This window comes from Coenobita brevimanus, chromosome 3 (genome assembly GCF_032717465.1).
Source record: "Coenobita brevimanus isolate Jiangsu-jjx chromosome 3, ASM3271746v2, whole genome shotgun sequence".
Taxonomy (NCBI): domain Eukaryota; kingdom Metazoa; phylum Arthropoda; class Malacostraca; order Decapoda; family Coenobitidae; genus Coenobita; species Coenobita brevimanus.
The window spans coordinates 19,638,814-19,782,992 of record NC_136956.1 but is presented as its reverse complement, the minus strand read 5'-3'; positions in this window follow the sequence as shown (position 1 = coordinate 19,782,992).

Below are 144,179 nucleotides of genomic sequence, written 5' to 3'. Positions count from 1 at the left end.
CATTATGTACTATTAGCTACATTAATTTCAGATCTATACTTTTCTTTTAGTCATTTTTCTCCTATTAAAGCATCAGTTTAATTACTGAATTTAGTTACTATCTGAAAATCACTGTATGAGAAAGGGTGGTCATGAGTTAATGAATACTCTTTAATGTTAAGAGTATTTACAACATTAATTTTGCTACTGTTTTGGAAATTTCCCCCTGTGGCGGGAGGGACACAATCTGGCCGCACTATGGGGTGGTACTACTATTCTGCGGCCAGGTTGTGTTAGGAAGAATACTGCAACCGTATTCCCTGCGTGTCGTAAAAGGCGACTAAAAGGGGGGGGTGAGGGGACTAGGGACCCCCTCCTCTGTTTTTTAGTTCCTAAAAAGAGACAGGCCAGAGAAAGGGTTGGGGGATGGAGTTATCCCCGTACCCTGAAGATTGGGTCTATGAATGTTCGTGGATGTAGTACGATTGAGGCTAAAAGGGAGGAGATTGGGAGAATGTTTGTGAGAAGAAAGTTGGATGTGTTAGCTTTGAGTGAAACGAAGATGAAAGGGAAGGGTGAGTCTATGTTTGGAAGTGTGAATGGAAGATTGTCAGGTGTTGATAGAGGAAGGGCAAGAGAAGGTGTGGCCTTGTTAGTGAGTCCGGAAGTACAGCAGTGTGTGATTGAATGGAAGGAGGTGTCATCGAGACTGATGTGGGTGAAAGCGAAATTTGAACGTGAGTTGTGGGTGTTTGTGAGTGCATATAGGCCTGGTAGTGAAAGGGATGAAGAAGAGAGGAAGTCATTCTGGAATGATCTTGATGAGTGTCTGCAGAGTTTTGGAACGAATGTGAACGTGGTAATGATGGGAGATCTGAATGCTAGAGTGGGAAATGTAGCAGTTGAAGGTGTAGTTGGTATGCATGGTGTGCCTGGAAGAAATGAAAATGGGGAACGAATGATAGCGATGTGTGTTGAGCGAGAGATGGTGATTGGAAATACTTTGTTTGAGAAGAAAGATATCTATAAGTATACATGGGTGAGACAGGAGGGTGGAAGGGTTGTTGATAGAGCTTTGATGGACTATGTGGTTGTGTCTAGGAATGTAATAGGAAGATTGTTGGATGTGAGAGTTCTGAGAGGGGAGGGTGGAGGTATGTCTGACCACTACCTAGTGGAGGAAAAGTTAAGAGTAGGTAAGAGATGGGTGAGAGCTAGGAGGGTTAGGTGTGGCAGGGAGGTTTTGAAAGTGAGTGAGCTGGATAAAAGAGAGAAAAAGATAGAGTATCAGGAGAAATTGAAAGATGAGTGGAACACAGTGAAAGATCGGGAAAATGGCAGTGTGGAGGAGGAATGACAGTTGTTTAAGAGTGCTGTGGTGGGGCATGCAGATGAGGTGTGTGGTGTGAGACGTGTGGGTGATGGTGTAAGAAAAGGAAGTGAATGGTGGTGCGAGGAAGTAAGTATGGCTGTGGCTGAGAAGAGACGTGCATATGAAGTGTGGCTGCAGAGGAAGGATGAGTTGTCATATGAAAGGTATAAGGAAAAGAGGAATAGGGCGAGAAGGGCTGTGCGTGATGCTAAAGTGGCAGCAGATGAGAGGTGGGATAGGCGGCTGACAGAGAATTTTCAACAGAATAAGAAAATGTTTTGGAAGGAGGTGAAAAGGGTGCAAAAGGGAGAGTCTGGGAAGGAAGAACGAGTAAAAGCAGAGGATGGAAGGATGTTAATTGAGATGGATGCAGTAAGGAAGAGGTGGGCAGAGTATTTTGAAAGATTGTTAAATGTAGAGGAGGAAAGGATGGCTGAGACTGTGGCGGATAGAAGGGTGCAAGGAATAAATGTGTTGGGAGAGTTGAATGATTCTTTGATCACGAAGGAGGAAGTGGAGAAGGCAGTAAAGAAGATGAAAACAGGGAAAGCTGCAGGTATGGATGGGTGTGCTGTGGAATGCCTGAAGGGTGGTGGAGTGACTATTGTTGACTGGTTAGTAAGATTGTTGAATGTGTGCTTTGTGAAAGGTATGGTGCCAATTGACTGGGCAAGTGCTTGTGTGGTCCTGTTGTATAAAGGCAAGGGTGATAAGTGTGAATGTACTAGCTTTAGGGGTATAAGTCTGTTGAGTGTTGTAGGTAAGGTATATGGTAGAGTGTTAATTATGAGAGTTAGAGAGGGTACAGAAGGAGTGATTGGTGATGAGCAGTGTGGCTTTAGGAGAGGGAGGGGATGCGTGGATCAGGTGTTTGTTGTGAGACAAGTGTGTGAAAAGTATTTAGCGAAAGGCAAGGATGTGTTTTGGGCATTTATGGATTTAGAGAAAGCGTATGATAGAATTGATAGGGAGGCTTTGTGGATTGCTTTAAGATTGTATGGACTTCATGGTAGGTTATTAAAAGGGGTGAAAAGTTTTTATGTAAGTAGTAGAGCGTGTGTAAGAGTGGGAAATGCTGTGAGTGATTGGTTTCCTGTGAGAGTGGGGCTGCGACAGGGATGTGTGATGTCGCCTTGGTTGTTTAATATTTACATGGATGGTGTTGTAAGGGAGGTGAATGCAAGAGTTTTAGGTGGAGGTCTGAGTCTGGCGAATGTTGATGGTGGAGAGTGGAATCTGAAGCAGCTGCTCTTTGCAGATGATACTGCACTGGTGGCTGATTCAGAGGAGAGATTGAGACAGTTGGTAGAGGAGTTTGGAAGGGTGTGTGAAAGGAGGAAATTGAAAGTAAATGAGAATAAGAGTAAAGTGATGAAGTGTACGAGGTTGGTATGTGGTAGGGGGATGAATATAGTTTTGAATGGCGAGTTGCTTGAGGAGGTAGAGTGTTTTAATTATCTAGGGTCACATGTTGCTGTGGATGGAAGAATAGATGCAGAAGTGAAGTTTAGAATAAATAAAGTAGGAAAGGTGCCGGGAGGATTGAAAAAAGTGTTTAGATGTCGTTCACTTAGAATGGATGTAAAGAGAAGGCTGTATGAGGGTGTTGTGGTACCGACTGCATTATATGGGGCTGAAACATGGAATATAGGTGTAGCAGAGAGGAAAAGTTTGAATGTAATGGAGATGAGGTATCTGAGGAGTATGTGTGGAGTGACGCGTATGGATCGAGTGCGAAATGATGAAGTGAGAAGGAGAACGAGAGTTGTTCGGGAGATGGTTGGTAGAGTTGAGCAGAGGGTGTTGCGATGGTTTGGGCATATGGAGAGAATGGATAATGAGCGATTGGTGAGAAAGAACTAGATCTGATGTGAGAGGTGTAAGGCTGAGAGGAAGACCACGAATAGGATGGATGAACAGTGTGAAGAGAGCACTGAATGCGAGAGGAATGTCTGTTGAGCAAGGAAGAGTGGCTGTGCGTGACAGAAATAAATGGAGAGAAATTGTGAATGAATAAGTGATGATGCAGCCCTGAGGGGATATTCTTCCGCATTTGGTCTGATCAGCTAGTCAAGCCAGGTGCGCGTAAGGGGATGGGTCTGTTATGATGTGGCAGGGGTAAACCAGTTCTGCTGTCAGGCCCTGCTGCGGATGTCACTGATTGCATTGCGAAGTTGACCCTTGTGCGGTGTGGTGCGGTGAGGATCTGTCCGTTCTCCCCTTTCGGGCTAAGATGCGAATGAATGTGTTTGAATGGTTGAGTAAATGGGGAGTGTGTCATCCTGTCTCGGCTACCTCCCTTTCCTTGGGGGAAGCAGCCTAGGTATATAGATAGATAGATAGATTTTGGAAATTGCGGTGTCCAAGATCGTCTGCAGATGTCTTGGTATATATATATATATATATATATATATATATATATATATATATATATCATCATCATCATCATCAGCCGTTTGAGTATCCACTGCAGGACCGGCCTATCCCCGACCGAAGTCGGGATGATACAGCCAATGTATCTCTACCAAGTGGCTTAGGCTGTCTAGTAGAGATTGTATGTAGGGTGAGAAGTGCTTGTAAGTGTAATTGTAGTGTTGGAGTGGCTTTGGATGTGTGTGTAGTCTGTGAACCAAGTGTAATCGGCCCGCGCAACCCGACTGGGTGCAAGCCTACTTAATAGTAAGCGACACTGGTTCAACCACAGCATCCCTTGTGTCCGCCAATGCAGTACGTGGCCGGGTGAACACTCCCAAAGTTTATTACACTGGCGGGGCGCAAACCCTGGTTCACCCGTGTACGAAACGCACACTACCACTGTACCACAGAGGCTCATATATATATATATATATATATATATATATATATATATATATATATATATATATATATATATTGTTACATTGCCTATGATTTCATCATCATTTGCATAATTCTAACGTACAATATGCTGCATGTTTGATCACGATTCGCCTCGTGGCTTCCATAGTGACCAAGCTTCCGTGTTCTACCTCACTCCCCCCTTCTCCTCCCTTACAGTAAAGTCATTCTTTCTGTTGTTCAGAGCAGGAGTGTCAACTCTTTGTCCCCTATGGCTTCATTTGCGCGTCCTTCTTACAAGTTGTATCAAGTTCTGCCGGCCCCTATATAATGAGCTCAGTCTCTGCATTAATTGCCACTTAGATCTACTCCTCATTTTGTTCACATCTCTGTCCTCCCCTGTACAGTTGTTATTATTTTTGTGAGTGCTCAGGAAGTCTCCAACCATCAATCTGCTGTGTAATTTGAGTATAAGTGTTATTACATTTTTTTTTCTTGTACTGTATAGCATAAGGTGTTAATTCGTAGGCGTGGTGAGGTTTTTTGTGATTCATGTGGAGTTTTTGATGTCAGCCATTATTAATAATATTTTGTATCTGTAATAATATATCTTGCATTAACTGAGCATTATCCGGTTTTCTCATTTTATCAGGGCTGACTTAGATAAATTTACTCTTCCTAATTTCGTGTTAATAGAGGCTATTGCAGTTAACCATATATTTAACCTGTTTTTTGCCATTACATTATCCTTATGAGTCCTGAATGTTTAGTTGTTAGTTTGAGCATTAAACTTTAACTTGTAATTTTACCTAAGTCTTTTGTTTTGAACCTGGAACTTTACTGGACAGTAGTGATTTTTAGTATTCTCACTTGAAGTGTTCATTATCTCTCTCTGTTCCGTAACATAAATTTGGCGACCTCGCCAGGATATTCAGGATATTATCATTAGGATATTGCTTGATATTTTGTGACTGTGATTTATTCATGATGTCTACTATTACTACGCTTGATGAAGCCAAAGATTTTTTGTCAAATGTGCAAACAGTGTGTGATGTAGAAAACAGAACAAAGAATGAACTTAAGCTTGTTGCTCAACAACTGGGAACTGCTGTTCGCTCTCATCATTCTAAAGATCAAATTGTTGACATGAATAATAAAAGCTTGTTTAATGTAACTCTTCCAGATGAGCAAACGCAGATTGAAATAGCTAAGTTACAGCTAGCTCTGCAGGAGGCTCATGCTAAGGAAGCTGAGTTTCAGGCTCGTGCTAAGGAAGCTGAGTTTCAGGCTCGTGCTAAGGAGGCTGAGTTTCAGGCAAGTGCTAAGGAGGCTGAGTTTCAGGCAAATGCTAAGGAGGCACAGGCACAGGCTCAGGCACAAATTGAACTTGCTAGGATTCAGGCAGACCATGAGTATCGCATGAAACAAGGTGGAACTGGATCATCTAGCTCTGATGATTTTGATGTGGCTAAAAATGTTAAACTTGTCCCTCCTTTTAATGAATCTGATTTAACAAAGTATTTTCAGTTGTTTGAGAGGGTAGCTACAGGTTTTAATTGGCCCAAAAAGTATTGGCCAGTACTCCTTCAAACCGTTCTCACCAGTAAAGCTCAAGTAACTTATGCATCTTTGCCTCAGGATCAATCTGATAATTATGATGTAGTTAAGAGCTTGATTCTTAAGGCCTATGAGCTTGTTCCTGAAGCCTATAGAGTAAAATTTAGGACAACTTATAAGCAAGATAAGCAATCCCATGTTGAGTATGCAAAAATCAAAGATCTGTTAGAGCAATGGTTAAATTCTAAGAATGTAATTTCTGATTTTGGTAAATTTAAGCAGATTCAAAAGGTGTATTAATAAAGATGTAAGCCTATATCTTGATGAGAAAAGAATAGATAATTTGTCTGATGCTGCAGTTTTAGCTGATGAATATATTCTCACTCACAAGAGATAATCTAAAGAAAAAAGGAAAGTTGAGAGTAAGTATGTTGCCTCTACTCAGAGTACAGTTAACAAGAAAGAGAATAAAGATGATATTTCTCAGGAAGTAAATACCAGCTCCACCTCTAGATTTCAGAAAAGTAAATGTACTTATTGTAGTAAGCTTGGTCATACTACGGAGAAATGTTTCAGGAGACAGCGTGATGTGAACAAAATGGAGTCTTTAAATATTTAGTCAATTGGTCTAGTGTCCACCCTTGAGAGTTCCCAGAATTCTTTAACCGAGTTAACTGAACCTGCTTTGAGGGGTAAATTAAATTCTCATGATGAAGCTCCTCTTTTGAGCAGTAACGTGGGTGACACACTCTCAAGAGTTCATGTGCTAATTTCCTGTCTGATGGTTTTGTCAGTCCTCTGGACAGTAATGACAGAAAATCAGTTAAAATATATCGTGATACAGGTGCTTGCCAATCCCTTATGCTGACCAGTGTTCTAGGCTCTAATGTTAATTCCTCTAATGAAACTAATCTTACAAGCTGTTGGGAATAATTACTTCTCTGTCCCTGTGTGCAGAGTGAATTTAGTCTGGTTTTGTTAATGGTTCCATTATGGTTGGGTTGGTTGAGACAGTCCCAGGTGTAACTTTCTTACTTGGAAATGATATTGGTGGAAGTCAAGTGTGTCCAGCTCCTCAGTTGTCTAGTGAACCAGTGACTGCGACCCAGGATTGTAATATCCCTGATGTGTTCTCTGCATGTGCTGTCACTAGGGCTAAGTCTAAAGTTACTGGTGACTTAGGATAATGATGATGATGTTATCCTAGCTGACACTTTTCTTGCTAATTTGGACCACTCAGCAGATGAGGCAGTACCCCGTAGTGTTGATAATTTGTCTCGTCAAGAGTTGGTTGAGTTGCAGGTTGCTGACCCTGAGTTGAAAGGTCTAGCTAACTCTGCTTGCAGTGAGGAAGAGTCAGTTGGTGCTTCTACTTGTTATTATATAAAGTCAGGAGTACTTATGAGAAAGTGGAGACCCCCAACAGCATCAGCCGACTGTGAATGGGAGGTTGTACATCAAGTTGTCATCCCTCGTATTTGTAGGCAGGATATCATTAGAGTGGCTCATGATTCCAGTTTGGCAGGACACCTTGGAGTGAGGAAGACTGTGGCACGCATTTTGAAACACTTCTACTGGCCAGGTATCTTCAGAGATGTTTCCTGGTATTGTAAGTCTTGTCACACCTGTCAAGTTGTGGGGAAGTGTAATCAGACCGAAAAGGTTGCACCTCTAGTTCCCATTCCTCCTTTTGAGGCGCCATTCACCCGTGTGTTGGTGGATATTGTGGGCCCTCTTCCTAAGACTTTTTCAGGATTTTCTTATGTGTTGACCCTGATTGATATGGCTACTCGTTATCCTGAAGCCATTCCACTTAGAAATATCTCAGCAAAGAACGTGGTTAAGGAAATGCTAGGGTTCTTCACAAAGTTTGGTCTGCCTTAGGAGGTACAGTCAGACCAGGGAAGTAATTTCATGTCAAATGTTTTCAAGCAGTCTCTGAAAGAGTTGGGCATCACCCAGATCACGTCTTCAGCTTACCATCCCCAGACCCAAGGAGCATTGGAGAGATATCATCAAACACTCAAATCGATGCTCAGGAAATACTGTTTGGAACATCAGAAAGACTGGGATAAAGGTCTTCCATTCGTTGTGTTTGCCGCAAGAGAATCTCCAAATGAATCACTGGGCTTCTCACCCTTTGAACTACTGTTTGGCCATGAAGTAAGAGGACCCCTTAAGCTACTCAAGGAATGCTGGCTGTCGGAGGAAGATGACGTCAACCTGCTGGAGTATGTGATGAAGTTCAAAGAACGGCTGTCCACTGCTTTACAGCTGGAGAGAGAGAATTTAGGAACTGCTCAGGAGAAGATGAAGACTTGGTATGATAAGAAGTCCAGGTTACGCCACTTTCAGCCAGGAGATCAGGTTTTGATTCTGCTACCGGTGCATGGGCAACCTCTTCAAGCCAAGTTTAGTGGTCCTTATTGCGTGGAGAAGAAACTCAGTGATGTCAACTATGTAATCGCCACACCAGAGCGTAGAAAGAACAAGCAACTTTGTCACATCAACATGCTAAAGTTATATCACAGGCGGGACGAAAATAACCCAGTCTGCACTGTAGCTGTTCCACCCGAGTCTGCAAGTGAAGTTCTCCCATGCAGCATGAGCCTGAGTGATAGTTTGGGGAAGAATCCTGATAACATGAATGATCTCCAGACTAAGCTTTCTCATCTGGCTCCCGGGGAAAGGTAGGAGTTTTCGGCATTACTGCAGGAGTACCCACAAGTGTTCCGTGCCACTCCAGGAAGAACCACTGTGTTCATGCATGATGTCGATGTTGGAGACGCAAAGCCAATTAAACTGCCTCCTTACCGTGTGAACCCAGTGAAAGTTCCTCTCATACAGAAGGAGCTTGGCTACCTGTTGGACCACAAGATGATTGAGCTCTGTCAGAGCGAGTGGAGTTCTCCTGTCACTCTAGTCCCTAAGCCAGGTGGGTCACAGCGGCTTTGCATCGACTACAGACGTGTTAATCAGATAACCAAAACAGACACTTACCCTCTCCCTCGCGTGGAAGATTGCATAGACAAGATCGGAAAGGCTAGGTACATAAGTAAGTTTGATTTGTTAAAGGGATACTGGCAAGTACCTATGACTGTACGTTCTAGAGAGATCTCATCTTTTGTAACACTAGGAAAGACTTTTGCATGTTCTGTAATGCCATATGGTATGAAGAATGCACCAGCCACTTTTCAGAACCTCATGAATGTTGTAACAGAGGGTTTGGCAGGGTGTGTTGTTTATATTGATGATGTATTAATCTTCAGTGACAACTGGAAAGATCACCTATGCCATGTCAGTAAATTTCTTGAGCGTTTGGTTCAGGCTAATCTTGTAGCTAATTTATCAAAGTGTGAGTTTGGTCAAGCTAAAGTTCAGTACCTTGGGTACGTAATTGGTGATGGACACGTTGCACCACCAGGAGCTAAGGTTCAGGTTATAAGTGATCTTCCCAGACCTAAAAGTAGGAAAGAGCTACAAAGATTTTTGGGAATGGTAGGTTATTACAGGAGATTTGTTCTTAACTTTTCAATTCTTGTATCACCACTTACAGACCTACTGAAAAAGGGAGTTAAATTTGTCTGGACCGATAACTGTGAATCCTCTTTCAAGAAACTTAAAGCTATCCTATTAAGTCAGCCAGTGCTTGCTGCTCCAAATTTTGCTAAGCCTTTTAAGTTGGCTGTTGATGCAAGTGATACAGGAGCTGGGGCTGTTTTGCTGCAAGAGGATGATCAGGGTATTGAACACCCTGTATCTTATTACAGTAAGAAGTTCACTCCACCTCAAAAGAACTACTCAACTATTGAGAAAGAGCTTTTGGCCTTGATTTTGGGTTTACAGCATTTTTCATTTTATTTGTGTTCTGGTTTTGACCCCATAGTCATTTATACCGATCATAACCCACTGAAATTCCTTAGTAAGTTTAAAGATAAAAATCAGAGATTGACAAGATGGAGTCTACTTCTTCAGGAGTATTCATTATACATACAACATGTCAAGGGGAAAGAAAATGTTATTGCAGATTGCTTATCTAGACTTTAGACAGATTGTTTTAGGGTAATAAGAAATTTCCTTTGTAAATTTTTTTTTTTTTTTTTTTTGTGGGGAGGTGTTACATAGCCTATGATTTCATCATCCTTTGTATAATTCTAACGTACAGTATGCTGCATGTTTGATCACGATTCGCCTCGTGGCTTCCATAGTGACCAAGGTTCCGTGTTCTACCTCACTTCCCCCTTCTCCTCCCTTACAGTAAAGTCGTTCTTTCTGTTGTTCAGAGCAGGGGTGTCAACTCTTTGTTCCCTATGGCTTCATTTGCACGTCCTTCTTACAAGTTGTATCAAGCTCTGCCGGCCCCTATATAATGAGCTCAGTCTCTGCATTAATTGCCACTTAGATCTACTCCTCATTTTGTTCACATCTCTGTCCTCCCCTGTACAGTTGTTATTATTTTTGTGAGTGCTCAGGAAGTCTCCAACCATCTAGCTGCTGTGTAATTTGAGTATAAGTGTTATTAAATTTTTTTTCTTGTACTGTATAGCATTAGGTGTTAATTCTTAGGCGTGGTGAGGTTTTTTGAGATTCATGTGGAGTTTTTGATGTCAGCCATTATTAATAATATTTTGTATCTGTAATAATATATCTTGCATTAACTGAGCATTATCCGGTTTTCTCATTTTATCAGGGCTGACTTAGATAAATTTACTCTTGCTAATTTCGTGTTAATAGAGGCTATTGCAGTTAACCATATATTTAACCTGTTTTTTGCCATTACATTATCCTTATGAGTCCTGAATGTTTAGTTGTTAGTTTGAGCATTAAACTTTAACTTGTAATTTTACCTAAGTCTTTTGTTTTGAACCTGGAACTTTGCGGGACAGTAGTGATTTTTAGTATTCTCACTTGAAGTGTTCATTATCTCTCTCTGTTCCGTAACAATATATATATATATATATATATATATATATATATATATATATATATATATATATATATATATATATATATATATGCCAGCACTACAGTGTTTCCTACCAGCATAAGTAAGGGAGTAAGTTAAGTTTACAGTTATTCTAGGGATAACTATCATAACTGTAGGTGAGTGACAGAATACTATTTTTTCCATTAATCACATATTTCCCAGTATCTTACCCCCCTCCCCCCACACAGACGTCATTCTCTCACCATGAAACCATATCAAGTGTTTTAAGATACGTAACAAAATACAGTGGTGCCACTGTAATGCTCCCCCAAAATGACTGTGTTCACTGTCTTTCATTATCTTATCACAAGTACCTTTTACGACATTGCTGATAATGCTTTGTGTAGATTAGCATCGTCCAAACAGTAATCTTTAGATATTTGGTGCTCCATAAGGCTGTCCCTAGTCCCACTGACGAGGCATGTTTCTATTGAAAATTCCATCAGCTTTGAACATTATTTAGAGGTTCCACAAAATGAAGGCTTTTTTTTTTGGAATACTCGCCGAGTGAGCAAAATTCGAATAACTTCTAACACTTTTTCAACCAAATGTGTTAGTACTTTAATAACTTTCCACACTGTATAAAACAAATATGTAAAAATGTGGGCTTATAATTGTTTCAACTTTGTATAAAACAAAGATGTATAAATGACTGTGAGTTCATTATACTTAAGTTTTCTGTAATGATGATATATTGAATAATTTACTTTTTTTTTTTTTTTTTTTTACGTGTCCGACTCTTGGCAAAGGCTCAGGGCCTATTCCTTGGGGGCATTCATCTATCCCAAGGCCCAGTAGTCCTCCTACACCTCCACATGTCACCACTTCGGCGCTAACACCCATCGTCCATATTGAATACATGCTAGGGCTGTCTCATACAGGACTGGTGTATTGGTATTAGTGTATTGGTATTAGCGGGGGTACTTTTACGACATGTCGGCGGGTCATCTGGTAGATCAAGAAAGTCTGCTTTTTTAGGAAATTCAAATCCTTAAACTGTTCCCTGCCCCAGCCGGGATTCGATCCTGGGTCCATTAGGACTGCAGGCCGCCTCTCTACCGATTCAGCCACCGCCTCCCCCATACATACATACTAGGAATGCGCATACAGCATTACTTATTATGCAATCAAACTTAAAAGGAATAGGGAAGTTGAGTTCATTGAAAGGTGTAAGTACTATATTGTGGCAAAACTGCAGAGTTATTGGAAGATAGATACATTTGTCTGTGAATTCTGAGTGTTTGTAACAGAAACTGTTTCTGGTCTTTTTTTGTCAGTGTAATGCTGTAAGACTCAATGAGCCTAATGCCTTTTTCTGCGCAGTCATTCATCACTTTTCTTCCACAGATTTTCTTCTGTATGGCATGATTAGTGTCATCTACTATCCAGGGAGAAGGGTCTTTTTCTAGAAATATTAACTCTTCACTGTCTACAGTTACCATGTTAGAAAGGTTCACTGACCTGCTTGTAATGTATGTTTCTACTGGGTGACTAGTGTCAAAGTCTGTGGCTGGGATACGGTGTGCACAGTCTGGTTTTGGTGGTCTCTTTAAGTTTTCAACCATTGCAGCCTTTGTTTCAGTGCTTACAGAGCTAACAAACAGAGCCATTGGTGCTAGGTGTTCAGACAAATACCACAAATGTTGCTTGATTGCTTTCAAGGTCTTCTCTCTATTACTGACATATGGGTATGACTGAGGCATGTTAATCAACTTCAGATCATTGAAAGAGATCTTTTTGGGATTGGGGCTTCATGCCAGATCCTAGCATATATCAGAGAGACAAATAGTCCAACCTTCAGTAAGCCTTTTAACTCACGAGCAGTACTCTTAAACAGATATCTAAAGAGCAATATTTTCAAGGCATATATTCCTTTCATCATCCAACGAGCATAATGTATGGTACCAGGAACACAAAATCTGTATTCTCCATTTGGTGTACTGCCTGGAAATATGTGACACAGCTCCAGAAATTTCTTGTAGTCTTCACTTGGACGCTCTTCTTCTGCTGCATGTGTATAGTCTGTTATTATTTCTCTTCACAGTGGAAATAAATATACCATCATTTCCTGGTTGAAATACTTCATGACTGATCTTGCCCTAGCATTTCTGAAAGCGTTCAAATAACTTCATTTCTGCACCATATGACGGTCGAAGGGCTTCAGTCACATCTGATAAAACTACTTCAAATTATGTGGTGACGACAGGCTAACCATACAAGTTTCTTTCCAAGATATGCCCATATTAATGTACAAACACCTGACCGTCATCCTGTATTTCAATCTGTAGTATCAAATACCAAACATTTGACCTGTTACTTCAGACCCCAATCTTTCAGCAGCTCAATGCCGGATTTGGCTCGTTCCTCTCCAGTATTGCAGTTTACTTTTGGTACACTAAGTAGTTTTTCTGTTTAAAATCCTGTTGCCAACTTGGTCACTCTTTCCACTTGTTCAGATTTGATACCTGTAATATCAGGTAAAAACTTCCCATTCCAGTATAGTAGAAGGGGTTTAGATGAATCTATGAATGGTCGCTCTCTTGAAGCTGTCCCAGTTTTTATTCCAAAAACGACTTATACCATTTCTTGATAATGACAGATCAGTAACATCATCATCCAGAGTACTTGCTACAGCACTGGTGACACACACTGCCTTACGATCAGAGTGATTAATACTGTCTCATGTTGATGCAACATGTGGTGTCACAACGGTATTAAAGCTCTTTCTAGATTCCGGGGCTCTGCTGGTCCAGATGGTACATGATTCTGAATCTACACGATTCTTACTGCTGTCACTCAGAATTCCTCTCTCCCTCTTTTCCTTAGAAGTAAATTGCTTTCTTTTCTTCTTGCTCCGTTCTGATTTGCTTTCATTTTTCCTTTTCTGCCAAGATTCTGTCAACAGAACTCATGCTGCTACTAAACGTGTCTTCACCCTGTATCATAAGGAAGATTTTAGCCTTTTCATTTCTCATGCTTTAAAGAGCATTTTTGTTGCATATGTCAAAAAGACTACGGAGTTTATCAGAAAACATTTGTCGCTTTAACCTCTGGATTTCAGATTTTCTTAGATTTTTTTTTTTTTTTTTTTTTTGAGCAAGCATTACTCATATTTTTATCAGCTTTTGCTCAGATGAGCCATTCCTTTGTACTGGTATTCTGGCTTTCTCCCAGTATATTATGGTAACCCTGACAGCTGATTTGGCACTTTCTCTGACAGTGCTGTTTTCTACATAAGGACAGAACCATAAAGTCTTTAAGACGTAATTTTGTTGGAAGTCTGCCGCATGTAATTTTTCTCTCTGGCTTTCCAACCAGCCACACCGATGGGGAACTTCGAGTTTCCGATATCTTTATCACATGTTCAACGGCAGTGGACTAAAGCAACTTTTAAAAAAGCCCTCTCTGATAGACAAACGCTTGTGATCGAAGTTTTAAACTTGTCTAAAGTCTAAAACTGTGCTCACCAGTACATATACTATAGATGTGAAACGAATCTGAAACGATCCTGATGATTACTCTTGGCTGACCTCCAGTTTAAAGGATTTGAAAGCGTGATGCACAGACCACAGAAGCAGTCTAAAAGCTGATAAGCTGGACAGTGGACAATTTAACACTGCACTTGCAGAGGTTTATTTTAGAACCATTAAAAGAGATCTAGTAAAAAGGCATGCAGTTTTCGATAAAACTTTAGTAGGCTACCCATATAACAACACAGTCAAAATTTCATCCATGTGACACAAAATCTAACGTCTTGTGCAGCCTCTGAAATGTGTTAAAATGAGCTAAAACTTTGCCTGTGATGTCTGTTTACCTAATGGAACAAAGGCAGCTTTGTGGAGCAGTACTTTTTAGACTTTTTTTTTTGGCCTAGGCTATGGATTGTGGGCCACCCTAGTGTAGATACTAAACTTTTCTGCATATACCTTAAGTAAATATTTCTTGATGACAACTCAGCGGAAATCCTCCATTAACTTATAGCATAATACTCGAGTATTTATCTTACTAAAACAATTTACTTAATACATATAGTCGACACCATAAATTAGCTTCAGGCATCCCTTTATGGTAAGAGCCTGTTAATCTTCTGCAAGCACGACCATATCTTTAAGCCAGTCAGTAAATAATAATTCGCTGTGTCTATCTGTCTGTCTGTTTCTTTACGTATATCCACGTGCCTGTCTATCTGTAGTTGTTATCAGATCACAAGCTTATCATACTGGGAAAGTTGAATCGAATTTCTACTGTCGATTCTACTTTGTTGATTTACAGGAAGGTTTTGTTCTGGAACGGCTTCTTTAACCGCCCTTTTTCGGTCCATGGTGATGTATTGAGCAGGTTACTTTGCAAATCTATTTACATTTGGTTCAGAGGTTAATTGTTTTCAAAGACAACAGCCGTGAGAAGAAACCCTTGTCTCGCCGTTCATTCATATGTATCCACTTCCCTCTAGAGATTGTATCTGCTGGCAGCAGAGAGCATCTTAATGTACGATCTTCGGATTTCTTAATAAAGCACCCTAAACCAAAACATTTAATATTTTTTTATTTTTACTTACAAAATATGCCAAACAATACAGGTTCTATGCCTCACTGTGCTGCTCCAAACACGGTCTTGGTCGTGGTGATGTCACTGGACAAGGCTACCAGTCACAGCAGACCTGAGCCAAATATGCCCTACTTGGGGCCAGAGATGTGTGTCTGGAGTGTGGCTAGTCGTCTGTTGAGGAGAAAGGAGAGTTTTGTTAGGGGAGAATATAAACCCTCTTAGGAAACCTGGCTAGCCCACCCCTACTCCATTTTCCCCGCGCTGAAAGTGTGATTTATACTTTTCGTTACAGAACAGGTCTAAATACAGACATCAAATATTCTTTTGTTGCGTTGGAAAGCTAAAAGGTGAAACTTTCTTTTGTTCTCAGGCTGTAAATTTGTACACTAATAAATTTATCTAGAAATAAGCGTGTGAATATTGTATTGCCTTCATTCACCAAGAAATTGGAACTTTTTGAGAAAGTAAAATATCATTAAATACATTCCCTCTCCAGTTTGACTTATTTTGCATAACTTTATCAAATTTCTTATGATATTGTGTATAGAGCACATGAAAATTTGGTATAGTACTATTTTTCTGGTCTCAATCAAAGCGAGATTTATTGTAATATATTAGCCATAAAAAGTAAAAGATTGTCATTTGCAACTTCGACCAGCGAGACACGTTTACAGCTAGGCAAACCATTGCCAGACATATAAGCCAATGATGCGTATGAAAGCAGATCATACGCCTTTTCTTTCTCTATTTTTTCATCCAGTTGTTCAAACGCGTCTAAATTCGTATGAAAACCGCGAGGGGTAAGTAACCTGGATCTTAAGCGTCAAACGCGTATGAAAACCATGAGAGGGTAAATGTCTATTGGAGAAATAAGAAAACTGGGATATTTTTATCCACTTCAGTTAGATAACGTGGGTATATTATAATATATGCACCTTCCGATAATTTTTATTAATCTACAGATGACCTCTCTTACTGAAGGTATTAATGAAGGCTATATATAAAATCAGTGTAGTTGAAAGAGTCGCTTATGATCTAAATACTATCATTTGAGAGATAGTAAAAATAACTAGACAAGTAAAAAGAAACAACTATCTTCCAGTCCCGTCTAAAAAAAAAAAAAAAGGCTAAATGCATTGAAAACCCTCTCACTACTATACCTACTCCCAGGCAACTTGTCTCTTAAGCCCTGCCCCTCCTCTACCACTACCGGTAGAATGGATGAGGAGGGACGGGGCCAGGACTTCAGGAAGGGGGCGGGACTTAAGGGACAAGTCGCTTGAAGGCGGACATAATGCGTGTTTCAGATGGTTCGATTTTCCCATTAGGAATTCGTCAAGGTTTGGGAAGATACTAGTGTCTGTATATCATGGAACTGAAGGGTGTTGACCTCTAAATTCTAAACCCGTGACATTAGCTGCCGTTGCTTTTTTAAAAACTTCTTTTCTTCATTTGCACTACTCAAGAGGTGAAACAATCAGTCTTCTGGTGGGGGAAAATGATGAATTTATTGTTGCAGAATATTAAAGTCTATAGATTAAAAAAGGTAAGTGGGTTAGATTTTGAACCTTTAATAGATTCATGGATATTTTCCAAGCCTTTGATATAATCTACCTCGCCCCATTTCACAACACTAGTTTTTTTTTTTTTTTTTTCCGTTTTCAGTTAATAGCAGAGATGCTTTATTCCTTCACTCCAGTGATGTATTATTCTCTCCGACAAGGAGAGTATGTTTTCACCCGAGTTTGTTTGTTTGTTTGTCTGTTAGCAGGATTACTAAAAAAACTAAAGAGAGTTTTGGACAAATCTCTTGGGTAGATAGTCCATGTCCCAAGGAACAATCGATTAACTTTTGGGACCGACCCGGATCGTACTATAGTTTCTGGACCCGGAAAACACTTTTTGCGAAACCGTAATCAGTGATGAGAAACCCTAACCCATCATGAAGAGTGGTTTAGAAATTATGTTGCCCTTGTCGGAGAGATGTGCTCCACTGAATGTCCTTCTAGTTATATATAATTTGCTATATCTAGGCAATCATATTCGAAATTGGGGTGACTTCAGATTGAAAAATCGGAGTCAGCTTCCACTAACCCATTCAGTATTCGAAGACCTTCCTGCATCAGATATAATAATTTAGAATTAGTAACACCGAAAACACGTCGCAGGAGTTGAGGGTTTATCCTGAATGAGGGAGGTTACAAAAGACGAAGTAAGATCGTGGTGCTGAGTAGGTAGGGACAGTCAGCAACGTAAATGGTGTCCCCCCCTCCCTCTAGTTCTTTGTACTTGGACTTTGACAATTCAACCGCATGATTTTCAGTAAATGGCATTGATGACTGCTTCATAGCCGGTAATTAGTATCATCAGTCTCGTTTTCTTAAGATTAATCAGACTAATTTCCAAAATACATATAGAAAAACACAAGACATGCGGCAGGACTTTCGTTGTCGATTATTCAATGGTATTTAAAGCCAAGGTCGGAGAGAACTATGCACCACGGCACCAAAGTTCAAATTCAAGAGGCAACAGGAAAACTGTATGTTTGTAGGGAGTTCTCCTATGACTTAAATGATCTGGACTATGGTAGACTGGCCTCGGACCTTACCACTAAACCAAGAGGATGATAAAGATTTGGATGTTTCTGTTTCAATCTCCGAAGAACCTCTCGTAGTAAAAGGTTATAACTGATATTCTTTCTTTATTTTTTTTTACCTCAACCCAAATAGTAACTGGGGCCCCTTACCTTCACGCTTCAAACCCCTCCCTGCTGTTTTAATGTGGCTTGAAATTTTAATTGTTTAAGATCTTACCAATTACTCATATCAATGAATCAGTCAATCTGTCTATCTGTATTCATCCACCCATACATCAGTCCATCCATCCAGCTATCTACAGTATCTGTCTATCTATCACTATATATATATATATATATATATATATATATATATATATATATATATATATATATATATATATATATATATATATCCATCATCCAATCCTACGTTGCCCCATGATGAGCGTAGGAGCCCGGGGCTAAGCAAGTTGGTCCTGATATTTAAGATGATAGTGACCAGCCTCACTCATCCCTGAGTGGTATTATGTGAGCAATAAGCCCCAACCATCCCTTGGGTATAAACTTTCACCGGTTCAATCCGATTGGCGAGACTCTAAGCCACCAGGCGCCAAAATTTGGTTATATGGTTACCACCCAGCATAGAAGATGGTTTCCTGTACACCAGGAAACCATTTGGCTTGCCACCCAGTGTAGAGTCACCCACAGGCAGATGGAAGAGGAAAGAATGAAGGAAAGAAAGACAGAAGAGGGAGCGTAAAGTCACCCGTAGGCAGAAGGAAGAGGAAGGAATAAAGGAAAGAGACAGAAGAGGATGGAAGGAAATGGTAAAGGGATGGAAAGGGCAGACATCCGAGAGCAGCACTACATCGAGTGAGTGGATGGTGAGTGCCCCCACCTACCATTTATATATACAGTATATATATATATATATATATATATATATATATATATATATATATATATATATATATATATATATATATATTGTTACATAGCCTATGATTTCATCATCCTTTGTATAATTCTAATGTACAGTATGCTGCATGTTTGATCACGATTCGCCACATGGCATCCATAGTGACCAGGCTTGCGTGTTCTACCTCACTCCCCCCTTCTCCCCCTTATAGTAGAGTAAGCCGTTCTTTCTATTGTTCAGAGCAGGAGTGTCAACTCTTCGTCCTCTGTGCCTTCATTTGCGCGTCCTTCTTGCAAGTTGAATCAAGCTCTGCCTGCCCCCTATATAATGAGCTCAGTCTCTGCATTAATTGCCACTTAGATCTACTCCTCATTTTGTTCACATCTCTGTCCTCCCCTGTATAATGTATTATTATTGTGAGTGCTCAGGAAGTCTCCAGCCATCTAGCTACTGTATAATTTGAGTATAAGTGTTGTTACCATTTTTTCTTGTACTGTACGGTATGGCCTAAGGCGTTAATTCGCAGGCCTGGTAAGGTTTTTGTGATTCATGTAAAGTTTTTAATGTCAGCCAGTGTGAGCAGTGTTTTGTATCTGTGATAATATTATATCTTACTTTAACTGAGCATTATCCGGTTTTCTCATTTTATCAGGGCTGACTTAGATAAATTTGTTCTTGCTAAATTCGTGTTAATAGAGGCTATTGCAGTTAACCGTATATTTAACCTGTTTTTGCCATTACATTATCCTTATGAGTCCTGAATGTTTAGTTGTTAGTTTGAGCATTAAACTTTAACTTGTAATTTTACCCAAGTCTTTTGTTTTGAACCTGGAACTTTGCGGGACAGTAGTGATTTTTAGTATTTTCACTTGAAGTGTTCATTATCTCTCTCTGTTCCGTAACATAAATTTGACGTCCTCTTATCAGGATATTCAGGATATTATCATTAGGATATTGCTTGATATTTTGTGACTGTGATTTATTCATGATGTCTACTATTACTACTCTTGATGAAGCCAAAGATTTTTTGTCAAATGTGCAAACAGTGTGTGATGTAGAAAACAGAACAAAGAATGAACTTAAGCTTGTTGCTCAACAACTGGGAACTGCTGTTCGCTCTCATCATTCTAAAGATCAAATTGTTGACATGATTGATAAAAGCTTGTTTAATGTAACTCCTAAATTACAGCTAGCCCTGCGGGAGGCTCGTGCTAATGAGGCTGAGTTTCAGGCTCGTGCTAAGGAGGCTGAGTTTCAGGCTCGTGCTAAGGAGGCTGAGTTTCAGGCTCGTGCTAAGGAGGCTGAGTTTCAGGCAAATGCTAAGGAGGCTGAGTCTCAGGCTCGTATTCAGGAGGCACAGGCACAGACTCAGGCACAAATTGAACTTGCTAGGATTCAGGCAGACCATGAGTATCGCCACGGCTGGATTAAGCATGTGGGAGGCCCGGGGCTCGCTTGGAAGGGAGGCCCCCTTTCCAACTCCCCCAGTGGCATACACCACAGACTGGTAACCTAAATCCTAATATATAAATAGGACACTTTAAGTTAGGAAATACTGAACGGGGACTATTCATCCAGTGCTGTAATATGTAATGAATAAACACGAAATGAAATGAACACAAGTTGCTCTGCTGGGAGGCCCCCTCTTGGTGGGTGGCCCAGGGCCGGGGCCCCTTGGGCCCCCCCCTTAATCCGGCGGTGAGCATCGCATGAAACAAGGTGGAACTGGATCATCTAGCTCTGATGATTTTGATGTGGCTAAAAATGTTAAACTTGTCCCTCCTTTTAATGAATCTGATTTAACAAAGTATTTTCAGTTGTTTGAGAGGGTAGCTACAGGTTTTAATTGGCCCAAAAAGTATTGACCAGTACTCCTTCAGACTGTTCTCACCGGTAAAGCTCAAGTAACTTATGCATCTTTGCCTCAGGATCAATCTGATAATTATGATGTAGTTAAGAGCTTGATTCTTAAGGCCTATGAGCTTGTTCCTGAAGCCTATAGAGTAAAATTTAGGACAACTTATAAGCAAGATAAGCAATCCCATGTTGAGTATGCAAAAATCAGAGAAGATCTGTTAGAGCAGTGGTTAAATTCTAAGAATGTAATTTCTGATTTTGATAAATTTAAGCAGATGATTTTGCTGGAGGACTTCAAAAGGTGTATTAATAAAGATGTAAGCCTATATCTTGATGAGAAAAGAATTAATAATTTGTCTGATGCTGCAGTTTTAGCTGATGAATATGTTCTCACTCACAAGAGATATTCTAGAGAAAAAAGGAAAGCTGAGAGTAAGTACGTTGCCTCTACTCAGAGTACAGGTAACAGGAAAGAGAATAAAGATGATGTTTCTCAGGAAGTAAATACCAGCTCCACCTCTAGATTTCAGAAAAGTAAATGTACTTATTGTAGTAAGCTTGGTCATACTACGGAGAAATGTTTCAGGAGACAGCGTGATGTGAACAAAAAGGAGTCTTTAAATATTCAGTCAATTGGTCTAGTGTCCACCCTTGAGAGTTCCCAGAATTCTTTAACCGAGTTAACTGAACTTGCTTTGAGGGGTAAATTAAATTCTCATGATGAAGCTCCTCTTTTGAGCAGTAACGTGGGTGACACTCTCAAGAGTTCATGTGCTAATTTCCTGTTTGATGGTTTTGTCAGTCCTCTGGACAGTAATGACAGGAAATCAGTTAAAATATATCGTGATATAGGTGCTTGCCAATCCCTTATGCTGACCAGTGTTCTAGGCTCTAATGTTAATTCCTCTGATGAAACTAATCTTACAAGGTGTAGGGAATAATTACTTCTCTGTCCCTGTGTGCTGAGTGAATTTAGAGTCTGGTTTTATTAATGGTTCCGTTATGGTTGGGTTGGTTGAGACACTCCCAATGTCAGGTGTAACTTTCTTACTTGGAAATGATATTGGTGGAAGTCAAGTGTGTCCAGCTCCTCAGTTGTCTAGTGAACCAGTGACTGCCACCCAGGATTGTGATATCCCTGATGTGTTCTCTGCAAGTCCTGTCACTAGGGCTAAGTCTAAAGTTACTGGTGACTTAGAGGATAATGATGATGATGATGTTATCCTAGCTGACACTTTTCTTGCTAATTTGGACCACTCACCAGATGAGGCAGTACCCTGTACTGCCTCATCTGGTGATAATTTGTCTCATTAAGAGTTGGTTGAGTTGCAGGTTGCTGACCCTGAGTTGAAAGGTCTAGCTAACTCTGCTTGCAGTGAGGAAGAGTCAGCTGGAGCTTCTACTTGTTATTATATAAAGTCAGGAGTACTTATGAGAAAGTGGAGACCCCCAACAGCATCAGCCGACTGTGAATGGGAGGTTGTACATCAAGTTGTCATCCCTCGTGTTTGTAGGCAGGATATCATTACAGTGGCTCATGATTCCAGTTTGGCAGGACACCTTGGAGTGAGGAAGACTGTGGCACGCATTTTGAAACACTTCTACTGGCCAGGTATCTTCAGAGATGTTTCCTGGTATTGTAAGTCTTGTCACACCTGTCAAGTTGTGGGGAAGTGTAATCAGACCGAAAAGGTTGCACCTCTAGTTCCCATTCCTCCTTTTGAGGCGCCATTCACCCGTGTGTCGGTGGATATTGTGGGCCCTCTTCCTAAGACTTCTTCAGGATTTTCTTATGTGTTGACCCTGATTGATATGGCTACTCGTTATCCTGAAGCCATTCCACTTAGAAATATCTCAGCAAAGAACGTGGTTAAGAAAATGCTAGGGTTCTTCACCAAGTTTGGTCTGCCCAAGGAGGTACAGTCAGACCGAGGAAGTAATTTCATGTCAAATGTTTTCAAGCAGTCTCTGAAAGAGTTGGGCATCACCCAGATCATGTCTTCAGCTTACCATCCCCAGACCCAAGGAGCGTTGGAGAGATATCATCAAACACTCAAATCGATGTTCAGGAAATACTGTTTGGAACATCAGAAAGACTGAGATAAAGGTCTTCCATTCGTTGTATTTGCCGCAAGAGAATCTCCAAATGAATCATTGGGCTTCTCACCCTTTGAACCACTGTTTGGCCATGAAGTAAGAGGACCCCTTAAGCTACTCAAGGAATGCTGGCTGTTGGAGGAAGATGACGTCAACATGCTGGAGTACGTGATGAAGTTCAAAGAACGGCTGTCCACTGCTTTACAGCTGGAGAGAGAGAGCATTTAGGAGCTGCTCAGGAGAAGATGAAGACTTGGTATGATAAGAAGTCCAGGTTACGCCACTTTCAGCCAGGAGATCAGGTTTTGATTCTGCTACCGGTGCATGGGCAACCTCTTCAAGTCAAGTTTAGTGGTCCTTATTGCGTGGAGAAGAAACTCAGTGATGTCAACTATGTCATCGCCACACCAGATCGTAGAAAGAACAAGCAACTTTGTCACATCAACATGCTAAAGTTATATCACAGGCGGGATGAAAATAATCCAGTCTGCACTGTAGCTGTTCCACCCGAGTCTGCAAGTGAAGCTCTCCCATTCAGCATGAGCCTGAGTGATAGTTTGGGGAATAATCCTGATATCATGAATGATCTCCAGACTAAGCTTTCTCGTCTAGCTCCCGAGGAAAGGCAGGAGTTTTTGGCATTACTGCAGGAGTACCTGCAAGTGTTCCGTGCCACTCCAGGAAGAACCACTGTGTTGATAGATGATGTCGATGTTGGAGACGCAAAGCCAATTAAACTGCCTCCTTACCGTGTGAACCCAGTGAAAGTTCCTCTCATCCAGAAGGAGCTTGGCTACCTGTTGGACCACAAGATGATTGAGCCCTGTCAGAGCGAGTGGAGTTCTCCTGTCACTCTAGTCCCTAAGCCAGGTGGGTCACAGCGGCTTTGCATCGACTACAGACGTGTTAATCAGATAACCAAAACAGTCACTTACCCTCTCCCTCGCGTGGAAGATTGCATAGACAAGATCGGAAAGGCTAGGTACATAAGTAAGTTTGATTTGTTAAAGGGATACTGGCAAGTACCTATGACCGAACGTGCTAGGGAGATCTCATGTTTTGTAACACTAGGAAAGACTTTTGCGTGTTCTGTAATGCCATATGGTATGAAGAATGCACCAGCCACTTTTCAGAAGCTCATGAATGTTGTAACAGAGGGTTTGGCAGAGTGTGTTGTTTATATTGATGATGTATTAATCTTCAGTGACAACTGGAAAGATCACCTATGCCATGTCAGTAAATTGAACGTTTGGTTCAGGCTAATCTTGTAGCTAATTTATCAAAGTGTGAGTTTGGTCAAGCTAAAGTTCAGTACCTTGGGTACGTAATTGGTGATGGACACGTTGCACCACCAGGAGCTAAGGTTCAGGTTATAAGTGATCTTCCCAGACCTAAAAGTAGGAAAGAGCTACAAAGATTTTTGGGAATGGTAGATTATTAGAGGAGATTTGTTCTTAACTTTTCAATTCTTGTATCACCACTTACAGACCTACTGAAAAAGGGAGTTAAATTTGTCTGGACCGATAACTGTGAATCCTCTTTCAGTAAACTTAAAGCTATCCTATTAAGTCAGCAAGTGCTCTCTACTCCAAATTTTGCTAAGTCTTTTAAGATGGCTGTTGACGCAAGTGATACAGGAGCTGGGGCTGTTTTGCTGCAAGAGGATGATCAGGGTATTGAACACCCTGTATCTTATTACAGTAAGAAGTTCACTCCACCTCAAAAGAACTACTCAACTATTGAGAAAGAGCTTTTGGCCTTGATTTTGGGTTTACAGCATTTTTCATTTTATTTGTGTTCTGGTTTTGACCCCATAGTCATTTATACCGATCATAACCCACTGAAATTCCTTAGTAAGTTTAAAGATAAAAATCAGAGATTGACAAGATGGAGTCTACTTCTTCTGGAGTATTCATTAGACATACAACATGTCAAGGGGAAAGAAAATGTTATTGCAGATTGCTTATCTAGACTTTAGACAGATTGTTTTAGAGTAATAAGAAATTTCCTTTGTAAATTTCTTTTTCTTTGTGGGGGGGGTGTTACATAGCCTATGATTTCATCATCCTTTGTATAATTCTAATGTACAGTATGCTGCATGTTTGATCACGATTCGACACGTGGCATCCATAGTGACCAGGCTTGCGTGTTCTACCTCACTCCCCCCTTCTCCCCCTTATAGTAGAGTAAGTCGTTCTTTCTGTTGTTCAGAGCAGGAGTGTCAACTCTTCGTCCCCTGTGCCTTCATTTGCGCATCCTTCTTGCAAGTTGAATCAAGCTCTTCCTGCCCCCTATATAATGAGCTCAGTCTCTGCATTAGTTGCCAGTTAGATCTACTCCTCATTTTGTTCACATCTCTGTCCTCCCCTGTATAATGTATTATTTTTGTGAGTGCTCAGGAAGTCTCCAGCCATCTAGCTGCTGTATAATTTGAGTATAAGTGTTGTTACCATTTTTTCTTGTACTGTACGGTATGGCCTAAGGCGTTAATTCGCAGGCCTGGTAAGGTTTTTGTGATTCATGTAAAGTTTTTAATGTCGGCCAGTGTGAGCAGTGTTTTGTATCTGTGATAATATTATATCTTACTTTAACTGAGCATTATCCGGTTTTCTCATTTTATCAGAGCTGACATAGATAAATTTGTTCTTGCTAAATTCGTGTTAATAGAGGCTATTGCAGTTAACCATATATTTAACCTGTTTTTGCCATTACATTATCCTTATGAGTCCTGAATGTTTAGTTGTTAGTTTGAGCATTAAACTTTAACTTGTAATTTTACCTAAGTCTTTTGTTTTGAACCTGGAACTTTGCAGGACAGTAGTGATTTTTAGTATTCTCACTTGAAGTGTTCATTATCTCTCTCTGTTCCGTAACAATATATATATATATATATATATATATATATATATATATATATATATATATATATATATATATATATATTGTATGTATGTGTGTGTGTAATTCACCAGGTCGGCCAGGGTCATGTGATAGTTGTGATTGTCAGCTTTTTACCCTCCCGGAAGACAGCTGAGAGCTCATACAGTCAGATCACACATGCACACACCAATCCCCTTGCTCAAGGAAGACAGTATCCACCCACTTCGTCAGTGAAACTTTTTGCAACCTGAGCAAGGCGCAAACCCCTGTCTACCATATGGTAGGAGAGAGTGTTACCACTGAGCCAGTGAGTGGTGTAGTGTGTGTGTGTGTGTGTGTGTGTGTGTGTGTGTGTGTGTGTGTGTGTGTGTGTGTGTGTGTGTGTATGTGTGTGTGTGTGTGTGTGTGTGTGTGTGTGTGTGTGTGTGTGTGTGTATATCACATTCATCACCACTGATGTACTATTCCTCCACAGGTCGGTTCCTCCACCTGGCTTCTCCACATCCTCCGCATGGAAGAGATCCACCCAAAGCCAGAGGAACTCCACGACATCCACAAAACGTTTGAGAAGCAGGTGAAAGTCAAGTAAGACTGAAATTCGGATAGAAAGGGAATAGTTCAAAGATTCAGTGTAATATAGTAAAACAACATTTATGCCCCTCTCTCTCTCTCAGAGTGATTTGCTTGTCTAGGTAATACATGGACTTCCTGTGCTTCATTGCCAATCTGGCGTCTTTGCTGCTAGATTTGGCTACTTTTAAAGTCGCTCAGCTTCTTCTTCTGCTGTTTAGCGACTTGCGACATTTTAGCCACATTGTCTGTTGTTTGCCGATATTTTCGGCTATTTTGTTTACCAAACCAATATTAGAATAAATAATCTAAGAACATCAGCTGAAGAAAAATGCTATTATTAACCTGCAGCGTCCCAGTGACGTATATATACGGCCACACGTTTTGTCACTGTCAGTCCGTTGATGTATATATATAAATGCGCATGTATTGCAAGGTCCCTAATTTGCACAATTTTAAATTTTTGCTCGTGATTTTTGGTACATATACACGGGACACCTTCCTCAAGATGCCAGGCAGGGACAATGCCTTACCCAGCATGACTTCCCCCCACGCCATTGTCTCGGCAATTCACCTGTTACCAGTGACCTGGCCAGTAAAGACATGTCATGCCACGGTACAAAATTCAGGGCCAGAGTGATTCTCCAATCGATGACAATGTATTTACGTAGCATAAGAGGAAGAAACAGTCAGAAATGATGATCAGGTAATGTCACCAAAAAAGGTCAGGTATGTTGATGTGTTTGGTGAGTGAAACAATGGTTATATTGCCTATATTACTGTGTGAAAACCAATATACTTTCGTATTACATATAAATTCATACCCAATAAATAAATAAATACCGTTTATGAGTGGTGTGGAATAGTTACCCCCCCATAGAACTCGTTTTCTTTGGAGCGAGCCTGATAGAAAACCCAGAAAGGTAAGGAGTACTGCTACCTGGATCGAGTATTTTAAACCTCAGATGAGCGATTTCTCTATGAATTTTCGATGTTTCTTACCAAAAGAGGAGGTTTGAGCCAAAATTTTTTTTTTCCAAAATTGGTCGGGATTGGGGGGAGTCAGTGGTGGAAAATCGGTTGAGACAGGGCGGGTTAATAAAATGGCCACACATCTCCACAGCGATCGTTCGTGTCATGGACATGCTCATACCTGTATTGTATCACTCACCGTGACCATCCTTTCCAGTTCTTGTCATACTTCTATGGTGAGTTACACCGCACTTCGTCCTGCGCTCACTCATAGACTGCAGCTGGCCTTTTATGAGGAACGTACTGTCGAGTGCCCTTCACATGTCATATTAAGAAACAATGGGAAAAAAAGTACAGCCAACGTTTTCGAGCTGGGTGATTCAGTGACTAGATATAATAAGTGGCTTGCTAGACTAGAAGGAGATGACCCTAAGAGCTATTGCAATTATTGCAAATGTCCCTTGAATGCAAAACTAAGTGACACTGAAAAGCACAGCAACACTATCACAGAAAGGAAAGCAGAAGAACCATTTTATTCTGAGAGGCAAAAAGTTATACCAATTGAAAATAGTAATGACACCAGAAAATCAGAGATTCGATTACCTTTATTCATTGCAGAACATTGTACATTACGAGTAACAGACCACTTGTCAGAGGTATGCAAGCATGTTTCACTGACAACAATAGATGTAAATCTTTGGCACCTAAATGATCTAAGTGTAGTGCAGTGGTCTGTGATTTGATTGCCCCTCATGTCATCAACGATATAAGTAAACGAAAGTTTAGCCTACTGATTGATGAAAGTAGTGACATATCTGTGACAAAGTTACTAGGTATTGCCATTAGATATTTTTCTGAAAAAGGAAGAATGACATTTTTGAATATGTTTAAAATCAGCGATATATAGGATGCCATAAAACTATCTTTAAGAAATAACGGACTAGACTTCCAGAAGTTTTTAGCAAATGGGATTGTCAATGCATCAGTGATGACCGATGTTAATAATGGTGCTTATGTGAAATTAAAGGGGGAAGTCCCGCGATTGCTGCTAGGGTGTATGTGTCATTCGCTGCAACTTGCAGTCTCTTATGATGCAAGTGAACATCTTCTACAACACCTCGATTTTTTAATCAGTGTGACTCAACTCGTTTATGAGACAAAAAAGTTACAAAGTGCATAATGGCTTGGAAGGACAGAACACTTTTAAAATTAGTGCTGCTATATTCAGAATTCTGAAGCAGTGAACTGAGCTCAAAACTTATTTTGAACTTGCACGGAAAGAAGAATGCTGTTATGCTGTGGATCTCAATCTCCTATATTAAATGCTTTTGATAAGAAAAGCTGTTTATGGTGTGTTTTGAAGTAATTTCTTGGAGAAGTTCGGTTTTCAGCAAAAAGTTTGTAACAGAGGTGAATAATCCAGCAATATTACTGAATGATTTGCTTCAGTTGATTGGCTGCTTCTGTTCAAAGATCATCATCCCAAGAGAAAAACTGAGATCATCCCAAGAAAAAAAATAACAGAAAGTGACTCGGTAGAATGTTTCCCGGATCCACACCCTTATTTGGATTAAGAGTTTGGGAGAGAAATAGGGGACTGTCAGGTTCCTCATGAAGCAGACATTCGAAAAAGGTGTATCGAGTTTGTTACTGAAATTGTAAAGAAACTGTGTAATTACTTCCCTGATAACGTTCGTGTATTGCGGTCAGTGTCATCGCAAAGTGCAAGAGGATGTTTGCAACTAGTTAAACCAGGGATTCTGGACTTGGATGGGATGTTTGTTGGTGACGAAAGCACTCTCACCCGCAAAGAGTGAAGAAAATTTCACAACAGTGTGGAAACAAACTTCAGACACTAATCAGCTGTGGACAGAAGTAGCATATCACAAAGATGCCACTGGGGAAAATCTGTACAGTGATTTTTCTGACCTAACTTTATTTGTTCTCTCATTACCATTGCCAGTTCTGATGCTGAACGTGTGTTTAGGCAAATGAACATTGTAAAGTAAAAACTCAGGAACAGAATGAGTGTGAAGTGTATGAAAGTACTCTCAGCCATCAACTAGGGACTGAGATGGCAAGGAAAGTGCTCACATGACTAAGGGTTGCCTGCGGAGGTCATTAAAAACATTGGGACAGTGAAAGTTTATAGAAAGGAGTATCCTTCAACCTGTAACCAGTCCATCGAAGAAGATGATCCAGCCTGGGACTTGATTGAATTATTTTAATAACTTTCAATGTACTGTAAGTGTTGATGCTTACTGATATAGTGTTCGTAGAATTTACGTTACACCGCATTTTCCTCATCGTTATTCTAATAATTATGCATTCAGCCTATGTGGGTAAGCTATAGTGCTTTCACTGTTAACTTTATTGTGATCTTCAAATAAAATAATTTAGCGACATCTAGCAAATTTTAGAGACTGATCTAGCGACTTTTCTTTTGGATGAGTTGACAACTCAGCTTGATTTATTCAGAGCAGACCTCTAGCCACTGAAATATGGTCTTTATCCCCTCGTCTGACTGGTTATTGGTGTGAGGTGGTATACTCTAACTTCGAGATCTGCTTTGAGCTAACCTCATTGTACTGAATGTCCTTCTCTTTAATTTGACCCAGATTTTCGTCCTTTCGAAATATATTTCAAGTACTTCAGTGGCAGAAAATTACACTACCACTGCTCTGAGTCCTTTCCATTGACATTGTTCATAGAATATGTTAGACTAATGGTATAATTCAGCACTTAAGATAGAATGTTGGCAATTTTAGTGCGAGTCACGTGAATATAGTACAGTCTACATAATCAGGACATTTTCCCTTCATCTCTACTGCTACACATAATACGTAATATTAGTTTACGCCACTTGACAGTGGAATGATTATGGGCCCAAAAAATGCTTTCGAAGACTCAGTATGATATAAATTAAATGGAATACTGCAAAAAGTATGATTAGACTACATTGATTTTTACTGTATAATCCTTCAGGTGTATCATTTTATATATTTAATAAAATAGGACCCAAAACAGAACCTTGGAGCACTCCACCTGTATTGTGCATCCAGTCTGACTCTTTTTAATTGTATACTTGTGTTTTATTCCTGTAAAAGTCATTTATTGATCCACCTGAGCACAGTGAAACTGAAACCATGTGCTTTTAGCTTCTGAATTCTTTGTGGTGAACTTTATAAATGACTACTGAAACTTAAGGAGTGATGAGATTGCTTTATTTTTCCTTTTGCCCGACGATTTTACCGAGATCAGTATTGACTTGCATTCTTTAAATTTTTCACTCTCTGCCTTAAACAGTCCAATCCGATAACATATTTTTTTTATTTTACTTTTGCTACCTCCAGAAAATATTATTCATACCAGGGAAAGACATCATGTCATGGGGTTTATGGTGACTGTTTCGAGACATTCATATTTGGCATACAGTAGTATTTTGTATTATTTCGCTGTGTGGTAAATTGTTAATATTTTGAAATCAACCCCACAGAAAGCAACTCAGTAAAGCTGAAGCAACTGAGCGGCTGTACAATGCCTCATCAGTGATGACGGTCCGACATCCACTAGCACGTCTGGTTTCCGCCTACAGGGATAAGTTTGCCGGTGGGAAGAAGCTGATGCAACCCCAGTCACCGGATTGCTACAGGTACCATTCTGGTATAGGTTCAGGATCGACATAAATATAACAGAAATCTGATCTCTACTTACAGGGATAAGGTCACTGGTGGGGAGAAGCTGATGTAACTCCAAACACTGGGTCAGTACAGGTACCATATGATGTCATAGTCACTTAGTCAATACAGTATGGTACCAGTACAGGCTCATTGTGGTTCACCATAAATGGCTTGTAGTTAAAGAAATAACAATCTGATCTATGTGGTGGTGCAGAAGGATCCCCAGTATGTTACCCCTAAATTAGATTTCATAGTTCTATAAGAAGAAAATCCAAGTGTGTTTCACTAGAAGGAGAAAAAACTGTAAAATAAAGAAAAAGCCTTAGCTCCTTGGGGTTCGATGGCTGTGAAAGCGAGTGAGTGCTGCTGACAGACATGAGTCTGTTATTCTGGTACCTCAAAATATGTAGCACTCAGTATGTGACGTTCTGTGCGACTTTTTCATATAATTACCAAAGATATTAACAGTTACAGTCAAAATCATAGGATATCCCATATATCACAATGTTTCTTTCATGTTTCACAATGATGCGTGCGGTAAGAGGGTCGATACATATTTGGCTGACAAAACATTCCGAGGAGCCTTAATGTTAAACATGACATACTGTAGGGTTGAAACAATATGGGCCTTCAGTGATTCATTATAGATGGTCAGGTAAAAATGCAATAGAACCGATCGCAAAAGTATCCATGCTTGCACACACACACACACACACACACACGGGCCACAGTGTTTCCGTACAGTTTGTTGTGGGTATAGGAAGAAAAATTTCATCAGCAGGTTGCTGCCAGTGCCAATTCACAAGATTTCTAATGCCATTTACCCACATTTGCATTAAAATCTCCAGTCACAAATTTATCCTGAATCTTGTGTGTGTGTGTGTGTGTGTGTGAATTGCCTACTCTACATATTCAAATTTTTTTCTTTCTTCAACATCATAGGCTGAGAGTGGAGAAGATACCAATTATATATTTGTCTTCTATCTCATATTCTATTTCATTACTAGGCATGATGCTTTTTTTTCCTACAAAATTATTTAGCTTTGTAACTGTCAACGAAAAAATCTACACCATTTCCCTTTTTTCTTTCGTACCTCTGTAGCACAGCATTATCACACTGTATAGATACCTTCCACTCTTACTACGGGGGCGTCCACACGTGTGCTAGAACAAGTGCTGGCAACATGTATGCAACACAGTAACAAACATGCTGCAAACATGTTGGGAACAGCAGCGTCCAGTTCATGTTGGCAACGTCATGATGAAGTCTCAGCTGCCTGGTATGGACACACTTATCCCATGGCCTCTGCTGCCAGTGTTCGAAGCAGCACTGAAACATGTTTACATACATCTATCCAGATACTGTTGCAAACATGTTCCCGAACGTGTTGCCAGCCGTGTTGCCAACATATGTTTGAGAACACGTGTGGTACGCCCTAAGACGTACAGTATGTTACCCCTAAATTAGATTTCATAGTTCTATAAGAAGAAAATCCAAGTGTGTTTCACTAGAAGGAGAAAAAACTGTAAAATAAAGAAAAAGCCTTAGCTCCTTGGGGTTCGATGGCTGTGAAAGCGAGTGAGTGCTGCTGACAGACATGAGTCTGTTATTCTGGTACCTCAAAATATGTAGCACTCAGTATGTGACGTTCTGTGCGACTTTTTCATATAATTACCAAAGATATTAACAGTTACAGTCAAAATCATAGGATATCCCATATATCACAATGTTTCTTTCATGTTTCACAATGATGCGTGCGGTAAGAGGGTCGATACATATTTGGCTGACAAAACATTCCGAGGAGCCTTAATGTTAAACATGACATACTGTAGGGTTGAAACTTAGACCTCCCACTGGTATATTCTTGTTATCCTTGCACGATTTTGCTGTATATATATTAAAGAGAAAGGTTTCGACTTCAACTGGATGGGTCGGACATAGCCTCATTTAACCCCTCTAACACGCCAGGGTTTGCCTTGGATGCGTAAAATCATCTGAAGGTGAATAAAGACGGATTAAAAGGCTTCAGATGATCACTGGATTCGAAGCACGATGGAAAATCCAGCGAGAGATGGTTTGAACAGCCGTTACTAACACCCACACTGTAATTACTTAGAATATGTTCTTACTGTCTCCAGACGATATTTTGAACTGCATGGGTTGGATAAATACCTCATCACCCTTAAACTATGAGAGGCTTTTCCTAAAGTTAATAAAATCATTTGATTGTGAATTCAACAACTGTGAGTTCAAAGAGCTGCTGTTTGCTCAGTCCAGTTAGCTTTTTCTGTATTTTATTCGTCCTATTGCCAGATAATTTAATAAGAATCATGAAAGATATTTTGAATAGGAGGGTTAGACAATCTAGCTTTCTTAAACCCTTCCAATATTAGAGATCTTACTTAATTGTCTGGACGTTGAGTAGTTAGAGAAGTCGTCTGAAACTGGATGTTACCTTAAAAAGTGCAACTTAAGAGGAGGAAAATGTATACAGGCGTTCATGTACATAAACGTTTCAAATAATATATGAAAAGATAAACAAACTACTGGTATGACTATCATATAATGATGTCAGTGAAAATACACAAAGAGTGCGGTATACCCAACATGTACTTTTGGGTACAGACGGTGTAAGTTCTGATGAGATTCACGTAACATCCTCAGCAACTAAGAGCCCCACATTTCATTAGAGTGACTATCTGCCTTCATGACCCTCGTGTATTGCATAGACATTAATAATAAACCATTTTATTCCCAACAGATGCTTTGGGGTACCGACGCTGAAAGCTCAAATAACATAAACCAATCCAAATCTACAATTCAGCTTTCCAGATTTCCTTAGGATGCTGTCTGCCATTCTAAAGCCTACTATATCAACAGACGTTATTTAAACATCGCCTTTTTTCTACCCTCCAACAGCTACTTTTGGCTGCCAGCAATGAAAGCCCTAAAAAGATCCATCAAACCTCCCCTGCAGCTCAGTTTCCCAGAATTCATCCAGTTCGCCACTAGTCATTTTCCCAAGGAACCCCACTGGCGGCCTCTCAGCCAGACATGCTCCCCGTGTCAGATCCATTACAAGCTTATTATGATGATGGAAACGTTTGCTGAGGATCTGCAGTTTATCGCAACCAATCTCAATATAACAACTATTGACTTGGACATCAGGCTTAACAATAAGTAAGTTGTGTAATTTTTTGTTTACAGTAATTTTCCTTAATGTCATACAGCTTCATTTGTCACCGTTTGGGCCCTAGAACACCACGCTTATTTTGTTTACCTAATTCCTCAATCCTAATTATTACGTCCTTAACACGACGAGGTACGTTTCTATATCTATAATATTATGCGAATAAATATGTCTGCCTGTGTGTGTCTGTTCGCATTTGATCCTCACAGATTTCAACGTGCCATACATCAAATGCCGGTGAACGACGAGTTGACAACGATGGCGTAAAATTATAACTGGGTGAGGTAGCTGCGCACAAGCCACCAGCGTTTTGTATCCGATTTTTCGCCAGACATTCCGAACCCATTACAGGCCATACTGCTGGATGAAACGAGCTGAAATTTTGCCCGGGCATGGCTGGTATATCAGAGCAGGTCTGTCTCGAGTTTGGTGTCAATGCGTGTTTCGGGGGTAACCACTTAGCGGTAAGTAGTTGTGCCTACTGCTGTGGAATGGAACTTTATTTTAACCCGCCCCATCCCGACCACTTTTCCACCACTGACTCCCCCCAATCCTGACCATTTTTGGAAACATTTTTTTGGGGCTCAAACCTCCGCTTTTGGTGAGAAACATCGAAAATTCATAGAGAAATCGCTTACCTGAGGTTTCACCCGCCGCGTCCCGGAGACGTGAATTCACGTCCTCACATGATGTGCACTCATATCCTGGAGACGTGAATTAACGCGGCAACATTGCAAGGTCCCTGATTTGCACAATTTTCAATTTTCGTGAGTGATTTCGCGAGTGATTTTTGGCACGTATACATGGGACACCTTCCTCTATTCCTCTACAAGATGCCAAGCAGGGACAATGCCTTACACCACATAACCTCTCCTCCCCCCCTGCACGCCATTGTCTCGGCAATTCACCTGTTACCAGTGACCTGGCCAATAAAGACATTCAGGGCCAGAGTGATTCCCCAATCGATGACAATGTGGAGGACAAAGTTTACATAGCATTAGAGGAAGAAACAGTCAGAAATGATGATCTGGTAATGTGGGAAAAAAAAAGGTCATGAATGGTGATGAGTTAGTGAGTGAAACAATGCTTATAATGCCTATATTACTGTTTGAAAACCAATATACTCTTGTACTACATATAAATTCAGACGAAGTAAATAAATAAATACTGTTTATGAGTGGATAAAATAGTTACCCTCCCATAGAACTCATTTTCTTTGGTGCCAGCCTGTTAGAAAACCCAGTCAGGTAAGGAGGTACTCGTACCTAGATCGAGTATTTTAAACCTCAGGTGAGCGATTTCTCTATGAATTTTCGATGTTTCTCACCAGAAGCGGATGTTTGAGCCAAAAAAAAAAAAGGTTAAAAAATGTTGGGACTGGGGCGTACCACTGCCCAGAAAACGTTGGGATGGGGCGGGTTAAAATACTCGATACAGGTTGGAGTACCTCCTTACCTTACTGGGTTTTCTAACAGGCTGGCACCAAAGAAAACGAGTTCTATGGAAGGATAACTATTTCACACCACTCATAAATGGTATTTATTTATTTACTTGGTACGAATTTATATGTAGTACGAGAGTATATTGGTATTCAAGCAGTAATACAGGCATTATAAGCATTGTTTCACTCACTAACTCATCACCATACCTGACCTGTTTTAGCCACATTACCTGATTATCATTTCTGACTGTTTCTTCCTCTAATGCTATGTAAAGTTTGTCCTCCACATTGTCATTAATTGGGGAATCACTCTGGCCCTGAATTTCGTACTGTGGCATGACATGGCTTTACTGACCAGGTCACTGATAGCAGGTGAATTGCTGAGACAATGGGGTGCAGGGGGGGGGAGGAGGTTATGCTGGGTAAGGCATTGACCCTGCCTGGCATCTTGTAGAGGAAGGTGTCACGTGTATACGTACCAAAAATCACTCACGAAAATTGAAAATTGTGCAAATTAGGAACATTGCAATTGATTCGCATTTATGTACTTCGACGGGATTGGCAGTGACAAAACGTGTGGACGTTAAAGAACGTCGATGGGATGCCGAGGGTTAAAAAATCAATTACTGTATAAAGAACTGAGAGAGAAAAAAGAACTGAAATAGAAAAAAAGATCAAAGGACGTCATTGGGCTGAAGTACTTATCCTTTTCAGACCGAGAATATCTTTTGGTCCGTAATATCATCGGGTAAGGAAGTTCCGTAGCACCTCTTCCTTAGCGATTATTTTTGGATATGTCTGGTTAATGTCTGCTTGTATGTTATTTATGCTGCATATGGTGGCATTTGGCTGATTTAAATGACTTAGATGAAGCTAGTAAGAAGTACTAGGCAAAATAAAATCGTTTAGGAAGAGGTAGTAGGGAGCGTCCTTTGCAAGGAGAATATGGACATTTTTTATTCTGCTCTTGCTGTCAGACATCCTATTAAGCTTAGGAATCCACCTCGTATGGCCATTTAATTTCAGCTGGAAAAAGCAATTATGAAAGCAGGAAATGAGAATGCGGTGTTATGTGGAGAGACAGACAGACAAACAAGCAAGCTAAGGAGTGTTGCGTGTTGATACGGATGTACCGGATATTATCTGAAGTGAGATGATTATTTTGGTCGTGTGTAGAGATGCGAAAAGAGAGACTAACTAGGAGAATGTATGTGAGAGGTAAAGGGAGAGAGGGAAAAGGAGTGACCGTGGATGAGATGAAAAGGTATCAGAGAGGTATTTGATTGAGTGTGGGGTGAGTTTGAGGGAGGGCAGCCTGATGGTGGAGAGGAAGGTGCCATGGAAGCACTTTGTTTGTGGTTTCTCCCTCCAAAGTCAAGGTATTTGGCATTAAAGAGACAGCCAGGGGGAACAGAATACAACTTGTCCTGACCATGATAGGGTTTTGGTGATCGTATTATGAGGCTCCTGTGACTCATTTTCAGCTGAGTGCAATACACGTAGGTTCCGCTATACGAGCACTCGCTAGACGAGAAACTGATGATCCAAGCTTGGGAAATATAGACACAGTATCGGTCTTCTGTGCTCCGCTAATAAACAGGTAAGAGAGAAAAAAAATGTAGGGGACGAGAAGAAAGTTCGAATCTTGCAGTGTGTGATGAGTTTACGTGTTGACGTAAGAAGTTAGGTAAAACCGTTACATAAGGTCAGATCTTTAAACTATATTTTCATACAAATTACTGTAATATTTCTTTGCTAAAATGTTTATTATTTAGGGTTAATACACTCACTCTTACCATACAAGTTGTGCGCACTTGGTAATCACAGGTATTTCTACAGAAAAAAAAAAGATGTTATGCAATTAATGTTCATACACTGTGAAAAATAACACGAACTTGAATATTTACTCATCAGATTATATACATACCAACAACAGAAAATATTCGCGTTTCTTTACGTCTAAAGATACTGCAGTTCCCATTTATACTTGAAAAAAATAAATAAATAAAGGTATGCTTGACAAAACTCTTATCTGATCTGATGATCTAGACACCATACATAAAAAAAAAAAAAAATAGTTTACCGGGTATGTACTGCACTTATGGTTTACTGGGGCTGTTGTTACCATACTAATAGAATCGCAAAGATGCAAGCAGAATATGTTTTTGACTAACAATGCGCATGATTACTTTTCCTTTTTGCTCATGTATTATCAGGGCTAAGACTATGTATCCATGCATATGATCTGAGGACCAGATGCATTTCTACTTTTACTGGACATTATTATGATTGAAACAACGAATGAACGTATCTTACTGAGTATTTATACCCGGGATCAGCCTGCAAGGATTCCACTCGCATCATTGCCCTTATCGTAAATATATATATATATATATATATATATATATATATATATATATATATATATATATATATATATATATATATATATATACCTAGGCTGCTTCCCCCAAGGAAAGGGAGGTAGCCGAGACAGGACGACACACTCCCCATTTACTCATCCATTCAAACACATTCATTCGCATCTTAGCCCCAAAGGAGAGAACGGACAGTTCCTCACCGCACCACACCGCACAAGGGTCAACTGCGCAATGCAATCAGTGACATCCGCAGCAGGGCCCGACAGCAGAACTGGTTTACCCCTGCCACATCATAACAGACCCATCCCCTTACCCGCACCTGACCTGACTGGCTGCTCAGACCAAATGCGGGAGAATATCCCCTCAGGGCTGCGTCATCACTTATTCATTCACAATTTCTCTCCATTTATTTCTGTCATGCACAGCCACTCTTCCTTGCTCAACAGACATCCCTCTCGCATCCAGCGCTCTTTTCACACTGTCCATCCATCCTATTCATGGTCTTCCTCTCAGCCTTACACCTCTCACATCAGATCTAGTTATCGTTTTCACCAATCGCTCATTATCCATTCTCTCCATATGCTCAAACCATCGCAACACCCTCTGCTCAACTCTACCAACCATCTCCCGAACAACTCCAGTTCTCCTTCTCACTTCTTCATCTCGCACTCGATCCATACGTGTCACTCCACACATACTCCTCAGACACCTCATCTCCATTACATTCAAACATTTCCTCTCTGCTACACCTATATTCCATGTTTCAGCCCCATATAACGCAGTCAGTACCACAACACCCTCATACAGCCTTCTCTTTACATCCATTCTAAGCGAACGACATTTAAACACTTTTTTCATTCTTCCCAGCACCTTTCCTACTTCATTTACTCTAAATTTTACTTCTGCATCTATTCTTCCATCCACGCAACATGTGACCCTAGATATTTAAAACACTCTACCTCCTCAAGCAACTCGCCATTCAAAACTATATTCATCCCCCTACCATCTATCAACCTCGTACACTTCATCACTTTATTCGTATTCTCATTTACTTTCAATTTCCTCCTTTCACAGACCCTTCCAAACTCCTCTACCAACTGTCTCAATCTCTTCTCTGAATCAGCCACCAGTGCAGTATCATCTGCAAAGAGCAGCTGCTTCAGATTCCACTCTCCACCATCAACATTCACCAGACTCAGACCTCCACCTAAAAATCTTGCATTCACCTCCCTTACAACACCATCCATGTAAATATTAAACAACCAAGGCGACATCACACATCCCTGTCGCAGCCCCACTCTCACGGGAAACCAATAACTCACAGCATTTCCCACTCTTACACACGCTTTACTATTTACATAAAAACTTTTCACCCCTTTTAATAACCTACCATCAAGTCCATACAATCTTAAAACGGTCCACAAAGCCTCCCTATCAATTCTATCATACGCTTTCTCTAAATCCACAAATGCCCAAAACACATCCTTGCCTTTCGCTAAATACTTTTCACACACTTGTCTCACAGCAAACACCTGATCCATGCATCCCCTCCCTCTCCTAAAGCCACACTGCTCATCAGCAATCACTCCCTCTGTACCCTCTCTAACTCTCATAATTAAAACTCTACTATACACCTTACCTACAACACTCAACAGACTTATACCCCTAAAGCTAGTCCATTCATACTTATCACCCTTGCCTTTATACAACGGGACCACACAAGCACTTGCCCAGTCAATTGGCATCATACCTTTCACAAAGCACACATTCAACAATCTTACTAACCAGTCAACAATAGTCACTCCGCCACCCTTCAGGCATTCCACAGCACACCCATCCATACCTGCAGCTTTCCCTGTTTTCATCTCCTTTACTGCCTTCTCCACTTCTTCGTGATCAAAGAATCATTCAACTCTCCCAACACATTTATTCCTTGCACCCTTCCATCCGCCACAATCTCAGACACCCTTTCCTCCTCTACATTTAACAATCTTTCAAACTACTCTGCCCACCTCTTCCTTGCTGCATCCATCTCAATTAACATCCTTCCATCCTCTGCTTTTACTCGTTCTTCCTTCGCAGACTCTCCCTTTCGCACCCTTTTCACCTCCTTCGAAAACATTTTCTTATTCTGTTGAATAAGAGTGTGCATTTCGTACACAGGTGAGCCAGGGTTCGCGCCCCGCCAGAATAATAAACTTTGGGAGTGTTCACCAGGCCACATATTGCATTGGCGGACACCAGGGGTGCTGTGGTTGAACCAGTGTCGCATACTATAAAGTATGCTTGCACCCAGTCAGCTTGCGTGGGCCGATTACAATTGGTTCACAGACTACACACACATCCAAAGCCACTCCAACACTACAGTTACACTTACAAGCACTTCTCACCCTACATACAATCTCTACTAGACAGCCTAAGCCACTTGGTAGAGATGCATTGGCTGTATCGTCCTGACTTCGGTCGGGATAGGCTGGTCCTGCAGTGGATACTCAAACGGCTGATGATATATATATATATATATATATATATATATATATATATATATATAGATAGATATATCATCAGCCATATATATCATCGGCCATAACTAGTCCACTGCTGAACAAAGGCCTCCCCCAACCTTTTCCACGATCTCCTTGACTGAGCCAATCTTTGCCACGTTTTCCCTGCAAATTTCTCCATCTCATCTCTCCATCTCCTGTCTGGCCTTTTTCTGCTACGCTTACATTCTCTTGGTGTCCAGTCAGTCAGCCTCTTGCTCCATCGGTTATCCCTTATTCTTGCTATATGGCCTGCCCACCTCCATTTCTGTTCTTTTATAACTTCTATAATATCTTTGACTTTAGTCTGCTCTCTCACCCAAGTTGATCTTTTCCTGTTTCTTAAAGATATTCCCAACATTGACCTTTCCATTCCTCTCTGAGAACGGATTAATTTATTTTCCATTGTTTTTGTTAGTTTCCAGGTCTCAAAACCATACGTCGTAGCTGGAATTACACATTCGTTATATACTTTTCGTTTCATACAAACTGGCAAGCTACTTTTCATAATGTCTCTGTGTAACGAAAGCTTTCCATCCAATTGTAATGTGTCTTTTTATTTAGCGCTCATGATCTTTCGTTAATTTCAGTATTTGTCCCAATTAGTTGTACTCCTCAGCTTCTTCAAGAATTTCATCGCTTATTCTGATGACGCTCTTTGGTGTTTGTGGATTAAACATTACTTTAGTTTTACTTCGGTTCATCTACAGTCCTACTTTCAGACTTTCTCTGTTCAGGTCATTTAACATTTCTTGCATTGCCTCTGTCATCAGCAAATCTTAAATGGTTTAGCTTTTCTCCATCAATGTTCACTCCTTTGTTTTCCCAGTCTAGCTTTCTGAAAATACCTTCTTGGCATGCTGTAAAAATTTTTGATGAAATTATATCTCCCTGACGCACGTCCTTCTCAATCTTAATTTTTTCTGAGTCCTTATGTAATTTAACTGTAGCAGTTCCCTCTTTATATATGTTTTTGAGCAGGTTTACAATGTTCTCAGTCACTCCTTGCTCTCGCAATGAATTTATAATTGCCATGTGCTCCACTGAGTCGAAAGCCTTTTCGTAATCAACAAAACCTAAGCACAGTGGTTTATTATATTCTACAGTTTTCTCAATTAGCTGCTTCATTGTATGTAGATGATCAATGGTCGAATACCCGCTTCGGAATCCTGCCTGTTCACGAGGTTCGTTTTCCTCCAAAATTGTTGTTATTTTGTTTGTAAGGACTTAGTGAAGAGTTTGTAAATGACTGAAAATAAGCTAATGGGTCGATAGTTACTAAGGTCTTTTGAGTCACCTTTTTTGTAGAGTAAAATAATTATCGCATTACACCATGTTTTGGGAATTTTCTTCTGTTTTATACAGTGGGTAAATAAGTGAGCAAGCCTATTTTATTCTTCTACTCCGGCATCCAACAGCAAATCTGTTACCATTCCATCTTCTCCCGGAGCCTTCCCTCTTCTCACATTTCTAAGACAAATATTTACTTCGTCTGGTGTTACCTCAGGTATTTCACTTGTGTCAACTGAAAAGTTAGCTATTGGTACTATTGTCTTTGATGCATACAGTTCTTTGTAAAATTCTTCAACTCTCTTCACCATCTTATCTCTGCATTTATTGATTTCACCGTTTTTTTTTTCTTTCTTTCAGTGATGTCATTTGTTGCTTTCCTAGTACCATTTTACTTCGGACCTGTTTCAGACTTTTTCCATTTTAGATGGTTTCTTTGATCTGATCCATGTTTCTCTTCCTTTTTTCTTCTCTTTGTCTTTTGTTGATAAGCTTATTTAATTCTGCTCGTTCTATTTCGTCTTTCTTTGTCTTTACTTTCATTTCCTTTCGTTTGTTCATAAGCTCGGGTGTCTTTTCTGAATATTTCTTGGCTTTGGTTGTATTAGGTTTTCCTACTGCCTCTGCTGATTCTCTTAGCACTTTTGTTCGTCTGTCATTCAGCTCATCAATGTCACATTCAGCATTACTTAGAGCCTGAAATATGTTCCTTATTTCCAACTGAAAGGCTGCTTTGTTTTCGTTTACTATTATTGGGCATATCTTTTTATCTTTAATCATCTTCTTTCTTTCATTTCTGAAATTGAATCTGGCTGTGCAACCCACCATTCTATGATCACTACCTATATTTACTTTGTTGATAACTGTGACATTTGTGATCGTGTTATTCTTATCTGCTATAATGAAGTTGATTTCATTCTTTGTTTCTCCATTTGGGCTTCTCCAGGTCCACTTTCTTCCTTTTCTTTTGTGGAAGAATGTGTTCATTATTCTCATGTTAAACATTTCAGCAAAATTTACTAGCATTTCTCCTCTTTCATTCCCTTCTCCCACTCCAAATTTTCCCATACATGCTTCTCCATTTTTCGACTTCCCAAATTTTGCATTGAAGTCTCCCATGAGTATAGTATATGTTGTCTTTTCTTCTTCCATAATCTGGGAGATGTCATCATAGAATGTCTCTATTTCTTCATCTAGGCTTTGGGAAGTTGGTGCATATACTTGTATGACTTTCATGGTATATTTTTTGCATAGTCTAATGACAAATGCTGCTCTGTCTGATACACTGCTGAATTTAACAATGTTGTCAGCAAGATTTCTGTTATTTAGAAATCCTACACCACTAACTCTTTCATTTTCCTTTCCTCTGTAGTAAAATAGGTGTTTGCTGTCTTCGAGCTGAATTACTTTTTCTTTTCTGTGGATCTCACTCAAACCTACAATATCCCAACTAATGTTTTCCAGTTTAGTCATCAGGTTTTCAAGTTTGTAATCTTCTGTGAGGCTTACATTGTATGCATAGATCTTCATCGATTTCAGTTTGTTTAACATCCAAGAGTCTAATTTTCCGTCACGGTGCCTAGTCACTTTCAGTGGCACACTGCCCGTAAGCACAGGAGGCAGTGCGGTTGGACCTTCAGTAGACGATGATCCAACAGGAACGCCCGTCAATTCATTTGCAATAGAATTCATGTTTGGTTGGGAAGATTGTGGCAAATAATCTCACCTCCCTGCCACATAGTTTCTGGTGAGATGTAATTTTAGTGCCACCTTATTCGTTATATCTGGTGGAGCCCTATATATCTATAGGGGGTCCCATGGTCCGCGCCGTCTAAGACGGTACCGTACCTCGTATATCTACAAGGCCTTCCCCTATCCGCCACCCGGGGATGCGCCAGGTAGCAGTGGGATCCTGCCCCTGGATATATATATATATATATATATATATATATATATATATATATATCAACAAACCGTTATTTACGCAGAAATTTCTGTCCACTTGCATATCCACTAGTGGACTAATATATATATATATATATATATATATATATATATATATATATATATATATATATATATATAATCAGCAGCCCGTTATTTATGCAGAAATTTCTATCCACTTGCACATCCACTAGTGGACTGATATATATATATATATATATATATATATATATATATATATATATATATATCCATCATCCAATCCTACATTGCCCCATGAGGAGCGTAGGAATCCGAGGCTAGGCAGTTGGTCCCAAGATTTAAGACGAGAGTGACCAGCTTCACTCATCCCTAAGTGGCATTACATGAGCAGTCAACCCCAACCATCCCTTGGATATAAACCATCACCGGCTGAATCCGATTGGAGTGCAATAATTACCCACTAAACCACCAGGCGCCAAAATTTGGTTATATGGTTACCACCCAGCATAGCAAATGGTTTCCTGGTGTTCAGGAAACCATTTGGCTTGTCAGTCAGTGTAGAGTCACCCACAGACAGAAGAAAGAGAAGAGAATGAAGGAAAGAAAGACAGAAATGGGAGTGTACAGTCACCCGTAGGCAGAAGGACAAGGAAAGAATGAAGGAAAGAAAGACAGAAGAGGATGGAAGGAAAGAAGGATGGAGGAGAGGAAAGGGCAGACACCCAACAGCAGCACCACATCCAGTGAGTGGATGGTGAGCGTCCCCACCTACCACCATATATATATATATATATATATATATATATATATATATATATATATATATATACAGTATATATATATATGTATTTACTGTGTACATGGAGAGAGAGAGAGAGAGAGAGAGAGAGAGAGAGAGAGAGAGAGCCAAACCACGATAACGCTTTAGTCAGCTGGAGAGAGGCCAAATCGCCTGCGTCGGCCTATGTAGGCTGCATTAGGTAAACATGGTCTCCATCACTCATAAGGGGACACGAGTTTCATTATGTTCCTCGTTTAATTAGGTTTCTCTCTGTTGCTTTCATTTATAACTTTTGGATGTGACGACAGACAGATTGAGAGGGAGGAAGAAAAGAAGAAAAAAAATGAAGAAGCCATTGGTAGGGGAATGCATATTATTTTTTTCCCTTTTTCTTTCCTTTCTTCTTATTGCTTTCTTTTCCAACTTTTAGACGCAACTCGAAAATAATTAAGAGAGAGGGGGACAGAAGTAACTGGAGAAGGAAAGGAAGAGGAAAGAAGAAAAGAGGAAAAGGAAAATTGGGAGAAAAATAGAAAAGGGGAGACGGGAGAGACGGATAAAGTCGTGGTCTGTCAATGTGAACTTTAGAGAAAAACATATCCCTTTGTATACAGGACTGGTTTGCATGACAGCCCAACTTTAACAAACACCTGTGTTAATTGGTTACTGTGCACACACATAACCATGGTACTCTTATTCAAATGGTACTCTTAAAATAAAAGTACCATGGTTGTAATTCCAGTGGCTTATCTTGGGGATATTTTATGCTTCCAGTAGGGTAGATATGCATTGGTATTGGTCTAAAGGTTATATGTGTGTTTAGATGTACCGGTAACTAAAATGTATTTTTCTTCAAAACTGCTCGACTTAACATTATAGGTGTAACCTGGTGATGGTCAGTTAAGCTAGTCCCCTTTTTCCCACAGATTATGTATTACGGTATACAATCATTCACTCGACGAGCAGATTTCCATAGACGTAACTACTTATAACATAAAGACTCTTCTGTAATCGAGTTTGTTGAAATGCAGTGCTGAAAGGAAGGAAGGAATAATGAAGAATTAGTACCATGCAACAATATGGCTATATGGCACTAGAAGTAGACAGGGGAAAATAAAGGTAGGAAAAAACACGGAAATATCAAGAAGAGACGTACAGCAAAAGAGAACAGTAAGGGGAGAAAGACTGGAAATAAAAAGACCCCTTTCACTCGCCTCTTACGACAAGCAGGGTACTCGGGAAGTATTTTCCCCCTCCTCTTCCGCAAGGGGGATACAGTACTGGAGTTATCCCAACCATGAGAGAGTTTTTGCTAACATGAATAACACTAAGGGTTCTGTGACTGACTTAAGATAAAAGTAAATTAGATAGCTCTCGGTGAGTGCATACCTCCGCCAATGCCACTGCAGGATCCGGATCCGGACCGCCACAAAATTGTATAAATTCTTTCTTAGTCCATGGCCCACCCTTCCACAAAACTTCGTTGAATTTCATCAAGAACTTTTGGAGATATCGTGTGGAAAAGCAAACAAACAACATTAAAATAAGTGAATACATAACCTCCTAAACAAAAGACGACAAAAACGAGGAGCCTCAGACAGTGCAGTACTTGCGCGTGTCAACTGATCTACGGGATCAATATCTGACTTTACCCTAAGACCCTGACCTTCTACACATTACCCTCAAGAACGGATTGCTTAATTCTTGCATAATCCCTAACACTACCACCAACTCTGCTCAGATCGGATCAGAACTGCCTGAGCTGACCTAGATCAATGACCGTGACCTTTGGCAATTATTTTTCAAAAAGATTTAAAGAATTTTTAAAGGAAGCCCTTGAAAAAATTTAGTTTACATCGGATAAAAACTACATGAATTACCCTTGCCATATGACCTTGACCTTTCACCAATTGTTCTAAAAAAACAACAGGTCAACCTCTTGCCTGACCTTTAACACATCCACAAAGTTTGACCCAAAGCAAGTCAAAACTGTTTTAGTTATTTGGTTCACCCAGAGACACCTGAGAAGAAATTTGACCTTGCCCTGTGACCTTAACGTTTGAATGACTGATATCAAAATAGGATCACTTGGGTCTTGCCTTATCTTCAACCCTACCATCAAGGTTGGTCTAAATCATATAAAAACTAAGCTGACCTTAGTAGCGAAAGTTTTGATCTTGTTCTGTGACCTCGACCTTTGACCTATTGTTTTATTTAAAAGGGTCAGCTCCTTTGCTACCCATCAACATTTCCACAAGGTTTGGCTAAAACTGGATGAAACTTTTTGAGTTGTATTTTTTTATATACAGGCAAACAAACACACATGCCAAACAAAGCATAATACCCGCTTTCGCATCTTGAGCGCTAGTAGTAGTAGTAGTAGTAGTAGTGGTAGTAGTAGTAGTAGTAGTAGTAGCAGTAGTAGTAATGATAATAATAATAATAATAATAATAATGATAATCTATCTATCTATCTATCTATTGCCAGACGCCTCAATCCCGTTTGGGGTGGCCACAAACAAATCGCCTCCAAGTCGCCCTGTCCCCCGCCATTTCACTCCCCTGCTCCCAACTCACACCCCCCTCTCTCATATACCTCTCCACCCCATCTCTCCATCTCATCCTCGGCCTCCCCCTCCCTCTTTCCCCCTCCACCTCACTCACATACACTCTCTTCGTCAGTCTTTCACCCTCCATCCTCTCCACATGGCCAAACCACCTCAGTGTGTTCCTCATAACGCTTCCTATCACATCCACATCAACACCACAATGCTCCTTTATATCCTCATTCGTCAGCCTGTCTCTCCATGTGACTCCACAGGCTCCTCTTAAATAACTCATTTCCACGGCTCTCACTCTTGACTTGTGTCCTTCCAACAACGTCCAAGCTTCACTTCCGTACGTTAGAGTTGGTATCACAATACTGTCATGTAGTAACTTTTTCACTTCCATGCTCACTTACCTGTTTCTTATCACTGCTTTCAAAGAACCAGCAACCTTTCTTCCCTGCTGTACCCTTCCAAGCACTTCACCCTCCAAACCTCCATCCTTACTCATCACACTACCCAAGTACTTAAACGTACTCACATTTTCCAATTCCTCACCATCCAACCTCGCTGTACATTCACTGACTTCACCTCTCTCAAAGACCATCACTTTACACTTCCCTACATTCACCTTTAGATTCCGTTTCTTACACACTCTCTCAAACTCATCCACCAAGCCTTGCAGCTCCCCTTCGTCTTCACTCAACAACACGGTATCATCTGCAAACAACAGTACAGGGAGTTTCCAAACACTATCCTCTCTCACCAGGGCCACTCCAACATCCACTACCCTACCTTGTACCTCTTTTATTACCCCATCCATGTACAGATTGAATAACCATGGAGACATGACACATCCCTGTTTCAAACCAAGTTTCAAAGAGAAAAATTCACTTAGTTCACCATCCACACGCACTGCAGCCTTCGCACCATCGTACATACTCTTCACAGCATTCAACAACTTCCCATCTATTCCATATATTCTTAACACTTTCCACAATCCTAGTCTATCCACCCTGTCATATGCTTTCTCCAAATCCATGAAAGCCGCATACAACTTCTTTCCCTTCTCTAGAAACTTTTCCACTAAAGATCTGAGAATGAATATCTGATCTACACAACCTCTTCCCTTCCTAAAGCCTCCCTGTTCTTCTCCAACTAATTTCTCTGTTCTTTCTCTAACTCTGTCAATAAGTATCCTACCATATACTTTTCCTATTATACTAAGAAGACAAATGCCCCTATGATTACCACATACTTCTTTTTCCCCTTTTCCCTTGTACAAGGGAATAATTATACCTGACTTCCAATCCTCCGGGACTCTACCTTCCTCCCAGGCCAATCTGCACATCTTCCACATCCATTCTACTACTATCTCTCCCCCATGCTTCAGCATTTCACCACACACTCCATCAATTCCTGGGGCTTTCCCTGATTTAACTTTCTTCATTGCTTCCACAACGTCTATCCTACTGATTTCTTCCTGTCTTCTCACCTCCCTCCTTCTTCCAGCCATTCCCCAGCCACTTATACTCGCATTACTTCCATCCTCCACGTTCAACAATTCCTTAAAGTGTTCTCTCCATCTGCTCACTTTTTCTCCCTTCTCCACTAGTAATCTACCATTTTTATCTTTCACTCCCCTGCTAACTCCACTTCCACCCTGTCTTACTCTTTTCACCTCTTTCCAGAACATTTTCTTACAGTCCCTCCACTTTACACTCAAATTCCTTCCAAATTCCTCATCCACTCTCTTCTTACTCTCTCTTACTAATCTTTTCACCTCTCTCTTTCTTTCTACATATAACTCTCTCTTCCGCCTCTCAACTTCTTCCACGCCCCTATTTCTCATCCATTCATTGTATGCTTTCTTCTTTTGTGCCACAGCCCGTTTCACCTCTTCAGTCCACCACGCTGTTCCTTGCACCCCCCTCCGTCTTCTCTTCCTTCCACACGCAACATCACATGCTGCACATATTTCTTCTGTAAATATTCTACACACACCTTCCACGTCCCCCATCTGCTCCAACTCATATTTGCCCAATCGTTCCTCCACTTCTCTCTTATACTCTGCCTTTTTCTCATCCTCTTGTAACCTTTCCACTCTCCTTGCAACTACTCCTTCCTCTCGTCTTTCCCTTCTTCTATTCCTCCATCTTACTTGAACTTTAACTCTGGCCACCACCAAGTAGTGGTCAGAAAGTCCACTCCCCCAACCTCTATAAACTCTTGCATCCAATATACATCTTCGCATCCTTTCATCCACACACACATAATCAATCATTGCCTTCCTTTAACTCAATTCACCACCCACCCTTCTCATCACTCGCCATGTATACCTGTGGATCATTTTATGCCTGAAGAGGGTATTGGCTATCACCAACCCCCTCCCAGCACAAATGTCCACTAACGTACTCCCATTCTCATCTATCTCAGCAGGCACACCCCACTCACCAACTATTCCATCCACCTTCACATTCCCAACTTTACCATTCATATCACCAATCAAAAACACTCTATCATTCCTTCCAAACTTTTCCATGCACACTTCTACATTTGTCCAGAACTCTTCTCTCACTCTTCTAGCACGATCTTGCGTTGGCGCATACACACACACAATCGCCCACATTTGTATTCCAACTTTCAACTTTACCTACACAATCCTTGATCCAACTGATCCATACTGTCTTATGCTCCTCTTCCATCTTTTACTCACAACTATACATACTCCTTCCTCTGCCATCTCATTCTCACCTACTCCTGCACATATGCCCCATCCATACTCCCATTCTCTCACACTTTCTCCTCTCCATTTTGTTTCAGTTATTCCACATACATCCACTTTCTCATCCTCAAGCACCTGGACAATCTCTCTCTCTTTCACCTCATCATTTGCTCCCCTTACATTCCACGTTCCAATTGCAATGTCCTTTGTCCGGTCCTTGGTCGTCAACGTTTGGTTAGTCCTTGTCCGAGGCTTATTGTTTGTTTTTTTAGTTGTTTTCCGGGGAGGGGCACTAACCCTCCGCCAACCCTTTTAGTCGCCTTTTACGACAAGCAGGGATACTGGGGGAGTATTCTTGACAAACCCCCCTACCCCCAGGGGGGTAGTAATAATAATAATAATATTAGTGATAATAATAATAATAATAATAATAATAATAATAATAATAATCATCATCATCTATCTATCTATAGCCCGATGCCCTAATCCCGCAAAGGGTGGCTGCAGACAAAACGCCTCAAGTCGCTCTGTCACCCACCATTCGACTACCCTCCCCCCAGCTCACTCCCCCCTAACTCATATACCTCTCAACTCCATCCCTCCACCTCAAATAATAATAAAAATAATCTATATAAGAATGGACTCCTGTCAGTCTGTATGTTTGTCTAGCCACTCCTATAGTGTGGACTGATTTTGATAAAATTTTTCAGGAAGACTCTCTAGGAACATAGAATATGTATGAACTATGTTTTTGGCTTCAAAGTTCTGAAAAAATAATCCAAAGGAGACGGACCAAACAAGAGTACGCCGTTGTTAGCGGCAATCATTTGAATAAAAAAAAAAAAATAAGGATGATGCCGACATTGATAATCACTCATTGTATTTGCTCCTTCAGGTCCAGTACTGTCAAGACTGGGATGGAACAGGTGGACTTCCTCTCCTTAGACCGTGACTCGTTAGACCACTTCCTACAACTGCCCATCACACTTCTTCGCAAAGTCCTACAAATATATGCCTTGGACTTTGAACTCTTTGGCTATAAGGTCCCAGACGAACTTTTGGCAAGAGTTGAATTGAAAGACCAGCCTGTGAGTAAGGATGAATCGGATGACCATACAAAATTTAATAATCAACTCTCCCATTCTAACATGACAACGTGAGTCGGTATAATATATTTTAACAATTTATTATATGCCCACACCCGTACTACAGTGGAAAGCTTAACACAGCCACACATTAGATATGAGGAAAATGATATAATTCCATGATTAGGACACCGCGATGACTGTAGTTATGTTTGAAATACAAAGTTAATTCTTAGCACTAAATGTAAATAATTTACTACGACCTCAGAGTCTCAGAATCTACCGCGCACTAACAGGTTATAAGATTCGTGCCAGAGGGATAGCTTAATTCCTGTTTCATTTCACGTTTCACTATAAGCGTCACGGGGTATGAGAATGATTAACGTTTGATGTCAAGACCAATACGTTCTGCTCCTTGCCAAAGATATTTATACAGTAGTCTTATTTACGCCTGGTAGTAGTGACATCAAGGAATATGCTGTCTGATGATTAATAGCTATGGAGCGCTTCCTGCATCGTGGAAGGATGATGAGTGGACAGACTTGCATACATTTCCCTATTTTGTCTTCGAATAGCAGGCTTCAGGCTCTTGAGATACCGAAGTTTTAGTTTACTCTTATTCGAGAGAGAGAGAGAGAGAGAGAGAGAGAGAGAGAGAGAGAGAGAGAGAGAGAGAGAGAGAGAGAGAGAGAGAGAGAGAGATTATTATAACTTTCTCTGGTTCGACTAAAAAACGACGACAGTTACAGAATCCACTCTCCTCGCTTATGTCCGACATCAGGTTGACCGTAGACTGGAAGAATCATCATCATCATCAATCATCATCAATCATCAATCATCACTCACATCAATCATCAATCATCAGTCATCATCAATCATCAATCATCATCAGTCATCAATCATCATCAGTCATCATCATCAATCATCAATCATCATCATCAATCATCATAATCAATCATCATCCGCTACAATACACTGGTCAATGAAGACCTCCCTCACCACTCTTCATGAATCCCGTCACTGCGTCTAGTTACATCTCTATCTATCTATCAAATCGCCTCCACGTCCCTCCGTCCTCTACCTTCTAATACAGTTTGTTATAGATTATAATTCCCTAGGCAAGACAGTGGGAAAACCTGTCCGTGTCAGAACAATTAAGTTAAAATACATAATGGCTTTTCCACAGTAAGGACTAAAACGACTAAAGTTCTATCAGACTGAGGGATTGAAAGCCTGCATTCATAGCAAAGACCTGTGAGACTAAATTTCCTTAGTTTAAACAAATGCTCGAAACGGATCGAAACTTTAAAACGTGATGATAACGATCTAGCCTGAAACTTTCCGCGTTTCGTGATTAATGCAGTATGGATATATGTCAGTGAAGGTGTAAAAATGCCTGGTGCAGTTGAAACACCGTGCTTGGTTTAACACACAGATGCGTCAACACATACAGTAGATTATACTTCTGCACGTCCCTTCACGCACACCGAACCATCCTTCCATATACACCCGGCTTCTCTCCCGACTCCCTCCCTCTCCCTCTGCTCCCGCCCTCCCATTTTTTTTGTTACTGATGTAAACCATGCTCGTGGTATAATGATGTAATAGACATACAAGAGAGTGTTCTGATGTAAAATGCAAAATAAATAGCAAAGGAAAAGGCGCTGGGAAACCTTCTAAGCAACTAGGAATATCAAGCTAAGGGCTAATTTGTGATTTATAAGCAATTGTGTTAATTTGTATTGTACTGATTAAATACCAGTGTGCATGTGTGGATGTTAGCACAGTTTTACAACATTCTGTTAAAATAATTTCAAATAAACTAAGAGACTCTATAAGTATCTTCCGAAAACACCAAAAATGGACACCTGGCGGTCTGGCAGGTTAAGGCGCCACATCCAGATTTTTCAAATGTCAAGGAGAAGGCACTAAAGGCTACAGTCCCTTAAAGTTGTTCTTTCCAAGGGGAAACTAAACTATGCATCCACATTCAAACTTGGTTCATTTCAGGATGCTTAGACAGACTGCACTTAAAAGGCGTCAGAGGCAAAGGAAAATACTGACTGAGGAAGATACTTCCAGGGCTGACCTGTTGAAGTACTAACAGCATCGGTTAACTCTTGCATTAGAGAGGGGTGGGAAGGTGAGACAATGCTGCCAGACAGCAGCTAGAAGCACGCCATAATTTTTTTTTTTTTTTTATGCGAGGAAGAAGGAACCAAAGGCCATGAGCCCGCAGTAACAGTTCCCTCCAAGAGAAAAACAAAATACAATAGAGATCCAAATTCAAGATCCGATCATTTTGAGATGCCTGGACACACTGCGTTTGAAAGACTGGAGATCATAGGCAGCAGGAAATACAGAGGGAGACAGTTCCAGAGCTGACTTGTTGCATAAATGAAAGACTGGGAGTAACGGTTAACTCTTGCATTAGAGAGTTGGACAGAAAAGGGATGAGAGTTTGCTGCTAGACGGGTGCTACGCGCCCGTCGTAGAGGTGGAGGAATGCAAGCAGACAGTTCAGAGGAGCAGTGACCATTAAAGTAGCGATAGAAAAGAGATAAAGATGCAACATGGAGGAAGGATGCAAACACACAATGCAGAATAGTAGAGGCGCCGAATAGGAACATTTGAGGGATAAGAAGTAACATTGCTAAGGAGATAGAATGGTTGAAAGCAAGGTTAGTAAAATGCCCGCCGCCGGACCACCCACCCCGCCACCCCCCACCCCACCACCTGGCCACCACCACCCCACCACCCCAGGAAGAGACAACGGGGGGGCTAATGACCCAGGGCAAGAGGGTCACCCATCCACCACTGACCTGTGCCCTTTTTCCCCGCAACTGCCCCGACACCAGGTGAACCAGGATGAGACAACCTCCCAACAACCATCGACAGCAGTGGGATGGGACTGAACAAGAGTCAGTCCCTAGTAACATTTTGGCGACGGCCATAGTTACACCCCTCAAGGGCAGGAGGCCCTTCAGTGAGCCACGAGGTGTCCCTACCTCTGCCACGTCCCGGGCAGGAGGCCCTACAGTGAGCCACGAGGGAGCAATACCCTCTGCCACGTCCAGGGCAGGAGGCCCTTTGGTGTGCCACGAGGGGCCAGTACCCTCTGCCACATCTCGGGCAGGAGGCCCTACAGTGTGCCATGAGGGAGCAATACCCTCTGCCACGTCCAGGGCAGGAGGCCCTACAGTGCGCCACGAGGGGCCATTACCCTCTGCCACATCCCGGGCAGGAGGCCCTACAGTGTGCCACGAGGGAACAATACCCTCTGCCACATCCAGGGCAGGAGGCCCTTTGGCGCGCCACGAGGGGCCAGTACCCTCTGCCACATCCCGGGCAGGAGGCCCTACAGTGTGCTACGAGGGAGTAATCCCCTCTGCCACGTCCAGGGCAGGAGGCCCTATAGTGTACCATGAGGGGCCAGTACCCTCTGCCACTCCAAGGGCAAGAGGCTTTAGTAGAAAACGAAAAGTGGGTTCCAGGGTAAAGCAACCTGGAGCCAGAGCTGTGACAGAGACAGGAGAGAGAGCCGCCTCTGTGCTGCCCTCCCTGTATGTAGGAGAGGACAAGGTCTCCGTGTGCACTCCACCTTCCGCGTTCCCCTGTGAGAATAGCTTGACACCACCCTGAAGAGTTGCCCCGAAGGTGTCACCAGAGTGGAGGCAAAGTCCGAGACTGGACCTGTCTCCCACTCCTGGGAGATTCTTGTCTTCCCCAGGCACCAGCAGGAGACGAGGCCGCAGCCCAACCCTGACAGCGCGTCCTCTGGCAGACCACCACAGCCCCAGGACCCCCAGGCGAGACCAGCAGACTACAGGCGAGGGTAACACTGACCCCCTCACCCCGCGGAGCCACTGACACCAGACCCGCCTCCTCCAACTGTTTGGCCCCAGCCCCGAGGGCCACCTCTCAGGTCGAGGCCCCCAGACAGGTGGGCCTCCCTGCACCCCACCGACGAGACCCTGAGGAAAGGGTCTACCTTCAGGTCGAGGCCCCCAGACAGGAGGGCCTCCCTGCAATGCACCGACGGACCGGACCCGAGCAGTGACTCCCCTGCGGGTAGTGTGTTGCCCGCCACAGGCAGAGTCCCCCTGAAGTCCTCCCCTTTGAACAGAGTGACAGAGTGAATTAACCCAGGAAACATGGGTAAATCAGTGTGGCCCCTTAGATCTAAGTAAACCTGAGAAAGAGGAACAGTGAACAGCGACAGAGTGACAGAATGTGATCCATATGAAACCAGCGGCTAATGTTATTTAATCCAACAAACTCACATGTCCCTTAAAGGAAAGTAATTCAATAATAATAAGTAAAGTACTATCCCCCTCCCAGAATAAGGGAACTTCCCGTACGTGTGAATGACCGTCAGGTGCGTGGGAGAACCAAAACCTGAGAAGAGTGTCGCCGCGGCTAGTTAACTGAGTCGAGTGTCATGATCCGCACCCTGCCTTTCTTATAGTAATATTCCTCCCCCAGACTCTTAATCTTGTGTATTCCCCTTGCTACTGTGAATATAGATATTTTGGGCTTAAATGAAAGACGATCATCCACACTTATAGAACTAAAGCCATTGTTATATGTGATCATATCGTGTGTTGAATACAGTTGTATCTCATGTCATCCCAACCTAACTCTGTGTCCCTGTATCCTATATCCTAAATATCACTCTGTATCATATTGTAACAGTTTTAGAATTAAGGCAATAGATGTGTTAAGGTATACTGCCTAGTTTTTATGTCCTGTTCCTTTGTTGGTGCTTTACTTCCGGTCCGGAAAGAGGACCCCGCTCAGTCGCTAGTGTTTTTAGGGTGAGGAGTCGACCTAAAAACACTCAGCATAACACTGGTGGCAAGCGGTCGTTCTGGATCCGAGTAAAAGCACGGAGGAACAAAAAAAGGAAACTTGCACAATGGCAGCCAAACCGCACATTCAATTGCCAAAATTCAACCCGGACCAATGTGACATTGATGTATATTTGGATATGATCAAACCCCTCTTAGACATAGGGTTTGACTCGGATAAGGAGAAAATTGCGGTCACATTACCTAACCTGGGAAAAATTATCACAATGTCGCACCAAAAGTGGTCCCAGAACTGTCATGGGACCAATTCACTCAAATTGTGAAACGGGCTTTTATACCTTGCATGGGCAGAGTTGTCGCTCTGTCACAGCTCGACGCCCTCACCTATGACGGTAACCTGGACGACACTTTCGTCCAGGCTCGGCGCCTCATCAGCGCCACTTATCCCGAGGCAGAAATGAATACTCGGGATACTCACACATTCAATGCTCTGCTGAGGATTCTCCCTAGCACAGTCAGGGAGCATTTCTCTATCTATGATCCCTCAGGGAACATGGATCAGGACCTGCAACTTGTTAGACGTCTCCTCGCTGCCCATCCCACACCACAACCCCTTCACGCAGTAACAAGATTTCCCACAAATCACAACCCCCTACCAAAACCTAAGCCGCCGCCTCACCAGCCGCCTACAGAGCCGCCTCCAACAGTACCCAGGGCTTACCCACAAAAGAAGCACCCTAACCCCAGGGAACAAGGCAATCAAATTACCATAAACCCTTGGGAATTCACGGCCTGCAGTCGCACCTGTCCCCTACACGACATAAGGGAGCAACTCAAGGCAAGCAGGCGCAAAAATCTCCACCAAGGGCGTAAGAAAGTCTCCTCACTTGACGACGACGCCCAGGAGGACGACGCGCCACCACTGCTCTACCAAGGACCAGACAACGACGAACACGACGATCTCACCCTTCCTCAGCAGATGGATTTTTAGGCCCGCCCCCGCACCTCCCCACGGTGGCGGGGGCCACCTCACACAACTACAGACCCCCAGTCTACAACAAGATTTGGCTGAACGGGGTCAAGGCAAGATTACTGGTGGATACGGGAGCAGCCAGGTCTTGCCTCTACTCCCATTTCTACTCCTGCCACATCTCAGCATTTGGCCCACTCCTCCCCAATTCAGCCAACCTCGTAGACGTGGGGGATGGCCCCCTACCCATCCGTGGAGAAACCTGGGCCCTACTCACCAACGAGTCTCCACCAACCACCCATTCATCATATTTGATTCTTCATGTAGTCAATATGATGGATACCTTGGGCTGGACCTCCTTCAGAAACTCCACGCGACCATCGATTGTTATCAACGTCGCCTCCACTTCAGTCCAGCCCGCCCCAACCAAGCATCCATCAAAGAGGAAAAAAAAAAAACGAAGGAAAAACAACGCCACCACCCACACACACACCACCCTACAACACTCACCTGCCCCAACCCACCTGTACATGTGACCCAACCCCAGCCTCATTCAATGCCTCACTTCATCCCCCTTCAACCCCATCTCCCATTCCACCCTTGCTACCCCTCTCTCCCTCATTCCCTGCCACTATTGCTTCCACCATTACCATTCCACCTCATCACGAAGCATGGGTGACACTCACCAGACCCTCAGGCACATCAGTCCTTTTTTCACCATCCATCCCCACCGGACCCCTATCATCCTGTTTAGTTTCCCCTACTTTCCTTCCCCCCCAAGCCCACCAAATCCGTATCGCAAACCTCGCCACAACACCTTTAACTCTGCCTCGAGGACTCATCATTGGCGATACAGAAGAAGCAGAACCGTGCTCAGCACCACCCCCCCATCACCCCACTCTCCCCAACATACCATCACATCTATCCCCTTCCCAATCAAACAGCCTCCACCAACTACTCCTGGACTTTCAGGACTTATTCTCCACCGGCCCGACCGATCTTGGCCACACCACCTATCTCAGCCACGAGATTCACACTACCAGACCTCCCATTCACCAACCATCACGCCAAAAAAAACCCAAACAGCGGGCAGAAGACCGGCAGGTCCAGGAAATGCTCGATGCCGGTGTCATCTCAAACTCCACTAGCCCATGGTCCTCACCTGTAGTACTCGTGCGAAAAAAGGACAGAACCATGCGTTTCTGCATCGATTACCGCAGAGTAAACGACGTTACAATCAAAGACGCTACACCACTAACCAGGATCGATGACTCTCTAGACTCCCTCCATGGATCGACATGGTTCTCTACCCTAGACCTGCAATCAGGCTACTGGCAGGTTCCAGTCCACCCCAATGACACAAAACTGCCTTCTCAACATCAAATGGGAAGCACTATGAATTTAACGTCCTTCCCTTCGGACTCTGCAACGCCCCCACCACGTTCTCCCGCCTCATGGAATCTGTTCTGAGCAGACTCAACTGGGAAACCTGTTTGGCTTACCTCAATGACGTCATCGTTTTCAGCCACACCTGGGCCGACCACCTCCACCGCCTTAAACAGGTATTCTGGCATATATGCCAGGTCGGGCTCAAGCTAAAACCCACAAAATGTGTTTTAGCTGAACAATCAGTCTCCTTCCTCGGACACCTGATCAATGCAGAGGGCATCTCTCCCTACCCCGACAAGCTACGTGCAATCGCCGACATTCCCCCACCCCGCGATGTGCACGAAACCAGAGCCTTCCTAGGGTTAACCTCCTATTACCGTCGTTTCGTGAAAGGTGTTGCGGACATCGCCAAACCCTTGCACGACCTTACCAAGAAAGGAGAACCTTTCGTCTGGACAGAACCCAGAAACAATGCATTCACCACCCTCAAAGCCAAACTGACCTCTGCCCCAGTCGTTGCCTTCCCAGAGTACAGCCTGCCTTTCTGTCTGTATACCGATGTCTCAGTCCTCGCCATAGGGGCGGTCCTTGCCCAAGTCCAAGACGGCCGCGAGCACATCATTGCCTGTGCTAGCCGCACCTTAAACCCTGAGGAAAGGAATTACGCGGCCACCAAACGTGAATGCCTAGGAATTATCTGGTCACTCGATTAATTCCGCTCGTACATCTCAGGCACCCATGTGATTATCATTACTAATCACCAATCCCTACAGTGGTTGCGCCAATCCAACACCACCAGCGCACAACTCATACGATGGTGAGAAACTCTCGAGGAATACGACTTTGAAATATCGTACCGTCCAGGCAAGCTCCACACAAACGCCAATGCCCTATCCCGATTACCCATCAACGCCATCTCAGCAGAACCGGACCTTATCCAAATGTGGCACAATAAGCAACACCCTACCTGGATCCCTCCAAACATTTTCAACAAACTCCACCTGCACGGCGAACACCTGTTCGACCCCAACGGCCACATCGTCCTAAGCCCCACCACCGCCCACGACACCATGCTGCACCTTCACGCCAACAATGGCATTCACCTGGGCACTAAGAAACTCATCCAAGTGTTCAATGACATGTATTGGACACCAAATCCCTCCACCATCGCCAAGGACATTATACAATCCTGCCGCGCTTGTGCTTTAGGGAAAGACATCACCCGCACACCAGGCCCCTCAGGAAAACTAACAGCAACAAGTCCCTGGCAACTACTTTCCCTCGACGTCGTCGGACCCCTCACGCCCAAAACAGGATATAAATACATAATCACATTCGTAGACGTCTATTTCAAATTCATAATAGCATGCCCCGCAAGAGATCACAGTGCAGTATCCGTCGCAGATGCTTTAACTCGCCACGTATTCCCATATTTTGACATTCCCCAGGCCTTGCACTCCGACAATGCACCAGAATTCACAGGAAAAGTCTGGCAAGAATTAGCAAAAATATTCGGGTTCCACATCTCCCACTCATCCCCCTACTGGCCCCAAGGCAACAGCATCTGTGAAAGAAGTCATCGCTGCCTCCTTAATCGGGTCCGCACTCGCATCATGCAAACAGGAAATGAAGATTGGCCTGCCCATGTCAAAATTGTACAATGGGGCTTAAACACATGCCCACGAGAAGACGACATAACACCACACGAGCGAGTATTCTGGGAAACCCCACTTCTCCTACCCCTCCGCCACCACCTCCAGCCACCCACCCCGCCCTCCACTACAGACCCTCTCCACCACCTCAAATGCCGCCTCCACCACCTGCAAACACAACAAGACCTTACGCCCGACACCAACCACACCAACCCCTACAAACCTGGCCAATCCGTTGTCGTGGCACAACTCCCTACCCCAAATAAGATCTCACCCCGATTCATCGGCCCCTTCACCATAACCCGAGTCCCCAACCCCTATCAAGTAATCATAAATCAACAAGGCCAACAACGCACGTATCGGAATTGCCACGTGCGACCCTTCCACCCACCCAACAATGACCACCCCCACACCCGCGCGCCCGGCACCTCTTCCCGCACACCTGGCCACACAGACATTTCTGAGAATTACCCCCAAACTCCTACTCCTACTACTTCTCACCGCCACCCAGCACCTCACCTACAACCACACCACCCCCCATCACACCTGACCCCGACTCACCACATCCACCACCCCCATCGCCACCCCCGCCCAGCACCACCACCCACTCACCGCCTCCCACACCTCTCTCTACCACCCATCCCCCTACCACCTCCCACACCACGTCACCCCCACCACCTGCCTCACCCCTGCCACCTCAAGCCGCCACCTCCTCACACCGCACTTCTCAACCCCTTGCCACCTGCACCCGCACCGCTCCCCTACCTACCCCATCAAACACTCTCCCCCTCCCCCGCGACCATGCCCACTATACGCGCCACACCGCACTGCCACCCGCCTAACCTTCCAACAGCCGCACACCCTCACCACCACCACGTGCACAACCACCCTCACCACCCACACCCACACTCACCACCACCACTACCAGATCTGGTCGCCTCTCACGCCCACCATCCAGATACACCCCAACACCACACCCCAGTTCACGCCCAGCCCGCCACCCACCACCACAAACCCCCCCTCCCCCAAACACCTCCCCCATCACCCTCCCTCTCCACCAAGCATGATAGAAAACCCCCAAATCCTAATTCCCTAAAGTGCAATGCTCCTCCCACAGACCCATTCCCCATAAAAACACCTACCCCCCATCACTCTCCAGCATTCAGCTACTGTCCTCACACCAGGCACCAACCACCACGATGAGGATCACCCGAATCCACTGGCTACCTTACGACCAGCCACCCATCAAGAGTGTTCTCTGCCTCCTACGCCACACAAACCGCCCATCCTCCATCCGTCTCTTTTTCAACCTCACCCGAAAACCAAACACCATAACCCACCACTGGACAAACCTCCTGCAACACCTCACCCTGGCCCACAAGATGTTCACCTCCACCACCTACCACCTGCAGTCACGAGGTCGTGACTTTTTCAACGATGATGGTGGTAAAATGCCTGCCGCCGGACCACCCACCCCACCACCCCCCACCCCACCACCTGGCCACCACCACCCCACCACCCCAGGAAGAGACAACGGGGGGGCTAATGACCCAGGGCATGAGGGTCACCCACCCACCACTGACCTGTGCCCCTTTTCCCCGCAACTGCCCCGACACCAGGTGAACCAGGATCGGAAACAACCTCCCAGGCAGAACAACCATCGACAGCAGTGGGGTAACATTTTGGCGACGGTCATAGTTACACCCCTCAAGGGCAGGAGGCCCTTCAGTGAGCCACGAGGGAGCAATACCCTCTGCCACATCCTGGGCAGGAGGCCCTACAGTGTGCCACGAGGGAGCAATACCCTCTGCCACGTCCAGGGCAGGAGGCCCTACAGTGCGCCACGAGGGGCCAATACCCTCTGCCACATCCTGGGCAGGAGGCCCTACAGTGTGCAATGAGGGAACAATACCCTCTGCCACATCCCGGGCAGGAGGCCCTTTGGTGCACCACGAGGGGCCAGTACCCTCTGGCACCTCCCGGGCAGGAGGCCCTACAGTGAGCCACGAGGGAGCAATACCCTCTGCCACATCCAGGGCAGGAGGCCCTTTGGTGTGCCACGAGGGGCCAGTACCCTCTGCTACATCCCGGGCAGGAGGCCCTACAGTGTGCCACGAGGGAGCAATCCCCTCTGCCACGTCCAGGGCAGGAGGCCCTATAGTGTACCATGAGGGGCCAGTACCCTCTGCCACTCCAAGGGCAAGAGGCTTTAGTAGAAAGCGAAAAGTGGGTCCCAGGGTAAAGCAACCTGGAGCCATGGCTGTGACAGAGACAGGAGAGTGAGTCACCTCTGTGGTGCCCTCCCTGTATGTAGGAGAGGACACGGTCTCCGTGTGCACTCCACCTTCTGCGTTCCCCTGTGGGAATCGTTTGACACCACCCGGGAGAGTTGCCCCGAAGGTGTCACCAGAGTGGAGGCAAAGTCCGAGACCAGACCTGTCTCCCACTCCTGGGTGATTTTTGTCTTCCCCAGGCACCAGCAGGAGACGAGGCCGCAGCCCAACCCTGACGGCGCGTCCCCTGGCAGACCACCGCAGCCCCAGGACCCCCAGGCGAGACCAGCAGACTACAGGCGAGGGTAACACTGACCCCCTCACCCCGCGGAGCCACCGACGCCAGACCTGCCTCCTCAAACTGTTTGGCCCCAGCCCCGAGGGCCACCTCTCAGGTCGAGGCCCCCAGACAGGTGGGCCTCCCTGCACCCCACCGACGAGACCCTGAGGTAAGGGTCTACCTTCAGGTCGAGGCCCCCAGACAGGAGGGCCTCCCTGCAACGCACCGACGGACCGGACCCGGGCATTGACTCCCCAGCGGGTAGTGTGTTGCACGCCACAGGCAGAGTCCCCCTGAAGTCCTCCCCCTCGAACAGAGTGACAGAGTGAATTAACCCAGGAAACACGGGTAAATCAGTGACGCCCCTTGGATCTATACCCGAGAAAGAGGAACAGTGAACAGCGACAGAGTGACAGAATGTGATCCATATGAAACCAGCGGCTAATGTTATTTAACCCAACAAACTCACATGTCCCTTAAAGGAAAGTAATTCAATAATAATAAGTAAAGTACTATCCCCCTCCCAGAATAAGGGAACTTCCCGTAAGTGTGAATGACCGTCAGGTGCGCGGGAGAACCAAAACCTGAGAATAGTGTCACCGCGGCTAGTTAACTGAGTCGAGTGTCATGATCTGCACCCTGCCTTTCTTATAGTAATATTCCTCCCCCAGACTCTTAATCTTGTGTATTCCCCTTGCTACTGTGAATATAGATATTTTGGGCTTAAATGAAAGACGATCATCCACATTTATTGAACTAAAGCCATTGTTATATGTGATCATATCGTGTGTTGAATATAGTTGTATCTCGTGTCATCCCAACCTAACTCTGTGTCCCTGTATCCTGTATCCTAAATATCACCGTGTATCATATTGTAACGGTTTTAGAATTAAGGCAATAGATGTGTTAAGGTATACTGCCTAGTTTTTATGTCCTGTTCCTTTGTTGGTGCTTTACTTCCGGTCCGGAAAGAGGACCCCGCTCAGTCGCTAGTGTTTTTAGGGCGAGGAGTCGACCTAAAGACACTCAGTATAACAGTTAGTATTATGAGTGTTAAGAGATGAAAGGCATTTGTCTCCCCTTTGCTCGGATGACATGTATGAAATGAGCTTCCCCCACACATGAAAGATGTACTCCACTAATAATGGGCAAGAATCAGTTCCAGAATCCAGAACTGATTTCTGGATTTTAATGAGCTGCTATAGAATCAGTTTGAGATGAGGATCCCTGTAGTGATTCAGTTTTATATTAGCCTGAAAGGATATAAACTTGCTGTACTCAGCCACCGATGCTTGTCGCGTGATCCAAGATTCGGTGAGAGAATTTAACTCGATGTAGGAATGTGACAAATCAGTTGCTGCTACACAGTGTTGCCAACGCACCGGAATTGTAATTTGTGAATCGCAGTCAGAGGCCCAGTGGTGATGTCCTCTGTTCGCTATGATTGTGAGGAAAGAGTCGATTCCAAAATTGTAATTGGAACTGACATTAGTGTATGTTCGTATTACAAAGGTGAAATGTTAAACAATAGAAATTTATATATTTAGGAAATAAGGATAACATCATGATGTCATATTAATGACTACATTGTGAACAAATGTAGAGTATATTTCCAATAAATGTTAGTTTTCAAGAATTTGTTTAATAATTAACAAAACTGTTTTACCTATTCTAGTAGAACGGAATCGTCAGTTGTATTGCACTGATTCTTTCCCAGCCGAACTCCACACAGGGGTGAATAAGTCTTACTCCTCACAGGGGTGCAATGGTGAAGAAAGTACAGAATCGACTTAGTTAAACTTACACACTCTTTAGGAGGTGAATTTAGCAAGGGAGGGAATGTGATTTCATTGCTGTAGATAGGCGTAGGAACACTGAGTGTATGTACTTTAAAGCATCACCTTCAGTATTGAAAGTTCTGACAAGCTGTTTCAGAAATTCTTGTTTGATGCGATGTAATGGCAAAACAATTTTATCTCCTTGGACAATAGTGCTGTTTAAGGCACTGTACTCCATGAACTAGTTCTTTTTTGTCAGGTCTCTCTCTTCCAACATTATGCTTTGCTGTTCCTAAAACGTATGCAGCAAAAATCATTGGTGAAACCACTCTGAAGTCCAGTCAGATATCCTAGAGTCCTGAAGCCACCATGCACATCCCATTTGTGTTGTAGACCCTCTTTCATGCTCGGCAAAGATTTCATAACTTTCGTAGCTTTTTTTCATGTGTGGAATTTAACATATATATATATTTTTTTTACTGTGGAAGAAATGTAAATGGAGATTATACGTTGCAAATAACGCGCGCGCACACACACACACACACACACACACATCTCCCGATGAGACACATGGGAGACACCAAGGAGTGCAGACTTGGGCCAACAGCGCTCCATAACGAGCCAGCACGGCCAGTGGCATTACCTAAATTAGTATCTTTATATGAGTCAAGCTCTATACCAGGTTAGACTAAATGGTTATTTATTATTTAAAAAAAAAAAAAGTTTAAACAAGGCTTGTTCAAACAGAAAAGAGAACCGAGTATCGAAAGAATGCACTCAGTCAACTGATGTTTATTTAGACTACAACTGCCCCAGGGAATGTAAGTATTCTGTACTTTAGTATTTCAAAATGGCCACATACTTTTGTAAAGCAAATTTGAAAAAGAAAAGGGATAAAGGTAGAAAGCAGGATGATGATTTCTACCAAGAACTGGTTGAAATGGAGACTCACAATAGACTGGTTGAACGTGTACACAAACTGGAAATGGCCTTTCAAAATGAGATTGATGAAATAAAGAATCAGATGCACTTGCAAAAGAAAGAAATAGAAAAACTAGGAAGTGAGGTCAACAAGAAAGACACAACCATCAGTGAACTAACAGTGGAATTGAGTACACTTAGGAGGAAAATGAGTGAAATGGCAAGTACAGTAGTCAACCACGAGAGTATTGTGGAAGAGTTCAAAAATGATACAGAAACAATTAGACAAGTAAGCAGTCTGATAGACCAGAGCAGTGATATTGAGGAGAAGATAACGCAGGTGAATGACGCTGTGCAAAGCTACAAAAATGATGTGGAAACCACGTATGCTGAAATGGTGAAAGTAAAGAAAGACTTTGAAACAAGGGTGGAAGAAAAAAGCATTAAAAAGGAAGTGAAAAGAATAATCCAAAACAGTCCAAAGTCAGTCAGAGATTCAGTAGATATCAACAAATCTATAGTAATCACTGGTATAGAAGAGGAAGAAGTAAAAAACAAGATCTCAAGAGACAAAAAGGAGATGGCAAATGTAATGAGTTTATTGAAAGAAGTATCAGAGGAAATCTGTAGTAAAGACATAGAGGAACACAAAAGATTAGGAAAATACGAGAAACGCAAGTCAAGACCTCTAAAGGTGACTTTCCAGAGTGTAAACACTGTGGAGGAGATACTAAAAAATGCAAAGAATCTTATGGAAAAAGAGGAGTTCAAAAATGTATGGATAAAATGATGCCTAACACAAGAGGAACTGGAATTACTGAAAGAGAAGAGGGAGGAAGCAAAAACAAAAAATGAAGGAAGATCTGAAGAGGAGAAGAACACATTTTTTTTTACAAAGTAATAGGATTGCAGGTACGAAAGTGGTACATAACCAGGAGGGAATAAAAAGGAGGAAGGTAGTAGGATCATGTCATGACAAGTATATAAACAAGATGATAAAGTTGATGTACTCAAATGTGGATGGAATGGTATCTAAATTAATAGAGATGAATGATTATGTTAGAGAAAATGAACCACATATAATATGCCTAACTGAAACAAAATTAACACCAAGGATATCAAATGACATACTAAACTTAGAGGAATATAATATATGGAGAAGAGATAGAAACTTAAAAAAAGGAGGAGGAATTATAATATTAACTAAGAAAAATCTACACGTCAATGAAATAAAACTAGATATACCCTCACAAGTAGAGCTGACTGCAGTAGAGATCAACACATCTGAAGGTAAAGTAATTGTAGCCAATTTGTACATGCCACCCAGATCAAACACATGGGAAAGAGATGAATATGAGGACCTGGCAGAGAGTACAATTCAGAGTTTAAGATCATTACTACATAAAATGGAAGAGAAATAGGAAAGAATTATACTAACTGGGGATTTTAATACAAATATAAATTGGAATACTCTAGATATAATTAGCCAAGAAAGCTGTTGGGACCAAAAGCTCCTGGATCTCGTGCAAGAGTTTTTCCTAACGCAACATGTGAGGGAAACCACCAGAAAAAGAGGACTTGATGTACCTTCAGTGCTAGATCTAATATTTACTAGGCAAGAAAATGATATTGACAGTTTAATATATCACCCTCCACTCGGCAAAACCGATCATGCAGTACTAAATTATAACTTCAGGATAGCATAAGACATAGTTAACAGCAATGACAGTTACAAAAAGAGCCTAAACTATAAAAAGGGAAATTATCAAGACCTAAAGAAGTATTTCTTAGAAGTTGATTGGGAAAATGAGCTTAGAGGACAAGATTTAAATGCTGTATATAAAAAATTCTGTGAATTTTATGAAATAGGAGTCCAGAAGTACATCCCACAGCACAAAGAAGCAGATAAGAAAATACAGAAATGGTTCAATACAGAATGTAAAAAATCAAAAGAAAGAAGAGATTTGTTGTGGAATAGATACAGAAGACACAACAGTGAAAGGGCGTATAATAATTACAAACAGGCAAGAAACGATTATACAAGAATAAGGAGGGAAGCCCAAAAACAGTTTGAGGAGGATATAATAAATAAATGTAGCGATCAACCAAAGTTGTTTTACAGCTACATCAGAAGCAAAACCAAAGTAAAAGATATAATACAATCCATTACGGACGAGGGAATCACTTATACACAAGAGTAAGATATTTGTGAAGCACTAAATAAGAATTTCCAATTAGTTTTTACAGAAGAAAAAAATTTTGAGAGGGACTATGTGGAATATGCATGTCCACACATACTACCGGACATACAAATAGCAGAAAAAGTAATACAGGAGGAGTTAAGTAAATTAGACAGAGGAAAAGCAAATGGTCCTGATGAAATTTCATGTTGGGTACTACGAGAATGTGCAAAGGAGTTAAGTAAACCATTATTTTTAATTTTCAAGAAATCTTTGAGTCAAGGTAAACTACCTGATATTTGGAAAAAAGCAAATATTGTCCCCTTATTCAAGAAAGGAAATAGACAAAATCCACTCAACTACCGACCAGTATCACTGACCAGTGTTGTAAGCAAGGTATTAGAAAAGCTTATAAGAAAAGCTTGGGTAAATCATCTAGAAGAACACAGTATGATAACATAAAGACAGTTTGGTTTCAGAAAAGGAAAATCATGTGTTACTAATCTGTTGAGCTACTATGACAGAGTAACAAACACAATACAGGAAAGAGAAGGATGGGTGGACAGTATCTATTTAGATTTCAAGAAAGCTTTTGACACAGTACCACACCAAAGACTTTTATGGAAGCTGTACCATCAAGGAGGAATTCGAGGCAAACTGTTTTGTTGGATGCAAGACTTTCTCATAAAAAGAGAAATGAGAACAGTACTAAGAGGAAACTACTCATCATGGAAAGAAGTGACTAGTGGAGTACCACAGGGTTCAGTGCTGGCACCAATCATGTTTTTAGTGTATATAAATGATATAAACAGTAACACTGGAAATGAGAGCCATCTGAATATGTTTGCAGATGATGCAAAAATACAAAGGAGAATTACTAACACAGACTCTTGTAAAGAGCTACAAGAAGAATTAAATAAACTTCATGAATGGAGTAGTACATGGCAAATGGAATTCAATGTGGACAAGTGTCATGTAATCAAGTTTGGTAAAAGTGGAAAAAGACCTGATTGGGATTATAAGTTAGGAAATAAAACCCTATACACATCAGAAAGAGAGAAAGACCTAGGTGTGATTATCAATAACAGACTATCTCCGGCTGACCACATTAGCGAGAAGGTACGGAACATGTATACACTGCTTGCAAATATGAGAATAGCATTCACGTACATAAATGAAGACATGCTAAGAAGGATAATAACATCATTCATTAGACCAATCCTGGAATATGCATCAGTAGTCTGGAGTCCTCATCTCAAAAAACACATAGACAAGATTGAAAAAGTTCAAAGGGTCGCTACAAGATGGATACCAAGCTTAAGGGACCTAAGCTACGAAGAAAGACTAAATAAACTGAATCTACCAACACTACAGGAGAGAAGGAAAAGAGGTGACATGATAATGCTATATAAGTGCATATCAGGGAAGGAGAAAATAGACATAAATGATTACTTAACATATGGAGAAGCATCAGCAAGAGGACTCTGCAAAAAACTGCATAAGAAGAGAGGTGATAAAGACGTAAGGAAATTCTGTTTCCCAAACAGAGCAATTGATCAATGGAATGCACTACCGAATGAAATAGTGTGTGCCAAAACAATTCACAAATTTAAGGATATGTACGATAAATATGGTTTAAGACACGGGACAGTACGTGCTTGACTCATTCTTGTAAAGATACAATTAGGTAAGAACAATTACGTAAGGTAAGAACACACACACACACACACACACACACACACACACACACACACACACACACACACATTACTTCGAAAACAGTAGAAACTATGACACAATCATTGTACATGAAATACACCATTGTATAAGAAACACTAAAACCGTGAAAATTAAATGTTGCACTGTAGTAATTAAACAGTATTCACACTTACTTGTACAAATTGTTTAAGCCTATTAATACCATTTCAAGAGCCCAAGGCACGTATCCGGAATGGATCTTCCACCATTTCTTCAACAAACAGTTAAGGGGCTTTCACACATTCAGGGGTCGGACGAAGGATCATTGTGAGTTGCTACTCTCGAGACACTGCACCCTACTCCTGACAATTCCTCTATAGTCCTACGGCCTCTCGGCACTGTCTCGGGACTCCTCGCGCACTCCTGATGTTTTTTAAATGTTCAAAAATTTTCGAGAACAGTTACAATTTTTTGTTTTTAACTCCTAGGGTGTACCTAAGGTGCTCGTGACTACTCTTAGCGGCTCTTAGCGACTCATAGCTACTCTCAACGGACTCCTTTATCAAAAAACCTTTGCGAGTTGCTAAGAACCGTTGTGAGTAACTAAGAGTAGCTAGGAGTCGCTAGGAGTTGGTATGAGTAGCAAGGAGTCTTCCAAAAGTAGGTAGGAATCTCACAGGAGTGTTCAAAAATTTGTTTCGTTTCATCCACGAGTTAAGAAGAGTAACTAAGAGTTATCTATGAGTCGCTACGAATATGCCATGAGCATGGTAAAAGTGTGTTGAGAGTCACTGTGAGTCACTGCGAAATGTGAAGGCATCATCGCCAATCACGAAGAATGGTACAGGTATGTCATCACCAGTGAGAGGCTCAGGTTCAGGCAGGCCAAGGGTGTTGATTTCCAGAGCTTCCCTGAGTGCCGTGGCAGAGAAAATTCCAGCATCAGAAGAACATCATTTGTACCAACATCAAAGTACAGGAATTTGTAGTCCGCATCCACCAACGCCAAGAGCACAATGAAGTGGAATCCCTTGTAGTTGTAGTGGTGGGATCCACCGTTGGGGGGGCACCTGACTGCAATATGTTTGCCGCTCAAGGCACCGACTGCGTGGTGGAAATTCCATCTGTTGGAGAAAAGAGAAGCTACCTCCTTCCACTGTTCCGGCGTTGTGGGTCAGGCCAGGACATCCTTCAGGTACTCTGCAATGATGGCCTCGCAGGTCACGGGAATGATAAGTGAGATGGTATTGTGGGCCACTCTGAAGCCATACGAAAGGGTTTTGTAACTATCTCCAGTCGCCAGGTAGCATAGAGTGATGGTCAGCCTCAACCCAGCTGGCAATGACTTCCTCCAGAAGGTGTCCTGCTTTTCGATATGGGAACCACATCCTTTTCAGCAGTTCCATGAACATGTTTTCATTCACTCGAAGAAAATTCCTGAAGCTATGGATGTCCTCTAATTTCAACTCTTCAATAAGCTTCTTGTACTGGCCGTACATAGGACATTGTAGCAGCCATAATCTGCTCCAAAGGGTCCTCCTCTTTTGCTTCCTTTTCTTCTTCTCAAGTAACAGCCTACATATCGCCACATTGATGTCGGCGGCATCACATGGCAAACCCACCTGCAGCTTCAGTAATTTCAACTTGCGGGCACCTCCGGTCATGGTCATTGAGGATACATAGGTCTATGTTGAATGCAAGCTTGCTGTTGAATGAGTAGTCCACCTGCATCACATTTTTTATTTATTTATTTATTTTTTTTTTCACCTGACACTCCTGACAGACTCGCATCAAATTCTTGATGGTCGTAGCACACTCGTGATTACTCCAGTGGGGTTCTTAGCTACTCCTAGCTACTCTTCGCTACTCACGGCTACTCGTAGACCTTTACGGACCATTTGGTTCGGCAAAGCATAGTGACTCTTAGCTACTCATAGCGCCACCCTAAGGAACTCGTAGCAATGCGTAGGCTATGTGTAGCTACTTGTAGCGCCCACCTGGCGCACTCCTAGATTGCTGGATTCTTGGCCAGATTGACAAGAATCCGTGAGGAGTTTGAGCTCTTGTCGACTCTTCGTCCAACTCCTGAGTGTATGAAAACCCCTTAACAGAGTTCTTTTGATCTTGGACACATCTGCCATTATATCACCCAAGTCAAGGTCGGTGTTTGTTTTTATAAGGTCCACGAGCTTATGTAATTTTAGGGCTATTCCAACCAAAAAATTTCTGCCTCCAGAAAATTTCCTCAGGAATTCTGTTTTAAATTCCTAATATGTTTTAGCTCGCAAGAGCTTGTCAGATTTAAGCAACTTGCCAGCTGGGCAACGCTCCTGATTAATTCTGGCTGAGAAAACACCCATATTTTCCTTCTCATCTGTGATATTCCTTCTAATAAAAGCCTGCTCGCATTCATTTAGCACTGTCTGGAAATCTATTGTCTTTTCCAGTACCTGAAACTTTTGTGAGATTCTTATCCTCATGATAAGCAAACGCTGGTACTGGATTTGTGTGGTGTAAGGACGTAAAGGTACTGGAATTTGCCTTATTCATTTTCATTCGATTTTTCTTGCAACTGTCATTTGACGGTAAATCATATGTTTCTCCAGGCCAGGGTTCTCTCTTATTTAAGTTATCTGGATTATGATAAGTATGTGTGATAGGTCTAAAATCCACAGTGTTTATATCTGACCACTCTGACCAATTGTCAGTATTGTTTATTTCAGAGTAAATTGCATCCGTTTCTTGTTCTTTGTCTTCTCTATCTGGTGTATTTTTTTTTTTATATCCTGGGTTTGTTGCTTTGCTTGTATTTCATCGTGTGTAAGTTTCTTTGTATCCTGATATTCTACTTGTGTTTTGTTGTGTTGGTTTTCAGATCGTGTAGAGTTAATAGGTATTGCTAATGCTGATTCTTCTCTCACTATGTATGGTAGGCTTTTAAACATAATGCTATTACTCAATAAATCGCATTTTACAGATCTCTTCATTGCTCACTAATTTAAATGATAAAACATGAACTATATATCAGTGTAAAATGTATTTATAATATAATATGATGATATGCTGATCTATTGACTATTATTATACTTGGGAAATCGCTCAGGTATGAAAGTTTTATGATTGGGAAATATAAATGAATGATATATATTTGTATATATAATTGTTATTTATATTTTTTAGTAAATTAAGATGATATTACTTTAATACTGATAAATGAGTTAATGTTCTTTTATTATTTTAGTTATTTGTATGTAAGATAGATATATTTATAGATGAAGAAATGCTCATAAAATTAATGCAACCATGGAACGAACAACTAACTCACTGATTATAACCAACGGTAGAATGGTCGTCACCAATGTCGTTTAGGGGGACTGATGATGATGGTGATAGGGGATGGTGTCGGAGGTGGTCTAGATGATTGACAGATGTGGTCTCGCTGTGCTCTCGTCAGTGCCACGGCTTCTTTCACTGGGTCGTCGGTAGGTAGGTAGGTAAGTAGGTAGGTACGTAGGTAGGCAGGTAAGCTAAGTTCTTGTCATGGTGTCATTAGCTCCCGGAGTCAGCACTGCTCACCTGTTGTGGTGGTGATGTTGTTGAAGAAGGTGTTGGAGGATTGGTGGTGGTGGTGTAATGAGGTGTATAAAAGCCCGCGTTGCTTAGAGGCAATGTGGGGATTTTCTCTTTGGCTTAGTGGTAACGTGCGCGCGTTTGAGGCGCGAGGGCCTAAGTTCAAATTTCGGCCAGACCAGCGTCATTAATTTATTAAGTTTCAGTTTGGTCCTTTACATTGGTTGGCAGCGGTCTGGGATGTGAGGCGGGGCTTAGAGGGCCATGATGTTGTTAAGTGTCTTAAGCCTTACATTCAGGGGGTTAGCTGTCTGCGTGTGGTTCGTGGGCTCCCTCCAATAGTGGCCTCCATTGTGCTACGCTACCACATGTTTTCGAAACTGACCAAATTAATCACCAGGGGGAGGAAAGAGTGATGTAGTGGGGTGTATAAAAGCCCGCGTTGCTTGGAGGCAATGTGGGGATCACTTTGGCTCAGTGGTAACGTGCATGCATATGATGCACGAGGGACTGAGTTCAAATCACGGCCAGACCAGTGATTAATTTGTTAAGTTTAAGTTTGGTTATTTTACAGTGGTGGTGGTGAGGGTATGGTTGAGATGGTGGGGGTCGGAGGTGAGAGGCTAGCAGTGATGTGCCCACACAACCGCTCGTCTCAGCAGCTCAGATGTACTTCATCACTTTTCCTGTTACTTCAGTTCTTGATTCATGTCATGGGGTTTTTGTGAGTATACAATATTAAAGAATAATATTCAATAATACTTGAGAACAGTGACAAAGAACTGACTTGTGAAAATCAAGCAATGATTACTTTATGCCGGCTTACTTCGCCGATTCTCTAAGGATGAGAATTTATAAACTTTCTCAACATTACACAGCAGAGACTAATTACTCACACGTGCTGTTTATTAGTACTGTTGGCCTCTGGAGAAAGTGACTTCACCCCTGGCAATCAATAACTAATGCTATTAAAGATAAACAGGTTCTTGCTGGTGCATTAACTCCTGGTTGCACAATGGATTTTAAGCTTAATACAAAAGGACTGGGCCTAAGTACCACTTACGAATAATGCAAAGCGTTTATGCAAACTAGGAGCTGCAACTAGAATAAGCTCAATGTGGAGAAGTAAAACACAAGTTTACATTACATTAAGCTCAAGAAAAAGAACTTTTAATTTATTGATTACAATGAGATAAATTTATGTTACATGTTTCAAATCATTTCAAAATAAGGAGAACACACTCACTCACTCATTCAAAAGCTAACACTTAAGCCTAGGAAAATACGAAAAGAAACACTGGTCAGAGAGTGGGCTAAGCGGATGACTGGGCATCGTTGCTGAGGAAGGACACTGCACATGCTGAGCCTCTCACTGATTCACACTAAGTGGGAATTCAGGGACTGGACAACAGCAGCGGCGGAAACTGGGTTGGCTGAGGAAGGACGCTGCCACACATGCTGCTCTGGCCCAGCCGAACCTGCTTCCACGGCGCTCAAATCTTGACTGATTCAAATTGTGGGAGAGAGGCGAGTGTCGGGCCGCACTTGCTAATGGCCAACGAGTGTGAGCGATACACACCCGCAGTATCACTCAGCGGAGGTGTTAACTTCACGCACAAGGACGATCACTTATGAAACAGTGAAAAATGTCCTGAAAACATTCCTAATTGAGTAAATACAGGGACGGTTAAACTGAGTGATACATACTGGGATTCCACTAGAATTCGCGGTTTCCCACCAAAGTCCAATGTCACGAGTTTATTTAAATACTGAATCGCACCAACTCGTGACATTACGCCCCATCAAAATAAAAATAAAAATTTTCCCTCAGGAAAAAAAAAATTTCAGTATACATCCATATAAATCCTAACTCAGTCACACAAGATTCACACTGTGGTGTGTGTGTGCTATCCTGCTACAGGAGAAATTCACAGTCGCCAGTGAGCGAAGAAACCTCATATTTACATTAATAGAAGCAAGCTTGAGGAAAAAACTCCATGACAACGGTGAAAAATCCTGTACTCAGGTCAAACTGAGCGGAAAGTTCGCACATTTACATTAACAACTAATTGTTATGTAGCGTGATGTATGTAATACACGGTGTAGGTGTGACAGTTGTGGTGTAACTGTACCTACGTGTAAAATTACATAATGCAAGTCAATAGTAAATGATGATGACGAGGCAGAAGAGAAGAGGCGGCAGCATGCATCAGGGACGATCAGCTGAACTGCACGACAATGCTGCACCCGCCAGCTGCACCTGCCGAAAGCAATCAAGGTGGAGCATCAAAAGTCATTTCTCTCTGTCTGCCTAGCAATCAGTACTTATGTTACAAAAAGTACACTATTTACATTATTAACCAGGAAACGTAGTCAAAGTTTCTCTGCAGGACATCAAATGCTGACCCAGTTTACTGGTTAAACCCTAAACTTAATCAGTGAAAAGACTTGGCAATTCTGCAGGACATCAAACACTGCAATTCGCTAAATTAACCAGGAAACTTGGTCAAGAGCGAAAAGACTGGGCGTTTCTGCAGGACATCAAACGCTGCAATTTGCTAGGGACCCAGTTTACTGGTTAAACTAACTCTGCACTTATGATTAATGACAGGAAGCTGAGAATCCCCACGCAATCTCAGGCAGGTCACATTTTAACACCCACCGTGGGTGTCAACATTCAAGTGGATAATGTGCACTCTCCGGGAATCCTCTGAGAGGCCCACAGCTCGATACGTTCCACAAGGTAATTCATACACAGCCTCGGACTGTCTCTGCGGGGTTCTTGAACTTCCCCCTTAACTTACGGTACATATGTATTGTTACATAGCCTATGATTTCATCATCCTTTGTGTAATTCTAATGTACAGTATGCTGCTTGTTTGATCACGAGCGTGTTCTACCTCACTCCCCCCTCCTCCCTTATAGTAGAGTAAGTCGTTCTTTCTGTTGTTCAGAGCAGGATTGTCAACTCTTTGTCCCCTATGGCTTCATTTGCGCATCCTTCTTACAAGTTGTATCAAGCTCTGCCGGCCCCTATATAATGAGCTCAGTCTCTGCATTAATTGCCACTTAGATCTACTCCTCATTTTGCTCACATCTCTGTCCTCCCCTGTACAGTTGTTATTATTGTGAGTGCTCAGGAAGTCTCCAACCATCTAGCAGCTGTGTAATCTGAGTATGAGTGTTATTACATTTTGTTCTTGTGCTGTATAGCATAAGGTGTTGATTCGTAGGCCTAGTAAAGTTTTTGTAATTCATATTGTCAGCCAGTGGTAATAATATTTTGTATCTGTAATAATATATCCTGCATTCACTGAGTATTATCTGGTTTTCTCATTTTATCAGGGCTGACTTAGATAAATTTACTCTTGCTAATTTCGTGTTAATAGAGGCTATTGCAGTTAACCATATATTTAACCTGTTTTTTGCCATTACATTATCCTTATGAGTCGTGAATGTTTTGTTGTTAGTTTGAGCATTAAACTTTAACTTGTAATTTTACCTAACTCTTGTTTTGAACCTGGAACTTTGCGGGACAGTAGTGATTTTAGTCTCTGTTCCATAACAGTATGTACAGGCCCTGGACATACTGTGTCCTGTGGGGCCAACGGGCGAGACATCATGTCTGCACCCACATTACCACTGCCTTCTCTTTCAACTGACTCAGAGATTACGGGTGTGGTTTCAAACGGCACAGGAAGGACATGTCCCTGATTAGTGGTACGTGGACACACATTGCAGGAACGCACAAAACCATCTATTTCTCGTCCCATCCCTGGCCAGAAAAAGTCAGCAAGAATATGGCCCTGGGTCTTCCTTTTGCCCATGTGACCTCCTGAAGCTGGACAATGACCCATTCTAACACTGCTAGGTGGTAGTTAACGGGATTGACAAACTGCAGTCGAACTTCGCCCTGGGGTGTTCATGACTCACGGTACAGCCGTCCTTGTTTGCAAAGGAACTTGGCTTGACCTCCCCGTGAATACTTTATCACTCTACCCTTTTGTTTCTTTCACACGGCAGCAAGTGTTGGGTCAGAATGCTGTTCTTGAACAACAACTTGGCTACACATCAGATCTTGCGGTGATTCAATGGTCACCGGGGTGACACAGTTTGGAGCCTCAGCCATGACTCGTGTTACTGTAGCCAGAGTCTGAGTAGCGTCATCTTCAGTGCAACTATCCTTGGCACCGGGAATATTGCCTATGATAAGGTCAAACAAAGGTTCTGGCATGACAACTGCAAATGTCGTACCAATGTAAAATGGAGATGCCACCTGGATACGTGCCTCAGGGAACAATCTCACTGATCCATCAATAAGGTTAGCTTGGATCTATCGACCTGTGTACTGCTCAGGCCGAACTAGACTCTGCCTGACAGAGCAACCTGAGGAACCATTGTCTCTCAGGACCTTCACAGGAATGTCTCCCACAAACCCTGGCTGAACAAGGAAGGCATTGTCACCTGTGGGAGGGCCTGTGGAGGAAGCAGCCAGCCACTCATGAGGCTGCTGAATAAATGATGTGGCAAACATGGTGCCCTGAGAATTAGATACTTGAGGGGTCATACTCAATGTCGGGGGAGATGGAGCATTGACCTCCTGTGGCAGAATGTTCACTGTCGCTGTGGGACTAGAGAACTGTGGGGAAGTACCCGTACTGGTAGGGACATGTCCACCGTGCTGCTGCTGAGGAATGAAGGCTACGTTTGCCTCCTGCCTCCGATACACTGGGGCTGGTGCTGAAAAGGACAGTCCCGACGGTCTGTTGCGTGGCTGATACTGCTGCTGGTTAGGGTACCTGCTGTACCTCTTCCATTCAGGTTTCTGAGTGTTTTGCCCCTGGTCCTTCCTCTGCGGTTTTGGACCTTGGCCATTATTCTGAGAATGGCCTTGTTGCTAGAGTTCAGTCTGAGATTGTTTCCCAGATTTATCAGCTTTCCTGTTCCAGGTATGCTGCTTGCGAGTTTGATACCCGTATGCAGTGAAGAACGCATCAGCCTTCTTCACCATTTGGCTGGCATCTCTTACCTGGCAGATCTTAAGCTGAGCCATAAGTTCAGTAGGCCACGACTTTTCTAGCTGCATGTGCAGCATAAGATCAATTATCCCCTCATGCGTGGAAGGAGTTTCATCTTTCTCCATCCAGTCATCTAAGTAAGCAGTAAGCCAGTCAAGAAACTGAACGGCAGTCTCTTTTTCCTGTAAAAGTCCCCTCATGCACTGACTCTTGGCGTCGTCAACTGTGAGACTGTACGCTTTGACGAGTGTGGCCTTCATCATCTCATACGTGAAATTGTCTCCACGAATTCTGTGGAGAATATTGAGGGCAGGGCCCTCAAACAGGCTAAGAAACTGAAGCCGCTTAGCTGCATCATCCAGCTGGTATAGTTGAGCCATGTCTTCAAAACGCGCTATGTATGGCTCGATTCGCTCACCTTCCTTGTATGGAGGAAGCTTGATGTGTGGGGGTCACCATAATATGTGCAGGGATAGCGCTCGTGGAGCTTGGGCCAGCTGCACCAGATGTGTCTGAAGCCAAGGAATCTCGTTTGAGCTTCAACATTTCAAATTCATGTTTTTCACGTGCTTCTCGCTCGGCACGTTCGTGTTCTCGTTGTTCACGCTCGTATTCACGTTCTCTCTCACGTTGTTCTAACTCATGTTGACGTTCTCTCTCGCGTTGTTCTAACTCGAGTTTGCGTTGTTTTTGTTCGTGTTCGTGCTGTTCTCGCTTGTATTCGCGCTATTTTTCGCGTTCCTCATGCTGAATTCGACGCTCTTCATGAGTATCATTCTCACGTTGCTGCTCGTAATTAAACCGAGAGAGGACATAGTCCTTTATTTTCTCGGGGTCTGTAAGCCCCATACCTTTAGCTTCCTGTAAATAGACGCTGGTAGACATGATGCTAAGTCAATCTAAGTGAACTAGAGACTCAGTACTGACTGCAATTTTGCAGAGAAAGATGCCAATGATCGAGAATAAAGAATATAGGCACAGGTTAGTGGTGACCAGTTTTATGTAGTTAGACTGGTAAAGAAAGAAAATTAAACAAAACACTGTACTGTGAAAACTATAACTTAAAATTGATAAAAATGAATTAATAATCACCAGTAAGATAGTGCCTATAGACTTTAATGATAAATACCTAAGTATGAGTGAGTGAGTATTATCTCGTGAATAACTTTAGAGCTAGGAGTTAATATCCTGGTGAGGTCGCCAAATGTCACAGGGTTTTTGTGAGTATACAATATTAAAGAATAATATTCAATAATACTTGAGAACAGAGACAAAGAACTGACGTGAAAATCAAGCAATGATTACTTTATGCGGGCTTACTTCGCCGATTCTCTAAGGAGGAGAATTTATAAACTTTCTCAACAGTACTAATAAACAGCACGTGTGAGTAATTAGTCTCTGCTGTGTACTGTTGAGAAAGTTTATAAATTCTCGTCCTTAGAGAATCGGCGAAGTAAGCCGGCATAAAGTAATCATTGCTTGATTTTCACGTCAGTTCTTTGTCCCTGTTCTCAAGTATTATTGAATATTATTCTTTAATACTGTATACTCACAAAAACCCTGTGACAATTCATTTACTTCACTTCTTTTACTCTGTCTTGTTTCTTTCTTCCTGTGAAGTGCTTGTAGATTTTGTTGCATGTAGAAAACTGCCACTACTTGTAGGTGCTTGTAGAAATTGTAGCAATGTAGACTGTAGTGCTTCTTACTTGTTAACTTTATTCTTGGTTCTTTCTTACTGTTTATTGGTTTGTAGCTATCTTGTAAAGGTAGTTGCTTGATTGTAAAGCTGTCCATCGTAGTCTTGATCGTAGAAATGTAGCCTTCTCTGACATACAGTTGCGTTGTAGAAACTTGTAATAATTGTCTTCTTTATTGTTGTAGATTGTTGCTTCTATTTTTACCACTGTCACTTACCACTGTTGTTTACTGCTTCTTTTACCGCAGTTGTTTCTGGCTGCCACCAGTGTTGATAGCGTTACCGTCGGCGATAGGGAAAGGGAGATGGTAACTGTAGATGTAATGTAGTTTTACAGCTGTCCCTCTATCACCAGTGGAGAGTAACGTGGGCAGCTGCCAGTAAAATGCAGAGGCGTTGAGTGAATAGGTAGGTCTTTGTCTCAATTTCTCCCTCTGTGTATTCTTTTATCGTAAGTGAGGTGACTTATAGGCACTCTTGGCTTACGGAGTTTATTGTAACACTGTTATATCAAGATGTGATAGACAGAGTAACGTGGCGTGACGGCGAACCTCCTGACTACCCTATATCCTAGCTTCCTAGCTCTGCCTTCGATCGTTCTCTCTGGCTCTCTGACTGCTATATCCAACTTCCAGGAATATATACGGCTTGGTGGGGCTGTGTGCATTGTCTAGTAGTTTTCCATGGGTGATTTTCAATTACGTCAGATAACTGGCTCAAGTTGGTTAAACTGCTTGTCTCATGAAATTTCTGTATCGTCTGAGCTAACAGGAGATTGTCCGAGATACATTATGTGTCATGACATTCTTAAATATGTGTAAGACTTTCCTGAACCCCAGACATGACATCTTCTGCAAGCCTTTAAACATTGTCCTATGACATATCAATGTATAATATTCATTCATATATATATATATATATATATATATATATATATATATATATATATATATATAGATAGATAGATATATATATATATATGTATATATAGATAGATAGATAGAGATAGATAGATATTATATTTATTCAGTTTGGCATATACAGAGTGGAACATTAAACACTGAACAAGTGTTTATAAGTACCAGCCATGCCTGAAACCAACCAAGGATAACCCAGTAAGGCCTCTGCGGTGAATTTCCATTTGGTTTCTTCTTTTGCGATAGGATTAGCTGGGAGCAAAGGGAAATAGTCAGTCGTCTTACTCCAAAGGTAGTCTTAGCTTATGTTATATAAATTTGTAAACACGAGTATATAATAAATAGAGAATATTAGTTTGCTGGTAAAACACTTAAAGCTAACATTGACTTTCAAGTGTCTAGTAATACAAAAATACATCAGCATCTGTGATAGAGACTGCCTGTTCAAGGTATCTTTTCAGATTTTTCTTGAAAGAATAAAGACTTCTGCTTGCTATTATACAGAGGCAAACTCAGTCTTTGGCCGCTGCCTGGAAGAGTATTCAGTGACTGACCTTTAATGCATCGTACATCAAAATTTAACATCCTGCCTCTCGTATTATGGAGAGCACAACCCCTAGATTTTACAAATTTTTCCCTTAGATATTCAGGCTGTAATAGACTTTCTAGGTATTGTGTAGTCTCAGTTGTTTATACCTATCTGCTACCCATAACATTCCAAGTTCATTTAGTTCGTGACAGCCTGCAGTTGACCTAGGTTATAGATTCACTATATACCTTATTACTTTGTTTTGAAGGACTTGGAGCTTCTTTTTTTTTTTTTTTTTTTTTGAGGGCAGAGGACCATGCTGATATCGCATACTTTGTGTGACATTGTACAAGCGCCAGATACTGGGTCTTTCTGTTGCTGTTGGCAAGCGTCCTGCCTGTCTGTAAAGGAATATTAATTTATTCGTAGATTTGTTTACTGTTGACTCCATTACTTCATCCCCAGACATACTAGCATCCAGTCTGAGTCCTAAATATTTCACAACAAGTACTACCGAAATATTTATTGACTTATTCTTTATTTGGAAATTCTCTGCTGCTTGTCATTTTCTTTTTGAACCAAATAATGTGGATTCTGTTTTTCCCAAGATGTAGTGAAAATCTATTGTCTGCAAGCCATTTTTGACAGGATTCAAGGTTTTTGGATAAAGTGTCTGATATTACTTTAGGATCCTTTCCAGATACAAGGAGTACAGTGTTATCCGCACATAACATACGTTTACAGCTGACATTCAAAATCATATCATTGAGAAGCACAAAAATAATAGCAGACCAAGAATGCTTCCCTGTGGCACTCCACATGTTATATTCATCAATTCTGATTCTACTTCAAAATTTTTTATTTCTGTTGTTGAGGTATGAACCGAACCAATCAATAGCTCCTATGCCCATGGCGTGTAGTTTGTCACAGAGCATGACATGATCAATTGTGTAGAATGCTTTCTGAAGATCTAACAGAACAATACCTGTGTATTCACCTCCTAACATGTTTGATCTTATAAAGTCTGTAAGCTGAATGAGGCATGTTCCTGTGGGGTATGCCTCTCTGAAGCCTGACTGAAATTTACACAAAATGTCAGCCTCATTTAGTTAGGTTATGGTTTGTGTATATACAGCCTTTTCCAGAATCTTCGACACTAATCAGAGTATATTAACCAGTCTGTAGTTACTTACGTCTTGTTTGTCACCCTTTTTATATAGAGGTGTTACTATGGTCAGACTCAAATATGAGGTCTGTTTGGGTGGGGCCCGAGAGGGGATTTCCCTCTCTACAGCTCTGCCGCATCAACCCCAGTACCTATCTCTCTTTCTGTCATATGTCAGCTATTTACTATCTGAAATTGTATATTAAATATTCTGTACTTATTAAATATATTAAATAAGGCTATATAGTGCTATGAATGTGTCGCTTTTTAGGATAATAGCAATGATTTGTATAAATTCCACACCACGTGACAACGTCGCTTTCCGACGTTGCCAGAGGTCAAGGACACCCACCTCAGACTACAGTGACAGGTCACTTCCTCCCTGATTCCCACCCACGATGGCAGCTACTCCGACTCGCTCTCGTGTGCTCCACAGTCGGAAGAAAGAACTTATTTACAATGTGAACAAGTATTTTTCAGAAGAAAAGGCTATTGGAGACTTTATAATTCCACCTTCAAGAGCAGTTGCTCGCACTGCCAAAGCTACCAACGTTAGCGAAAAAGCAGTCCAAAGAATCTGCTCTAAATTTAATAAAGCTTGTGTGACACAAATGTCACCAGAACAGCCTGTATTCTCGTCACCAACAAAGAAGCGCAATGCAACTGTAACGAATCTCGACGATTTCGACAAGCGTGTGGTCAGAAGAACTGTCCTGGGATTCTATGAAAGGCATGAAATTCCTACAGTGCACAAGATTTACGAAGAACTCAAGGAAAACATATCTTTCAATGGAAGCAACGAGTCTCTTCGCAGGATTCTCTTGCAGATGGGCTTCAAATTTGCTAATGTTCATGGCCGAAAGTTCCTTATGGAAAGGAGCGGTGTAGCAGCAGCTCCTTTCCATTGTCAGTACAACCCTATTGAGCTCATTTGGGCTCAGGTGAAGACCTATATAGCCAAGGCAAACACCTTCAAAATGGTTGATCTTAAACGTCTTGCCAAAGAAGCTTTGAATCATGTAACACCGAATAACTGGATGAAAGCAGCGCAGCATGCTGAACAACAGAAAGAAGAAGATTCACAGCAAGACGTAGCAGTCGACCATTTCGTGGATTCATTCTCAATCAACATATCAGAAAGCTCAGATGATGAATTGTCTGATTAAAGATCAGAGAGAGGACTTATGCCTACTGGGGAAACCTCTATATAAAAAAAGGCGCCAAGACTTTTACCTCAGTGGTGGTGTGGAAAAAAGGCCGAAACAATATAGAAGAAAACACAACTTATAAATATATACAAACTTTCTCAGTCAACTGTGAGAGAGAGAGAGAGAGAGAGAGAGAGAGAGAGAGAGAGAGAGAGAGAGAGCGAGAGGAGGTTTGGCAGAGCTGTAGAGAGGGAAATCCCCGTGCGGGCCCCACCCAAACGGACTTCATGTTTGAGTCTGACCATAGTGCTTCTTCGAGCTCATTTAGTACCGAGTTAGTGCCTATCAACATGTTGATCAGCTGTGCTAAGGGTCCTGCAATTACCATAGATCCATCTTTCAGAAACTTAGCTGGTATTTTATCTGGTCTGGTGCTTTTATATGTGTTATGATTACATAGTTCCTGGTACGTACTCTGGGTCACCAAAGTATCGGTGCACAGGGGGTCCGATGCCTATCGAAAACTTTCAGTCAACTGCTGATGGTTACCAACGTCTCATTGTGTATGAACAGTGTCTGTTTATATAAACATAACATATGCTGTATGTTTGCAAGAGGATATTGCTAGTTGGCGATATATAACACCTCCCGACATCAGAACTACCAACGTGTGGTAGATCGGACACTACTATTTCAGTGACCTTCGTTCTGTGTTACAAAATGTTTCACACATACTGTGCACCGATACTTTTGTGACCCATTGTACATTGAACTTTATCATTACAAAGGAAGAAGCTGTTTAAGGCAACCCCTTCTGCAGAAATTTTGAAAGGTAAGGGAATACCCCATTATCCAATACCCCACTATGCGATACCCTGGATTAGCAATGGGGATAGAAATACCACCCTACACTGCCTATTGTAGGTTTACCCCCGGTTTTGCAATGGGTCCTCCGGGGTATCGTCCATGGATGATCGACTAAAAGTTTGAATCGTGCACTCCGCGGCCAGCTGAGCCCACCCGCCCACCAGAATGCACACGAACACTCGCACAGCCAGCACACCCATCACTCACTCAGCGTGCACCCATATCATTCTTCTCGCACTGCCTGTCACCGAGTGAGGATCCCTCAAACGCTTGCCTACCCTGTATCATGTTACATCACCAATATTATGCAAGCCGCTATCTAAGTGCATTGTAACTATGTCCCAGCAGTGTCAGTGAGTTGGGCAGTGATACTAACTGCGTGTGGTGTGTGATATTGTCATTTTTGTGCTAAATAAGTGTGATAATGTCTGGTCAGGGCACTGCACATTTTGGGACTAGTGGTGGTGCTAGTGATGGTAGTGGTGACTCTAGTAGGGGTAAATGGCCTGCTAGCATTGGTGCAGGTGATGTTCCCTCAAAGTGCCAGCGTAAAAGTGTTTCAGTGTAAGTGAAGTTACATATCCTGAAGCAGCATGAAAAACACGAGGGTGCCTGTTCTATCACCTCGGCTCTCCACCTGCTGGAGTCGACTGTCTTGACTATTATAAAGAAGGCTGCTGCCATCAGAACTGCCTCTGGGGAGGTTGCAACCCTCAGGGCCCCCCGTATCAAACACCACAGGGAACCAGTGATGGAGGAGGTGGAGTGGATGCTCCACACGTGGATGGAGGACCAGAACAGGTGGAAGGCACCCATGAGTCAGGTACTCCCTTTGGGACAGTTTAAAGGTGAGGAGAAATTTGGAAGTAAGTGAAACCTTTAAAGCCAGCCATGTCTGGCCAGTTTGTCTGCTTCAGGGAGTGGGTAAGCCTGCACCAAGTGAATATGTCTGGTGAGGCGGTGGGTGTGGATGCCTTGGTGGTGGCAACGTTCCCTGACGAGCTGAAACGAATCAACATGGAAGGAGGCTACAGTGCAAAGCAAGTCTTGAACTTCGACGAGACAGGACTTTTTTGGAAGACAATGTCCTCCAAGATATATCTTGGAATAGAGAAGTCTGCATTAGGGTTCAAGGCTTCAAAAGACCGGCTTACACTTCTGCTGGGGGGCAACGCCGATGGTAACCTAAGTAAAAGCCACTCCTAGTCTACCACTCAGAGAATCCAAGGGCTCCGATTGGTTTCATCAAAGAAAGCATGGGGATAATCTGGAAGTCTAACAAGAAGGCCTGGCTGACATCCAACATCTGCTCTTCCCACTTCCACTCGTACCTTTCTCGTGTCCTGAAGTAGAATACATCCAAGGAAAACCTAACCATTCGATTCCTGTTGGTGGTGAATAATTCGCCTAGCCACCCTCCTATGATGAAAGACTACAGTAGGCCAGCAACACTGAAGTGGTGTTTCTGCCCCCCTACACCATGTCATTTTTGCAACCTATGGACCACGGCGTGATTGTCACCTTCAAGGCCTGCTACCTATGGTGAACTATGCAGCAGCTGGTGAGAGTGTGTGAGAGCGATGACCGGACAACAGTGCAGTCATTCTGGCAGGGGTACAACATCAGGCACACCATCGAGTACATCACAGGTGCATGGAGGGAGGTTAGTCATGCCGCTATGAATGGACTGTGGCACAAGCTGTGGCCAGGGTGTGTTTGCTGATTCACCAGTTTCCCTGAGGGTGTGCGAGCACTGCCGGTGGAATGGGTGTGGCAGGACATCACAGAACTGTTGCACAAGGTGGATTCGATGAGGTGGACGAGGAGGAAGTGGAGGAGGTCTTGAACAGCCACAGGGAGGAGCGGAATATCAAGGAGCTCCTCAACATATAGAGCCAACAAGCCCATCAGGAGGCACAGGAGGAAGAAGTCGACCCAGAGGTGTGAGACCTGCCCATGTTGACAAGCCCATCTCCTTGATAAGGATGAATAAACCTCTGCCAGGAAGAAGCAGGGATGCAGCTGATCATCTGGAGGAGGGCATGAAGGTGTACAGGGTGATGTTGGACGAAATGAGGAGAGCGGCCAGGCAAACAACAATCACGTTCTTTAATGAAGAATCAAAAAAACGTGAGGGTGAAATTCCCTTTCCTCCATAAAACTTGGTGCACTGTGGTTATCGGCCTCAGTGATCCTTGCGTAATCGATTAACATTTGGACTAAGTACACAGAGAATGAATTGGGTTGCACTCCAGCCCCTATGTTTTGGTGATGCATATTATGAAGCAGATAACAACAAGCACGCCTTACATGAAATCAAATATTCAAGTAGCGCTGGACACTAACTAGCCAAGTTGGAAGGATCTATTACAGTTACTGTCATTTACCATTCTGTTGTGGGTTATTTTTCCTAGTACATTTAAGCCACGTATTCTGTCATGCAATGGATAACGATGAGACAGTTCCAGGTGCCTCCTCTTCCGTTTTGATTAGTGTTGATTGGTGTATTGTTAATTTCATGTTCCAGTCAACTAATCTTATTAATGACTTATAAAATATATTCAAGTAATGAGATATTTTGTTCCAACGTCTATATTTTCAGCTATTAGCAGACGCCATAATCACGTAAGAAGTGGCTGTAAGGGAAAAAAAAAATAGAGGCTTCTCCAAACGGGGAATCACACCAGCCGCAAGCCAATATATATTTAGGGCGGCTCAGAATGTGTCCTTGGCATTGACCTACTTTGACTAATTTCGAACTCGTTCAAATTTTTCATCCCTACTACAGCCCTGTAAAATTTTGTGATGATATCTTGAGCGGTTGCAAAGTTATCGTGCTAATAGGCACACAGTCGCACAACAAGTAGACAGACAAACAAACTGAAAACAATACCAGCTTCGCATTGCAGCTGGTAAAAAAAAAAAAGTTGCTTTGTCGTCTGCCACTTGGCTGCCCTCGTTCAACTCACACACCCCTCTCTAATATATTTCTCCACTCCACCTCTCCATCTCATCCTTAGTCTCCCCCTCCACCTCACTCATACATCTGGCCAATCTCTCACCTTGTCTCTCACTTTACTGTTGTTGAGAAGCAGGATTGACTAGAAGTTTCTCACTGTTTCTCGTACCGTAGTTCCGTTATGAGTCACTGTTGCCAGTTAGCCCGCTCTTGTGAGCGTAGTTATTTTGTAAGTTGTACATTAATATTTGTGTTCTTTTTCTCTATGATGTTATATTTATGTGATTGTTTGTTAGATTATGTAATTATACCTCAGTTTGTATGCAAAACAATTTAGAGTCTCATGCAGTGCAAGAAAACCCTGGCATGTTTTGGATGTCTCCGAGTTGGTAACGGTTGAAACCGTTGCACTCTCGCAAATGCACAAGAACTTTGCAGAAGTAACAGAACGCTCTAGAATATAGGTAGATTATATAAAGATGGGAAAGAGACTAGAGTAGTCTCAGTCAGTTTTCTGTTCAGTCTGAGTGTAGTCCAGTGTCAGTGCAGTTTGTATATTTTTGGCACTTGTGAAAAATAGTGTTGTTGGCAAACAACGAAGTGTTACTGCAGTTTGTGTATCTTTGGTGTTTGTGAAAACAGTGAAGTTGGATAGCATTAACTGTAATTATCTAGAAAATAAAGACAGTGAACTTTAGAAGCCAGTGTTTATTTTTGCCTCAGTTGATCTTGTGTGTTGTACACCGAAGGCTGACCATAAGAAGAACAAGTCACTGGGCAACGGCCTTCCTCTGGACTACTGCTGTTGGAGCCTGTGGTAGTGTGCGGTGGGGACGTAACACTATATTAAACTTACGGCCGTAGCTGGGGGGGAAGGGAAGGTCGAGAGGGTCCGACGACCCTCGCACTTTCTCACGGTCATTTTTTTTTTTTTTTTTACCACCAATGCGTAAAGAGTCAGTCTCCATTCTTCAAAATGCTGTGTTGCTTCTCGACTTCGTTTATGCATAGCCTACACCCAGACCCCCACAGCAAGCATGCAGCAGACCTTTGACCAGCCGGCTGCTATGCAAATCCAGATTCAGTAGAAACGACTTCCCCCCCCCCCCATCCTTCGATAAGTCTGGCAAAGGGCCTGAAACTCATTCCTACTTAACCTTGAGCGTGTTGGGACCTTGTGTGAATAAAAAATAATGTAGATAAACTTCTTAATGTATCATCCTTCTGCTTTGTGCACATGGTCTTCGTGATATAGGCATTGACAACTTGTTTTTCATTCACTGCTCCACTGTGTTGCCCACCGTCCTTTGTCATTCCCCTTGTTTTGCCTTAGTTCACTACTCATCGGAATTACTGTTTTCAGGAGGGGAAGCGTATACCTTTTTAAATCCAACCTGACATAAACTAAATATTACTTCGCGAAGAATGAGTCGTAACAGCAGGGCAAAGATCTGGGTTAAATTAGGGTAAAAGGATTATAATAAGAAATATGTGGATAAAATAGTCATCATGTGGAACCGAAAAATCCAACCGAATAAGAGGTATTATTAAACACACACATACGCAAGATCAAGGTGAGAGAAGTCAGGTTCATCAAGAGAGGAGGTATAAGAAAGGGAGACTGTAAGTCGAGAAGCTGAGGTTCAAAGAAATGACAGATGAATACAGGCCCAAAGTAGCGGGAGAAGTTAGATTCAGTGAATTGGAATGAAATGGATTTGGACAGCTTGTGGAATGTATACTGAGATTGTTTAGTTATCATCGCTAAAGCAGTGTGTGGTGTGGTAAGAGTAACAACAAAGAAGTGAGGTACGTCATGGTGGAATAAAGAGATTAATTAGTGATGTGTGGAGGAAAAGCGGAAGAAGTGGCTAGAATGGATACAGGACAGGGGTTCAGCTGAAATAAGAAATGAATATACTGAGATCAAGAAGCACATAAAGAGACTAGTGAAATGGAAAAACAAGGAGGGAAATGATGATCTAGGAAAGAAAATGAATGAAAACTACCCAGAAAATAGCAAGTTATTCTGGAAAAAGGTGTGGAAATGTAGAAGTGAGAGTGGAAAAGAAATGTGAAAGTGTGAAGGATGTGAGTGGTAGATTACTAACCCATAGGAATGAAGTAAGGATGAGATGGAAAAAATATTTTGAGAGTCTGATGAATGGCAATGGAGAAAGCAAAGCAACTGTTAACATGATTGGTTTTGAGGGTTTACAGAGAAGGAATGCAGTGCTAGGAAACATGGCACTCGCAGGGGTGAAGAATGCTGTGAAGTGGCTGAAAAATGGAAATGCAGCTGGGGTTGATGAGATAATTAAGTGCAGTGGAGAGAGTGGAATGAAGTGCTTGTTGCAGATATGTAAGAAGGAATGGATGAATGAAACTGTGCCAGTAGATAGATCCTTCCAACTAGGCTAGTTAGCTTTTTTTTTTTTCTTTTTATGCGAGGAACAAGTAACCAAACGACAGGAGCCCGCAAACCATTCCTTCCAAGAAAAAAAAAAACAATACTACAAAGAGCCAAATTCAAGATCCGTTCCTTTCGATATGCCTCAACACACTGCGTTTGAAAGACTGGAGATCATAGGAAGTAGGAAATACAGAATGAGGGAGACAGTTCCAGAGTTGACCTCTTCCATAAATGAAGGACTAGGAGTAACGGTTAACTCTTGCATTAGAGAGCTGGACAAAAATGGGATGAGAGTTTATTCCAAGATGGGTGCTACACGCCTGTCGTAGAGGTGGAGGAATGCAAGCAGACAGTTCAGAGGAGCAGTGACCATTGAAGTAGCGATAGAAAAGAGATAATGATGCAACAGTGCACCAAAGAGACAGAGGTTGAAGGGAGCCAGTAAGAGGAGGAGAGTTAATGAGACGAAAAGCCTTTGACTCCACCCTATTAAGAAGAGCTGTATGTGGGGTGCCTCCCCACACATGAGAGTTGTACTCAACACAGGGGTGAATAAAACCCGTGTATAAAGTCAACAACTGTGCAGGGGTAAAGAAGGTACGGAGTCGGCTTAGCACACCTAATGTCGTGGAAGCAGATTTTACAGGAGATGTAATATGATCTCTCCAAGATAAATCACGAGAAAATGAATCCCCAAATATGTTTAAGGATGATGCAGTATTGAGCTGGATATTATTAAACATCAGTGGGTACTCCTGTGGAAGATTTTGTCGGGTTGATAGGTGTAAGAACTGAGTCTTTGATGCATTAAAAACAAGGTTACTTTTACCCCAGTCAAAGATACGAGCCAACTAAGACATCAGGTGTGCCATAGCCTCATCCCTTGTTAGTTGAAGTAAGTTCTGAGATGGACGTTGTGGGAACCGAATGGAAAGGTGAAGGGTGGAATCATCAACGCGTGAGTGGTTAGGGTTAGATGTACAGCTGAGAAGGTCATTGCTGAATAAAAAGAAGAGAGTTGGTGTTATGACAGAGCCATGAGGAACACCACTGTTGACAGATCTAAGAGAAGAACGGTGGCCGTCTACAACAGCAGCTATAGAACAACCAGAAAGGAAGCTATAGATAGAGGCACAGGTAGAAGGATAGAAACCGTAAGAGGGCAGATTGGAAATTAAAGATATATGCGAGACTCGATCGAAAACCTTTGAGATGTCAAGTGCAATGGCAAAGCTTTCGCTAAAGTCCTGAAAGGAGGATGCCCAGGAGTCTGAAAGGTAGGTAAGAAGGTCACCTGTAGAGCGTCCCTGACGGAACCCATACTGACGATCAGAAAGAAGGTTGTGATAGGAAAGAAGCTTTAAAATTTTTCTATTAAGAATAGACTCGAAAACTTTTGAAACACATGATGTTAAAGCAATTGGGCGGTAGTTAGAGGGTTGGGAATGTTCACCCTTGTTCGTGACTGGCTGAATGTGAGCAAAATTCCAGCAAGAAGGAAAGGTACAAGTTGATTGACAATGGCGAAAGAGTTTACCTAGGCAGGGTGTAAGCACAGAAGCACAGTTCTTGAGGACAACAGGAGGGACCCCATCAGTTCCATATGCCTTAGTACTGAAGTCAGTGATCGCAGAAAATACATCAGCTAAAGAAATTTCAATGTCAGCCATGAGGAAGTCAGAGAGGGGAAGTGATGGAGGAACAGCACCGGAATTGATTAAGGTGGGACTGGAGGAGAAGAACAGACTAAGTTCGATTCGTAGCAGTAATACTAAAAAGATGTGATTCAGGGGTAGGTTGGCTCCGGTACCTTTTATAGGACTTCTTGTTTTGGACAGCATAAGAACAAGGGTAATTAAACCAAAGCATTTTTTTCATTAATCAAAGGATATTGTGTCCAGTACTACTTTCATATTTGATTTCATGTAATGCGTGCTTGTTATTATCCGTTTCATAATATGAACACAGGAGCTGGACTGCAACCCAATTCGCTGTCTCTGTACTAAGTCCAAATGCTAATCGAGTACACAAGGAACTCTGAAGCCGATAACCACAGGACACCAACTAAAATGCAGTATAGTGCCCCCGAAAACACCCAGACACCCCCACAAGGAACCTACAGAGGAGCAGCGACAGCACACTGGGACTTGGTGCGACAATGGCCTAAGTCAGCCTGGACCGCACGCCCTTATAACCCGGAGCTCGCCCGCCGTCACAATAGCAGGAATATCACACTACCTTCCGGGTGAGCCTTCATCAACCAGCTAAGGGGCGGAGCCTATTCAGCTCCTGCCAGCACCCCAGAGACGGCCTGTAGCTGCTCACCCCTCTTTAAGGAGACGGCCTGTAGCTGCTCACCCCTCTTTAAGGAGATGGCCTGTAGCTGCTCACCTCTCTTTAAGGAGACGGCCTGTAGCTGCTCACCCCTCTTTAAGGAGACGGCCTGTAGCTGCTCACCCCTCTTTAAGGAGACGGCCTGTAGCAGCTCTGAGGGTTCAAAGGAGACGGTCTGTAGCTGCTCCTGCCATCATCAGGAGATGGTCTGTAGCCGCTCCGAAGGTGTTCTTCTGCAGACGGCCTGTAGCCGCTCCAACCCCCTCCCGAAGGAGACTGCCTGTAGCTGCTCCGAAGGTGTTCTTCCGGAAATGGCCTGTAGCCACTCCGAAGGTGTTCTTTCAGAAACAGCCTTCAGCTACTCTGAAGGTGTTCTTCTGGAAACGGCCTGTAGCCGCTCCAACCCCCTTCCGAAGGAGATGGCATGTAGCTGCTCCTGCCTTCGCCAGACGGCCTGTAGACGCTCCGAAGGTGTTCCCCCTGAGACGGCCTGTAGCCGCTCACCCCTCCTGAAGGAGACGGCCTGTAGCTGCTCTGAGGGTAACGAGGAGATGGCCCATAGCTGCTCCCGCCTTCATCAGGAGATGGCCTGTAGCCTCTCCAAAGGTGTTCCCCCTGAGATGGCCTGTAATCTCTCAACACCCCTCCTGCAGGAGATGGCCTGTAGCTGCTCCCGCCTTCATCAGACGGCCTGTAGCTGCTCCCGCCTTCATCAGACGGCCTGTAGCTGCTCCGAAGGTGTCCCTGGGTTTGCTGGCAGCCACCCACCCTCACAGGCCATGCCCAGTAGCTGGGCCTTGGCGACGGCTGGTAGCCATGACCCCAGGAATCCACGGCCAGTAGCTGGGCCCTACGTCAGGAGGCGGCCTGCAGTTGCCCCACCGCCTGGAATTGACACCTGTTCCTCGACCCCTGACACAGAGGGAGTCCCGGGTGTATAAGAGTACTGGAGAGGCCCTGTAGTCTCACCTGGCCTCTGCTCCCTACAACTGGCTCTGGAGGAGACCCACCTGACGGACCCTGACGCAGACTGGTGCTGCAGCCCCTTCTTGTTGGTGCCGCCCAGCCCTGGGGACCGCAGTCCTTGGGAACCCCAGACCGCCCCTAGAACTCCCAGGCGGGAACTCCCCACACCTCAACGGCGGAGGTCAACATCCTCCGTCAGGAGCCTGAATGAGCGGTTCAGGCAATTGTTCGGCCCCAGCCCTGATGGCCGCACTCCTGTCCCCAGCCCTGAGAGCACGGAACCCTTCGCCACCCACAGCCCTGGACAGGAACGGATGCCCCTGCGTGTGATCCCGTGCCCTCTGAGTTCGGAGGACCCTGGTGGTGCCCAGCCCCGTCAGTAGCGGAGCTGTGCCGCCCCTCTGCCCGTGCCCCTGGCGCCAGTTTCAACCGGATTGACAATAATTGTCAATGATAGTGATCACGCAGTGACAAGGCAGAATAGTGAAATGACAGTGATAGTACCAAAGTGTTGGAGAGATGAATAGACACAGTGAACAGTGTATGGAATAATTCAGTAATAATATTAGTATCAAAGCGGTGGAGTAAGTGATACTAACTGTTCAAAAGCAAAGTATGAACGGAGGGTAATAAAGTAAATACGCTACCAACAGAACTTACCTCATAATACTAAAATCATAATCAGACCCCAGTGCCTTACACAACCCTCCCCAGTGAGAAATAACCTTAGCAACTCCACTCACAGAAAGACCCTGGACTTCCCTGATTATGAACGTTCTGCCTCAAGTGCTATTCACTGTGGCCCAAAACAGCATCCTGCGAGATACTATTAACTATATCTAGGTATAAGAGTTTATAATCGCCCAGTATACTTGTGTTTGTAACCTCTACTGATTCCCCTGTCCAACTAAGCAATACACGTGTAAGGTTGTTGCCTGGAGTTTTTGTGTCCTGCCTCTCCCTTATTTGTCTAAGCCCCGGTCTCGAAAGAGAGCCCCACTATACGCTAGGCGTTTATGGAACGGGAAGCCAAACCTAAAACACCTAGCATTACACCAACCAAATTTTACGGAGGAAAGAGAGTTTCTCCCTCACGTATTTTCACTCTTCATGAATATGCTTCTCGGCTACTAACTTACCAGTATATAAGATAGACTGAGCAAGGGTAGCGAGGATTACGTGGCACATATGAATGATAACATTAGCTAATACTAAGTGGAGATATGATTGGTGTAAACATTTAAGAGCTTCGGTACTCGTTTTAAGGCAACCTTCAAGGAACTCCGGGTAAAATTATTGATCCTGCTACGGGGGTTTCAACATGTGCCTTAGGTAGTCATAGGTGGAATAAATACTGTATATTGGTAGTTTTACGATGAAAGCTATAATGGAAGAAATGAATCAAGTAAAAGATAGAATCCTTAGGTCGATTCTTTGATAGAAAGCTCCTATAGTAAGGGTTCCATTTGTTTTATAAATGTATAGCAAAGAAGCTAGAAGAGGGAGGGATGCAAATAAGGTGTAAAATAGCATATAAACTCCTGCTTAAATTCGTTCAGGTTGGTATCTTCAACCCAAGATTAAAATCAGGGTTGGGATTAGGGAAGCTTCGAAGGTAATATAGAATAATAAATAGTTTATAGATCTAGAAAAATTAACAAAGCTAAGTTAACTAATAAAAATAATCTGGGAAAATTTGAGGTGAATCTAATTTTAACTCTGGACATAATAATAAGTGCTATGATTCAGACGCTTAATAGGATTAAAACGTATTACGTAGTCTGTATCCAACCTAAATCCTAAATTATATATATAAAAATCGTGGTTGTAGAAAATAGCGAACAGAAATGATACAGCAAAGATTCCTGTTTGAATCAAGGATCAGCCCTTTACGAATGTTATTAATATAAAGAGTATGAATAGGTATTTTAGCATTCTAATCTATTAAAAGCTCTGAAGTAATCGTTTCCGTGGAAGCGGACAATGGGAACTAGGAGAGCTAATCCTAGGGCTCCTTCACAAGCTGCTAGGACTAAAAAGAAGAGGGAGAAGAATAATTCGTTTCCGATTGAGGAAAGGCAGTTAGATATTAGGAAAAAGATTCCTAATATAATGAATTTTAATCTTAAGAGAGTATTTAATAAGTGTTTTCGGTTTGAAGCGAAAGCTCATAGTCCTACTCTTTATATATATAAGTAAGAACAAGTTATTTAAAGTTAACATTAGTTTTAATAGTTTAAATAAAAACTCTGGTCTTGTAAACCAGTAATGAAATTTTTTTCTTAAAACAGCAAGAGATTAGGGTGATAATTTATGGTCTTCCTTTTATTGTTTTGTTTTCTTTAATTTTTGTACGTTTGATTCATCCTTTGTCAACAGGTCTTGTATTACTAATTCAGTTTTAATTTCAATTACTACGGGATTATTTGCTAAGAGTTATTGGTTTCCATATATTTTGTTTTTAATTTTTTTAGGTGGAATGTTGGTGTTGTTTATTTACGTTGCATCTTTAGCGGCTAATGAGCAGTATAAGGTTAGAAGGGAATTTTTTTTCATCTTTCTTTTAGCATTAGTTATTAGATTTTTTAAAAAATTTTATGGATCCTATTATGAGGGCAAATAAAGTTGGAGAATCAACTACAACTTTTTTAGCAAAATATTCTGACATTAGAAATTCTGCTATAAATGTGAGAACTATTTATAATGAACCTAGGGCTATATTCACAATGTTTATTATTAGTTATTTGCTTTTAACATTGTTTGTGGTTGTTAAGGTGATGAGTTCGTCTTCTAGTCCATTACGGCTAATAACTTATGATAACAACACTGCGTAAGTTTCATCCATTGTTAAAAATTGCTAATGGGGCATTAGTTGATATATCAATTCCAAGGAACATTTCTATTTTTTTTGAAATTTTGGGTCATTGCTTGGGTTGTGTTTAGTTGTTCAAATTGTTACTGGTTTGTTTCTTGCTATGCATTATATAGCACATATTGATCTAGCATATTCTAGGTGAAATACCTGCCGCCGCCGGACCGACCACCCCACCACTCCCCACCCTACCACCGAGCCGCCGCCTCACCACCACCCCAGGAGGACATCACGGAGGGCCGGATCACCGAGAGGTCAACCCGGGACAAGAAGGGCGCAGGTGCTCCCCTGTCCTGAGTCCCTCTGTCACTCAACCGCTCTGACAGAAGCTACACCAGCAGAAGACATGACCCTGCGGGCTGGACAGCCTTCACCGGGTTCAGGGTGGGACTGAGCCAGATTCAGTCCTAAGCAACACCGTGGTACGGCCACTGTACGTGCCAGGGAGGGTACGGCCACTGTACGCCCCTCAGTTGCTTTCTCCCTGTAGTGCCGCCACAACGGCCACTGTATGTGTGGGGAATGGTACGGCCACTGTACGCCCTTCAGCTACAGCCACATCTGGAGACGGCCTCGGAGTGTTAGCTATTGAGCGCACTCCGACTAGCAAAGAAAGGAGGAGTGGAACCGCGATAACAGTCACTGTACATGTTGGGGAGGGTACGGCCACTGTACGCCCCTCATTCACTACCTTCTCCTCCTACGGGAGTAACACCACCGGAATGTTACCTATTGAGAGCACTCCAGCTGGCAAAGGAAGAAGGAGTGGAACCATGATAACGGCCACTGTACATGTCGGGGAGGGAGCGGCCACTGTACACCCCTCGTCCACTACCTCCTCCTCCTATGGGAGTAACACCCCAGTAATGGCCACTGTACGTGCCGGGGAAGGAGTGGCCACTGTACGCCCTTCAGTTACATCCCTTGGGGCAGGCAGACCCGCGGTAACGGTCACTGTACGTGCCGGGGAGGAAACGGCCACTGTATGCCCCTCATCTGCCTCTTCCTCCTTTGGGAGCAGCACAGCCACAAAGGCCACTGTACGTGTGGGGGAAGGAGCAGCCACTGTACGCCCTTCAGCTGTGGACCCTGGGGATTACGGAACCGCCACAACTGCCACTGTACGTGTGCGGGAAGGAGCGGCCACTGTACGCCCTTCATCCGTGATTCCTGAGGTCCTCCCGGAGAAGGAGGTCCCTTGCGCGGCCGGCCTTTCACCTCTCGGTTGCGTGGGACGCCCCTCTCTTACTCCCTCCAGGTGTGGTTCCCCGAAGGTGCTGCCGGAGTAGTGGCGCGGCCCTATGTCGACCCGCCGCCTACCCCTGGTCGGCCCCGGTCCCTGATGGACGCCAGACAGAAGAGGTGCCGCAATCTGCCCCTGACGGCGCCCCTCCCTACAGGCGACCGCAGCACCCAGGCTCCCAGACCGGACCGGCGGGCCCTAGAGCCAGGCCTTTTTGGCTCCACTCCCTCACGTCTCTCCGCCCAGAATAAGAGATGACAGGCCTGTCTCCTGCAGCTGTTTGGCCCCAGTCCCGAGGGCCGCCCTGCAGGTCGAGGTCCCCAGACGGGAGAGCCTCTCTGCACCCCCCTGACGAAGAAAGCCTGGGCAATGACACCCCTACGGGTAGTGCATTGTCTCCTGCAGGAGGGCTCCCCAGTGGAGCCCCCTCCCACGCCCTGGCGCCTCCTATGTTAAGCCCAGGAAACAAGGGCAAGTAGTGAGTTTAACGCATCTCGTGTGCCTTGGAAAACCACAGAGACGGGAGTGAACAGTGACAGTGAAAGAGTGAGGCCAGAATAATATAAGTGACACACAGTGAGACAAATACCCAGGCAGAACAAAAAAGACTAGTGAGCATGGACACAGAACCATACGGAAACAGTAAGAGCGCAAGGAAAACCCGAAAGTCTGTGAACAGTGTCTCCGCGACTAAGTAACTATCCCGAGTGTCGCGACTCGATCTCTGACAAGTTATAGTAATATTCATTCTCTCGACCCCTGGCTCTCTTTACCCCTAGTGCATCTGGTTAAGACTATTCAATACTAATTCTGCCTATGGACATAATACGGGTATATAGAAATTACAACTCACCATCGATGTATAATTGCAGAACTCCACTCTCTGCCTGTGCTGTGTGTGATACATTATATTGGGGAGCTAACTCTGTGAACCTGTCTCCATCATATCCTGTAACTCTTTGTTTTTATATTGTAACAGTGTATTGAAATAAGCCAACAGATGTGTTAAGGTGTACTGCCTAGTTTTTATGCCCTGTTCCTTTGTAAGTGTTTTATTTCCGGCCTGGAAAGAGGACCCCGCTCAGTTGCGGGCGTTTTTAGGACGATAAGTCGGACTAAAAACATCCCGCATAACAGTAATCTTATGGAGAAGGTGTTTACCTTGTCTTTAATTCCCAAAACTAAAATTTTTATTAAACTACTCCCTAGTTAGATTATTAAAGAAAAGCAAAATAATTTGACTCCTATGAAAAAAATTAGATAATTAAGGGAAACTGGTAGGAGTCTTTTTCAGGCCAAGTATATTAATTTATCGTATCGTAGACGTGGTAGGGTTCCTCGAACTCAAATAAAAACAAAGGCAATTAAAACTAATTTGAAATAAAAGAGTAATCTACATGGGTCGGTTCCTAGAAAAATTAATACGAATAATATTCTTATGAAAAGAATTCTTGCATATTCGGCTATGAAAATTAAAGCAAATCCTCCTCCTCTGTATTCGGTATTGAATCCTGAGACTAGTTCTGATTCTTCTTCGGCAAAGTCAAATGGGGTTCGGTTCGTTTCTGTTAAACAAGAGGTGAATCATATTAAGGATAGAGGTAGAGTAAATCAAATTATTCAAATATTTTTTTGAAAGCGAGTAAAAAGTTCCAAGTTGAATCTGAAATACCTGCCACCGCTGGACCGACCACTCCACCATGCACCACCCTACCACCGAGCCACCGCTTCACCACCACCCCAGGAGGACACCACGGAGGGCCGGGTCACCAAGAGGTCAACCCGGGACAAGAAGGACACCAGTGCTCCCCTGTCCTGAGTCCCTCTGTCCCTCAACTGGTCCGACAGAAGCTACGCCGGCAGAAGACATGACCCTGCGGGCGGGACAGCCTTCACCAGGTTCGGGGTGGGACTGACCCAGATTCATTCCCAAGCAACACCCTGGTACGGCCACTGTACGTGCCGGGGAGGACACAGCCACTGTATGCCCCTCAGTTGATTTCCCCCTGTAGCACCGCCACAATGGCCACTGTACGTGTGGGGGAAGGGACGACCACTCTACACCCTTCAGCTACAGCCACATCTGAAGACGGCCTCGGAGTGTTAGTTATTGAGCGCACTCCGACTGGCAAAGAAAGGAGGAGTGGAACCATGATAACGGCCACTGTACGTGTCAGGGAGGGGAGGGCCACTGTACGCTCCTCATCCACTACCTCCTCCTCCTATGGAAGTACCACCACCGGATTGTTAGCTATTGAGCGCACTCCGGCTGGCAAAGGAAGCAGGAGTGGAACCGCGATAACGGCCACTGTACGTGTCGGGGAGGGTATGGCCACCGTACACCCCTCATCCACTACCTCTTCCTCCTACGGGAGTAACACCGTGGTAACAGCCACTATATGTGTCAGGGAAGGAGCGGCCACTGTACATCCTTCAGTTACTTCCCATGGGGCAGCAGGCCTGCGGTAACGGCCACTGTACGTGCCGGGGAGGAAGCGGCCACTGTGCGCCCCTCATCTGCCTCTTCCTCCTTCGGGAGCAGCACCGCCACAACTGCCACTGTACGTGTGGGGGAAGGGACGGCCACTGTACACCCTTCAGCTGTGGACCCTTGGGATTATGGAACCGCCACAACGGCCACTGTACGTGTGGGGGAAGGAACGGCCACCATACGTCCTTCATCCATGATTCCTGAGGTCCTCCCGGAGAAGGAGGTCCCTTGAGCGGCCGGCCTTCCACCTCTCGGCTGCGTGGGATGCCCTTCTCTTACTCCCTCCACATGTGGTTCCACAAAGGTGCTGCTGGAGTGGTGGCGCGGCCATGTGTCGGCCCTGCCGCCTACCTCTGGTTGGACCTGGTCGCTGACAGAAGCCAGACAGAAGAGGTGCCGCAGTCTGCCCCTGGCGGCACCCTTCCCTACAGGCAACCGCAGCACCCAGGCTCCCAGACTGGACTGGCGGGCCCCAGAGCCAGGCCGTTTGGGCTCCACTCCCCTACGGCTCTCGCCTGGAAGAAGAGGTGACAGGCCCTTCTCCTGCAGCTGTTTGGCCCCAGTCCCGAGGGCCGCCCTTCAGGTCGAGGCCCCCAGGTCGGAGGGCCTCCCTGCACCCCACCGACGAGGCTCCAGCACGAGGGCCTCTCAGGTCGAGGCCCCCAAACGGAAGAGCCTCCTTGCACCCCCCTGACGAAGAAAGCCCGGGCAGTGACACCCCTACGGGTAGTGCACTGTCTCCTGCAGTAGGGCTCCCCAGTAGAGCCCCCTCCCACGCCCGGGCGCCTCTTGTGTTGTGCCCAGGAAACAGGGGCAACAGTGACTGTAACGCATCTCGTTTGCCTTGGAAAACCACAGAGACAGGAGTGAACAGTGACAGTGAAAGAATGAGGCCAGAATAATATAAGTGACACACAATGAGACAAATACCCAAGCAGAACAGAAAAGACTAGCGAGCACGGACATAGAGCCACATGGAAACGGCACAAGCGCGAGGAAAAGCCAAAAGCAGGGTTGCCAGGTCAGTGGGTGCTGTTGGCGCCCAATTCATCCCAAAAACGCGCCCAAAAAGCGCAAACAGCAAAATCACACACACACACACACACACACACACACACACACACACACACACACACACACACACACACACACACACACCTCTCCTCCATCGGTCTTGGGAGTGGTGAGAGCCAGTTATTGTCATTCTTCTCTATTATTAACCCGTAGTGTGTGTGTGTGTGTGTGTGTGTGTGTGTTGGTAGTAGTAGTAGTAGTTGTAGTAGGTGGCGGTCAAAAAGTCAGACCAGTGTAGTGGGGTCAGGTGAGAGAGGGTCAGACGGCTGCGCCTGTGAAACATTTGCAAGGAGGTGGTAATTGCTCTGTGGGGAGGGGTAGGGGGATAACAGGATGAGTGGAGACAGTGGACTTTAATCTGGATGAGAGAGAGAGAGAGAGAGAGAGAGAGAGAGAGAGAGAGAGAGAGAGAGAGAGAAGGATAATACAGAAGGTATGGAGTGGCAGATGCAGCAGAGGGAGAGCTTTGCGTCGTCAGTAATTATGGGATCAGGGTTGGATGGGAAGGCTTGGTAAAGGGTGTGAGGCGCTCAGATAAAGAGGTAGATGTAGGGGAGGAACAGGGTGATCATTATGACTCTGGTGCTAATCGTACTACACATAAGTGATGGACATTAGCGCTGTAGTAGCAACGTATAGGGATGGACTTATATTCGTTCGAAAATACACAGTAAAGAATGACAAAAATTATACACTGATATTCAGAACTTTTCATATGAAGACAGACTAAGAAGACTAAATTTACACTCACTAGAAAGGCGTAGCCTTGAGTCTTGAGGATTCAGGATTAAAACAAAAGGCTAACACACACACACACTTGGGGTCATGGAAAGGCAGATCAGGTAGAGATGCTAATTGGCTGGGGCTTCACAATGCGTTTGGGGAGAGGCAGAGCAAGGAGCACTGAGTCATTCGAGTATTAGTACATCAGGCATACGTTGTGTCTTCTTACTTTTTTTCTTATTTTGATGAACATCGTATCCATAACACAAAATCGCCCAATACTCTCTCAGTCATTTCAAAATGCGCCCAAAAAAGTGCAACGTGCAGCCGTTCAAATTTAAGCGCAAATCATCTTCCAAAGTCGCCCAATCTGGTGCGAAATGCGCGCACCTGGCAACCCTGGCCAAAAGTGTGTGAACAGTGTCTCCGCGACTACTGTAAGTAACTATCCCGAGTATCGCGACTCGAGCTCTGATCAGTTATAGTAATATTCACTCTCTCGACCCCTGGCCCTCTCTAGCCCTAGTGCATCTGGTTGAGACTATTAAATACTAGTTCTGCCTATAGACATAATACGGGTATATAGAATATACAACTCACCATCGAGATATAATTGCAGAACTCTAATCTCTGCCTGTGCTGTTTGTGATACATTATATTGGGAAGCTAACTCTGTAAACCTGTCTCCATCATATCCTGTAACTCTTTGTTTTTATAGGGTGCGTGGGAGAATTAAAAGTCTATGAATAAGTGTCGTTGCGACTAAGTGACTCCATGAAGTGTCGCAACCTGCACCCTATCCAGTTATAGTAATATTCACCCCACTAACTCTTGGCCCTGTCCACCCCTACTGCATCGGACTCAAATTATATAATACCAGTTCTGCCTATACACGAAATACGGGTATCACGATATTGCAATTAATTACCTAAGTGTAAATGAAGAATACTGTGTCTCAAGTGTAACTGTAAATCTTGGTGTTAAAGGCTAACTCTGTGTCCCTGTCTACTGTATATCCAATACCTCTCTGTTTTATATTGTAACGGTGTAGGAATGAAACCAATAGTTGTGTTAAGGTATACTGCCCGGTTTTTATGTCCTGTTCCTTTGTGGGTGCTTTACTTCCGGTCCGGAAAGAGGACCCCGCTCAGTCGTGGTGTTCTTAGGACGAGAAGTCGGACTAAAAACACCCAGCATAACACTGGTGGCCAGCAGTGGTTCTGGATCCGTAAAAGCACGGAGGAACGATAAAGGAAACTTGCACAATGGCAGCCAAACCTCACATCCAATAGCCGAAATTCAACCCGGAGCAATATGACATTGACGTGTACTTGGATATGGTTAAACCCCTCTTAGACACTGGGTTTGACTCCGACAGAGAAAAGAAAGCCGTCACGTTATCCAACCTGGGCAAGGTAATCGTCACCGTCGCACCAAAAATCATCCCAGAATTAACATGGGACCAATTCTCACACAGCGTGAGGCAGGCTTTTATGCTTTCTATGGGCAGAGTTGTCGCTCTCTCTCAACTCGACGCCCTCGCCTACGACGGTAACCTAGACGACACCTTCGTCCAGGCTCGGCGCCTCGTCAGCGCCGCTTATCTCAAGGCAGCCACAAATACTCGGGATCTACACACTTTCAATGCCCTGCTGAGGATTCTCCCTAGCACAGTCAGGGAACATTTCACCATCTATGACCCCTCAGGGAACATGGATCAAGACCTACAACTCGTCCGACGCCTCCTCACCGCCCGTCTCATGCCACAACCTATCCACGCGGTGAGCAAATTCCCTACAACCAAGACCCCCCCACCAAAACCAAAGCCACCGCCTCACCAACCTACCACAGAGCCGTCTCCTACTGTGCCCAGGGCTCACCTGCGGAAGAAACGCCCCAGCCCCAGGGATCAAGGCAACCTCATCTCAATTAATCCCTGGGAATTTACGGCCTGCAGTCACACCTGCCCCCTGCACGACATCAGAGAGCAGCTCAAGGCAAGCAGGCGCAGGACCTTCCCACAGGGGTGCAGAAAGGTCTCCTCCTTAAAAGACAACGCCCAAGAAGACGATGCGCCACCCCTAGCCTACCCAGGACCAGACAACAAGGAACACGACGAACACGTCCACACTCAGCAGATGGATTTTTAGGCCCGCCCCCGCACCTCCCCACGGTGGCAGGGGCCACCTCACACAAATACAGGCCCCCAGTGTATGACAAAATTTGGCTGAATGGGGTCAAGGCTAGACGGCTGGTAGACACGGGAGCAGCCAGGTCATGCCTGTACTCTCACTACTCCCGCCACACCTCTGCTTTCGGCCCCCTTCTCCCCACCTCAGCCAACCTCGTAGACGCGGGGGATGACCCCCTGCCCATCCGTGGGGAAACCCGGGCCCTTCGGACTGACACTCACCAATGAGTATCCACCAATCACCCCTTCATCATATTCGACTCCACATGCCGTCAGTATGATGGATACCTAGGGCTGGACCTCCTGCAAAAACTTCACACCACAATCGACTGTCATCAGCGCCACCTCCACTTCAGTCCAGCCCCACCCCAAAAAGCATCAATAACAAAACGAAAAAAAAAACGAAAAAAACATAACACCACCACCCACACACCACGCTCACGCACACCCCTCCCAACACTCACCTCCCCCAACCCATCTGTACATGCAGCCCCACCCCAACCTCACTCAACACCTCACTCCCTCACTCTCCATCCCCATACCCCTCGCCACCACTACTGGCCCCCTCTCCATCTTTCCCCACCACTATCGCTTCCACGGTCACCATTCCACCCCACCAAGAAGCTTGGGTAGAACTAAACAGACCCTCTGGTACCTCCGTCCTTTTCTCCCCTTCCTTACCCACCGGACCCCTCTCATCCTGTTTAGTGTCCCCCACCTTCCTTCACCCCCATGCCCGAGCAGTACGTATCGCTAACCTCGCCACAACACCACTGACCCTACCGCGAGGACTCATCATTGGCGACACGGAAGGAGCCAAGCCATGCCAAACACCACCTTCTAACCACCCCACTCTCCCTGACCTACAGTCACCCCTACCCCCTTCACAAACCGACAGCCCCCGACAACTACTCCTGGACTTTCAAGACCTTTTTTCCTCTGGCCCAACAGATCTCAGCCACACCACTTATCTCAGTCATGAGATACACACGACCGGACCACCCATTCGCCAACCATCACGCCGGAAAAATCCTAAGCAGCATGCAGAAGAAGACTGACAGGTCCAGGACATGCTCGATGCCGGTGTCATCTCCAACTCCACCAGCCCGTGGTCCTCCCCCGTCGTACTCATGAGAAAAAAAGATGGAACCATGCGATTCTGTGTTGATTACCTCAGAGTAAATGATGTCACCATCAAGAACGCCACAGCCCTACCCAGACTCGATGACTCCCTTGACTCCCTGCATGGCTCAACATGGTTCTCTACCCTAGACCTACACTCAGGTTACTAGCAGGTCCCCATTCACCCAGATGACAAACAGAAGACCGCCTTCTCAACCTCACTATGAGTTTAACGTCCTCCCCTTCGGACTCCGCAACGCCCCCGCCACATTCTCCTGCCTCATGGAATCTGTCCTGAGTGGTCTGACCTGGGAAATCTGCCTGGCCTACCTGGATGATGTCATAGTCTTTAGTCACACCTGGGCCGACCACCTCCACCGCCTCAAACATGGTGTTCCTACGCATACATCAGGCTGGGCTTAAACTCAAGCCCACAAAATGCGTCCTAGCTGAGCGATCTGTCTCCTTCCTAGGGCACGTGATCGGAACCGAGGGCATCTCACCTGACCCCGACAAACTACATGCGATTGCTGACATCCCTCTACCTCGCGACGTACACGAATCCAGGGCCTTCCTAGGTCTAACCTCATATTACAGACGCTTCGTAAAAGGGTTTGCCAACATCGCCAAACCCCTCCATGACCTAACAAAAAAGGGCGAACCATTCATATGGACAGAACCGAGAAAGACTGCATTCAACACCCTCAAGTCCAAATTAATTTCAGCCCCCATCGTAGCGTTTCCAGATTACAACCTCTCCTTTCATCTGTACACCGACGTTTCCCTTATAGCCATAGGGGCTGTCCTCGCCCAAGTACAACACGGCCGTGAACACATCATCGCCTGCGCCAGCCGCACCCTGACTCAAGCTGAACGGAATTACGCGGCCACCAAACGCAAGTGCCTCGAAATCATCTGGGCTCTCGAATACTTCCGTTCGTATATCTCCGGTACCCACGTAGTCATAATCACAGACTACCAATCTCTGCAATAGTTGCGCCAATCCAATACCAACAATGCCCAACTCATACGATGGCGAGAAGCACTCAAAGAGTATGATTTTGAGATATCATACCGACCAGGGAAGTTGCACACTAACGCCGACGCCCTTTCCTGCCTACCCATCAATGCTACCTGCCCAAAACCAGACCTAATCCAAATGTGGAGAAATAAGGAACGTCCTACCTGGATCCCGCCAAGCACATTCACCAAACTCCACCTTCACGGCGATCACCTGTTCGATCCAAAAGGCCACATCGTCCTAGACCCTACCACTGCACATGATGCTATGTTACACCTCCACGCCAACAATGGCATCCACCTCGGGCCCAAGAAACTGTTACAAGTTTTCAACGACATGTATTGGACAGCTAACCCATCCACCATTGCCAAAAACATCATCCGAACATGCCACGCCTGTGCATTAGGGAAAGACATCACTCGCATACCCGGCCCTTCAGGAAAACTAACGGCACAGAAACCGTGGCAGTTACTTTCCCTGGACGTTGTCGGCCCCCTCACACCTAAAGTGGGATACAAATACATTATCACATTCGTAGATGTGTACTCAAAATTCATCATCGCGTGCCTCGCCAAAGACCACAACGCTGTATCAGTCGCCGATGCCCTGACCCGCCATGTCTTCCCTTATTTTGGCATTCCCCAAGTCCTACACTCGGATAATGCCCCAGAGTTTACTGGCAAAATATGGGAAGAACTTGCGAAAATATTCGGATATCATATCTCCCACTCATCCCCATACTGGCCCCAGGGTAACAGCATCTGCGGGAGAAGCCATCGCTCCATCCTGAACCAAGTCAGGACGAGAATCATGCAGACGGGGAATGACAATTGGTCCGTCCATGTCAAAATTGTTCAATGGGGCCTCAACACGTGCCCACGAGAGGATGGCATAACCCCCTACGAGCGAGTATTCAGGGAAACCCCGCTCCTCCTACCCCTCTGCCACCACCTCCACCCACCCACCCTGTCCTCCACCACTGACCCCCTTCACCACCTCAAATGCCGCCTCCACCATCTCCAAGCCCAACAAGACCTTACACCCAACACCAACCACTCCAACCCTTACAAACCATGCGAGTCCGTCGTCGTGGCACATCTACCCACCCCCACCAAGAACCACCGATTCGATGGTCCCTTCACAATAATCAGAGTCCCCGGCCCCTACCAAGTGATCATTGACCACCAGGGGCAACCACGCACGTATCGCAACCGCCACATGCGCCCTTTCTCCCCCTCCAACAATGACCACGCTCACACCCACGGGCCCCGCACCTCTCCCCGCGCACCTGTCCCCTCCGCATCCTCTGAGAATTACCCCCCAGACTCCTACTCTTACTCCTTCTCACCCCCACCCTCCAACTCACCCACGAGCATGCCGCCTACCACCACACCCACCCCCGACGCACCACTCCCTCCCACCGACCCTAACCCCCAAACCCCCGCTCCCAACCACGACCATCCTACCTCCACGCCACCAACTCCACCACCTACATCACCGCCCCCATCTCCCAGAACCGAATCTTTGGCCCACCAGCCAGACCACCCCCCGCCTGACACCGCCACATCACCACAACCCACCACTCACCCCCCTCACACCAGCCCACCACGTCCAACTACTCCACCACACACATGCACCACCCACCCAACCACATCCCCCCTACCCCATGACCATTCTCATTATACACACCACACCGCATCCCCCCCTGCCTCCCCCCCGCCGACAGCACGCCCTCACCACCACCACGTGGCCAACCACCCTCACCACCAACACCCACCCTCACCACCACCATCACTAGATCAGGAAGTCTTTCATGCCCACCCTCCAGAAACACACCAACACCACCACCCACCGCCCACACAACCCACCATTCACCACCACAAACCACCCACACCCTAAACACCTCTTCCATCACCCTCCCTCTCCACCAAGCAAGATGGAATCTCCCCAAATCCCAATTCCCCACAGTACAACGCTCCTCCCACCGAACCATCCCCCACAAAAGTCCCAACCTCCCATCACTCGCCAGCATTCAGCTTTTGCCTCCACACCAAGCACCACTGCCCGAGATGAAGATCATTAGGGTCCACTGGCAGCCCCACGACCGCCCACATGTCAGGATCCGGGATACACACCAGCTTCTCCGCCTCATACGCCGGACCGACCACCCATCCTCCCTCCGGGTCACTCTCAATCCCCACCGAGAGCCAGACCCCATCACCTTACACTGGACCAACCTCCTACAACACCTCACCCCGGCCCACCAGACATCCACCACCACAACATACCACCTCCAGTCCCAGGGCTGTGACTTCTTCACCACGGAGGGTGGTAAAATACCCGCCGCCGTTGGAGCGCCCACCCCACCACCCCCCACCCCACCACCGAGCCGCTACCACACCACCACCCCAGGAGGACACCACGGTGGGGCTAGTGACCCAGAACAAGAGGGTCACCGGGACACTACTGTCCTGAGTCCCTCTTCCCCGCAACTATTCCAACACCAGGTAAGCGGGAAGAGACAATGACCCTGCAAGCAGGACAGCCGTCACCAGAATCGGGGTGGGACTGAACTAGATTCAGTCCCAAGTGACACCGCGTTCACGGCCACTGTATGTGACGAGGAAGGAGTGGCCACTGTACGCCCTTCAGTTGCTTCCCTAAGGGTAGACGAGATCCTGGCTACGGCCAAAGTACGTACCAGGGTAGATAGACCCTCGGCTACGGCCTCAGTACGTGTTGGAGAGGGCACGGACTCCATGTACCCTTCTCTTGCCTTTTCCTTCTTCGGGAGCAGCACCGCCAGCACGGCCATTGTACGTGCGGGAGAAGAAGCGGCCACTGTACGCCCTTCAGCTGCGAGCCCTAGGAGTCACGAAACCGCTCTCACGGCCATTGTACGTGATGGGGAAGGAGCGGCCACTGTATGCCCTTCACTCGTGATTCCAAAGGCCCTCCCGACTCAAGAAGTCCCTTGCGCAGCCGACCTCTTTCCTCTTGGCTGCGTGGGACACCGTTTGTCTCCTTCCAGGAGTGTTGCCTCGGAGGTGCTGCCAGAGTGGTGGCGAGGCCCAATACAGGTCATACCACCTACCCCTGGGAAATCCCTGTCCCTGCCAGATACCCGAAGGAGACGGTGCCGCAGCTCACCCCTGTCGGTCCCTCCCCCTACAGGCGACCGCAGTCCCAGGACCCCCAGGCTTGACCAGCAGCCCCCAGGTCCGGGCAACCCAGGCTCTTTCTCTCCACGGAGCCAGAGGCGACAGGCCCGCCTCCTACAGCTGTTTGGCCCCAGTCCCGAGGGCCACCTCTCAGGTTGAGACCCCCAGACCGGAGGGCCTCCCTGCACCCCACCGATGAGGCTACAGTACAAAGGCCTCCTCCCAGATCGAGGCCCCCAGACAGGAGGGCCTCCCTGCACCCCACCGACGACCAGGACCTGGGCAGTGACTCCCCTGCGGACAGTGTATTGCCCCCTGCAGGAAGGCTTCCCGTAGGGCCTCCCCCTCACGCCCAGACGCCGTAGTGAATTATACCCAGGAAACACGGGTAAAAATAGTGACATTAATGTCTCTTGTGTCGTGAACAGTCAAGACGGGAATATATCATTGAATAGTGACAAAGTGAGGGCCAGAACAATACCAGTGACAAAGTTACCAATAACCTACTAAGGTCCGATACCCGGCAGAATAGGAAATAGCCTAAATCCCAGACAAAAGAACTTATAAAAATCGTGGACGAAGACTAGGATGCGTGGGAGAATTAAAAGTCTATGAATAAGTGTCGTCGCAACTAAGTGACTCCATCAAGTGTCGCGACCCGCACTCTATCCAGTTATAGTAATATTCACCCCACTAACTCTTGGCCCTGTCCACCCCTAGTGCATCGGACTCAAATTATATAATACCAATTCTGCCTATACACGAAATGCGGGTATCACGATATTGTAATTAATTACCTAAGTGTAAATGAAGGATACTGTGTCTCAAGTGTAAGTGTCAACCTTGGTGTTAAAGGCTAACTCTGTGTCCCTGTCTACTGTATATCCAATACCTCTCTGTTTTATATTGTAACGGTGTAGGAATTAAGCCAATAGTTGTGTTAAGGTATACTGCCTGGTTTTTATGTCCTGTTCCTTTGTGGGTGCTTTACCTCCGGTCCGGAAAGAGGACCCCGCTCATTCGCTCGTGTTCTTAGGACGAGAAGTCGGACTAAAAACACGCAGCATAACAGTTAAACAGGCGGAAATAATATTTGCTGAGTTCCTTAAACAAATTTTCAATATTTAAAAAACCTTATTTATAAAAAAATATTTTAACATAAATTTTACTAATGATTTCATAGTAACTAAACAAGTCAAGTTGAAGTTAATTTTCTAATACTTGATATAAAGAACCTGTAAAATTTAAAATATTTTGTTATATTGGTTAAAAAAACTAAAAAAGATGGCTACTTTTAAGCCTACTTTTAAAAGCATCTGCTTATGGGTTCTATAATTCTTCATTCTGGAAGAAAAACTCTACCCTAATCTTCTTAGTTGCATAAGCTAAATAGCTAAGCACGTAAATTAAATTAATTTCTTAGAAAACCAGATATAAAAGGTCGATTGGCATATCACCTCTAATGGTAAGTTAAATATTTTATTGCAACAAAAACTTTTTCTTAAAATTAGCTATCTTTTTTTCGGGATGAATATTTATAGATCTAATTTTAAAAACCTATTATGCACAAGATACAATTTCTTATATTTACTTTTAAGAATTTTCAAGCGTTATTTCTACTTTTACAATACTTTTTACTTTCACTGTTTAAAATATTTCGATAAAATCTACTATTTAAGTAAAATACACACCGCCGCCGCCGCTGGACCAACAACCCCACCACCCCCCATCCCACTCCCAACTCGCAGCCCCACCACCACCCCAGGAGGACACCACAGCAGGCCAGGGCAAGGTAAGCCTGAACTGGAGCAAGAAGGGCGCCGGGGCGTCCCCACCTTGAGTTCCTCTTGCGCGGAACCGACCCAACGGCGACCACGCAGGAAGAGGGAATGACCCTGCAAGCTGGGCAGCCTTCACCAGGTTCGGGGTGGGACTGCTCCAGAAACAGTCCCAAGCAACACCGCGGATACGGCCATTGTACGTACCAGGGAGGAAGCGGCCATCGTACGCCCCTCAGTTGTTTCCCCCTGTAACACCGCCAACACAGTCATCGTACGTGTGGGGGAAGGAGCGGCCATCATACACCCTTCGGTTACAGACCTATCTGGAGACGCCCTCTGTGGAGTAGCTATTGAGCAACCACCGACAGGCAAAGGAAGAAGTGGAACCGCGAACACAGCCATCATACGTGTCGGGGAGGGAGCGGCCATTGTACACCCCTCATCCACTTCCTCCTCCTCCTACGGGAGTAACACGGCCATCGTACGTGTGGGGGAAGGAGCGGCCATTGTACGCCCTTCAGTTACTTCCCGTCGGGCAGGCAGAACCGCGGACACGGCCATTGTATGTGCCGAAGAGGGAGCGGCCACCATACGCCCCTCATTTGCCTCTTACTCCTTTGGGAGCAGCACCACCAACACGGCCATCATACGTGTGGGGGAAGGAGCGGCCATTCTACGCCCTTCAGCTGCTATCCTCAGGAGCTGTGGAACTTCCAACACGGCCATCGTACATGTGGGGGAAGGAGCAGCCATTGTATGCCCTTCATCTACAGTTCCTAGGGTCCTCCCGGAGGGGAAGATCCCTTGCGCGGCTGGCCCCCTACCTCTCTGCCGCTTGGGACACCCTTCTCTCTCTCCCTCCAGGTGTTTCCCCGGAGGTGCTGCTGTATCTAGAGTTGTGAAGCGGTCCTGTTCCAGTCCTGCAGCCAACCCCTGGACGACCCCGGCCCCTGACGGATGCCCCACAGAAGAGGTGCTGCAGTTCCCTCCTGATGGCGCCTTGCCCTCAATGACGGCGCCACCTGGCTCTGGAGGCTGCAGCCCTCTGGAACTCCAGGCCCTCCCCAGAACACCTGGGCGCGACCTCCCTACTCCCCAGCGGCGGAAAACCTCCACCTCCGGCCCAGACCTGACCGCAAGGTTCAGGGAATTGTCTGGCCCCAGTCCTGAGGGCCATACTCTTGTTCCCAGCCCGGAGAATTCGGGCCCCTTTGCCACCTGCAGCCCCGGAAGGGAGAAAATGCCCCTGCGCGCCATCCCTTGCCCTCTCGGCACGACCTCCCCTGGCGGTGCCCCTGCTCCGGCGGAACTGTCGCCGGCATATCTCCCCGCCGCACCCGCTGCCAGTAACTTACGAGACAGTGATTGTGCCCTAAGTACAGTGAAACAGTGGCGAGGTGATAGTGTACTTCCCTAGCACCAAGCCAAGTGTATATTTGACAGGGAAATAATGGCCTTATGTACAACAGGGGAGAATAGTGAATAATTCCTGTGAAATCCAAGTGCTATAGTCAGTCCAAGCTGGTCTGAAGGTAAGTGCTCTGCCTCTGGGATTTGATGTCAAAATCGCTCCACCTACGGTCCACTATAATTGGCTGGTGGGGTGACAGGCACACACACACACACACACACACACACACACTTTAGACTGAGTCAGATTGTGTCTTGCCCTGACTCAATGCTCTCACCCTCTTATTTATACTCTGTACCATATCCACGATATAATAATTTTTTTTTTTCTCTCTCTCTCTCTCTTTCAAGCGAAAAAAGGAAGCATATGAGGGGTATTCATTAAAATACCCACCGCCGCCGGACAACCCACCCCACTACCGAGCCGCTACCACACCACCACCCCAGGAGGACACCACGGTGGGGCTAGTGACCCAGAACAAGAGGGTCACCGGGACACTACTGTCCTGAGTCCCTCTTCCCCGCAACTACCCCAACACCAGGTAAGCGGGAAGAGACAACGACCCTGCGAGCAGGACAGCCGTCACCAGAATCAGGGTGAGACTGAACTAGATTCAGTCCCAGGTGACACCGCGTTCACTGCCACTGTACGTGACGGGGAAGGAGCGGCCACTGTACGCCCTTCAGTTACCTCCTGAAGGGCAAGCAGGCCCAATGCTACGGCCAAAGTATGGACCAGGGTAAGGGGACCCTCGGCTATGGCCTCAGTACGTACTGGAGAGGGTGCGGCCTCTGTGCACCCCTCTCCTGCTTTTCTCTCCTACGGGAGGAACACCGCGTTCATGGTCACTGTACGTGACGGGGAAGGAGTGGCCACTGTACGCCCTTCAGTTGCTTCCCTAATGGTAGACAAGCTACTGGCTACGGCCAAAGTACATACCAAGGTAGATAGACCCTCGCCTACGGCTTCAGTACGTACTGGAGAGGGTGCGGCCTCTGTGCACCCCTCTCCTGCTTTTCCCTCCTATGGGAGCAACACCGTGTTCACGGCCACTGTACGTGACGGGGAAGGAGCAGCTACTGTACGCCCTTCAGTTGCTTCCCATAGGGCGGATGGGTCCACGGGTACGGCCGCGGTACGTACCAGGGTAAGCAGAACCAAGGCTACGGCCTCAGTATGAACTGGAGAGGGCGCGGACTCCGTGTACCCTTCTTCTGCTTTTTCCTTCTTCGGGAGCAGCACCGCCAGGCCACTGTATGTGCGGGGGAAGGAGCTGCCACTGTACGCCCTTCAGCTGCGAGCCCTAGGAGTCATGAACCCGCACTCATGGCCACTGTACGCGACGGCGAAGGAGCGGCCACTGTACGCCCTTCATTTGTGGTTCCGAAGGCCCTCCCGACGCAGGAAGTCCATTGCGCGGCCGACCCTATCCCTCTCGGCTGCGTGGGACGCCCTTTGTCACCTTCCGGGAGTGTTGCCAGAGTGGTGGCGTGGCCCGATCCAAGTCCTACCGCCTACCCCTGGGAGATCCCTGCCCCTGCCGGACACCTGACGGAGACGGTGCCGCAGCTCACCCCTGTCAGCGCCTCTCCCTACAGGCAACCGCAGTCCAAGGACCACCAGGCCTGACCAGCAGCCCCCAGGTGAAGGCAACCCAGGCTCTCTCTCCCCACGGAGCCAGAGGCGACAGGCCCGCCTCCTACAGCTGTTTGGCCCCAGTCCCGAGGGCCACCTCTCAGGTCGAGGCCCTCAGACCGGAGGGCCTCTCTGCACCCCACCAACAAGGCTCCAGTACGAGGGCCTCCTCCCAGGTTGAGGCCCCCAGACAGGCGGGCAGTGACAACCAGGACCCAGGCAGTGACTCCCCTGCGGGCAGTGTATTGCACTATGCAGGAAGGCTCCCCCTAGGGCCTCCCCCACACACCCAGACACCGTAGTGAATTATACCCAGGAAACACGGGTAAATAGTGACGTTAACGCCCCTTGTGTTGCGAACAGTCGAGACGGGAAGATAACAGTGAACAGTGACAAAGTGAGGGCCAGAATAATACGAGTGACAAAGTTACCAATAACCTACCAAAGCCCGATACCCGGCAGAATAGAAAACAGCCTGAGTCCCAGATAAGAGAACTTATAGAAACCGTGAATCAAGACCAGGCTGCTCGGAAGAATCAAAATCCGGTGAATAAGTGCCGTTGCGACTATGGGACTCCATCAAGTGTCGCGACCCGCACCCTGTCTAGTTATAGTAACATTCACCCCACTAACTCTTGGCCCTCTTCATCCCTAGTGCATCGGACTCAATTTATATAATGTCAATTCTGCCTAAAGACGAAATAAGGGCATCACGATACTATAATTAACTACCTAAGTGTACATGCAGAATACTGTGTCTCAAGTGTAACTGTAAATCTTGGTTTTAAAGGTTAACTCTGTGTCCCTGTCTACTGTACGAGTATATCCAATACCTCTCTGTCTTATATTGTTACGGTGTAGGAATTAAGACAATAGATGTGTTAAGGTATACTACCCGGTTTTTATGTCCTGTTCCTTTGTGGGTGCTTTACTTCTGGTCCGGAAAGAGGACCCCGCTCAGTCGCTGGTGTTCTTAGAACGAGAAGTCGGACTAAAAACACCCAGCATAACACTGGTGGCCAGCGGTGGTTCTGGATCTGAATAAAGCATGGAGGAACGTTAAAGGAAATTTGCACAATGGCAGCCAAACCTCACATCCAATTGCCGAAATTCAACCCGGAGCAATATGACATTGACGTGTACTTGGATATGGTTAAACCCCTCTTAGACATAGGGTTCGACTCCGACAGAGAAAAGATAGCCGTCACGTTGCCTAACCTGGGCAAAATAATCGCTACTGTTGCACGAAAATTCGTCCCAGAATTAACATGGGACCAGTTCTCAAACATCGTGAGGCAGGCTTTCATGCCTTCTATGGGCAGGGTTGTCGCTCTCTCTCAACTCGACGCCCTCACCTACGACGGTAACCTAGATGACACCTTCGTCCAGGCTCGGCGCCTCGTCAGCACCGCTTATCCCGAGGCAGCCACAAATACTCGGGATCTACACACTTTCAATGCCCTGCTGAGGATTCTCCCTAGCACAGTCAGGGAGCATTTCACTATCTATGACCCCTTAGGGAACATGAATCAAGACCTGCAACTCGTCCGACATCTCCTCGCCGCCCGTCCCATGCCACAACCTATCCACGCGGTGAGCAAAGTCCCTACAACCAAGACCCCCCCACCAAAAACAAAGCCGCCGCCTCACCAACCTCCCACGGAGCCGTCTCCTACTGTGCCCAGGGCCCACTCGCAGAAGAAACGCCCCAGCCCCAGGGATCAAGGCAACCTCATCTCAATTAATCCCTGGGAGTTTACAGCCTGCAGTCGCACCTGCCCCCTGCACGACATTAGAGAGCAGCTCAAGGCAAGCAGGCACAGGACCTTCCCACAATGGCGCAGAAAGGTCTCCTCCTTAGTAGACGACGCCCAAGAAGACGATGAGCCGCCCTTAGCCTACCCAGGACCGGACGACGAGGAACACGACGAACACGTCCACACTCAGCAGATGGATTTTTAGGCCCACCCCCGCACCTCTCCACGGTGGCGGGGGCCACCTCACACAAATACAGGCCCCCAGTCTATGAAAAAATTTGGCTGAACGGAGTCAAGGCTAGACTACTGGTAGACACGGGAGCAGCCAGGTCATGCCTCTACTCCCACTTCTACTCCCGCCACACCTCCGCTTTCGGCCCTCTTCTCCTCACCTTGGCCAACCTCGTAGATGTGAGGGATGGCCCCCTGCCCATCTGTGGGGAAACCCGGGCTCTTCGGACCGACACTCACCAACGAGTATCCACCAATCACCCCTTCATCATTTTTGACTCCACATGCCGTCAGTATGATGGATACCTTGGGCTGGAACTCCTGCAAAAACTGCACACCACAATCAACTGTCATCAGCGCCGCCTCCACTTCAGTCCAGCCCCCCCCCCCAACAAGCATCAATCACAAAACAAAACAAAAAAAGAAGGGAAAAACAAAACACCACCACCCACACACCACGCTCACACACACACACCCCTAACACTCACCTCCCCCAACCCATCTGTACATGACACCCCACCCCAACCTCACTCAATGCCTCACTCGATCACTCTCCATCCCCATCTCCCTCTCCACCTCTACTGGGCCCCTCTCCATCTTTCCCTGGCACTATCGCTTCCACAGTCACCATTCCACCCCACCACGAAGCTTGGGTAGAACTAAACAGACCCTCTGGTACCTCCGTCCTTTTCTCACCTTCCCTACCCGCCGGACCCCTCTTATCCTGTTTAGTGTCCCCCACCTTCCTTCCCCCCCGTGCCCAAGCAGCATGTATTGCAAACCTCACCACAACACCACTGACCCTACCGTGAGGACTCATCATTGGCGACACGGAAGAAGCCGAGCCATGCCAAACACCACCTTCTAACCACCCCACTCTCCCTGACCTACCATCACACCTATCCCCTTCCCAAACCGACAGCCTCCGACAACTACTCCTGGACTTTCAGGACCTTTTTTCCTCCGGCCCAACAGACCTTGGCCACACCACTTATCTCAGTCACGAGATACACACAACCGGACCACCCATTCGTCAACCATCACGCCGGAAACATCCTAAGCAGTGGACAGAAGAAGACCGGCAGGTCCAGGACATGCTCGATGCCGGTGTCATCTCCAACTCCACCAGCCCGTGGTCCTCACCCGTCGTACTTGTGAGAAAAAAAGACGGAACCATGCGATTCTGCGTTGATTACCGCAGAGTAAACGATGTCACCATCAAGGACGCCACGCCCCTACCCGGAATCGATGACTCCCTCGACTCCCTGCACGGCTCAACATGGTTCTCTACCCTAGACCTGCAATCAGGTTACTGGCAGGTCCCTGTTCACCCAGATGACAAACAGAAGACCACCTTCTCAACCTCGAACGGGAAACACTATGAGTTTAACGTCCTCCCCTTCAGACTCTGCAATGCCCCCGCCTCATTCTCCCGCCTCATGGAATCTGTCCTGAGCGGTCTGACCTGGGAAATCTGCCTGGCCCACCTGGATGATGTCATAGTCTTCAGTCACACCTGGGCCGACCACCTCCACCGCCTCAAAGAGGTGTTCCTACGCATACGCCAGGCTGGGCTTAAACTCAAACCCACAAAGTGCATCCTAGCTGAGCGATCCGTCTCCTTCCTAGGGCACGTGATCAGAGCCGAAGGCATCTCACCTGACCCCGACAAACTACGTCCGATTGCTGACATCCCCCTACCTCACGACGTACACAAAACCAGGGCCTTCCTAGGTCTAACTTCATATTACAGACGCTTTGTAAAAGGGTTTGCCGACATCACCAAATCCCTCCATGACCTAACAAAAAAGGGCTAACCATTCATATGGACAGAACCGAGAAAAACTGCATTCAACACCCTCAAGTCCAAATTGATCTCAGCCTCCATCATCGCATTCCCAGATTACAACCTCTCCTTTCACCTGTACACCGACGTTTCCCTCATAGCCATAGAGGCTGTCCTTGCCCAAGTACAACACGGTCGCAAACACATCATCGCCTGTGCCAGTTGCACCCTGAATCAAGCTGAACGGAATTATGCGGCCACCTAACGCGAGTGCCTCTGAATCATCTGGGCTCTCGAATACTTCCGTTCGTATATCTCCAGCACCCATGTAGTCATCATTACTGACCACCAATCTCTGCAATGGTTGCGCCAATCCAATACCAACAATGCCCAACTCATTCGGTGGCGAGAAGGACTTGAAAAGTATGATTTCGAGATATCATACCGACCAGGGAAGTTGCACACTAATGCTGATGCGTTTTCTCGCCTACCCATCAATGCTTTCTGCCCAGAACCAGACCTAATCCAAATGTGGAAAAATAAGCAACGCCCTACCTGGATCCGGCCAAGCACATTCGCCAAACTCCACTTTCACGGAGATCACCTGCTCGATCCAAAAGGCCACATCGTCCTAGACCCTACCACCGCCGTTGACACTATGTTACACCTTCACGCCAACAATGGCATCCACCTCGGGACCAAGAAACTCATACAAGTTTTCGGCGATATGTGTTGGACAGCTAACCCATCCACCATTGCCAAAAACATCATCCCATCCTGCCACTCCTGTGCATTAGGGAAGGACATCACTCGCACACCTGGCCCTTCAGGAAAACTAACGGCACAGAAACCGTGGCGGTTACTTTCCCTGGACGTCGTTGGCCCCCTCACACCTAAAGCGGGATACAAATATAATTATCACGTTCGTAGATGTGTACTTGAAATTCATCATTGCATCTCCCGCCAAAGATCACAATGCTGTATCAGTCGCCGACGTCTTGACCAGCCATGTCTTCCCTTATTTTGGCATTCCCCAAGCCCTACACTCGGATAATGCCCCAGAGTTCACTGGCAAAATCTGGGAAAAACTGGCAAAAATATTCGGATATCACATCTCCCACTTATCCCCATACTGGCCCCAAGGTAACAGCGTCTGCAAGAGAAGCCATCGCTCCATCTTGAACCAAGTCAGGACAAGAATCATGCAAATGGGAAACGACGATTGGCCCGCCCATGTCAAAATTGTTCAATGGGGCCTCAACACGTGCCCAAGAGATGACGGCATAACCCCCCACGAGCGAATATTTGGGGAAACCCCGCTCCTCCTACCCCTCCGCCACCACCTCCACCCGCCCACCCCGCCCTCCACCACTGACCCCCTTCACCACCTCAAACGCCGCCTCCACCACCTCCAAGCCCAATAAGACATTACACCCGACACCAACCACTCCAACCCTTACAAACCAGGCCAGTCCATCGTCGTGGCACACCTACCCACCCCCACCAAAACCTCTCCCCGGTTCGATGGTCCCTTCACAATAATCAGAGTCCTCAACCCCTACAAAGTGATCATTGACCACCAAGGACAGCCATGCACGTATTGCAACCGCCACATGCGACCCTTCCACCCCTCCGACAATGACCACACTCACACCCGTGCGCCCCGCACCTCCCCCCGCGCACCTGTCCCCTCCGCGTCTTCTAAGAATTTCCAGACTCCTACTCTTACTCCTTCTCACCCCCCACCCTCCACCTCACCCAAGAGCACGCCGCCTCCCACCACATCCACCCCCGACACACCACCCCCCAACACCTACCCTAACCCCCAAACCCCCGTTCCCAACCACGACCATCCTACCTCTACACCACCACCTCCATCGCCTACATCACCGCCCCTGCCAACCACAGCCGAATCTTCGGCTCACCAGCCAGACCACCCCCCGCCCGATGCTGCCATATCACCGCAACCCACCACTCATCCCCCTCACACCTGTCCACCCACCACCTCACACACCACACCACTCTCCAGCCCACCACGTCCAACTACTCCATCACACACAAGCACCACTCGCCCAACCACACCTCCCCTACCCCACGACCATTCTCATTATACGCGCCACACCGCACCCCCACCCACCTCTCCCCCCAACGTCAGCATGCCCTCACCACCACCACGTGGCCAACCACCCTCACCACCAACACCCACCCTCACCACCAGATCAGGACGTCTTTCACGCCCACCCTCCAGATACACACCAACACAGCTGCCCACCACCCACACAACCCACCATTCACTACCACAAATCACCCACACCCCAAACACCTCCCCCATCACCCTCCCTCTCCACCAAACATGATGGAATCCTCCGAAATCTCAATTCCCCACAGTACAACGCTCCTCCCACTGACCCATCCCCCATAAAAGCCCCAATCTCCCATCGCTCGCCAGCATTCAGCTTTTGCCTCCACACCAAGCACCATTGCCCAAGATGATCATCAGGATCCACTGGCAGCCCCACGACCGCCCACATGTCAGGATCTGGGAGACACACCACCTTCTCCGCCTCATATGCCAGACCAACCACCCATCCTCCCTCCGGCTCACTCTCAATCCTCGCCGAGAGCCAAACCCTATCACCTTCCACTGGACCAACCTCCTACAACACCTCACCCCGGCCCACCAGACATCCACAACCACAAGATACCACCTCCAGTCACAGGGCCGTGACTTCTTTACCACGGAGGGTGGTAAAATACCCGCCACCGCCGGACAACCCACCTCGCCACCCCCCACCCCACCACCGACCCACTACCACACCACCACCCCAGGAGGACACCACGGTGGGGCTAGTGACCCAGAACAAGAGGGTCACCGGGACACTACTGTCCTGAGTCCCTCTTCCCCTCAACTACCCCAACACCGGGTAAGCAGGAAGAGACAACGACTCTGTGAGCAGGACAGCCGTCACCAGAATCAGGGTGGGACTGAACTAGATTCAGTCCCAGGTGACACCGCATTCACGGTCACTGTACGTGATGGGGGAGGAGTGGCCACTGTACGCCCTTCAGTTACCTCCCAAAGGGCAGGCAGGCCCAAGGCTATGGCCAAAGTACGTACCAGGGTAAGGGGACCCTCGGCTATGGCCTCAGTATGTACTGGAGAGGGCGCGGCCTCTGTGCACCTCTCTCCTGCCTTTCTCTCCTACGGGAGCAACATCGTGTTCACGGCCACTGTACATGTTGGGGAAGGAGCGGCCACTGTATGCCCTTCAGTTGCTTCCCAAAGGGGAGGCAGGCTTACAGCTACGGCTGAAGTACGCACCCGTGTAGACAGACCCTCGGCTACGGCCTCAATGCGTACTGGAGAGGGCGCGGCCTCTGTGTATCCCTCTCCTGCTTTCTCTCCTATGGGAGCAACACCGCGTTTACGGCCACTGTACGTGACGGGGAAGGAGCAGCCACTGTATGCCCTTCAGTTGCTTCCCTAAGGGTAGACAAGCTCCCGGCTACGGCCAAAGTACGTACCAGGGTAGATAGACCCTCGGCTATGGCCTCAGTACGTACTGGAGAGGGCGTGGCCTCTGTGCACCCCTCTCCTGCTTTTCCCTCCTATGGGAGCACCACCGTCTTCACGGCCACTGTACGTGACGGGGAAGGAGTGGCCACTATACGCCCTCCAGTTGCTTCCCATAGGGTAGATAGGCCCACGGCTACGGCCACGGTACTTACCAGGGTAAGCAGAACCAAGGCTATGGCCTCAGTACGTACTGGAGAGGGCGCGGACTTCTTGTACCCTTCTCCTGCCTTTTCCTCCTTCGGGAGCAGCACCACCAACACAGCCATTGTACGTGCGGGGGAAGGAGCGGTCACTGTACATCCTTCAGCCGCGAGCCCTAGGAGTCACGAAACCACACTCACGGCCACTGTACGTGACGGGGAAGGAGCGGCCACTGTACGCCCTTCATTTGTGGTTCCGAAGGCCCTCCCGACGCAGGAAGTCCATTACGCAGCCAACCCTATCCCTCTCGGCTGCGTGGGACGCCCTTTGTCACCTTCCGGGAGTGTTGTCCGGAGGTGCTGCCAGAGTGTTGGCGTGGCCCAATCCAGGTCCTACCGCCTACCCCTGGGAGATCCCTGCCTCTGCCGGACACCCGATGGAGATGGTGCCGCAGCTCACCCCTGTCGGCGCCTCCCCCTACAGGTGACCGCAGTCCTAGGACCCCAAGGCCCGACCAGCATCCCCCAGGTGAAGGCAACCCAGGCTCTCTCTCCCCACGGAGCCAGAGGCGACAGGCCTGCCTCCTACAGCTGTTTGGCCCCAGTCCCGAGGGCCACCTCTCAGGTCGAGGCCCCCAGACCGGAGGGCCTCCCTGCACCCCACCAACGAGGCTCCAGTACGAGGGCCTCCTCCCAGGTCGAGGCCCCCAGACAGCCGGGCCTCCCTGTACTCCACCGACGACCAGGACCTAGACAGTGACTCCCCTGCGGACAGTGTATTGCCCTCTGCAGGAAAGCTCCCCTTAGGGCCTCCCCCGCACGCCCGGACACCGTAGTGAATTATACCCAAGAAATACGGGTAAATAGTGACGTTAACGCCCCTTGTGTCGCGAACAGTCGAGACGGGAAGATAACAGTGAACAGTGACAAAGTGAGGGCCAGAATAATACCAGTGACAAATTTACCAATAACCTACCAAAGCCCGATACCCGGCAGAATAGAAAACAGCCTGAGTCCCAGATAAGAGAACTTATAGAAACCGTGAATCAAGACCAGGCTGCACGGAAGAATCAAAAGTCTGTGAATAAGTGCCGTTGCAACTAAGTGACTCAATCCAGTGTCATGACCCGCACCCTGTCTAGTTATAGTAACATTCACCCCACTAACTCTTGGTCCTGTTCATCCCTAGTGCATCGGACTCAATTTATATAATGCCAGTTCTGCCTAAAGACGACATAAGGGTATCACGATACTATAATTAACTACCTAAGTGTACATGCAGAATACTGTGTCTCAAGTGTAACTGTAAATCTTGGTTTTAAAGGCTAACTCTGTGTCCCTGTCTACTGTATATCCAATACCTCTCTGTTTTATATTGTTACGGTGTAGGAATTAAGACAATAGATGTGTTAAGGTATACTGCCCGGTTTTTATGTCCTGTTCCTTTGTGGGTGCTTTACTTCTGATCCGGAAAGGGGACCCCGCTCAGTCGTTGGTGTTCTTAGAACGAGAAGTCGGACTAAAAATACCCAGCATAACATTGATAAAGGGTTTGATGTAGAGATAAGTTTCATAATACATAAGGACGAAGGAAGTTAAAATGAAAGGCAGCCAAGATTGTGTGTGACCTGAGGAGGGAGGCTAATTCTCAAGGGACAATATTCAGTATTCTGGTGTGTGTGTGTGTGTGTGTGTGTGTGTGTGTGTGTGTGTGTGTGTGTGTGTGTGTGTGTGCGCGCCCCTATCGATCATACTCCAGGACTCGAACACTTTGTTCCACGTCAATAAAGTCATTACCGGTATATGCAATCCCTCCACTTCCACTGTTCTATCACCCTACTTTTATTTTCCCTCGGCTTTTCACCCGTTTTCATTGTCTCTTAAACATAGCGTACCAGCGTACAATGCATCATTCCTTTTGTCCCGTCCTCTTCCAACACTCCTCTCTCTCTCTCTCTCTCTCTCTCTCTCTATATATATATATATATATATATATATATATATATATATATATATATATATATATATATATAATGTATATACGTTTTTGCTTACATTTTGTTGTGGTGTGTTGAAAGAGAGAGAGAGAGAGAGAGAGAGAGAGAGAGAGAGAGAGAGAGAGAGAGGGGGAGAGGGAGCAACGGAGGGAAGAAAGGGGTTTAGGAGTGGCAAGTATGGACAGGTGGATCTTGCGACCTGTGATTCCTTTCAGCCCTCCATGAAAATCCCCTGGGACGTGACCGCAGTGTGAGCCTCTTGGCTGCCTTTCATTTTAACATCTCTATTCGTTATGTATTTTGAAACTTATCTCTACATCAAATCCTTTATCAGTCCACTATGATTGGCTGGTGGGGTGACAGGCATGTACAACACACACACACACACACACACACACACACACACACACACACACACATTTCAGACTGAATCAAATTGTGTCTTGCCCTGACTGCTCTCCATCATTCTCTCTCTCTCTCTCTCTCTCTCTCTCTCTCTCTCTCTCTCTCTCTCTCATCAAACCTCACCCAAGGTCACCGGGTGGCCATGCCTCGCTCCCTGTGTCGGGTCACTGTATAAAGGCCGGCACGGGGGATTTGTCTCATTTTGCAGTAAAACTCCTGCATAATAAAATAATTGCATTAATAAATATAACAAAAATCATACATTAAAAATCGCATTTACTCTCTCTCTCTCTCTCTCTCTCTCTGTCATTCGAGTCAACTGAGGTCACAAGACACGCCCTGCATCATCCGCTGCTGCCGTATCCTTTATTTTCTTCATATATTAAATGTAAATACCCTCAATAAACTCTTCACTGGAACTAAGAATAATTTTCTAAATGATTTGTATTGGCTGTGTCTGTCTTCAGTGGGAAAATTGGAAAACAACTCAATACAAAAGTCATTTAGTCAGTTAAAGGAGAAAAATATTAAAATGCGTGACTTACAGAACAGTGCCCCCGAAATATACCATAGTGCCCCTGACAACGGGGCAAGCAAGATACAGCTCAGTATGCCAGGGAATGCGCCGACACCCCCACACGGACCCCACGGGGTAGCCGCCACCAGTCGAAACAACTCCCGGCAACAGCGACATATGTCAGCCCGGGCCGTGCGCCCCTATGTCACGCAGCAACCACGCCGTTGCCATCATAGAAGGACACTACCCTCACAGAGTGGGATTGTTGAACCAGCTAGGGGTGGAGTTGTTATAAAAACTCCAGACGGCGCCCCTCCTCGTGAGACGGCCTATTGTCACTCTGAAGGTGCTCCAGTAGAGACGGGCTGTTGTCGCTCCCGCCCTCGTGAGACGGCCTATTGTCGCTCCCACCCTCATGAGACAGCCTATTGTCGCTCCGAAAGTGTTTCGGTAGAGACAGCCTATTGTCGCTCCCCTCCTCGTGAGACGACCTATTGTCATTCCGAAAGTGTTTCGGTAGAGACGACCTATTGTCGCTCCCGCTCTCGTGAGACGGCCTATTGTCGTTCTGATAGTGTTCCGGTAGAGACGGCCTATTGTCGCTCCCCTCCTCGTGAGATGACCTATTGTCGTTCCGAAGGTGCACAGAAGGAGGCAAGGAGCGAGACGTCACCCCGGCAGGAGACAAGAGCCCAGGCCTCCCATCCCAGAGTGGCCCAGACAGGCCTCACAGCCTCCCCTGGCCTCCGCTCCCTACGTCTGGCTCTAGAGCAGACGCACCTGACGGGCCTCATTGTAAGTCGATGCCGCAGCCCTCCTCTGTCGGCGCCCCTAGATGTTGGAGACCGCAGTTCGCAGTCTCTCTCTCGATTCTCCCCAGGACACCCAGGCGCGATCTCCATACGCCCCTACGACGACGTAAGGCTCCCACTTCCGGCCGAGACTTACAACAGAGGTTCCTGGAGCTATTCGGCCCCAGTACCGAGGGCCACACTCCTGAGCCCAGTCCGGGAGCCACGGGTAGCCCAGGACGCGAGAGGACGCCCTTACGAGTTGTCCTGTGCCCTCTTGGTACGCCTCCCCTTGGCGGTGCCCCTAGCCCGGCAGGATTGCCGACGGCATGTTCCCGCCTATCCCCACGATGAATACGTGTGATGTTACAGTGCAAGTGATTTAGGTTAAGTGTAATTTCCCCTAGCATAGTATTGTGCAGTGACTTAATATAGTGAATATCGGGGCAAGTAAGATCACAGTGAGAGAATAAAGGATGAGTGTGTGGAACAAGATCTGATGAGCTATATTTATGAGTGACGCCCCTTATATACAGTTAATAAGCCTGTGCCGCCTGGAGATTCCTCCGTTGTGACATACCCCTACTACTGTGAGCTCTAAAGAAATATTACGAGAGAGTATTAGTGATATTCTCCCACTCATGCTGCCCTTAAATCTTGTACGCCACTCTCTCGTCCCAGTATCTAGAGTAAGTGTAAATCAAGAATAAAATCAATTACCAAAGTCCCTTTGCTAGTGGAAAACGTGTAGTCCTCATTGTTAATCTTTGTCTCTCTCCAGTATTACCATAACTCCCTCCTAGCCGTCACAAGTCACTCCCCGCACCCTCCCCTTTTTCCCCCCTTGTGAGACTCAACCCCCCCCCCGCGCGCCTCCCGCGCGCCTATATTCACTGTACCCTGAATACACAAGGATTGATTGTGTTGGCATTAATGTCAGATAAGTAAGTATCCTGCGAGATACCCATGTCCTAGATAAGGTTTTATATTGCTATGTATTATGTTGTAATATCTGCTGATTTGTCCTGTGTCTGACTGTGGTAATATACGTGTAAAGGTTATTGCCTAGAGTTTTTGTGTCCTGCCTCTCTTTATTGCACTAAGCTCCGGTCTCGAAAGAGGACCCCGCTCCACGTTAGGTGTAATAGGAGCGAGATGTCGAGCCTATTTTCACCTAGCAGTACAAATATATATAAGCATCACATAAAGCAGTTTTCGTAGAACACATACATTTTTGCCACACAATATTGAGACCCTTGAGGGAAGACATGAAATAATTGCATAAATAAATATAACAAAACTCATACATTAAAAATCGCATTTACAGTCTCTCTCTCTCTCTCTCTCTCTCTCTCTCTCTCTCTCTCTCTCACACACACACACACACACACACACACACACACACACACACACACGCACATGACCCACATCACGATATGTCCACTGTTCACTCATCCTCTTCACTGCTGGTCTCTTCCACATTGATGGTAAAGTTCTCAAGCAAATGGTTAAACACTACATCACTGTCTCTGAATTCTTCCTCAGCTTTCTTTGTATGTGCAGTACACACCTTTGCCAATTCTGTTTCGTCACCTTTTCAATCGCGGCCTTTGTTATACTGTATGGTCCACCCTGCGCATTGTTTGATCTCTGTTCGAGTTTTGCATTCTTATCTGTCTTTACCTGTGCCCATATCAGCTCAATAGGATTGAGCTGAGAGAGAGAGAGAGAGAGAGAGGAGAGAGAGAATGATGGAAAGGAAGGACAAGGAAAATGATTTTCGAGGTCCATGCTGTAAATCAATATCTTACGTACTTCATAGAGTTGATAACTCTATCGAGAGAGAGAGAGAGAGATTATATCGTTTATCGTGGATATTGTACAGAGTATAGGGTGAGAGCACTGAGTCAGGGCAATACACGATTTGATTCAGTCTGAAATGTGTGCGCGTGTGTCTGTGTGTGTGTGTGTGTGTGTACGTGCCTGTCACCCCACCAGCCAATCATAGTGGACTGTAGGTGGAGCGATTTTGACGTCAAATCCCAGAGGCGGAGCACTTACCTTCAAACCAGCTTGGACTGAGTATAGTGCATATGACTCCTGTATGACTCCCTTCACGTTATCATCAGTGTAACGACAAAGCCTTGGAACTCATATTAGTATTCTATCCAAATGTCCCTTGCTCTTAGAAAATAATAAATCGAACATGCTATCAATGCCCTCCACTTCATATTACTATAAACATAATTAAACTCCAGTGCCTTACACCCTCCCCTAGTGAGCTTTACCTTGAACTCCCCCCACACGCACAACAACCTTGGACCGTATTGTGATAATTAACAAATAACCCGTTGCACTTAGAAAATATAAGTTGAATGCGCTATCATTAACCTCTGCCTCATACTACCATAAATACAATTAAACTTTACACCTCCCCTAGTGAGCCCTATCGCTCACTCCTCCACGTGCACCGAGACCCTGGACTATACTAATTCTGTACACTACGCCTTGAGTGTTATCCCACGTACATACTACTGTAGTATCCTGCGAGATACTGAGAATATAGTTATAAGAGTCTGTAATTGACCAAATATTGTGCTGTATCATCTGCTGTTGTCCCTTGTCTGAATAAGTAATACACGTGTAAAGGTTATTGCCTGAAGATTTTGTGTCCTGCCTAATTTTGTCCTAAGCCCCGGTCTCGAAAGAGGACCCCACTACACGTTAGGTGTTCTAGGAGCGAGAAGTCGAGCCTTAAACACCTAGCATTACACCATGATTCACAGTTTCACACAACAGTGTAGATATTTAAGAAAGAAAAATATGCTTTTTAAACAGCGCGGGAATGTGTTTGTCCCACTGGTGGTGACATCTACCGGAATTCTAGGCTTTTCAAAAGCATCCCATTGTGTCCTAGTATGTGGGATGTTGGCTTTCATCTCCCCATGCCGTCGTTGTGTCCCTAGGCCTATGGAATTTTGGTTAGTGATGAAATACGAGAGATTAGTCCTAGAGATATTTCGTACTTGCAAAATGTTATCTCCCTAACACTATATAGCCTCATACAAACCACCTACGAGATCGTAATTTATCACAGTTGTTCAGGAAGATGATGTTAGCAGTTAGCCTTTATTCCTCAAGAGTTTCCAAGCACTCGTTGCTGCGAGGCAGGTGTGAGCTTTTACATGTTTTTGGGTTACGGAGATATATTTTGTGAGATCCTATCATGGCGGTTTAGAGTGAGATTTCAGCCCTTAGTTTGAAGAATCAGCTAGCTCTGGAAATTTCTCATCAGACCTTGCACTGTACTTGGAGGGGAACACTTTTATCTTCGTGCCCTAGAGCCGCTCTTTCTTATTCATGTTTCTTTTAGCTCGTTAGAGCTTTTAAAAATAGCCTACATATGGTGCCGCTGTTAACTGGTAAGGAACCAAACCTCCTCACTCTTCCTTACAGTACCGAAGTGTGTCAACAGGGTATGTCATAATGATTTGTAACTTCATAACAGGCCGAAGTTATTATAGTAATACCAACTTATCTTTAAATAAATGTTGAAGTATTTTATACAATCCTGTAAATTATTATATTTTACATTTTCTTCTCTTCTGAAATACGAATAAAGCATTACTATCTTTCAAAAAGGTAGTTTTGTAAATATCAATCAATACAGTTCAGTTTTGCATGTTTCAATTTTTCCTTCATGAAAACTTACATTTCTTCAGGCCTAAACGATCACGATTAAAAATCTAAAGAATACTACTCCTTTTTCTTATACAAATAGTGTATACGAAGTTCGTTCGTTCGTTCACAGATTTCCTGCACCTATAGTGCAGGCCGGGCCATACATTAGCCCGGTCAGTGTGGTATGGGCTGATTAAAAAATAGTAAGGGGGAAGATAGGACCTGAGGATTGCTCAGCACACACGCCCTGTCTAATGGCTGGCTTTGTGGTGTATATATGAAGTAAATGAAAAAATGAAATGGGCAGTTATTACTGAAGTTGATGTGACATTTTCTCTGAATTTTAAGGGATAACTATGAAGAACCATGTACTGATCACCCATTGTGTACTGATGGAAAATATTATGCGGGATGTTTTTAGTTCGACTCCTCGTCCTAAAAACGCCCGCGACTGAGCGGGGCCCTCTTTCCGGACCGGAAATAAAGCACCCACAAAGGAACGGGGCATAAAAACTAGGCAGTACACCTTAACACATCTATTGTCTTAGTTCAATACACTGTTACAATATAGAAACAAAGAGTTTCAGGATATGATTTAAACAGGTTTACAGAGTTAGCTTCTCAATACAATGTGTACACACACAGCACAGGCAGAGAGTGGAGATTTTATACACCTATGGTGAGTTACAAATACACAATACCGGTACCCGTATTATGGCTATAGGCAGAACTAGCATTTAATAGTCTAAACCAGATGCACTAGGAGTAAAAAAGGCCAGAGGTCGAGAGAGTGAATGTTACTATAACTTGTCAGGGTGCGAGTCGCGACACTCGGGAGAGTCACTTAGTCGCGGGGACAGTGTTCACAGCCTAGATTTTGGTTTTTCTTAGCGCGCCCCTCGGGTTGACCCACTGTTTCTGTACGTCTCTGTGCCCGTGTTCACTACAGTCGTTCTATTTTATGAAGGCAGTTTGGGTGGGGCGCTCTGGGACCTCACACTGTTAGCTCTGTTGCCACATCGTCGCCACACACGTGCTCTCTCTCTCTCTCTCTCTCTCTCTCTCTCTCATATTTATATTAACTACTACTAATTGTATTTTCTTTATTTCTTCTCTTGTTTTTTACTTTTTTTTCCACACCACCCCGGAGGTAAAAGTCTGTACGTGCGTTTTTTTTTTTATAGCTTCCATGGCAGGAGACTGACCGAGTATGGCCCGCTCACGCAGGGCTGTCCCTCGTGTCACCACCTGACAACATCGCAAAAGCAACACTGACAAGTCTTATGAGATTTATGCTAAACTATAGCTTTTTTATTGAATTACATGTATACAGAGTGTTTAAAATTCATTTATAAGTAGTTACTAGCTTAAAATGGGAGTGAGAGAGAGAAAGAGGTGAGCACAAATAATTACATGTGTATCGGCGGCGATGTGACAACTGAGCTAACAGTGTGAGATCCCAGATCACCCCACCCAAACTGCTTTCATAAAATAGAACGACTGTAGTCTTTTCTGTTTTGCCTGGATATTCGTCTCACTGTGTGTCACTTATATTTATCTGACTTCACTCTTTCACTGTCACTGTTCACTCCCATCTCTGTGGTTTAAGACACAAGAGATGCATTGAAATCACTACTCGCCCTTGTTTCCTGGGCTTAACAGAGGAGGCGCCCGGGTGTGGGAGGGGGCTATACTGGGAAGCCCTTCTGTAGGAGACAGTGCACCACCTGCAGGGGTGTCAGTGCCCCGGCCTTCTTCGTCAGGGGGGTGCAGGGAGGCTCTCCCATCTGAGGGCCTCGACCTGGGAGGAGGCTCTTGTGCTGGAGCCTCGTCGGTGGTGTGCAGGGAGGCCCTCCGATCTGGGGGCCTCGACCTGAAGGGCGGCCCTCGGAGCTGGAGCCGAACAGCTGCAGGAGGCTGGCCTGTCGCCTCTTATTCCAGGGGGAGGGCTGTGGGGGAGTGGAGCCCAAGCGGCCCGGCTCTGGGGCCTGCCAGTCCAGCCTGGGAGTCCGGATACTCCAGCCGCCTGTAGGGTGGGGGGCCGTCAGGGGTAGACTGTGGCACCTCTTCCATCGGGTGTCCGCCAGGGGCCGGGACCAACCAGGGGTAGGCGGCAGAACAGACACAGGACCATGCCACCAGTCCGGCAGCACCTCCGGGGAACCACACCTTGAGGGAGTAAGCAAAGGGCATCCAACGCAGCCAAAAGATGAAAGGCAGGCTGCACAAGGGACCTCCTTCTCTGGGAGGACCCCAGGAATCGCAGATGAAGGGCGTACAGTGGCCGCTCCTTCTCCCACACGTACAGTGGCCGTTGTGGCGGTACCACAATTCCTAAGGTCCACAGCTGAAGGGCGTACAGTGGCTGCTCCTTCCCCCACACATACAGTGGCCGCAGAGCCCTTACATGCCTTTGTGCCGCCCCAGGGCAAAGTTCTCAGTGGCGCCCCCCCCCCTCTTCATTAGCACTTCCAACCTCCACCACCCATTACTGCCTATGACCCTAATTTGGGCAACATGATTATAGGACACTTAATTATATAATACTGAGTCTGGTAAATTACCATCTTCCTCATAATACTGAGTATTTATAGGATACTTAATAAAAGGTGCATTTCCTGTGTATGCAGTTTAATATAGTAGAAAATAAAGAGAAAACTTTATTTTTTCATAAATAATTGTAAAACATCCTTCAGACAGCAATGTAGTTGTGTTACTATATTCTGTAAATATTTATTTCAAAATAAAACAATTGCCATAATAATGTCATCATCATAAGATATCAAATGGATCAAAGGATTTTCTTGCTTTGCTTCTGGCAAATTCATGAATGATGCCATCAAAGTTCATATCCATTAGAGTGTCGGATTCAGTGCTAAGAAGTGCAAGATTTGACAGTCTATCTTGGCCCATGGAACTCCATATGTTTTGATAAGTTTCAGTTTGCTGAACGACCTTTCACAGGAAGCGACTGATATCCCTACAGTCAATAAAAGTCTCAGTGCAACACGAAGGTTTGCGAATCCTTCCCCATATTTATCAATAAAAGCAAGGAGTTCTGGAGCAGTTTCTGGTGTTCTCTTCTTCAATAAGAACTTCAAATCTTGCACTTCTTGACAGAGCTCTGAAGGTGATATGTCTTCATCATATTTTTGGGCCATGTCCTTGCAAACAGCGTCAATTTCTTGTTCCGTTTTACAAAACAACTATTGAGGGCGAAGAAGAACTCGAAAACGACCATCTATCTCTTGAAGTCGAGCACTTCTTGACTGCACTTCTACAACAAGTCTGTCAACTGCTAAAAGAAGTTTTCGCTTCATGTCAAGATGAGGGGTTAGTGGTTCATCCCTGGCCAACTCTCCAGGCATACACTTTTCTCGGCGCACTCGTTTTATTTCAATTTCTACATCCCACTTATTGCACAGTTCTATGCTTTTCGTGACTGCTTCCTGGGCACTGTTATCCCGGTTCTCTTGTAACCATGTTGCTAATGCTTCAAGGTCTTCATAAGCGTCCTTAAAAGTCATCTCAGGACACTGCAGGCGTTTTTGAACAATATCCACCTTTCTCAAAACAGGGGTCCAGAATGAGAGAAATGCCAAGAATTCAAAACTGAGAATTCCTTTCAAAAGGGCCTCACTGTCTGCCCGTGACTCAGCTGTGAAGTTGTCTGATGAAGATATATTTTCTAGAGACTCCAGCACGCCATTCAATTCAGTCTCAAGGTCATGGGTGGCATCTGCCCTAGAGCTCCATCGTGTGTCAGTGCTACTCTTCAGAGTTATAGCAGTAACTTTCTTCAGTGCATCCCACCTTTCTGTGCTTCTGCTGAAGAAATTGAAAACTTCGTTGAGAACATTGAAAAAAGTCATTGAACCCACATCAGTCTTAACTGCATCTGCGCCTGCTAAGTTGAGGCTATGATTGTTACACTTAATAAACACAATTTTTGAGTTTTTTTCACACAGTCGACGTTGAACGCCTCTGTGTTTCCCAACCATGACACTGGCATTATCAAAACAAACAGCCCTGCAATTGTTGAAGTCCAGACCGAAAGACTCTAAACCATTACGAATCCCTTCCTCAATAGCTTCAGCATTTTTTCCCCCAAGTTTCATGTAGCCTAGAAATGTCTCTTTTACAACAACTACATAGCGTACTACTAAGGAATGCTGATCCTGGTGTGAGATGTCTGGAGTAGAGTCACACATGACACCATAGTACTTGCTTTCCTTGACATCTGCCACAAGTTTTTCTCGAATGGTATTTGCCAGCAAGGCAATGAATTCATTTTGTGTCACTGGAGATAAGTATGTAGCCCTTCCTTTAGCCCCATCTGTGTGTTTATTCAAGTGTTCTTTGAGAACTGGATCAAAGTCAGCAATGAATCGTATTAGTGCCATGAAGTTGCCTTCCCTTTTCCTATCTGCTGTGTCAACTGTGCCAATATAGTCAATGCTTCCTTGAAATGCCAAATTTCTGGAAGCCAAGAACCGGATACAGGAAATAATTCGCAACAGTATCTGTCTTCCTTTCTCTCTCTCAGCATTCACTTGCCGAACAAATTCCTTATCAATACCCTTCTCCTCTCTTAGGTGCTCCTCAGCCTCTTTCCATGCAAGAAAGGCTTTTCTATGCCAGGTTGTACTCTCATGTACAGCTATTGGAGTACTGTCCTTCCACTTACCTCCACCATTAAATCCTTCCGGTGACTCGAACTTGGAAATTGCATTCTGTGGAGTGTGCGAAAATAGAACGCAGCAAAAACAGTAGGCTGCTTCTTTGGATGGTGAGTAGAGTAGCCATGTTCTCTTCACAACTTCACCTTTACCATCTGCAAGTTTTCTGTAGAACTATGCCTCAGTCATTTTTCTACCCTTACTCCCAGTAACAAAGGGCCCTTTTGAATTCTGAAAATTTTCAGCTCCAATAGAAACAAGAGCATCACGGACGTCAGATGTCAAGTGCCCAAATGGAATCAAACCAAAGCCTCTTCTTTGAATATACTCAAGTCCTGCTCTTCCCTCGCAATTAGTTTCTTCCTTACCCTCCTCAGCCTCCTGAACACTGGTTTCTTTTCCTTCCGTAATAGGCTCAGACTCATATGAACTCCTAAATTCCTCTTCCTCCGTATCTTCACATTCACTCACAAGATCTTCATTTAGAACACAAGTTTCACTCTTCTTAGTCGTCACAATGAAGGTTTCTAATGAACCAGCAAGCTTCTCATCTTCCATCTTTCGCTTCTTTCTCATCTTCTTGTATGCGCTCCCACTTAACCGAACACGCTTTGGTGGCATAGCAACTAGCAAGTAGAATCTGAGAAAAGGAGAGTAATAAATATTAATTTCATACTATTTAAAACAATATCTGGACAGGCCTTCAAGATACAGAAAATAGCATTTTTAATAATAAAAATAATATAAATAATTCAGGCTTCTTTGACCTTGATTATTATTATCTAACGTACGGAAGTGAAGCTTGGACATTGATGGAAGGATACAAGTCAAGAGTGAGAGCAGTGGAAATGAGTTATTTAAGAGGAGCCTGTGCAGTCACGTGGAGAGACAGGCTGACGAATGAAGATATAAAGGACCGTTGTGGTGTGGATGTGGATGTGATAGGAAGCGTTATGAGAAACACACTGAGGTGGTTTGGCCATGTGGAGAGGATGGAGGGTGAAAGACTGACGAAGAGAGTGTATGTGAGTGAGGTGGAGGGGGGAAGAGGGAGGGGGAGGCCGAGGATGAGATGGAGGGATGGGGTGGAGAGGTATATGAGAGAGGGGGGTGTGAGTCGGGAGCAGGGCAGTGAAATGGCGGGGGACAGGGCGACTTGGAGGCGATTTGTTTGTGGCCACTCCAAACGGGATTGAGGCGTCTGGCAATAGATAGATAGATTATTATTATTATTATTATTATTATTATTATTGTCAGCCTTGTGGGTGACAAGGCCAGGCTAGAATTGCCGCCCCCCTTAAAGTGCCGCCCCCGGGCAAATGCCCCCCCTGCCCCCCCCATGTGAGGGCCCTGAGTGGCCGCTCCTTCCCCCACACATACAGTGGCTGTTGTGGCGGTGCTGCTCCCGAAGGAGGAAGAGGCAGATGAGGGGCGTACAGTGGCCATTACCGCGGGTCTGCCTGCCCAATGGGAAGTAACTGAAAGGCGTACAGTGGCCGCTCCTTCCCCGGCACGTACAGTGGCCATTACCGTGGTGTTACTCCCGTAGGAGGAGGAGGTAGTGGATGAGGGGCGTACAGTGGCCTCTCCCTCCCTGACACGTACAGTGGCTGTTATTGCGGTTCCACTTCTCCTTCCTTTGCCAGTCGGAGTGCGCTCAATAGCTAATACTCCGAGGCCATCTCCAGATGTGGCTGTAGCTGAAGGGCGTACAGTGGCTGCTCCTTCCCCCACACGTACAGTGGCCGTTGTGGCGGTGCTACAGGGGGAAACAACTGAGGGGCGTACAGTGGCCGCTCTCTCCCCGGCACGTACAGTGGCCGTTACCGCGGTGTTGTCTGGGACTGAATCTGGCTCAGTCCCACCCTGGACCTGGTGAAGGCTGCCCCGCCCGCAGGGTCATGTCTTTTTCCGGTGTAGCTTCCATCAGACTGGTTGGGTGAAAGAGGGACTCAGGACAGGGGAGCACCGGCGCCCTTCTTGCTCCGATCGGTCTCTCAATGATCCGGCCCTCCGTGGTGTCCTCCTGGGGTAGTGGTGAGGTGGCGGCTCGGTGGAAGGGTGGGGGGTGGCGGGGTGGTCGGTCCGGCGGCAGCGGGTATTTTACCACCTTCCGCGGTCGAGAAGTCATGGCCCCGTGACTGGAGGTGGTATGTTGTGGTGGTGGAGGTCTGGTGGGCCGGTTTGAGGTGTTGGAGGAGGTTGGTCCAATGGCTGGTGGTGAGGTTTGGCTCCTGGTGAGGGTTGAGAATGAGGCGTAGGGACGATGGTTGGGTTGTCTGGTGCAGGAGCCGGAGGAGCTGGTGTGTCGCCCTTATTCTAATGGTGGGGCGGTCGTGGGGATGCCATAGTACCCTCTCAATCATCATCTCTGGTGGTGGTGCTTGCTGCAGGGGCAGAATCTGTATGCTGGCGAGTGAGGAGATCTTGGGGTTTATATGGGGGATGGTTTGGTGGGAGGAGTGTTGTCCTTTGCGGAATTGGGATTTGGGAAGTTTCCACCTTGCTTGATGGAGGGGGAGGGTGATGGGGGTGGTGTTTGGGGTGTGGGTGGCATGTGTTGGGGAATGGGGAGCAGGATGGGGAGGTGTTGGGGTGTATCTAGATGGTGGGTGGGAGAGGCGTCCTGATCTGGTGGTCGTCGTGGTGAGGGTGGGCGTAGGTGGTGAAGGTGGTTGGGCATGTGGTGGTGTTGGGGTGTTACTGTGGTTGGGGGAGGTCGTGGGCGGTGGTGTGGCGTGTCATGTGTAGTGAGAATGGTCAGTGGGTAAAGGGGGGGAAGAAGTGGTTGTGTGGGTGGTGTGTGCGAGAGGTGGTGTGGGTCGACATGGTGGGCTGGAGGGTGGTGTGGTGTGAGTGGTGGTGCATGGGGTGGGGTAAGGGGGGTGGGTGGTAGGATGCGGAGGTGCGGTGGTGTTGGACGTGAACTGTGTTGGCTGGTGGGGAATGGGTTGGGTGGTGGGTGCCGTGGGTGGTGTTGGAGATGGGTGTGGAGGAGATGGTGGGGTGGGCGTAGGAGAGGCATGGAGAATTGTTGGTGGTGGGGGATCAGGGTCGGAGAGAGGGGGCGGTGTGTCGAAGGTTGGAGTTGGGGGAGGTGGCATGACTGTGGGTGAGTTGGAGGGGGGGGGGTGAGAAGGAGTAAGAGTAGGAGTCCAGGGGGCAATTCTCGGAAGACACTGCGGTGGTAGGCGCGCGGCGGGAGGTGTGTGGCGCACGGGTGAGTGTGGGGTCATTGTTGGAGAATGGGAAGGGATGCACGTGTCTGTTCCAGTAGGTTCATGGTTGTCCCTGGTGATCAATCGTGACTTGATAGGGGTTAGGGACTTTGATGATGAAGGAACCGTCAAAACGGGGGGAGGTCTTGGTGGCGGTAGGCAGACGCGCCACGACGATGGAATCTCCTGGCTTGTAGGGGTTGGAGGGGTTAGTGTTGGGTTGCAGGTCCTGTTATGCTCCAGGTGATGGAGACGCCGTTTGAGGTGGTGTAGGGGGTCGGTGGTGGAGGGTGGGGCGGGAGGTTGGAGGTGGTGGCAGAGGGGTTGGAGGAGTGAGGCTTCCCTGAAACCTCGCTCGTGCGGAGTGATGCGGGATGTTTTTAGTCCGCCTCCTCCTAAAAACGCCCGCGACTGAGCGGCGTCCTCTTTCCGGACTGGAAATAAAGCACCCACAAAGGAACAGGGCATAAAAACTAGGCAGTACACCTTAACACATCTATTGTCTTTGTTCAATACACTGTTACAATATAGAAACAAAGATTTACAGGATATGATTTAGACAAGTTTACAGAGTTAGCTTCTCAATTCAATGTGTACACACACAGCACAGGCAGAGAGTGGGGATTTTCAGTTATACACTGATGGTGAGTTACAAGTACACAATACCTGTATTATGGCTATAGGCAGAACTAGCATTTAATAGTCGAAACCAGATGCACTAGGAGTAAAAAGGGCCAGAGGTCGAGAGAGTGAATGTTACTATAACTTGTCAGGGTGCAAGTCGTGACACTCGGGATAGTCACTTAGTCGTGGGGACACTGTTCACAGGTTTTTGGTTTTTCTTAGTGTGCCCCTGGTTTTGACCCACTGTTTCTGTACATCTCTGTGCCCGTGTTCAATAGTCTTTTCTGTTCTGCCTGGATATTCGTCTCACTGTGTGTCACTTATATTGTTCTGGCCTCACTCTTTCACTGTCACTGTTTACTCCCGTCTCTGTGGTTTAAGACACAAGAGATGCATTGAAATCACTACTCGCCCTTGTTTCCTGGGCTTAACAGAGGAGGTGCCCGGGCGTGGGAGTGGGCTCTACTGGGGAGTCCTCCTGTAGGAGACAGTGCACCGCCTGCAGGGGTGTCAGTGCCCGGGCCTTCTTCATCAGGGGGATGCAGGGAGGCTCTCCCATCTGGGGGCCTCGACCTGGGAGGAGGCCCTCATGCTGGAGCCTCGTCGGTGGGATGCAGGGAGGCCCTCCGATCTGGAGGCCTCGACCTGAAGGGCGGCCCTCAGGGCTGGGGCAGAACACCTGCAGGAGGTGGCCCTGTCGCCTCTTACTCCGGGCGGAGGGCTGTGGGGGAGTGGAGCCCAAGTGGCCTGGCTCTGGGGCCTGCTGGTCCAGCCTGGGAGTCTGGATACTGCGGCCGCCTGTAGGGTGGGGCACCATCAGGGGTAGACTGCAGCACCTCTTCTGTTGGGTGTCCGTCAGAGGCCGGGACTGACCAGGGGTAGGCGGCAGGACAGACACAGGACCACACCACCACTCTGGTAGTGCCTCCGGGGAACCACACCTGGAGGGAGTAAACAAGGGTTGTCCCAGCAGAGAGGTGAAAGGCCGGCCACGCAAGGGACCTCCTTCTCTGGAAGGACCCCAGGAATCGCAGATGAAGGGAGTACAGTGGCCGCTTCTTCCCCCACATGCACAGTGGCCGTTGTGGCGGTTCCGCAATTCCTACGGTCCACAGCTGAAGGGCGTGCAGCGGCCGCTCCTTCCCCCTCACATACAGTGGCCATTGTGGCATTGCTGTTCCCAAAGGAGGAAGAGGCAGATGAGGGGCGTACACTGGCCGCTCCCTCCCTGGCACGTACAGTGGCCGTTACCGCAGGTCTGCCTGTCTAGCGGGAAGTAACTGAAGGGCATACAGTGGGCGCTCCTTCCCTGACACGTACAGTGGCCGTTACCGTGGTTTTACTCCCGTAGGAGGAGGAGGTAGTGGATGAGGGGCGTACAGTGGCCGCTCCCTCCCTGGCACGTACAGTGGCCGTTACCGCGGGTCTGCCTGCCCAACGGGAAGTAACTGAAGGGCGTATGGTGGCCACTCCTTCCCCGACACGTACAGTGGCCGTTACCGTGGTGTTACTCCCGTAGGAGGAGGAGGTAGTGGATGAGGTGCATACAGTGGCAGCTCCTTCCCCGACACGTACGGTAGCCTTTATCGCAGTTTCACTCCTTCCTTTGCCAGTCGGAGTGCGCTCAATAGCTACCACTCCGAGGCCGTCTCCAGATGTGGCTGTAGCTGAAGGGCGTACAGTGGCCACTCCTTCCCCCACACGTACAGTGGCCGTTGTGGTGGTATTACAGGGGAAAACAACTGAGGGGCGTACAGTGGCCGCTCTCTCCCCGGCACGTACAGTGGCCGTTACCGCAGTGTTGTCTGGGACTGAATCTGGCTCAGTCCCACCGCGAACCTGGTGAAGGCTGCCCCGCCCACAGGGTCATGTCTTTTTCCGGCATAGCTTCTGTCGGACCGGTTGGGCGGCTCAGTGGTAGGGTGGGGGGTGGTGGGGTGGTCGGTCTGGCGGCGGCGGGTATTTTAGAAAAAAAAAAATGAAAATAAGTGTCCAATATATTAAAATTTAATTTTAAAAAATATATGAAATATTTGACGAAGTGTTATTAGTAATACATTTTAAAACAAAATAATAAATGGACTTAACATAAAGGGGTGTCCACCACAATGACTTGAAGAAGGGTATAAGACATACATGGTAGCGCTGACCCTTCATTTTAAGAGACATCCACATTCTTTGCTTCTGAGAATTTTTTATGGTATTTTTTGGGAAAGAGAATAGGGTAATGCAGGAGGTTGATGAAAAACCCTGAGTGTAGAAAATGGTCCTTTATTTTTATACTGCTTCTCCATACATGCTAGATGACAACAGGGAGACTGGACTTGTTCCAGGTCTGGCAAGACTTGAAAACTGCTTAAAAACCAGACAATGGCCGTGCTGGACCCAGTATCAGAAGTAAAATAATCTGCCAGAACTTGGTTATAAGTCCACTCCCAGACTTATATCAAAACTTTCTCCAAGACTTGCTCCCCTGAAAGTGTTAGAACTTTCAGGTAGTTTCAAGCAAAGTAATGAAATAAAAATATTATACTTTAATGTGAAAAAATAAAACTTTTTATAGAAATATTACAAGGAATTAGATAAAGCAGCAGTCCTTTGACCACCCTAACCCCTAGGTGTTAGGATGATACTGCATAGGATAAGAATTCGTCACCTTATTTCATAATTGTAATACAGTTTTTAGTGTCACAGTGGTGTATGTGACTGGCTGGCCTTATCCCAGGGTGTCACACTGCTGACAACAGCTGTTTCTGCCTCTCCTCACACACAGCTGCTCTGTACTCTTTTCATATCTTACAATTTCCAGGGCAGATTTCACTTTAAAACTGAAATACAGCATAGTGCCCCTTGGAATGTCCAACCACCTCCACCAGGGATTCAGCATAGTGCCCCTGTGAACTCCCTGACACCCCCACAAGGACCCCACGGAGGAGCAGCAGCAGCACACCGAGACTTGGTGCGACAACAGCCTAAGGCAGCCCGGGCCACACGCCCCTATGACCCGGAGCCAGCCCGCTGTCGCCATAGCAGGAATCCCACACTATCTTCCGGGCGAGCCTCCACCAACCAGCTTTGGGGTGGAGCTGTCTGTCCAGCTCTGCCAGCACCCCAAAGGAGTTGGCCTGTAGCCGCTCCCGCCTTCGTCAGGAGACGCCCTGTAGCCTCTCTGAAGGTGTCTTCCTTGAGACGGCCGGTAGCCGCTCGCCCCTCGCTAAGGAAGCAGCCTGTAGCCGTCATGAGGGTAACCAGGAGATGGCCGGTAGCCGCTCTCGCCTTCGTCAGAAGGTGTCCTTCCAGAGACGGCCGGTAGCTGCTCCAAACCCCCTCCTGAAGGAGTCGGCCTGTAGCCGCTCCCACCTTCGTCAGATGGCCGGTAGCCACTCCGAAGGTGTTTCCCCTGAGTCGGCTTGTAGCCTCTCCACCCCCCTCCTGCAGGAGTCGGCCTGTAGCTGCTCCCGCCCTCGTCAGATGGCCGGTAGTCATTCTGAAGGTGTCCCCCTTGAGTCGGCCTGTAGCTGCTCTCTACCCCTCCTGAAGGAGTCGGCCTGGAGCTGCTCCCACCTTCATCAGACGGCTGGTAGCCACTCCGAAGGTGTTCCCCTTGAGTCGGCCTGCAGCTGCACCCCTCCTGAAGGAGTTGGCCTGTAGCCGCTCCCGCCTTTGTTAGACAGCCGGTAATCGCTCTGAAGGTGTTTCCCCTGAGTCAGCCTGTAGCCGTTCCACACCCCTCCTGCAGGAGTTGGCCTGTAGCTGCTCCCACCTTCGTCAGATGGACGGTAGCCGCCCTGAAGGTGTTGCCCCTGAGTCGTCCTGTAGCCGCTCCCCACCCCTCCTGAAGGAGTCGGCCTGTAGCCACTCCTGGCTTCGTCAGATGGCCAGTAGCCGCTCCGAAGGTGCCCCTGGGTTTGCTGGCAGTTATTCACCCTATCAGGCCACGGCCAGTAGCCGAGCCTTGGCGCCATGTGGTCGCGCCCCTGGGAAACCACGGCCAGTAGTCGGGCCCCACGGCCAGAAGCAGCAGAGAGCCGCCCCATCGCCCCCGCATGAGATGAGTTCCCCAACCCCCGATGCAGAAGGAGTAGAGGAGTACTGGAGAGGCCCTATAGCTTCCCTCGGCCTCTGTTCCCTACAACTGGCCCTGGAGGAGACCCACCTGATGGACCCCAATGCAGACCAGTGCCGCAGCCCCTCCCAGTCAGCGCCGCCCAGCTCTGGGGGCCACAGCCCTCAGGAACCCCAGGCCCTCCACAGAATGCCCAGGCAGGAACTCCCTACACCTGGACAGCGGAGGACCTCCACCTCCGTCAGAAGCCTGGATGTGAGATTCATGCAGTTGTTTGGCCCTAGTCCTGAGGGCCACACTCCTGTCCCCAGCCTGGAGAGTACGGGCCCCTTCACCACCTGCAGCCCCTGATGAGAGAAGACGCCCCTGCACGTGATCCTGTGCCTCCTAGGTATTGCATCCCCTGATGGTGCCCCGGCCCCAGCAGAAGTAAGATCTGGTAGTCTCTCAGCTGCACCCACCACCCAGTGACCCATACGACAGAGACTGCCAATATTGTAGTGAAACAGTGATGAGGCGGAACAGTGAATTAATAGGAACAGACCCAAGTGTTTTCAAGCAGAATTGGAATAATAATGGTCTAACAGTGACAAGGCAGAACAGTGAACTGTTAATCACGAACCTAAGTGCTAGTGAGAAAGACCGACACAGTGTAACATTCATACAACAATAAGAGAAACACTGAAGCCGTGGAGTTTGTAATAATAATTAGCCAAAAGTCCCTTGCAACTACAAAATATTAAAGTGAATACGCTACCAGTAAACTCCGCCTTATACTACCATTATCACAATTAGACCCCAGTGCCTTACACCCTCCCCTAGTGAGCATCATCTCAAACCTCTCCACATGCTTAGAGACCTTGGACTGTACTAATCCAGAATACTCCGCCTCGAGTGTTATTTTACTGTATGCTCAAATAGTATCCTGCAAGATGCTAATTACATTATCTAGATATAAGTGTTTATAATCGACCAGAATATTGTGTTTGTAACATCTGCTGTTTCCCTTGTCTGACTGAGTAATACACGTGTAAGGTTATTGCCTGGGTTTTTTGTGTCCTGCCTCTCTCCTATTTGTCCTAAGCCCAGGTCTCGAAAGAGAACCTGCCACACATTAGGTGTGTGAGGAACAGGAAGCCGAGCCAAAAACACCTAGCATTACACTGGTGGACAGCGATGGTTCTTGACCTGGGCATACGAGAGAGGTCGTCAGGAAATACCGAAAAATGGCAACTAAACCACACGTGCAATTACCCAAGTTTGACCCCGAACAGTATGATGTACACACATATCTGCCGATCATCAAACCTTTACTGGCTATTGGTTTTGAAAATGATCAACAAAAAATCGCAGTCACGCTCCCACTGCTGGGCAACGCGGTGGCTAATATAGCACCAAAATCCGTTCTGGAGCTCACCTGGCAGAATTTCATGAAATTCTTGATACAGGCCATCACCCCATCACTCGGGAAAGTGGTGACACTATCCCAACTGGACAGTTTGATGTTTGACAGGAATCTAGATGATACCCTAATTTAGGCAAGACTCCTGGTCACTGCTGCCTACCTGGAGGCAGATGAGGAAACCTGGGAACAACATACTTTTAACACTCTCCTGAGAGTGCTCCCCAGTGTTGTAAAAAAACACTTCACGATCCATGACCCGACTGGTGACATGGATAGAGACATCCAGCTAATACGGCGCCTCCTGACCTCCCGCCCTACACCCCAGCAGATCAATGTGGTGAAAAAGGTTCCCACTAAAATTCCGGCTCCCCCAGTCAAGTCACGTCCACCCATGCCTCACAGCAGCCCCACCCCAGCGCCGAGCCCACCCAGGGCACACCCCACACACCGACGCCCTGCCCACAGGGAAAACCCCAACCTAATCTTAGTGAATCTCTGGGAATTCATGGTCTGCAGCTCCAGGTGCCTACTGCATGATATTTGGGACCAGTTGAAGGCTGCATGCCGCAAGAATACTACCCCAGGCCCATGCAAAGTTTCCTCTCTGGAAGACGAGGCCACGGAAGACAAACTGGCACCTGTAGAGGAGACCGATCCTGGGGAACAGGAGCTGGAGGAAGAGGAAGGAGGCCCCAGACAGCTGGATTTTTAGGCCCACCCCCACACCATCCAACGGTGTCAGAGGCCATTATCCCTAAGTATCGCCCCCCAGTGTACCACAAGATGAAAATGAATGGGGTGATAGCCAGACTTCTGATCAATAAGGGAGCAGCCAGATCCTGCCTTTACAGCCACTACTTCTCCCGCCACAGATCGACCTTTGGCCCGCTCTGCCCCACAGCCACTCACCTTGAGGATGAGGGGGATGGCCCCCTGCTCATCCATGGGGAGACATGGGCCTTAAGGGTCAACACCCACCAACCGGTGTCAACCCAGCACCAGTTTATAATTTTTGACTCTTCCTGGCGGAATTATGATGGGTACCTAGGATTGGACCTGTTATAGAAGCTAGGGGCCACCATAGATTGCTGCTACAGACAGCTCCAGTTCCGTGCCCCACCCGACCCTCCCCTGGTCGTCTGCACCTGCACGCCATGGCCCCGGCCGGAAGACTCACCCCCTCCCTCCTTCCTCCCCTCCTCCCATGCCCCACCCGCCACCCCTCCTCCCTCTTTCCCCGCCACCTTTTCTGCCGCCGCTACCATCCTCCCTCATCAAGAGGCCTGGATGCCCCTCAACAGGCCCTCCGGCCCCTCTGTCTTATTCTCCACCCTCCTCCCTCTGGGAGCCCTCTTGGCCTGCATTTTGCCTCCGACTTTCCTCCCTCCACATCGCACGGCAGTCTGAATCGCGAACCTTGTCCCTTCACCCCTCACCCTCCCAAAAGGGCTTGTAATCGGAGAAATGGAAGAAGCCAAGCCCTGTGTCCCTTCCCTCTTCCACTCCCCCGCCCCCCTGCCACCCATCCCTGACCGCCCATCTCTCCGCCCATCAGTCAGACACCCTATGCCGCCTTCTCCTGGATATCCAGGATTTGTTCGCGGCAGGACCAGCAGACATCGGACATACCACATACCTGTCGCACGAAATTCATACGACAGGCCTGCCGATTTGACAACCATCCCAACGAAAAAACCCTAGACAGCGGGAAGAGGAGGACTGCCAGGTACAAGAGATGATAGAAGCAGGAGTCATTTCCCCCTCCACCAGCCCCTGGTCCTCCCCTGTTGTCCTCATGAAAAAGAAGGGCGGCATGATGCGATTCTGCATCAACTACCGCCTCCTTAACGACGTAACTTTCAAAGATGCCACTCCACTTCCACGAATAGACAATTCCCTGGATTCCCTGTACGGAGCATCCTGGTTCTCTACCTTGGACCTCCAGTCGGGGTATTGGCAAGTCCCTGTGTGGCAAGAAGACTGAGGCAAACCTGCCTTCTTGACGAGTAATGGCAAACATTACGAGTTCAATGTCCTACCGCTTTGTCTCTGCAACGCCCCTGCCACCTTCTACAGGTTAATGGAATCTGTCCTTAGCGGCTTCATGTGGGAAATATGCCTCGCGCTCTTAGATGATGTTATCATCTTCAGCCAAACCTGGGCCGACCACCTGCAGCGCCTCCGCCAGGTCTTTACCAGAATCTGACAGGCAGGCCTCAAACTCCAGCCCTCCATGTGCGTCCTGGCCGCCCGGACCATCTTGTTCTTGGGACATGTCATCTCCCAGGCAGGAATCTCTCCCGACCCCGACAAACTCCACG